The sequence below is a fragment of the Choloepus didactylus genome, chromosome 3 (genome assembly GCF_015220235.1).
Source record: "Choloepus didactylus isolate mChoDid1 chromosome 3, mChoDid1.pri, whole genome shotgun sequence".
NCBI classification, from domain to species: Eukaryota; Metazoa; Chordata; class Mammalia; order Pilosa; family Megalonychidae; genus Choloepus; species Choloepus didactylus.
The window spans coordinates 184,853,540-184,997,718 of NC_051309.1; the positions used below are offsets into that span (position 1 = coordinate 184,853,540).

A 144,179-nucleotide genomic window follows, 5' to 3' on the forward strand; every position below is an offset into this window, starting at 1 on the left:
AGCCCTTTACTCTTCTCTTCTCCTTCTGGGACACCAGTGATTCTTACATTTGTGCACTTCATGTTGTCCTTCATTTACCTGAGATCCGTTTCAAATTTTTTTATTTTTTTCACCATTTGTTCTTTTGTGTGCTTGCATTCAATTTCTCTGTCCTCTAATTCACTTATCCTTTTTTTCTGCCTTTTCAAATCTGCTGTTGTGTGTCTTTAGTATATTTTTAATTTGATCAAAAGTATCTTTTATTTCCTTTAGATCTGCTATTTTTAATTTACTCTTTCAAATTCTTCTTTATGCTCTTCTAGACTCTTCTTGATGTCCTTTATGTCTTTAACCATCTTGCTGAATTTGTTTTGGAGATTTGTGTGTACTCAATTAATTGCTTCAAATTTTGTGTCTCTTCTGGCTTTTTAATTTGTTCATTCAGTGGGTCCATATTTTCTTGTTTCTTCAGATGCTTTATGATTTTCTGTTGGCTTTGGGGCATTTGCTTATCTTGGTAAGATTATATTGGGACATGCAGGAATATTAGAGCATTTATATACAATTTGGCAGAGCTACAGCTTGCTGGAGTGTACTTTCTCTGCCTGATCAGCAGGTGGTGGTCTTGAGCCACCTCTTACTCTCAAGCCAGCCTTCCCAGAACTTCTCCTGTGCCCTGGGCAGGGTCCAAACTGGGTGGGGATCCAATCAGTGTTTTATCCATGTGTGCTGGAGACCACCTGCCCTGGAGGTGTGATGTGGGCCCTGTGCAGTTCAGCAGGGAATCTGCTCAAGGGCACCCTCCAGCTCAAATGTGCCCTGCTGCCTGCCTGCCATGCACCCGCGAGCCTCTGGGATGTGGGAGTGACTCCTGTGCTTCCATGTGGTGTGCTGTCCTATCCCTGCCTCTTGCCCATGCACCCCTGATACTTCTGTGGGGGGAGAGTAAATGCAATCAATACTTGACTTCCTCCTTGGTTCCCTCTTAGGAGTTCCCTGCCATGTGGCTGTGGAGGATTACCTTCCCAGTTAATTGTTAAGGTTGTTGCACAGAAGTGGAGAGCCACCACTCACTCCCTTGTCTGGAAGCTGTTTTGTCACTGCTGGCCCCAGAAGGTGGTCCTAGCTGAACAAACTCACCCTGTCTCTTGAGGCACAGTCTGTCTGCCTTTCCATCCATGTCCCCACCAGGTACTACAGGAGTCCCACTATGGCCACTCACACCCCAAAACTGCAGTCCCAGGCATCCTCCAGCTCCTCTCTCTCTACTTTTACTTTTATAAGTCTCTCTAATTTACCCTTTCTTTGTTCTTCTCACAGTTAACAAAATTGTCAGTCTTCTCATCTCAGCCCTTCTTCAGGCTCTGTCTCTCTTAAATCTCTCCTGAGTTACTACCTCCATTTGCCTTAGAAATAGGGTTTTGGGATTGGGCCAGCTGATTTGAGCATTGAAGAGAGATTTTGGCTCAAGAATTTTAGCTGTTGGAAGATGTAACACCTTATCCAGATGCCTGGAAAATGATAACTGTGATGTAGATGCTCATATATGCAAGGGGTGGCATGAATAACAATGAATTAAATTTCCTATTCCTCAAAGATGCTTATAGCTTTACACTTAGTGGATCTTGGAACACTGTGTTCTATGGGATAGGAAGTAATTGGTGCCTGTATTAGTGACCAGTAGCAGTACTAGTACAACATTAATTTCACTTCAGAGTAAGTAGAGCAGGGAACTAGAAAAAAATTGTGTGTTTGTTTGTGCATGCATGTATGTATATGTATATACAGAAAAACTTAGCAACTTAAGACAAAAATAAACATTAATTACCTCACACAGTTTCTGTAGATCAGGAATTCAGGAGAGGTTTATGTGCTTAGTTTTGGAGTGGGGCACCACATGAAGTTGCAGTCACATTGGGCAGAACTGCATTTATCTGAAGGCTTGACTAGGGTTGGAGAGTCTACTTCCAAGATGGCTCAGTCCCATGGCTGGCAAATTGACAATAGCTATTGACAGGTGTGCGGGTTTGTATGTATTATGTCCCCCAAAATGCCTTGTTCTTTGATGCAATCTCATGTGGGCAGATGTATTAGTGTTGATTAGGTTGGAATCTTTGGATTAAGTTGTTTCCATGGAGATGTGACCCACTGTGCCAGTTTGAATGTATTGTGTCCCCCAAATGCCATTATCTTTGATGTAGTCTTGTGGGGCAGACGTTTTGGTGATTAGATTTGCTTGGAATGTGCTCCACCCAGCTGTGGGTGATGACTCTGATGAAATATTCCCATGGAGGCATGGCCCCACCCATTCAGGGTGGGCCTTGATCAGTGGAGCCATATAAATGAGCTGACTCAAAAAGAAGGAACTCAATGCAGCTGTGAGTGATGTTTTGAAGAGGAGCAAGCTTGCTAGAGAGGAACGTCCTGGGAGAAAGCCATTTTGAACCCAGAACTTTGGAGCAGATGCCAGCCACGTGCCTTCCCAGCTATAGAGGTTTTCCGGACGCCATTGGCCATCCTCCAGTGAAGGTACCCGATTACTGATGTGTTACCTTGGACACTTTATGGCCTTAAGACTGTAACTGTGTAGCCAAATAAACCCCCTTTTTACAAAAGCCAATCCATCTCTGGTGTTTTGCATTCCACAGCATTAGCAAACTAGAACACCCACCCAACTGTAGGTGGTGATAACTCTGACTGAATTATTTCCATGGAGGTATGACCCTGCACATTCAGTGTGGGTCTTGATTTAATCACCAGAATCCTTTATAAATGCTGGCACAGACCCAGATGCTAGCTGACTTAGTTCTGAGATGCTTGGAGTTGTGGACCCCTGATGTTGGCTGCAGCTTAGAGAGACATTTTGAAGATGGCCATTGAAAGCTGATGCTGACATTTTGGAGAATGCCATTTTGAAACACAACCTGGGAGCAAGCATATGCCGGCCAGAAGCCTTCCCAGCTAACAGAAGTTTCCTGGATGCCAGTCTCTATCCAGTGAAGGTACTCTATTGTTTATGCCTTACCTTGGATACCTTATGGCCTTAAGACTAACTTTGTAACCAAATAAGCCCCCTTTATAAAAGCCAGTCCATTTCTGGTATTTTGTGCAACAGCAGCATTAGCAAACAACAGGAGACCTTGGTTCCTCACCATATGTTCTTTTTCATTGAGCTGCTTGAGTATCCTCATGACATGGCAGTTGGCTTCTGCCAGAGCAGATGATTCAAGACAGGAAGGTAAGAGCTGCAATGTCTTTTATGACCTAGCCTGAGAATACACACTCCATCATTTCCACAGGAACTTACTTGTTGCACAGGTCAGCACTATTCACTGTTTAAGGGGATGGATCCCAGAGGTAAGGATCACTGGGGGCTATCTTAGAGGCTACTACAGTCCTCTTTCTGGCCCCAATGATTCATGTTCCTCCCACATGTAAAATATACTTATCTTTTCCCAAGTACCCCAAAGTCCTATCCTGTTACAGCATCAGCTTTCAATATAGGATTTTATCATCTGAATCAGGTCTAGGTGCAGATGAGGCTCATTGGGTCTGCTTCCCTGTTACAGTTTATCAAGTACAGTTTTGTGCCAGTTTGGATATATTATGTCCCCCCAAAAGCCATGTTTTAATCCAATCTTGTGGGATATTTGTATTAGGTTGTTTCCATGGAGATGTGACTCACCCAACTGTAGGTGATATTTTTGATTAGATTATTTCTATGGAGTTGTGGCCCCACCCATTCAGCATGGATTTTGGTTAGTTTACTGGAGTCCTTTAAAAGAGCTGACAATAGGCCCAGATGCTAGCTGACGCTTTCAGGTGCTAGCCCAGAGCTTGCTCCAGGGAAGCTAAGAGAGGACAAAATGCCCCAAGAGCAGCTGAGACTTTTGGAGAGATGCTTGGGAGCTGACACTTAGAGATGCTTAGAGATGTTTGAAGATGCTAAGCTAAGGACACACTGGAGCTGAGGCAGGAGCTGAAACACAACCTGGGACCAGCAGACGCCAGCCATGTGCCTTCCCAGCTGACCAGAGGTGTTCTGGACACCATCAGTGATTCTTCAGTGAAGATATCTTATCATTGATGCCTTGGTTTGGACACTTTTATAGCCTTAGGACAGTAACTTTGTAACCAAATAAACCCCTTTTATAAAAGCCAATCCATTTCTGATATTTTGCATAATGGAAGCATTAGCAAATCGGAACAAGTTCCTTTTAATTTAAATATCTGTGAACTAAAGACTTAGCTCATCTACCTCCTACCCATCCAACAGACAGTGGTGGAACAGGCATAGGGTAAGTACCATAAACATTCCCATTCAAAAAGGGGAAAAACTGGTCCCCGGTCCATAGCAATTCTGAAATCACAAGGCACATGTTGGGAACTCCTTGATCAGGTCTCACTATTACTGCTCAGGAATAATCCTTCAGGGATCTTGTCTCTGTCCTCTAGACTCTTTATTCTACCTTCTGAGTCATCCATCCTTTTGTATGAAAGGTAGCCCATATTTTCAGCTGAGTGGTTTTCTCTGCTTGCTTCTTGCCTATAGAAGTTTGGAGATCCAAAGGCATATTTCCATTTTGCACTATCCCTGTCTCTTTCAGTCCAAGTTGGTGGTGTTTCTGCCAATACAATTCTCTTAAAAATTTTTGTGGGCCTTCTTGTGAATTTTATTGAGTTCACTCTATTAGATAAAAGCCATGACCACAAATTTCATGGATAATTCCTTATCTGCCTTGGGCTTCTGCTGAGACTGCAGAGGGACAACACTCTAAAATTCTTAAGAGCTGTATTATTTTACTAAACAGCTCTCTCAGACACTGCCTTAGATCTTTGTGAGACTTTAACAAATTCTTATATAGTTACACCATTGGCTGCTTCTTTGGACCATGATTTTTTTTTTTTTCCCCAAGAATTCCCTAGATTTGATCTTTTCTCAGAAGCCATTTCTTAATTTCAGCATCATTTGTCATTGGAGAGGCTGGGGATTTTCAAATCCAACTATTTGGTTCTTTTTGTTTAAGAATCCTTCCTTTAGTTTATCTCTTTCCTCTTGGATTTTACTAAAAGCAGCAAGAAGAAACCAGGCAGCATCTTCCACACAATGCCTAGAAATCTCTTTAATTATATCACCCAGTTCAGTGGGTACATTTTCTAGTTTCCACATTACTGCAGTGACATTTTTGCTAAACTTTCTGCCACTACATAGCAAGATTCACTTTCCTCTAGTTTCCAATAACATTTTTCTCACTCTTCTTTAAATCTTTGCTGGCAGCCTTATCATAGGCTTACCATCAGGCTTCTACTCACAGTTTCTTCAAAGCACTTTAGAGATTCACCAACACTCTCCTCAAAGTCTTTCCAGCTTCATCTCATTGTCTAGCCCAAAAGGCTTTTATTATGGCACTACCCTACTTCCAGGTGCCAAAAACCAGGTAACAAATTACTGCAGAACTTAGTGGCTTAAAGCAACAAGAAGCATTTGTCATCTCATACAGTTTCTGTGGGTCAGGAATTTGGGAGTGGTTTAGCTGGGTAGCTCTGATTCCGGATGTCTCATGAGATTGCAGATAAGATATCAGCAAGGGCTGTAGTGATCTGAAGGCTTGCCTAAGGCTGGAGGTTCTGTTTCCAAGCAGGCTCAGTTGATGCTAATACTTGCTGCAGCCCTTGGTTTCTCACCACATGGACCTCTCCACAGGACTGCTTGATTGTCTCCATGATATGGCAGCTGACTTTTCTGAGCAAGTGATCCAAGGAGAACAGCGGTAGCGGCATTGTCTTCTATGACCTCGCTTCAGGAATTTCCATAATAGCCATAATTTCTGTAATATCCTATTGGTTAATCAGGCCAAGCCTATTCAGTGTGGGCAGTAAGTAAACAATGGCATAACAACTAGTAGGCAAGAATCACTGGGGCCATCTTGGAGGCTGTCTACTATGGTCTACATGTCAAATCCCAATAGACTGTAATTATGATTGCCCTGTCTTCAAGGTAAGCTAAAATTATGTGGAGAGGCTCACATATGTAATAAGTAATGCTTACCTATACTTGACAAAGACATAAACTTTCCTATTCTTCCAAGAAATTTATAACTTAGCAGTTATTGGATCTTGGAATCCTGAAATCTGTGGTATAGGAGGTAATTTGCATCTCAATCCTACAGAAGAGTTGAAGAAGCAGCTGCTTCTTAGGAAACCCAGAAAATCTTTTAGAGATTTACAAACCTAGGCATATCTCATTTATTTCCCATTTGATAGTTGCATTTTAATATTTATGATCTTGGTTAAGCAAAATGAGCATATCAGCTAATTAGAGAGGATTTCTTTCTCTTGTGATTCTCTTTCTCCCTCACAACTGCCCAGCTCACGGAAAGTTTTCTGTTTAATTTCATGTATCCCTGTAATTTAATCTATCAGTTTAAGGTATTTAACACAATAATCAATAATAGGGAATTGGATTTGTTTGGAGTATTCTGTATTTTATTCTGTATCAAAATACTTATTCCTTGTCAAAATTAAATAATGTTACCTGAATAATTAGATCTATTGCTGTTTAAAGGAATGCAATAGAGAAAGCTGTTAAAAAAATGAAGGTATGGAAAATTCATTTCATATCAATCTGTGTACGTAGTTACTTAAGAAAGGGAGACTGAAAATACTTTTTAAATTACCTTCCCTGTTTTCCTTGCACCTGTTGATAAGTTCTTTTGGTGAAGAAACAAACTTATTACCTTTTATTTTTTCTGCTTTGAAGTCAGAATAATTCAAATTATTTACTTCAAAGGAAATTGTTTTCTGAATTTTAAATTAGAGAAGTTTACAGTTCTCTCAAGAATTGTTTTCGTTATTTTGCTGCCTGGCTATACCTTGAACCAAATTCATTGTTAAAATTATCATGGTATTTCCAAATTTATTATATCTGCTGGATTTGAAGCATGTTGCTAGCTTGAAGATGGGGTGGGGGTCATGTGAAAAGGACCTGAGAGGAGCCTCTAAGGAACTGAGACCTACCAGCAAGAGCGAGCCAGCAAGAAAACAGGGGCCTCAATCATTTAGCTGTAAGGGACTGGATTTTGCCAACAACAGGAATGAACTTGGAAGTGGATTTGCCTCCAGAGCTCCAGATGAGAATTTACTCTAGTCAAAACTTTGACTTAATCCTTGTGACATCCTGAGCAGAGGACCCAGCTCTTTCCTGCCAGACTTTTGACATATAGAACTATGAGCTAATAAATGGGTATAGTAGTAATTTACACAGCAAAAGAAAACAAATAACAGAGTATTTATAATACACTGTCATATGAAATCTCATTCTTTTATTTATTACATGTATGTGTAGAGAAACATCTCAGAGGATGGATAATAAAATGCTGACAGCAGTTATCACTGGATGGTGAAGCAGTGAGTGGTTTTCACTTTATTCCTGATACTTTCTGAATTGTTTGAAAATTTTTAAATGGGTGTATGTTATTTTAATAACCAGATAGAAAAACAGAGATTTTAAAAGGTGGGAATAAAATCATTAAAAAAGCATATACTAAATGCTGCAGAGGGCTGTAGTAGATTTAAACTACATAACTGATAAGAATGCAATTTTGTGAATTCTGTATGTAGTATTTTGAAACAACAGTGTAGTAAATTTTTCTGAGTCCAGTATCTCCATTCCTCATTTAGAATTAACCGGTCTGATTCCTTTAAATAGGTTTAGTTCCAAAATTTTATTTTAAAGGGATTTGTGTTGCATAACAATGTCGGTTGTGCCCTTATTGAAAATCTTTTATAATGGTCAAATTTTAACAATTTTACAAGTTTTTATTAAATTTTCCTACAAATAGAAAAAAGTACACATTATATGCCATTTTAACTTAATTATTTCTTTAAAATTTAAAAGTAGTTCATTGTAAAATATTAGTTTCAAGGAAAACTTAAGAGAAAGTATAAAGCAACTATAGATTCTTCATAATAATATCCAAGATGAAAATAATTTTTGCAAGTTGAAAATTTATTAAAAGATCTAAGTGGATTATAAATATATTTTGGCAAGATGATAGATTTAAAGTCATTTTAAAAGTTATCTAGTTAAACTAGTTCAGATATGACATGTTTGATCCAATCAGTAAGGATAATGGCACTGTTTATTTCTGCTAAAACACAAAACTATTTTATCTGAAAAATCCAGGAGTCATATGATTAGTTTGGTTTATTTATAAAGATTCTTTTATAAGTTGGGCCAATCTCTGGAAAGCCTAAAATAGAAAAGAGATGAGAACAGATGAAATAGGATACTGGTAAGAAAAAGTCAGTCATAACTTTAGAGATTCAAACAAAGAGTATCCTTCCTACATTGAGATAAAGCAATGACAAGTCAAGTCTAATAGCTTAATCTGGGTAGGTGCCATCAGTGTTCACTAACATATGGAGAAATGAGTCTATCATATTTCCAGGATTTTTGTTTTGTTCTCTTAGCCCTCAGGATCATTATTTTCTATTTTTTTCCACAACATATTTTATTTTTCATATAATCTTTACCTGCATATAATTTTTATATAGTTTCAGATGTCCAACTCTTAATATATAAAGAAAAATGAGATTATAAAGTGTATATATATTTTATGATATGAGAAAGCAAGTAAATGAAGAACACTCCAAAAATGAGCATCTCAAGGGTAAGTATAAACTCTTCTCAAGGTTAATGGCACTGTTCAATTTACGTCTCTTCTGTTTGGAGTCCCAGACACACGTCCTTAGGATTTTGTTTCTTTGCTTCTTGTTATTTTGGTATAAGCTAGACTCTGTGATTAATTTGAGAATATTATCCTATTTGACCCATCCTGTTATTTTTTTCCTTCAAGAAAGAGACTGACAACTATCATGAATTTGTACTTTTGGTTCATGTCATTTCCATAAAGGAAGGAGGAAAAGTTTCTCTTCACAACGTGTTGGTAATCACTGTTCACTAAATTCTGAGAAAATATATATGAAGACAACAAAATCTAACTTCAACTTGGTCTTGCCATTTAGCCATAGAAGTCTAGCTACAAAGTAAAATGTTTCTTTTAATGTTAGTTTATGACCTTTCAACTAGTATCTGGTTTTTAAAAATCTAAGAAGACATTAAATAATGTGGAAACTAACAAAATGAACATATGAACCAAAAAAAAAAATAGAATTGATATCTGATATTACTGTGAAGAGAAGACTGTACTCACCACATCCATCTGTTCTGGAGAAGCCAAAGAAAAGGACACTCGAAAGTAAGGGCTAGGAGCTGAGCTATCAACGTAGAAAACGTTTCCAGGAATCATTAATACCTGAGGAAAGTTTATGGAAAATAGGTGATTTACCACTAGAGAAAAACCAAAAGAAAATAAAGGTAAACCTAATCCTGGAGTGAGGAAGGACTTTTTTTGGTTTAAAATCAGTGGAAGAAATCGCAAGAGGAAAATCAATTTACGTAGAAATTCTGTTTGCCATACAATAAACAAAACTAAAAGAATAGAAACTGGAAAAATATTTACAATAAATATAGCAAATGCTAACTCTGCTCTATCTATAAACAATGCACAGAAAATTTAAGAGAAACACTAATGTTCTAGCTCTAATGGGTTAAATTCAGCTTACAAAATAAATATAAATGGTAATAAACATGAATAAATATTTAACCTCATTAGAAAGGCAATATACACTCAAAATAATGAGATGCCACTTTCAAGTTATCAAATATGGAAGTGAGTTTTAAAAGGTGGAACCTGAAGGATAAGAAGATGTTAACCAGTCAAAACACTGGGGAGAGTATTTTAGAGAGAAGATACAGAATGCAAATAAAAACCCTGATATGGGAAGAAAATGGGTGCATTCAAAGAACTGAAAGAAGGTAATAAATGAAACAAATACATAAAGGAGAAAAAAAAGTGTTGTAGGGTGGCGTGTCAAGATAGAGCGATGGAACAACTGTTACTCTTGGTGACCACTGTGACAGAGACAGCTCACTGATAGCAAATTCCATTTCCTTTGCTTCCTGGGCATACAAATACACTCTATTTACCAGTCTCTTTTTATTTGGGTGTGGCCACATAACAATATTAGCCAATGGATGCGAGTGGAAGTCATATATGCTACCTTCTAGGTCTGACCCACTAAATTCTTCCCATGTGTGATCTACTGTGCTTTTTCCATTTTGCAGAGACCTTGGAATCTATATGCTGAAGAATGAAGAACAAGACAGAAGAAGCCGGGGTCTCTGAACAACTGCTTGAAGCAGAATAGCCAATAGATCACATCACTGAAATAAACTTCTATTGTGTTACGCCCTCTGAGATTTTGGGTTTTATCTTCTACAGCAGCTAGTGTTAACCAGTGCGATCATAATCTTCAAAAGCATTAAGTAACTACCTGTTGATATATGGTATAAATCTGGGCTCTGCCTGTTAAAGATGAGTTGGGAGTGAAATGGTTTGGGGCACTCGGGGGAAAATATTTCAAGGCACAGGAATTGTTTCTTTGTCTGGATTAACAATGAAATGAAAACCATCATTACCCCCAATATAGTGGAAAAGTTTGGGAATGTACTAGAAGCAAGCACCTGTGAGGGAAGGAGAAATTGGTAATAATTTCTTTGCAAGATGATCAAAATCTGGGCTAAGGTAGTGATTATAAAGTGGGAGATTATTTAGAAAATGTAAAGGTATAAGCAACAGGATATATGGCATAAATGAAGAAGACTGTAAAAGCTACAATAAAATATAAAGCCTGTATCCTTAGCACCTAGCTCATAGATACATACACAAAGGCACTTACCAAGTACTTTTGATGACAATGGAATTGATATGATAGAAAAGCCAAAAAAAAGTCACGTTGATTTATTATATTAAAATGTAATTCTTTGAGATAAGTCAGTTAAATATTAATTAAATATCTACCATGCACTGTTAATAAGATGAGAACAATTAACAAAGCACAAGTCCTGCCCTCAAATAAGGTTTTAGAGAGAATAAGTGACTCTTCCAAGGTAGTGAAGCAAGTACTGAGCCCAGGCAGTCTGTCTCTAGGGCTAACCTCCACACTACTTTGTCTTTTATGCTGTAGCATGTACTATGCTATTGTCAACTTAACCTGCTCTTGTCTATTTACTGCTTAAAGACAAATGTGATCCTAGAAATAGATCTTAGTGTATCAAAGACTGACAATATGATAAAGGAATCAATTAATGGAGAAGGGATAACTTATTTAGTAACAAAAATAACTAGATTTTCAACTTAATGCTCCAAAATGAAATCTAAGTAGATTTATGATATAAGTATAAAAGGAGAAAATTTAAAACTTAGCAAAAATTCTTGTGAGTTAATTTTTAGTGAAAAAAGCAGGATACAAACTTTTCTATGAATTTTAACCATGTAAAATAATTACAAAGCAAAAAACAAGAGAAGAATATACACAAGCTCTTCAAGAAAATTTTCACAAATGGTCACAAAATCTGGGTGGGAAAATTATGGGTTATTTAAAATTTTTTCTTTATACTTTTATGAATTTTTCAAATTTGCTACCATGAGTTTGCTTTACTTTCGTAATCAGGAAAAAAAATCCCTCTATTTTAAATACTAATGGTTAATCATTATCAAGCTATCCTTTCTATGTGTCAGGTGTTAGTCCAAGTGCTTTGCACATATTAACCTATTTAATCATCATAGCAACCTACAAGAGAGGGATTCTTCTTATCTTCATTGCACAGATGAAGCTTCGGCTTGGTAAGTAACTTACCCAAAGCCACATATCCAGTAAGCCAGGGAGTGTGATTCCAGAGACTGTGCTCTTTACTAAGCTAATCCGTGGCTGGGATGATACAATGACTTTATTTCCATTAATTTGGACCAGTTGAATAATTATGTAATGCATCATGATTTTAATAATGAGGCAGCATATCTGATATTAAAATATTATGAGTTGGGGTGGTGGACAATAAAAAACAACTCTGTTCATTTTTATTCAAGTAAAGAATTACTTTAAAGAAAAAGTATAACTTTTCTTTTAGTTTTCCCCTCTATTTTACCTGTTTCTTAATGGCTTTTTCTTCAATCAGTTTTTTCGTATCAGATATGCCCTTAATTTTAATCCATAAAAACATGGAAGCAGTAGGAACATGCCATTCTGCCAAACCTACAAACAAAAGAGAATAAATATTTTCCATAGCCATTTTTTGATATCAAATATATTGCTTAATGACATAGTGCAGTAACTGTAAACCATTGTTTCTGAAAAAGTTTCTTCAATGATAGCATGTCAAAAAATATAATTTCATGAGCCCTGAAAGTTGATGTTCTGGGTTTTATTTCAAAGAGTAAGTGAAGAGGTAAGAGGGAGGGAGACAGAACAGTTCATATGTGAGTATTTACAGTTTTAGTCAGTCTTAGGGTACTGCAAGGAATCTAGTGTCTTTCCCTCCTTTCTTCAGTGAGAACCACACTTAAGACAAATATGGCTGTTTCAATTTTAGAAGAGGATTTTTTCAAGACTTTTTAGTCTTCCAGTGTTTCAATAAATCCTATCATTTACATAATAGTTTAAAAGTTCAATGGATTAGAATTTCTTTAAGAATGTAATTAATTATGAAAAGAAGTACTTACAATTCAAGAATTCCAGACACATTTGCAGGCTTTATTGAGTATTAGGATAGAGAAATCAAGAAGGAAGGATAATTATTTTGATTTTAATTACTATCTTTTTTTAAGAAAGAACTCTTGCTACTGATTAAATTTTTTTCTTTGATTCCACTATTCGAAGTGGTAAAATAGTACTCTTATCAAAAAGATAATTCTGTTTTTAGCAAGACTTTCTAGGTTGAGGAATTGATATTTGTATTTTACTGTTATTCATAGCATTTTAAATGATATAATTAAAGCATGTAAATTCATTTGACTTTCTTCCATGTTAAAAAATTACACTTAAGCCATCCTGTAATCAAATTAGCAAAAGATAATATTAGACAAATTATTAATATGGTTAATTAGAAGGCTGATTAGAAGGTAAATAATTTATGAGATCTGCCTTAGATTGTACTATTTTATCTTTATACAGTAACTTGTTTCTTGTCTTTTGTTGTGTTCTAGAATGCCCTCCTTTTGTTAAAAACAAAAACAAAAACAAAAAGAACCAACCAGACATCTGACAAACTATTTGCCATAATATATGGATAATCTGGGCATACAGCCAAAAGCTCACAGGTGCTGAAATCGCTTAGAAAAAACAATGTTCTCCCCACAGGTTGAGTATATTAATTCAGAATTGTGCTGACTGATATTTGCAAATGTGGAGTCATAATGTCGTGTGTAAGAATTGAAGGATCCATAAGTCAAATATAACATTAGAGTTACTTTTTCCTTTTATCTTCTTTGCATCTCTACAAAGTATTCACTCTAGCTTGAGTCATCCAGCTGCCATTCCCTGTTGTCAGGACAGTCGCCAGGTTCTCTTACTATGGGAGCCACAGAACGGGGAAGTCCCAATGCTGTTGTTCCATCTGGCTTTCTTCTTTCAAATCTGCACTGACCATTAACTAGCCACTTGGTCAGCCTTCCTGCAGATTCCTTCAAGATGTGGTCACTCTACTTCTGCTCTCTTGCTAAATTATTGCTTATAAGTTTATCTTTAAGCATATCTTTGCCTTTCTTTTTGTTTTCCTTATTGGGATTTTTGAAGGCTTGGTCTTCAACATCTCCAGAGTCTTCCCTTTCTCTTGGCCAGCAGCCACTGTTCTTGATTCTCTGTGAGGTGTCTGCTCTGCTTTTGAGTATTTTTACAAGTACTCCCTGAAGTCTATGCTCTGCTCCTGGCTCTGAATTCTTTCCTGGCTGACTTTTCATCCCTGAGTGCAAAAGCATCTTTGCTGTTTCATAACAAACGGTCTCTTGTTTGTTGTAAATGATGGCATTAGTACACATTAGATTGAAGTTATCCTTTAGATCTTCTGTGGATTGGTAGTCATTGTTCTTCTTCTTTTTGTTCATGGTTCTAAAATCTATTGGGTGTTTGATGTCATGGATTAGCTGGGAACAATAATATCAGTCACTAGAACTGAAAAGAAAGCACTTGGGTCTTTTCTCTGTAAATTGTCTCATCAGTTGATTCAAAGCTTCTAAAAGAGCTGTCTGCTCTACTTCTTGTTTAGCTCAAGAACTTGTGAGAGGCTTCTGAGGGGACAATTCCAGTCTCGGGTCTGATGCTGGGGGTCTTTTTCTGCCTCCTCCTCCACATACTCTCGACCTTGCTTCTTTTCTCCCTCTTTCTTTTCCTGGACCGTTCCTCTCTCCTTTCTTTCCCCTTTACTGCTTTCTATCCTCGGGGTTCTCATGATCATTTTTTGTCATTGAAGAGGCTTGAGTTATGCCCTGAGCTGCCTGTGGAGAGCTTGGTGACTCTGTTCCCTCTCATCTGAAGCCCAGCTTCAAGGGCTTCACTACATGCTCCTCACAGAGGTGTCCATCTGACTTGCACTTCTTGTGCTTTTTGCCCTTGTCCGTCCGACTGGGCTCCACTGCCAGCCTCCATGTAAGCACCAGGCTATGTGGTGCTGCTCCTGGTCAACAGTAGGTGAGCAGATGTCAGAAATTGGCTCGTGAGACCCTGCACTGTGAGGCAGGTGGTCAGCACAGATGGGTGGTGCTAGGACCCTTTGGATGAGTTTTAGACTAATTGATTTTTTTAAAACCACAAATTCTTTGCAGCAGACTGGTGTAGCAGAGATATGGAAAACTGTGCCAGGGTTGCAGACTGTTACTTTTAAGATCATTTATAGGATAACATTTTCTTGGCAAGAATATTCCTGGATTCATTTCTTTTCCATTGGGATTACAAAAATAACATGTACCCTCTCATATTGGTGCTACTATTAACCACAAAGAAAGGATGCTTCAGATGTACATTCCACTCACCACTCAGCCACTTCTCTGCAGCTTCCACTGATGCATCCCTCTGCTTTCTATAGAAATCAGCAACCCTAGAAGAAGAAAACAATGAAAAGGATGTGTTCAGTACATTGATTGCAGAACTAAAAATAGCATTGGGTCTTATGAGTTTATAAGAATTTCTTTTCTATCTTGATTAAAATGTTGAATGTTTGATAAGAGAGTAGAACATATTTATTGACCCATCTTGTGGTTAACATTTTTCCCACTGCATTTTTCCAATGAAAACTAATAAAGTCAAGTCCATTTCTAAGTAAAGTATGGAATCTAAAATGTAGTTCTAATAGAAGTAGCAGGATTAGTATATATGTTTAGTTCTTCAACATAATGTTTGTCATTTGCAGGGTAGAAGATGTAGGATCACAGAAAACCCCACTATTGAAATGATGAATCCACTGGTCTGGGAAATGATACTCCATTTTTCTTTACTTCCGAATGGCCTAAACAGTGCCACATATTCATAAATAAAGTAATTTCATAACTTGCACTAATATACTGATTATTTAGGCAAATTGTGTTGTCAATCATCTATACTTAAGCCAATTCCTGTGTCATGTGTCCCTTGTGGCTAATTGACTGTTCAATAAAATACTCACATATATGAGTAGTATGCCCTCTAAATCAGTTAAAAAAGTAAATCCCCTGGTGGGAATGTCAGATTACCTCCTTAGTGGGTGAGGATTGCTTTCAAAGAATACATCCTCCACTCCTACCTTGGATACTCCTGGTAAGACTTTCAAGGTCAAGAGCTAATAAAACTTGAAGACATTTTGCTTTTAATGGACTGTTCCTATTGCCCACCTTAAGATAAGCAGAAAGGGAGAGTGATAAATCAATACTCTGGGTGCTCTGTACTATGTCCACTGGGCTACTATGTTACCTACAAACATTTTAACAAATGAATCAATACCTATCTACATGAGCCAGAAAGCCCTCTTCTCCCCACTGGTGTAGAAGCTGTGATATCAGAAGCTAGAAGAGATAAAACAGTAACAAATGTCATGGTTCATCACTTAAAATGTGTTGCCAAATGTAAAAGCAAATCACTTATGATTACGTGCAATCTTCCATAAGATTAATAAATGTTAATTAATAACAATGGCAACAACAATTATAAAAATAACAAATGCTTACATAGTGCTTGTTAGGTTCCAGGCCTTCTTCTGAAATATTAATATATTTTAACTAACGTAATCTTCACAATAATCTTGTGAGGCAAGTTATTATTTCTACATCACCAACAAGGAAATTAAGTTGCAAGGGTTAAAATAAGCCTTTTCCAGGCCACACAGCTAGACTCAGAGCCCAGACTCAAAGTCAGGTTGTCTGGCTGCAGATCCATGGTATCAGTTACCACTCTACACTGCCTCTCTAAACATAAAATGTCTTTGGAGAATTTTAATCTCCAAATACATATTAGATTTGGCAGTTCTAAATGTTATAAGTGGATAGTGAAGTTTTATTGATAACAGATAAAAAAAAAATGAAAAGTCCCCAACATGGTAAAACATGGGGAAATATATACATCTGCACTGTATGGAATATAAAATATTAAACACATGCCCTTTTCTATGCAAAAATTTCCATTCGAGTTCCTCAGTAGCAAGTCTAGCCTTAAGAGCTGATTCTCAAGATTCCATTAGGTGAAATAAGCTTCAGTGGCAGAGAGATTCCAAAATCTCACTCTGGTTACCCTGGTGGGCACTCTTACACACAATATAGACAACCCTTCTTAGGTTCTAATGAATTGGAATAGCTAGCAGTAAATACCTGAAACTATCAAACTACAACCCAGAACCCATGAATCTTAAAGGCGATTGTATAAAAATGTAGCTTATGAGGGGTGACAATGTGATTGGGAAAGCCATATGGACCACACTCCCCTTCGTCTTGTTTATGGATAGATGAGTAGAAAAATGGGGGAAGAAAAAAAAAAAAAAGGCACCCAATGTTCTTTTTTACTTTAATTGTTCTTTTTCACTTTAATTTTTATTCTTATTATTTTTGTGTGTGTGTTAATGAAAATGTCAAAAATTAATTTTGGTGATGAATGCACAACTATATAATGGTACTGTAAACAACTGAATGTACGCTTTGTTTTGTATGACTGCATGGTATGTGAGTATATCTCAATAAATATTAATTAAAAAAAAAAAAGATTGCATTAGGGATGGATCCCAAAACTTCCCAAAGGTTGTAAGGAAATTCATATTCTCAAAAATCAATTTTACTTTATTCTAGTTAAAATACATTCCAATTAGTTTCTTTAGGGGAGGTTAGCACACGAGCAATGGAGGCAAACAGGAGTCATCAGGTAGGTTTGGAATCCTTGGTCTCATGAAAGATTCTAAGGCAATGAAGCCAAAGTTATATTACTTCATCATGTTCAGTTTTAGTTTGTTCATTCAACAAAGTTTTCATAACAAATTCCAAAGCTAGATGCAAGGAACACGAGATGAATGATACATTGATCCCCAAGGAGTTTGGGCTAAGCCTCCAAATAAAACCAGGTTAATTCAAATCTCATTTGATTCCCAGAGGAAACATCTGGGGGATCAGGTCCTATAATTAAGACTATATTGGACCTGGTGATTCAATATCAGTAATTTTTTCCTTCTTGCACCATAACTCAACCTTATTTGCCAACATCTATTTTCTAATTATGGGATCCCTGGGTCCCCAAGTGTCTTGAAGACTGCACACAGCAGTTTGCTTGACCTAGAAAAGTCAAGGTTTGACCTATTTTCCTTGTAATATCAGGTGCTAAATGTAATCTATACCCAAAACTACCTTCTCCCTGAGACTCCCTGAGATACTGTTATCTACAAAATAATCTATAATCCTCCGTTCTTCCCTGTTGATTGCAGGACACTCCACTCCCCGCCTTATGCTCTCACACCCATTGGAATGTCAAGCCCTTATAACAAGCTTACACAGCCCCCCAAAGGGCAGACTATTTCCACATCGTGCTCTGAACTCGCCATCATTCAGAGCGGCTCCTGAATCCATTCAGAGAAGCTCCTGATTTCAGGGTAATGTGACTCGACTTCTCCACCCTGTAGGTAAGCCCCATAATCAAAGCTCACATCTCAGAATGCGCCTGGTGCTTTCTTTAGTCCTTTAGACACAAAAGCCCTCTTGGACTGTGACACTAATCTTATCTGATTTTTTTTAAAAAAATGTCTATTTGCTAAATTCTCCTTACCTGTGCAAAAGTGCTGGGGTGCATTGTTGAAACTTGCACATGTAAAATAACTCTCTCTATTAAGGGTTTTGGACCTGTTATAAAGCCTATTCTTAACCTACACAAAAAGAGAAAAGGCATGAAACTAATCATGTATTAACAATTAATACATACTAGTTTAATGATTTTATTACAGAATGAGTTGTGACCTGGGACGAATGACTCTAGATGATTAAAATATTATAATAAAACTATCTACTTCTTATTTAAAATAAAAATTTAAATTAATATGTACATTTAAAACACAACTCTGACCAGATATTTTCAAATGTTCTGTTTTAAATATATGAAACCAAAAACCTGACGAATCCCACTAGAACTTCAGATTAATGATCAAGTAACTTTGACTGCTAGAGACAAATGGAGGGAAAAAAGGCCTATGTTAATATTAATAATCAAACAGGTATTTTAGGACAAATGGAATATAAACATCTTAAATGAAAAAACTTATTTGGATGAAAAGATACTGGAATACAGTCTCTATCTCCTTTAGATAGAGAAATGAGGACTTACCCAGAGGAGAGGACTTTTGAAAAAGAGTCAGCTCTGATGACACGACCATCAACATCCATGGAAAGAAATGTTGGTGTCCGGGACTTAAAGTGGAAAAAAACAAAACAAAACCAAAAAAACTGTTGGTTTGAAAACTCTGTTTATTGCAGTATGATTACTTTGTACACCAAATGGAGAGGGCATAAATTGGATAATAGTAGCACAACCCTCTCTATTACCTTTATCTCCACCCTTTAAAAGGGACTATTGAAACAGAGAAGCATGATCTTTTATTAGCATCTGTCTGTCTTCAGGGCTTCTTCAAAACCCACATAAGAAAGAGCTTTTATCATTTGCTGAAGGTGCCATTATTATGAATTTAGGGAAACCTCAAAAAGTCCCTCCTTGTCCCCATAGTTGGAACCCAGGATTAACAGATTTAGAGGAAGGAATCACAAATAACTAGTTTGGATAAGGTAAAAATGAAGAGGGTCAGCTGTATTCAGGATAGTTTAGAGAGAGAATGCTAACCCTGAGAACCAACTGGAAAGATAAAATGATGAAGATAAGAAATGAAGAGGAGGGATTTGGTCAACATGGAATACCGATTTCAATATCTACTATGAAAGTGGATGCAAACAAGAAAGGGAGCCAAGATCTTGCTGAGAGTGGGAGGGTAGGTAGCAGAAGTAATATTCAGGCAAACTAGATAAGAGAAATAAAGAATTCTTGTTTCTTTTCTGTAAACTGAAAGTGAGGATGGAATCAAAGTACATGCTCTCTGCAATATCAAGAACAAATGAAGATGGTGAATGCATAGTGCTGGATTTTAAGGAATCAGGCTTTGGGAGTCTGTACCACTATACATGTCTGTTCAGAAACAGTAATCATGAAAGGCAGCACACATAGGTAGTGAGAAAGAATCTGACAACACAGTATCCTGCAGATAAGATCGAGGACATGAATGACAGGGACAATGAATATGTGGCACATTCCTGTGTCTATGAAGGACATTACCAATTGAGCACAGTTCTCTTTCTTTTTCAGCTTACACACAGTTTTTCAATCCTTTCCAAGACATCATCCAGGCAGCTGCTACCAAGAGACTGAAGTGGACAACCAAGATAAAACCCATCTGACATCCCAGGTATGATGTTTAAGAAGCTCTGAATCAGGATTTGGAGTTAAAGATGACCATCAGCCCTGATTCAGTCTATACAGAGAGCCAGCTACTATTTTGAAGGTGATTGATTTCTGAGATGAGCAGTGATACCAAAAATGAATAGCACTAATTCCAAAATAAAGCTGAAAGATGAAAAATTGAAGTAGTAGCAAATTAATAATAATCGACTTAATTTCAATGTCAAGGTGGGTTAGTTCTGACTCAGCTCTCTCAAGCTAAAATCAGATGTAGTGCAATAACTTATGACAACTTATCTTCTAATAGTGAAATAAGTTCACATTATAACTTACCTTGTTGAGCTGGAGAAAGTAGTAAGGATCATCTTCTATTATGAGGAAATCATATTTTCTTGCCAGCTAAAAAGGTAAAAATAATATATTTATTTCTTAAGAATTACCTAAAATTAAAATAATTTGGAATCTAATATTTTGGATCTACTCATTCACTCACTCAAGAAGATTTATTGAGTCTAGACAATGAAGACAAAAGAGATGAACAAGTAGGAAAGGCTCTTGTTCTCATGGAGTTTACATTCTGGTTGGGGAGACAGACTATCCATAAACCAGCAGGTTATGAATAGAGGAAACATTAAATGGGGGGTTATAAGTGTTAGGCAGAGCATTAAAATGGAGTAATGTGTGAGAGAGAGTAACAGGGCAGTTATTTCAGGTTGAATTATGGTGAAGCCCTTCCTGGTGTGGTAACACTGGAACTGAGGATGAAAGGAAGGAGCCAGTTGTGCAAATATCTGGGAAGAGGACTCTAGACTGAGGGGAGAGGAGCTCAAAGGCCCAGGGGTGAGAAAAAACTTGGCACATTTAAGGGATAGGAAGAAGGTGAGCGTAGCTAGAACAAGTGGGCAAAAGCAAAGAAGGATAAGAGATGAGGTTATAGGATAGATTGGCTAGATCACCTAGCTTTGCAAGGCAGATAAAGGAACATGAATTTTATTCTAACTACGAGGGGAAGCCACTGTAGGATTCCAAACAAGGGAACACGTGACTGGCTTTACATTTACATCTCAGCAGGGAAGGACATGACTGGCTGCTGTGCGAAGAATGAATAAGAGATCAAGAGTGGGATGCAGCAGGGGTCCACTGAAGAGGCTGTTATAGTAGTGGAGTGACAGGAAATGTGGCTTAAAAGATGGTGATTATAATGGTGGTGGAGAGAAACAGATGGATTTAGATAAACTTGGTAGAAGAGGTCATAGGATGGATTGAATGTAAGGGGTGCGGCTGGAGGGAGGACAGAAAGGAAAGGAACAAAAGATAATTGTACATGTGGTAGTATTTATAGAGACAGAGAATATAATGGGATGTGAATGGAAGGTTAGGGGTGGAGCTGGGGAAAATCAAGAGTTATGTTTTGGCCAAGTTGAGTATGAAATGCCTATTAGACATCTAAGTGGAAATTATCAAGTAGGAAGTTAGATACAGAAGTCTGGAGTTCAGAAGAGAGGTAGGAGCTGGACAGTACAGGAGTCATCATACAGAATAGAATTTATAGTTATGGAACTGGATGGGGCTATGGGCAAAAGAGAACTTAAGAGAGAGCTCTGGAGAATGTGAAAAATAAGAATAAGACAATTTTTTGAACATACATATTTTAGGAGTAAAAGAAACTACTTGAAATATTTCTTATGATTCTATTGCACATGATCATAAATAGCTTAAAATGTGTTTGATACTTGTGGTACCTTGGAATTAGGGACCTCGAAAACATGTTCTTTATCTTAAACCATTCCTGTGGGTGTAAACCCATGGTAAATAGGACTTTTTGATGAGGTTACTTCAGCTAAGGTGTGCCCAAACCGAATAAGGGCGGACCTTAATCCAATATGGCTGAAGTCTTTATAAATAAAGGAAATTGGACACAGAGAAGAAGCCAAAGAGATCAGCCAGGATGGAAGTCAATGGAACCTGGAAGAGAAACGAGAAGATAATGCCATGGGCATTGCCATGTGACGGAAAAGCCAAGGAACCCCAAGATTGCCAGCCAGCCAGAAGACACTGACCCGAGGAGGAAGCAGCAAGTCTTCTGGCCTCTGAAACCATGAGCCAATAAATTCCTGTTGTTAAGCCAACCCTTTGTATGGTATTTGCTTTAGCAGCTAAGAAACTAAGAAGACACATTTCAAAAAGCAGTATGTAGTGAAAAGCCAGGGAGCAATCAGGTACATAAAAGAGACTTTACAAGGGTGCATTTCTCTTATTTTAAAAATATTTCTGTATAGCTCAATACGTATTTGATACTTAAAAAAAGGTTTATAGTGAGAAACTAGGTATAGTCAGATGTTGAAAACAGATTTTTCAAAAGGAGCATTCCTCTTATTTTTCAATAATTTCTTTGTAAGCTAAGATGACAAGGAGAAGGAAGGAGAAGAGACAAGTTAAAAACACAAATATAAAATAATGAAAATCAGTCTTGGGGCCAAATATGAAATAACCTCATAAAATTGAACAGTAGGCCAAGAACGTTTTTTCTTTTATATAAAAACATCAATTAAGAGAAAAGAAAAATCCCATAAGCAGTTAACAAAGGCTGTTGTAATCTACTGTGTCTAAATTTATTAGGACCTGTGGCATAGATGATTTCTTTTAAGTAATAATTATCTTTTTTGAAAGTCAGAGGTTAATAAGAAAGGGAACTTGCACAACACTCTAATAAAAATTTAAAAAGAAATAGGAACATGTCCGCACAGCACATTCTTTTATAATACCTCATAGATTTCCTTTTTGCGGTCACTTGTTAATGAAACTCCAGTAGGGTTGTTGCCATTTGGGACAGTGTAAAGAAATTTGGGGGTCTTTTTTGTGGGGTTCTGTGAATCTTCTGGTTTCCATTTGGAAAGTATTTCTTTGAGGGACTTTGGAATAATCCCATTTTCATCACTGGGAATATTAATAATGTTGCAGCCTAGTGGATGCAGCTGTTAAACACACATGAAAAAGAAAACACGAGAGTCAGACATGATTATAAAATGTTAAGTGCCATTGAATTTTCTTATACTAACTGAGAACATTACCATTTATGCCCTTAAACATATACAAACCTACACTTGGCTATAACTCCAGAGGGTTGAGGTTGTATATTCTAATCCTATTGTTCCCCTGGGGTAGATTCCATTATTGTTCAATAATATCCTGTCTCTTCCCAGATGAAGAAATCGATCCATTTTTTCTCCACTACCATTACTATCTGTTATGTCAGGTGTGGTCATGTGTCTTGCTCTGGACAATAAACTGTGACCAGAGTGATTTGTGTCCCTTCAAAGTAGAAGCTTTAAGAGTACAGCTTGTGGTTCTCTACATCTCTTTTCCTTGTGCTACAAGACTGGCAGTGTTCCAGATAAAGACTGGTTCCACCACCCTGGGGTTTGGAAGGATGATGACAAGGAATAGACCTGCAGCTGATCTGCAGTGGATATGAGAAATAAACCTTTCTTTGTAGCTCTAAGCCACTGAGACATAGTGATCATTTGTACACAGTATAATCTAGCCTCTTCTGACTGAATTCTCTATAAAGTTAGAACTGCTCATAAAGTAGGTGTCTGTTGATGAATATGTTTTGACAGAGTAAATGAATAACAAAATGCATACACCTGCTAAACTGATTCATAAAGTAGTTATAAGCAGAGGTAATATTCAAAATATTTAACAATGGCTGTAGCATGGGTACTGATCCATCAGAACATAGATGCAGGCTGAGGCAGGATCCTGGGGCTCCCTGCTAGGCCGGCATTAACCCTGGATCATGGGAAGTTCAGAGTCATCCTGGGGGTGGGCCAGGGAAGCCAGAGCAGTGATAGGGCCCTATGAGGGACAGGGCAGCAGCTCACCAAGCAGTAAGGAAGTATTTCAATATCTGACCAACTGCTAAGGCTGAACTGGACTTGTACAAAGACATAGTTTTATACAAATCTTGTGAGATCTCATTCATGGATGAACATTAAGGAAAAAAAAATGGAACTTAAGAAATAGCTATAATTGATTCAGGTCCTCAGGAAAGTTTTCAAAGGAAAAGAAATACCCTTTATAGCAGTCAATGTGGAATTACACACTAAATGGGAATAATCCAGACCTTCCTTATGACAAATTTAAAAGGACTTAGACTTATAAAGCACATTTACCACGGAAAAAAAATCAATATTGGGCCATAAAATGAACACATATTGCTTATTAGCATCTTTCTTCATGGGTTGACACAGATTGCTTGTGTATGTGAAAATATTAGTGCGAGGGTATACGCATGCTGTGTATGCAAGCACCACTTTTACATTTATTGGCATTATGTAATCTTAAGTCTTGGGAGTTAATGAAAATAAATAATGAACAGTATCCAATCATTAAGAGAAAGCAATTTTTTAAATGTCAATTTTATCCCCATTTAGGAGTACTGAGAAGATATGCCTTTCATTAATAGCTGATTGTTTATATTTTGACTTTTACAAAGATAACATTAAATTTGGGGGGAGAAAAAGAATCCATGAAGTTAGAAATAAAAGAGCATGAAGATCATCTCATTCAGTTCCTCTGTCTGAGCTAGAATTACCTTCACAACTTCTGTGCTGGGTGACAACTGAGTCTGTGTTTGGTCACTGGAAGTGAAGGGGAATGCTTGACCTCCTGAGGCAGCCAGGTGAGGCTGGCTGTTAAAAGTTCTCATATTGAGTTGAAGTTGTTTTCCTTGTAGCCCTCCTGCCCCCACCCATGTTCTATCAACCTCAGGACATGCACAGATAAATCTAATTCTTCTGTCCCATGGCTAACTTTCATGCACTTGAGGACAATTCTCACGTCTTTGCTGAGTCTTCGCTTTTTGGGGAGAACAGCTGCAGTTCCTAAACCATTCATCACATGGCATGGTTTCCAATTCCCTATTCACTCTGGTTGCTCTTCTCTGAATCTGCTCCTCTTTGGACAACTATCTACCCTAAAACAAACCTCATTCTCATTAGTGTGGTCTGAACAGTGTAAAGCAGAGCCAGATGATTAGGTTCTTCATTCTGGATTTTACAGTCCCATTAATTTAACACTGGAGTAGAAAGCCCTAATTATACATTAGCCTATAGCTATATTAAATTCATATATAATATGCTTATACTTATGCAGATGGTAATAAAAGATAGTAATTAAAACTAAATTTTTGTAAAATAAGTCACATCTTAAGTAAAATATTAGGAAAATCAGACATGACTTTCCACAACTTAATTTTAGCATCTATAAATATGTATTTCTAAAAAGAAACATATTGATAAGGAAAAAGGTACATTTAACGTATTTCACATATATCATTTAAGATTATCTTGTTTACTGATGAAAAACGCCATTTTAATTTTAAAGGGACAAAGACAATTATAAATGTGCAATGGTTTCTTCTTCTTATTATTATAAGAAAGATGTATACTCACAGCTTGAAGTGTTCCTGAATAGACAGGTTCATTTAGGAGAATGTTATCTCCAGGATTGATGAGCATTTCGAACACCTAACAAAAGAAGCACAGGTTAGCTGTGATAGTGGTGTTTCCATTATCAGAATCCCCCTTTTTAGTTTGAGTTCCTAGGAAACTAGGGCAGGGGTTGGCAAACTTTTCCTTTTCCTTTAATAGGCCATATAATAAATATTTTCAGTTTTGTGGGCCACAGTGTCTCTGTTGAAACAACTCAGCTCTGTGGTTGTAACTGGAAAGCAGTCATGGGCAATATGTAAACAAATGGGTGTGACTGTATTCCAATAAAACTTTATTTACAAAATCAGGTAGAGGGCTGGATTTGGCTTACAGGCCATAGTTTGCTAACCACTGTTCTATGGTAATGTGAAAAAGGCCATCACTTGTTTGGCTTCTTAAATTCATTTATTCCTTTTATTTCTCCTCTGAACAAATATTTATGGAATGTGTACTATAAGCCAGGCCTGGGTAAGGTAATAAGCAACGTAGACAAGGTTTTTACCCTCATGGTGCTAAGAGCACACTGGGAGAACAGGCACTCATCAAATAATTGCTAACATAAATATATAGTTAAACACAGAGGTGAGTCCTATTAAGTGTACATAGTTATAAGAACTCTTTGTAGAAGAACCTGGCCTAGTCTGGGCGTTCAGGGAAGGCTTCCTGGAAGAAGAGATGAGTTGGTGTAGGGAGTGACCACAGGTACATTCTGAGGAACTGAAGGAATTCTGTGGCTCGAGGCAGAGCAGGTCTCCATACAGCACTCAAGCAAAGGGGGGCCAGTAAGAATTTTAAGCAAGGGAGTGGGGAGGGGTAGCCCCATCCATAATTCGATATGCATTTTGAAAAGATCATTTGATGCACTATGAAAGAATAAAAGAGTGACAATACATGTGGAAAGATTATTGTGAAGTTACAGCTGTAGTTCTGGTTACAGATAAGGGTAGTCTGAAGTAGAGTAATGGGGGTGGAATTGGAGAGAAGGGGGTAGGTTTGAGAAGTATTTAGGAAATGAAAACCAACAGAACAAGATAATGGACTATAGGGGAGTGAGAAGAAGGTGCTAAAGATGACTCCTAGATTTCTGGCTATGGGGCTCAATAGATGGTGGTGCCATTCACCGAAAAACAGAATTGAAAAAAGTTTATATCTGAGAGAGAAGATGAGTGTGTTTTGGGGTCTTTTCAGTTTGAAGTGCCTTTAAAATATCCTGTGTTGGTGTAAGGTGGACAGGTGGACAAACGGATTTGGAAGGAGCTTGGGAGTTATTTGCACATGTTGATCACATAGGTGTGAATGGAGGTACCTAGAGAAAGTGAATAGATTGAGTAGAGAAGAGGGTCGAGGACTGAGCCTGGAGGAATTCTAGCAAATAATAGCTAGATGGAGGACGATACTGCAAACGAGACAGAGCAAAGGGGCTGAAAGAGAGCCACACAGCATAGTGCTGTGGGAGCCAAGAGAAGTGTTTCAGAAAGAATGGAAAGGTCCGCAGGGTTCAAGGATATTTAGAGTAAGTAAAGTCTGGAAAATCTTAGTCGATTTTGCAGACAACATGATGCCCAAAGACATCATTAGAGCGAGACAACAATTTTCCAGCCTAAATCAAAGAGGTCTATTATGACTGGGTCATGCAGTTACAAAACAAACACCCTCTTACTTTGTGACATTTACAATTCCCAGTTCAAACTTCTCTTTCCTATTATTTTAACAACCTACATCTCACAACAAACAGTAGGGCCATTATCAATTGACTTTTGCTCCCCAGTTTGGCTTGGGATGTTCAATGTACCTTTTCTTTATGGGCTTTTGGCATCTTATGAAAAACAGTTCTCCTTTGAAAAATTCCTTATTAATCAAAGCTTTACAGGGCATCCTGGGACCAAAGAATTCACTTGGTTGGCATGTGCATTATCAATAGAAAACAATTCTAATTATACACATTTTCCACATCAATTAGGGACACATGAATGTCAAATATCCTAAATTACAAAGGAGGATGGTTCATCATCTGGCAGCACTGCTTGACAGATGTAGACAGAAACACAAGAGCCTAAAATAACATTGATCCTGGAGAAAAAAAGTGAATTATTAAACCTAGATTCCCACTAAGTCCTGTCATAAGCACATCTTCAAATAAGCAAATTATTGATGTATTTGGCCATCAATGCTATCCTCTCTTTGATATATCTGATATTGCGATAGAAATGGAAGAGACTGTCTTGAGCATCTTTCTGGAAGAAGTGTTTATAGTATACCTTCCTAAGAAAAGAATTTCATTGAAAGGGACTTTTTCATATTAATCCATGGAATCACAAATGCTTCTCTCCAAGCAAAAACTCAAATAATAACCAATCCTTTTATGTTCCCTAATTAAATACAAAAACGGGTGAAAAATTATAGAGATTTTTATTGCTACAATAGTCTGTAATAATAATTTTATTAAAAACTCATTAAAACCATCCAGATTATAGCTTTCATATTTATGTGAATAGAAAGTTACTGTGGTTTAAAATAAATAAGAGTAATATTTTATCTAGATGTGAAGACTGAATGTAAAGAATCTTTATCTAGCACTAATTATTCATGAAAAAGAAAAGAAAAACAAACAGATGAAACTGAGGATGATAGGCATACCCTCTTTATTGAGGGGAACCAAATACCCAATGGAGGTTACATCTGTGGAATTCTTGGAACCAGTTCAAATAGGAGCTCAAAAATAGTTTTTATTATTGTTAGCATATATAAAAGTAGCAATTGACAAGTTAGAAAGGGGCAGGTGGCCAAGAATTTTGCTCTCAGATTTGAGATATCAGTCTGTAATACCTGAGAAGACAACTTAATAGAAATCCTGTTGAACATTTGTATTTGCCTCAGTCTGACTACTATATATTAGACTACTATATTAAAATTTTATTTTCTCTTTTTTCATAGCTTTTATTTAACTAGTTCTCTTTTATTATCTCTAAACTTTAACTCATTTCCTAATTATCATGTCTCTTTTTAACATTTCATTTTACTATTTTATATAATTACATTGCTCTTTTTTTTTTCTATTTAAATTTTTTAGCTTACTTTTATTTGCTAAGCAGAAAGCTCTGGCCTCTGGTTCCAGTTCTGACAATAGCCCCTTTCCTAAACAAGGGAGTCCAGATTTCTTGGCCTGTAATGGCCTTTCCAAGTCCTCACACTAATTCCATGTTTCTTCCTAAAGCAGGAAACCTTGCTGAAAATTTAATAATCTTGTAGCCATAAAGGCCAGAGTTCTTCTAGTATAACAGAACGTTACCACTTTCAAAATCAAAATAGATAATTTGTGGAAACGATCTAAGTTAAATATCACTCTTAGCAAGGGACATATAAATTTCCTTTCCTTCAAAGATACAGGAGTTATATATGGCGAAGTCCAAGTTAATTCCCCTTGCTATTGGGGGAGGGGAATCCCTGAGCTTTCACAGTTGTATATAATCAGAATTTATTTCTTCTCATTTTGGTTTTGAGACAGAGAGATATCGTGACACTGTTCAAGGCCATCCCATCAAGATTCATAGTGATTATTTGGACTTTTGCTTTTAACTTGAGAAACTCGAGTCTTTTACTTGTGATACTTGGGATGACTATTTCTAGAATGTTGAAAATTAGGATTGAGTATAACACAAACTTTATCCACTTAGGTAGGATTATGAAAAGGACTTTGGCCAGATTTAGCCCAAATTGCTATTTATCCAAAAGAGAAGTGGACAAGTCTGGAAATAACGTCATCTCTAGGTCATGGCACCAGTGATGATTACTGCAGTCAGGCCCTCTTTATTTATCTCCTGATTTTTGGGTGAGCATTTTATATTTCATGAGAAGTTAGTATTTCCTTTTGTACCATGCCTGTATCTTTTTGTACTGCTTACTATTTTGGCAAACCAAAGGGCTAGTGAGGTAAAGGAGGGGGCATGGTTATTTAAAAAAGCAAAACAAAACAAAAGGCAAAAAATAGGAATGGAAACCTGATTCCAACTTCATATAAGAATTGCTTTTATTATCAAAAGGAACTTCTAAAAGTTGCTCTTACTGATGTTTATCTGAGTCAGGATCTATATTTTCTGTAGCACACTAGATAATTTAACTTCTATGATCACTTTCTTTGAACACCATAGGTGCAAGAAGCGGTAAATGGGAAGCGGGATTTGGTAAGATTGTACAGGCTGGGGTGAAATCCAGACACATCCCAGAGTGATATGGGCAGAGAGTAAAAGTGCATTTGTGGGGTCCCCCGAGGAACTGTGGAGAAATGCTGAAGTGTTGGACTTCCCCACCTGTGCTATTGCTGATTTTCCTGCAGACGTTGAGGACTGACAATTTGGTGGGCCAAGCCCTCGATCTGGGGGCTTTCCCCTGAGGCTAGTTGCTGCAAGGGAGAGGCTAAACCCACTTATAATTGTGCCTACAAGTCCTCCCCAGAGAGCCTCTTCGTTGCTCAGATGTGCCCCATCCCCCCCAAGCCCACTGGGCAGGTGAACTCACTGCCTTCTCCCCTACACAGGATGGGACTCCTAGGGGTGTGACTCTCTCTGGCAACATGGGAAATGACTCCTGGAGATGAGCTTGGGCCCAGCACTGTGGGACTGAGAGGATCTTCTTGACCAAAAGGGGGAAGAGAGATGAAACAAAGTAGGGTTCCAGTGGCTGAGAGATTTCAAATGGAGTCGAGAGGTCACTCTGGAGGGCGTTCTTATGCGCTATACAGATATCACCTTTTAGTCTTTAGTGTGTTGGAACGGCCAGAGGGAAATACTTGAAGCTGTGGAACTGCAACCCAGTGACCTTAATTCTTGAAGACGATTGTATAACTATGTAGATTGCATAGTGTGACTGCAAAAACCTTGTGGCTCACACTCCCTTTATTCAGTGTATGGATAGATGAGTGGAAAAATGGGGACAAAAATCAGATGAAGAATAGGGTGGGATGGAGGGGATAGAAAGATTTAGATGTTCTTTTTTGCTTTTATTTTTATTTTGGAGTAAGGAAAAGTTTCAAAAATTGATTCTGTGAGGAACGCACAACTGTATGATGGTGCTGTGAATAACTGTACACTGTAGATGACTGTAGGGTGTGTGAATATATCTCAATTAAACTGTATTAAAAAAAGTAAATGAACAATGGGAGGAGGAGGGGAACAGGATGTTTTGGATGTTCTTTTTAATTTTAATTTTATTTTTTGGAGTAATGAAAATGCTCAAAGTTTGTGATGATGAAAGCACAACTATATGACGATACTGTGAAGAATTGATTGTACACTTTGAATGATTGTATGTCATGTGATTATATCTCAATAAAATTGCATAAAAAAAAAAGTTAAAAGTTGCTCTTACTATCTCCTGGTAAAACTTTTACTCTATCTTTTACCACTCCCCAAAATATAAGTCCCATGTATTTTGTGTCCAGGTAACCGTAGGTCCCTGAAAGGACTACAAGAAATAATAAGCTTCCCTATGCTAGAGAAGGGGTACAGCAAGTTAGATACCAAAGAAACCACCTAAAACTCTGTAAATTAGGATTCTTACTAAAAAAACTTCTAATTGAGGCAAAACCAAAACAAAACCTAATAAAACATTAACACTAGAGCACAAACCACTGCTCAGAGAAATTAAAGAAAACCTAAATAAATGGAGAGATCTACTAGAATTCTTTATTTTGAAAGAAAATTATGTCCCACAAACATGCATTTGTTGCAACTTTATTACATTTTCATTGGCCTATGATTCTGTGGGCAGGAATTTGCCTATGGGTTGCCTACATGAGCTTAACAGATACCTGGTCATTAGTGTTTCTGTAAAATATTCACTCTAACACTATCAACCCAATAAGGCAGGCAAAAATGATCTTAGCAGGCCAAATCACAATTATCACAGACTTTTCACTTTTTAATTTGTATTTATTGTGCTGATTATACTTTCAGATTATTTGGATGCTTTTCTGTCACAGGGAAAAGAAAGATAATTACTCTATGTACAAGGCAATGCTATAGTTATACTCTGAGTGACAAAGGGAGGCTGTAAAAATAAAATTAGGTAAGCCATATAGCATTCTGATTAAGAGCACAAGCTCTGAAGTCAGGAAGCCTGGGTTCAAGTCTTGGCTCTGCCAATTACTAGGAGACAAGTTAGTTAACCTCTTGGTTACCTTATTCAGTAATTGGAGATAAGAGTCTCTACCACTTAAGTTTGCCATGAGGAATAAATGAAGAAATTCACTGTGCCTAGCAAAATGCCTTCTATATAGCAATTGTTTTGCCAAATGTCAGCTATTATTACCTGCTGTCAGAAGGAAGGGCTAAATATTAACTCTGACAAAACAAAATCACTGTTGTTGGCAGACAATCTGAACATTCAAACAAACAATATAAAATTATTTCAAAGAACATGATATTTACAAGTTTACCAAAACGCATTCTGCAATTGGTTTATCCTGGCAGGCACATTAGGAGGCAGTGATGCTCAAAGTTGAGTATGAGGTAGCATGGATGGGCTTTTGGTCTTGTTGTTGTTGTTGTTTCTAAATGTCTTTAATAGATGGTATCTACTTATAGAATTTTTGGCCCAAATCATTTTTGCTATGCATGAGGATCTTTGGATTTTCAAACAAGTGCAAGTGCTGGACTATATTCAAATCTACTTCTTGAGAAAAATGTAGGCTGTGCCTGTAGCTTTTCCTGGAGACTACCTCTGGCTTAAGTTGTAGTTAGAATTATAAAATATTTAAATTTTTCCTCTTAACTGAAGAACAGGTGACATAAAGAATCACTTACTGAACACAAAAGTAAAATAAACTTCACAATTACATTGTGTCCTGTTAAGGAAGAGAGACAAGGGGAATGGAAGTGGAAGAGAAGACCCAGAAAGGAGGCAGATGGAATAACTGATTGAGAGAGAGAAAGAGCTAAGCCAGCGAGAAGCAGAGACACAGACACATACATAGATCCAAAGAGGCACAGCCAAGAGGGAGAGAAGATCCAAGCAGTGATAGGCACACACATGCAAAGGAATCACATTTTCATCTCAGAAGTATTAGGATATACCCTCTAAAGAATTTAAAAATCATACTGAATTTTCATAACTAAATGCAGAAATCAAAGATAACCTGAATCTTTGGGTCAGATGAAATTAAGGAGTGTCCTACTAAGATTTTGGTAGGAGATTGCTCTTCTCACAGTGGGAATCTTTTCTTAGTGAGTCATAGCTCTGGGTCATTGACCATATGATTTATGTTTAAGAAAAATCAGGCTGGTGAATGAAATTAAGGGCAGATAATTTCTGAAAGTCTTTGTGTTTTCAATGAAGAAAACTGAAGGGAAATATTGATAGATTAACTTAACATATTTCCACTTGGCTTTCGAGCTCAGTCAGAACACACACACACACACCCCTACCTCTCAGTATATGTTATATCTTTAAAACAGGGAATCTGTTTATAATCTAGGGGAGACAAGAAAAAATATCAATAACCCACAAAATATGATCCTATAGTGAGAGATGACTGTACTTATGAACAGATTCGATTCTATGGGTATTTTTCCTTTCAGTCTTACCTTAGAAAGACCTTCTTGGCTGCCACATGTGACACATATATCCATTTGTCCTTGACTGGCAGGATAATGGATAGTGGGAGGATTATGCAATTTTATTTGTAACTGTGTTAGCCAGGACAACAGCTCTGGAATTCTAAAACATAAAATATATTTTCAAATTTGTAGTAGTAAAAATCATAGTTGTAATAGACAGGAAATAAATGGAAGCTTTATACCAGGCACTGTTTGCATTCAATTTAACCCTCAAATACTTTTTGCCAGTACTGATATCCCCATTTAAAAAGTGATGCAAAACAGAGAAATTAAAAAATTCACGTAAAGTCATTCACTCAGTGATTGAGTGAGCTGGGATTTCAATCCAGATCTTTCTTATCTCAAAGCCTGCATGCTTTTACACTAGAACATTCATTGCATAATTGATTCTTTGCTCTCCTTAGGAAGATATACGTAAGTTACCTAGAAGTTCAGACTCAATCAGTTCTTTGTATCATGCAAAGAAAAGTCTTATGTATTTCATACATATAATTCACATATGTAATATATATTTCAATATTCTTTTCAATTGAAGATCAAAGAAGGCTTTAATAAAGTATAATTTATGGACTTGTCATAAATTATCTTTTAGCATTGGAAGGAGACCAGCTAAAGAAAGTCTTAAGATATGGGTTCCAGCTTGCCTTAAGAAAAGAAATTAATGACCCTTGAATCTATGATGGGAATATATGTGCACAGTAGCCTGTTAAGAAAGGGAACATCATTATTAGAAAATTTCCCTTGGAGTTGAAATTGCTGCTGTTGTTTCCTGTTTAACCCTCCTTCTTTCTCCCAATCTGCTTCTTCACTCAGTTATCTCCTCATATTTTCAGATTCAGCTCAAAAGGTGCTTCATTCCAGAAGCCTTCTCTATTTTAAGATTAAGGAGCAGTTACTAAGGAGTGTTAAGAAGTGTCTGACATCCCTGTTACTCTTAATTATTCTTTGAAATATTTTCCCCAAATATTCCTAACTATTGAACACCCAGTTAAAAGAAGACATAAGTCATTCTATCAGGGAGCTTTGCACATCATTTGTGAAAATGACCCAATGTAATTATATTATCTATTGATAACTACCCAGCACTTTGAGAATACTGAAGCGCTCTCTTCATCATTTCTTCTCCAAACTGGATCGTCTTTCCATTTTCTATGGTGATACTAGCAGTCTTAAAAGGAAAAGTGTTCGGATTTGGTGCTCCAGGAGCCAAGGAGATGAGCGATTTTGGTGCCTTGCTCAATATAGCAGCTACAATAAACGTGGAAGAGAAGAAGAAACACTTTTAATAAAGATAGAGATATTTCAGTGTGCATTATAGTTAGGGAAACTATTAAGTTGTATACAATGTTAACCTAAAATAAACATACAGAACACCTTTTTCTGTGTCTACTTGCTGGTGGAAGCAAAAGGGTCAAAAATGACCAACAGGAAGGCAGAGGATCAGGAAGACAAGCAAAAGGCCACAATAACAGACAAACAAATGGCCTCCTCCATTTAGCCCCTACCTGCCTGTCAAGCTTCATCCCCACCCCTTGCTCTCACATTTACCACGCCCTCCCAACTCCACACACAAATCCAACTCCACACACAAATGCACACTTTCACTAACCCCTACACTTTATCTCAGAAAGCGCCTTTCCTGATAGTATGCCCCCTTCTGTCCAAAGAGGTGTCCCACAAACAGCCTGCGCCTCTCTCCATCACTGCTTCAGCTTGAGTTCTTTGAAAACAAGGACTGTGCCTAATTCATTTTTGCACCCAAAGGGTGGCTCACAATGAGTTTTCAAACGAAAAAAATACAACCAAGAGGTGACCGTAGGGGCCAATCTTGGAGACCCCGAATACACACCCACCCCAGGAGGAGAGGCACTATCCCCACTACTCACTCAGGACTCGAATCGGAGAAGGGTTTCTTGCTGCGCTCGCGGCGGTGAGAAACCGTGAGTAATTCATGTCTTTGATCCCCAAGTACCAAGTTCCTTCTTCAACTGTTGAGCACTGGAAAAAACCAAACAGCCCTGTCAAGTACTGCCTCCTAACTCTGAAAACGCCACGGCTGTCTGCACTTTGGGTCTGGATTCACACGCGCAGAGCCCGGAGAGCGCTACTGTCAGCCTCTAAGTCCTAAACGGGTTGCTAGCAGTCGGACAATCTAAGGAACATTCGCTTTCCCTCCCGAGCCTTTGTCCCGGCTATGGGGCCACCGCAAGGGCCGAGGCGCGGTTTGCTAGCTGCGGGTCTCGCCGCGCCCCCTCCCGCCCCGCGCGGTGGCCTATGGCCGGGGTCCTTGCCCGCGCCCCTCCCGGGCCCAGTCAGCGCCCTCGCCGTGCCGCGCATGTGTGGAGACGTCGACCGCGAAGTACTTGCTCTTCTGGGCCAGTGCCTGAATCCACTCAAAGCGAGTATGAGTGTTCACCTCGCAACTGGGAGTCGCGGAAAGAAAGCGTCCGGTAAGCGACAGCTTTGGTTACTTGCTTGTCGAGGGGGGAGCCGGAAGTCCGCCGCGATCCTAATCCTTGAGTACCACCTGGCGGCCGCTCTGGTTCATTGCAGCAGGCTCCCTAAATTGCCCCAAACCTGGCGTTGCAGGACGCGTTCCCATCCTGGAGGTTACCTGTTTCCCTCCAACAGGGCGTACAGCGCATTTTAACCTCCTCAGACCATTGCTGTGCTAAGTACTGTCCTTTCACTAATGACTCTATCTAGGCACTATTCTGAGAAGTCATCAAGGCGACCCAGATGAATTCAAATGTTACTATCTCTAAAAACTGGGCAATTTAGGGTGAGGGTGGAATGCTGATACAGAGTGTTGAAGAATCACTCTGAGGTTCTCCTAAAGTTTTAATGGCTACCTTCCCCTTGGATTTTCTGACTTTTCATTATGGAAGACTTAAGTTGGAAGCCTCTCATTAATCTCTTTGGATCTAGCACCTTGCCCTCCTTTCTGACAGAATAATCCTGCCCCTGGCCACAACTTTTCTCTGTGATTTCTCCCTCTTTGAGTCACTAAAGTAGAATGCACAGAGTTCCATATGAGCACTTGGTAAGAATAAATTTTGAGACAATCTCCTTTTTTTCTTCTGTCTTCTTTTTCTTTTAAATTCAGAACTGGATTCATTCTTTTGGTAAACATTTATTGAATACTCCTGGATGAGTTTTGACACCCTGTAGAGTGGCTCTTTTCCAGACATAAATAGATTGGCCAAGGAGACACTTCTGTTCTTAAGGAGTTCTTGCCAACCAAAGGAAGAGAAAACCCAGCAAAATCTTTATGCCGCCAGCCAAACAACAGAGGGGAATATCAATAAGGCTGCTAGAAACCCAAGGGGCAACGTAGTTCTGGATTCAGACTGCTTGGGTTTAACTTCCACTTGACCACTTAGATGGGCACCTTTGAACAAGTTACTTAACCTCTCTGGGCATCAGCTTATTACATGAGATAATGTGTATTAAGCTAATTAGCACAGTGGCCTGCACATTGTAAAATCACTCAATAAATATTAGCTGGTGTTATGAGTAATAATAATGATTTTAGCAAAATTTAAGGCCTCAGCTTCCAAATATTTTTGGCTAGAGAAACTATTTGGCAGCCTTTTTTTAAGGCGGACTGTGGCCTTAATTAATTCATGTGTGCAATTAAGGACCTTTTGGAGACAGTCCATTCTAAAAAGAGTTGCCCTTGAATATCTCATGGATTAGCTCAAGGGGCCCTAAGTACGTCTAATCAAGGTATACACCTAGGTTTGTGATGACCTGTAGTTGTTAGAGATATTGTTGTTACTGGAAGCTTCAGGTGTTTTTTGTTTTTTTGTTTGTTTCTTTTGGCTCTAACTAGTGTGATTCCGTGAGAAACTTACTGCAAATTTAAGCTTCTTTGTTCTGGGGAACATGCTTGGTGAAAGGAGGTTGAAGCATTCCGGGCCAAGGAAAACACTAAAAGATAGCCTTTGCAATCATCATGTGCAGGTCCATGACTCTTATAATACTTATTTACTGCATATAGGGATTGTTTTCTTTTATTTTTTTTTTTATATTTAAAAATTTTTTTTTTATTTTGAAATAAATTCAAAGTTACATGAATAGTTGCAAAAACAATACTAGCCGCATACACAGAATTCCATCATACCCTGACCCCCTCCCCCGATAGCTCAATCCACCAACTTTAACATGCTGTCACATCACTTTCTTTCCCTCCCTCCCTATCTAACATCCATCATATATTTCTCTGTCTTCTGAATATGTGAGAGTTAGCTGCACACATCCTTGAACATACACTATAATTCACGTATGTAATTCCCATGAACAAGAACATTGTTTTATGTGATTCCATTCAGCACAGCTAAGAAGTATAAGAGATTCAACAATGATACAATGCTTACATTCTATATTTCCTTTTCCTTATGTCTCAACTGTCGTCCCTTTGAGCCACCTGTCCTCTATCCTCCAATCCCATCCAAGTTCATCCTTAGCATTCAATTGTTGTCTAGTTAGACTGTCTTTTTTTTTTTTTTCTTTCTTCAATTGTGGAAACATATATACGGCCTAAATCTTCCCATTCCACCCCTTTCCTAGCCTTCCATTAGTGGGATTAATCACATTTAGAATGATGTTATGCTCTTTCCCACCATCCATTACTAGAAATTTCCCTTCACCTCAAACAGCAACCCTACACTCCTTTCTTGACTTCCCATTGCCCCTTCCCCCATTTCTCTTAACCCAAACTCTACTTTTCATCTCTATGGTTATATTCTCTGATAATTTCTTTGTGTTTACTGTGGGGCTTAAAATTAACCTCTTAAATCCCTATCAATCTTGTTTGTCTTTGATACCACCTTCACTTTAATAGGGCACATAAACCATGTTCCTATACTCCTTCATTCCCCCACCTTTATATAGTTGTCTAAAATTGCGTATTTTACATTGAGTTCAAAACCATTGATTTGTCCTTAGAGTTTGTGTATTTTTTATCATGTAGGAAGTAAATAGTGGAGTTATAGTTCAAAAATTATTGACTTCTATTTGTATTCTATTGTGTTTGGAGAATGTTCTTTGAGTATATTCAATTTTTTTTTTAAATTTAATTTCTTGAGGCTTGTTTTATGTCCCAGTTTATGGTCCCTTCTGGGGAAAGATCTGTGATCACTAGAGAAAAATGAGTGTCCTGGTGATTTGGGATGTAAGGTACTATATATGTCTATTAAAATTCTCTATATCTCTTTCTCCTTTCTTTGCCTCTCTGTTGGTAGGGCTTCCTTTAGAATCTGAAGTAGGGCAGGTCTTTTATTGGCAAAGTCTCTCAGCATTTGTTTGTCTGTGAAAAATTTAAGCTCTCCCTCAAATTTGAAGGAGAGTTTTGCTAGATAAAGTATTCTTGGCTGGAAATTTTTCTCTCAGAATTTTTAATATGTCATGCCACTGCCTTCTTGCCTCCATAGTGGCCACTGAGTAGTCACTACTTAGTCTTACATTGTTTCCTTTGTATGTGGTGAATTGCTTTTCTCTTGCTGCTTTCAGAACTTGCTCCTTCTCTTCAGTATTTGAGAGTCTGATCAGAATATGTCTTGGAGTGGGTTTATTTGGATTTATTCTATTTGGAGTTCACTGGGCATTTATGCTTTGTGTGTTTATATTGTGTAGAAGGTTAGGAAAGTTTTCCCCAACAATTTCTTTGAATACTCTTTCTAGACCTTTACCCTTCTCCTCCCCTTCTGGGACACCAATGAGTCTTAACTTTGGACTTTTTTATTTTATCTATAGTATCCCTGAGATCCATTGTGATTTTTTCAATGTTTTTCTCCATTCTTTCTTTTGTTCTTTCATTTTCTGTTCTGTGGATTTCTAGGACACTGAGATGTTGTTCAGCTTCCTCTAGTCTTGTATTGTGAATGTCCAGAGTCTTTTTAATTTGGCCAACAGTTTCTTTTATTTCCATAAGATCTTCTATTTTTTTATTTACTCTTGCAATGTCTTCTTTTTTTTTTTTTTTAATTAAATTCAGTTTTATTGAAATACATTCGCACACCATACAATCATCCATGGTATACAATCCACTGTCCACAGTATGATAACATAGTTATGCGTTCATCACCACAATCTATCTCTGAACATTTTCCTTACATCAGAAAGAACCAGAACAAGAATAAAAAATAAAAGTGAAAAAAGAACACCCAAATCATCCCCCCATCCCACCCCATTTGTCCTTTAGTTTTTATCCCCATTTTTCTACTCATCCATACACTAGATAAAGGGGGTGTGATCCACAAGGTCTTCACAATCACACTGTCACCCCTTGTAATCTACATTATTATATAATCGTCTTCAGGAGTCCAGACTGCTGGGCTGGAGTTTGGTAGTTTCAGGTATTTACTTCTAGCTATTCTAATACATTAAAGCCTAAAAGGTGTTATCTATATAGTGCATAAGAATGTCCACCAGAGTGACCTCTCGACTCCATTTGAAATCTCTCAGCCACTGAAACTATTTCGTCTCATTTTGCATCCCCCTTTTGGTCAAGAAGATACTCTCAGTCCCACGATGCCGGGTCCACATTCATCCCACGTAGTGGGGAGGGCAGCGAGTTCATCTGTCGAGATGGCTCAGTTAGAGAGAGAGAGGGCCACAACTGAGCAACAGAGATGTACTCGGGGAGACTCTTAGGCACAACTACATGCAAGTTTAGACTCTCCTTTGCGGTAACGAGCTTCATAAGGGTAAGTCCCATGCTTGAGGGCTCAGCACATCAAACCGCCAGTCCCAATGTTTGTGACAACATCAACACCAGTCCAGGTGAGGATGTTCAGCACATCCTCACCTTCCCCCAGATCCTGTCCGAGCTTCTTAATTCTAGTGAAGAATTCCTGCTTATTATAAGGCTATAGAAGATTTCCTTTGACTTTTTCCATTTTTTAGATAGGAGTGGACATATTTTTTTCTTCCATTTATGTAAAAGTACCTTATTCATTTTTTTAGCCAGGTAATTTGGAATGTTGAGATGTATTTAGATATACCCCCCCCTCCATTTACACTGTACAGATGTGCTCTTCATATTAATAATTGCACTGTGTGTTTTCTTAATTTATCATAATGATACCATTATTGCTTATTATAAAAGTCTTTTCTCCCCCCACTCCCAAGTCTAATTGAGGTTGAGACAGACCATAAATGTGATAATATAAATTGCATGCTCAAAGGAAATGGAGTTGGCTTCATAGTGGAGTTTTAATTTAGGATTCGTTCTGGTGATGAAGCCTCTTCCTATGGTACATTACTTTGAGCCCAATATAACTGCATGTTCCCACAGACCCTCATTATGGCTACAGCTTCTCACTGGTTTATTTATTTATTTATTTATTTATTTATTATTTATTTTTAAATTCATTTTTATTAAGATTTATTCATGTACCATGCAGTCATACAAAGCGTACATTCAGTTGTTCACAGTACCATTTATATAGTTGTGTGTTCATCACGAAAATTAATTTTTAAACATTTTCATTACCACATACACAAAAATAATAAGAATAAAAATTAAAGTGAAAAAAAACAATTAAAGTAAAAAGGAACACTGGGTGCCTTTTTTTTTTTTTTTTGCCCCCATTTCTCTACTCATTCATCCATACACTGGACAAAGGGGAGTGTGGTCCATATGGCTTTCCGAATCACATTTTCACCCCTTACAAGCTATGTTTTTTTTTTTTTATCTTCATTTTATTGAGATATGTTCACATACCACGCAGTCATACAAAACAAATCGTACTTTCGATTGTTTACAGTACCATTACATAGTTGTACGTTCATCAACTAAATCAATCCCTGACACCTTCATTAGCACACACAGAAAAATAACAAGAATAATAATTAGAGTGAAAAAGAGCAATTGAAGTAAAAAAGAACACTGGGTACCTTTGTCTGTTTGTTTGCTTCCCCTACTTTTCTGCTCATCCATCCATAAACTAGACAAACTAGAGTGTGGTCCTTATGGCTTTCCCAATCCCATTGTCACCCCTCATAAGCTACATTTTTATACAACTGTCTTCGAGATTCATGGGTTCTGGGTTGTAGTTTGATAGTTTCAGGTATCCACCACCAGCTACCCCAATTCTTTGGAACCTAAAAAGGGTTGTCTAAAGTGTGCGTAAGAGTGCCCACCAGAGTGACCTCTCAGCTCCTTTTGGAATCTCTCTGCCACTGAAGCTTATTTCATTTCCTTTCACATCCCCCTTTTGGTCAAGAAGATGTTCTCCGTCCCACAATGCCGGGTCTACATTCCTCCCCGGGAGTCATATTCTACGTTGCCAGGGAGATTCACTCCCCTGGGTGTCTGATCCCACGTAGGGGGGAGGGCAGTGATTTCACCTTTCAAGTTGGCTTAGCCAGAGAGAGAGGGCCACATCTGAGCAACAAAGAGGCATTCGGGAGGAGACTCTTAGGCACAAATATAGGGAGGCCTAGCCTCTCTTTGCAGCAACCATCTTCCCAAGGGTAAAACTTATGGTAGAGGGCTCAACCCATCAAACCACCAGTCCCCTATGTCTGTGGTCATGTTAGCAACCATGGAGGTGGGGTAGGCGAATACCCCTGCACTCTCCACAGGCTCCTCAAGGGGGCACTACATCTTTTTTTTTTTTCCTTGTTTTTCTTTCTTTCTTTTTTTTTTTTTTAACTTTCCCTTCTTTTTTAAATCAACTGTATGAAAAAAAAAGTTAAAAAGAAAACAAACATACAATAAAAGAACATTTCAAAGAGACCATAACAAGGGAGTAAGAAAAAGACAACTAACCTAAGATAACTGCTTAACTTCCAACATGTTCCTACTTTACCCCAAGAAAGTTACATAATATAGCAACATTTCTGTGAACTTGTTCCTACTATATCCATCAGAATTTAACAGACCCTAGTCATTCCTGGGCATCCCCAGAACGTTAAATAGCTTATCTGTTCTTCTTGGATTATTGTTCCCCCTTCCTTAATTGCTCTCTACTGCTAGTTACCCTACATTCTACATTATAAACCATTTGTTTTACATTTTTCAAAGTTCACATTAGTGGTAGCATATAATATTTCTCTTTTCGTGCCTGGCTTATTTCGCTCAGCATTATGTCTTCAAGGTTCATCCATGTTGTCATATGTTTCACGAGATCGTTCCTTCTTACTGCCGCATAGTATTCCATCGTGTGTATATACCACATTTTATTTATCCACTCATCTGTTGAAGGACATTTGGGTTGTTTCCATCTCTTGGCAATTGTGAATAATGCTGCTATGAACATTGGCGTGCAGATATCTGTTCGTGTCACTGCTTTCCGATCTTCCGGGTATATACCGAGAAGTGCAATCGCTGGATCGAATGGTAGCTCTATATCTAGTTTTCTAAGGAACTGCCAGACTGACTTCCAGAGTGGCTGAACCATTATACAGTCCCACCGACCATGAATAAGAGTTCCAATTTCTCCGCATCCCCTCCAGCATTTGTAGTTTCCTGTTTGTTTAATGGCAGCCATTCTAACCGGTGTTAGATGGTATCTCATTGTGGTTTTAATTTGCATCTCTCTAATAGCTAGTGAAGCTGAACATTTTTTCATGTGTTTCTTGGCCATTTGTATTTCCTCTTCAGAGAACTGTCTTTTCATATCTTTTGCCCATTTTATAATTGGGCTGTCTGTACTATTGTCATTGAGTTGTAGGATTTCTTTGTATATGCAAGATATCAGTCTTTTGTCAGATACATGGTTTCCAAAAATTTTTTCCTGTTGAGTTGGCTGCCTCTTTACCTTTTTGAGAAATTCCTTTGAGGTGCAGAAACTTCTAAGCTTGAGGAGTTCCCATTTATCTATTTTCTCTTTTGTTGCTTGTGCTTTGGGTGTAAAGTCTAGGAAGTGGCCGCCTAATACAAGGTCTTGAAGATGTTTTCCTACATTATCTTCTAGGAGTTTTATGGTACTTTCTTTTATATTGAGATCTTTGGTCCATTTTGAGTTAATTTTTGTGTAGGGGGTGAGGTAGGGGTCCTCTTTCATTCTTTTGGATATGGATATCCAACTCTCCCAGCCCCATTTGTTGAAAAGACCATTATGGCTCAGTTCAGTGACTTTGGGGGCCTTATCAAAGATCAGTCGGCCATAGATCTGAGGGTCTATCTGTGAATTCTCAATTCGATTCCATTGATCTATATGTCTATCTTTGTGCCAGTACCATGCTGTTTTGGCAACTGTGGCTTTATAATAAGCTTCAAAGTCAGGGAGTGTAAGTCCTCCCACTTCGTTTTTCTTTTTTAGAGTGTCTTTAGCAATTCGAGGCATCTTCCCTTTCCAAATAAATTTGATAACTAGCTTTTCCAAGTCTGCAAAGTAGGTTGTTGGAATTTTGATTGGGATTGCATTGAATCTGTAGATGAGTTTGGGTAGAATTGACATCTTAATGACATTTAGCCTTCCTATCCATGAACATGGAATATTTTTCCATCTTTTAAGGTCCCCTTCTATTTCTTTTAGTAGAGTTATGTAGTTTTCTTTGTATAGGTCTTTTACATCTTTGGTTAAGTGTATTCCTAGGTACTTGATTTTTTTTAGTTGCTATTGAAAATGGTATCTTTTTCTTGAGTGTCTCTTCAGTTTGTTCATTTGTAGCATATAGAAACATTACTGACTTATGTGCATTAATCTTGTATCCCGCTACTTTGCTAAATTTGTTTATTAGCTCTAGTAGCTGTATCGTCGATTTCTCAGGGTTTTCTAGATATAAGATCATATCATCTGCAAACAATGACAGTTTTACTTCTTCTTTTCCAATTTGGATGCCTTTTATTTCTTTGTCTTGCCGGATTGCCCTGGCTAGCACTTCCAGCACAATGTTGAATAACAGTGGTGACAGCGGGCATCCTTGTCTTGTTCCTGATCTTAGAGGGAAGGCTTTCAGTCTCTCACCATTGAGTACTATGCTGGCTGTGGGTTTTTCATATATGCTCTTTATCATGTTGAGGAAGTTTCCTTCAATTCCTACCTTTTGAAGTGCTTTTATCAAAAAGGGATGTTGGATTTTGTCAAATGCTTTTTCAGCATCTATTGAGATGATCAATTGATTTTTCCCTTTTGACTTGTTAATGTGTTGTAATACATTGATTGATTTTCTTATGTTGAACCATCCTTGCATGCCTGGAATAAACCCCACTTGGTCATGGTGTATGATTTTTTTAATGTGTCTTTGGATTCGATTTGCAAGTATTTTGTTGAGGATTTTTGCATCTATATTCATTAGGGAGATTGGCCGGTAGTTTTCCTTGTTTGTGGCATCTTTGCCTGGTTTTGGTATTAGATTGATGTTAGCTTCGTAAAATGAGTTAGGTAGTGTTCCATTTTCTTCAATGTTTTGAAAGAGTTTGAGTAAGATTGGTGTCAGTTCTTTCTGGAAAGTTTGGTAGAATTCCCCTGTGAAGCCATCTGGCCCTGGGCATTTATTTGTGGGAAGATTTTTGATGACTGATTTGCTTGTGATGGGTTGGTTGAGGTCTTCTATTTCTTCTCTGGTCAGTCTAGGTTGTTCATATGTTTCCAGGAAATTGTCCATTTCTTCTACATTATCCAGTTTGTTGCCATACAGTTGTTCATAGTATCCTCTTATAATTTTTTCAATTTCTTCAGGATCTGCAGTTATGTCACCTTTTTCATTCATTATTTTGTTTATATGGGTCTTCTCTCTTTTTGATTTTGTCAGTCTAGCTAGGGGCTTGTCAATCTTGTTGATCTTGTCAAAGAACCAACTTTTGGTGATATTTATCCTCTCTATTGTTTTTTTGTTCTCTATGTCATTTATTTCTGCTTTAATCCTTGTTATTTCTTTTCTTTTACTTGGTTTAGGATTGGTTTGCTGTTCATTTTCTAGCTTCTTCAGTTGATCCATTAGTTCTTTGATTTTGGCTCTTTCTTCCTTTTTAATATATGCGTTTAGTGCTATAAATTTCCCCCTTAGCACTGCTTTTGCTGCATCCCATAGGTTTTGGTATGTTGTGTTTTCATTTTCATTCATCTCTATATATTTAGCAATTTATCTTGCTATTTCTTCTTTAACCCACTGATTGTTTAGGAGTGTGTTGTTTAACCTCCAGGTATTTGTGAATTTTCTAAGTCTCTGATGGTTATTGACTTCTAATTGTATTCCATTGTGGTCAGAGAATGTGCTTTGAATAATTTCAATCTTTTTAAATTTATTGAGGCTTGTTTTATGTCCCAGCATATGATCTATTCTGGAGAAAGTTCCGTGAGCACTAGAAAAGTATGTGTATCCTGGTGATTTGGGATGTAATGTCCTGTATATGTCTGTTAAATCTAATTCATTTATCAGATTGTTTAGGTTTTCAATTTCCTTCTTGGTCTTCTGTCTGGTTGATCTATCTATAGGAGAGAATGATGTGTTGAAGTCTCCGACAATTATCGTGGAAACATCAATTGCTTCCTTTAGTTGTGCCAGTGTTTCTCTCATGTATTTTGTGGCACCTTGATTGGGTGCATAGACATTTACGATTGTTATTTCTTCTTGTTGAATTGCCCCTTTTATTAGTATGTAGTGGCCTTCTTTGTCTCTCAAAACATCCCTGCATTTGAAGTCTATTTTATCTGAGATTAATATTGCTACACCTGCTTTCTTTTGGCTGTAGCTTGCATGAAATATTTTTTTCCATCCTTTCACTTCAAGTTTCTTTGTGTCCCTGTGTCTAAGATGAGTCTCTTGTATGCAGCATATTGATGGTTCATTTTTTTGGATCCATTCTGCGAATCTATATCTTTTAATTGGGGAGTTTAATCCATTTACATTCAACGTTATAACCGTGAAGGCATTTCTTGAATGAGCCATCTTATCCTTTGGTTTATGTTTGTTATATTTTTCCCCTCTGTCTATTAATATCCTTTATTGTACCCATACCGAATCTCTTTAGTACTGAACCTTTCTCCAAGTCTCTCTGTCCTTTGTTTGTTTCTCTGTCTGTAGGGCTCCCTTTAGTATCTCCAGTAGGGCAGGTCTCTTGTTAGCAAAGTCTCTCAGTATTTGTTTGTCTATGAAAAATTTAAACTCTCCCTCAAATTTGAAGGAGAGCTTTTCTGGATAAAGTATTCTTGGCTGGAAATTTTTCTCACTCAGAATTTTAAATATATCGTGCCACTGCCTTCTCGCCTCCATGGTGGCTGCTGAGTAGTCACTACTTAGTCTTATGCTGTTTCCTTTGTATGTGGTGAATTGCTTTTCTCTTGCTGCTTTCAGAACTTGCTCCTTCTCTTCTGTGTTTGACAGTGTGATCAGTATATGTCTCGGAGTGGGTTTATTTGGATTTATTCTATTTGGAGTTCGCTGAGCATTTATGATTTGTGTATTTATGTTGTTTAGAAGATTTGGGAAGTTTTCCCCAACAATTTCTTTGAATACTCTTCCTAGCCCTTTACCCTTTTCTTCCCCTTCTGAGACACCAATGAGTCTTATATTGGGCGTTTCATATTATCTATCATATCCCTGAGGTCCATTTTGATTTTTTCAATTTTTTTCCCCATTCTTTCTTTTATGCTTTCATTTTCCATTCTGTCATCTTCGAGGTCACTGATTCGTTGTTCAACTTCCTCTAGTCTTGTACTATGAGTGTCCAGAATCTTTTTAATTTGGTCAACAGTTTCTTTAATTTCCATAAGATCATCCATTTTTTTATTTAGTCTTGCAGTGTCTTCTTTATGCTCTTCTAGGGTCTTCTTGGTTTCCTTTGTATCCCGTACTATGGTCTCATTGTTCATCTTTAGTTCTTTGAGTAGCTGCTCTAGGTGCTGTGTCTCTTCTGGTCTTTTGATTTGGGTGCTTGGGCTTGGGTTATCCATATCGTCTGGTTTTTTCATATGCTTTATAATTTTCTGTTGTTTTTGGCCTCGTGGCATTTGCTGAACTTGATAGGGTTCTTTTAGGATTTGTAGACCTATTGAAGTCCTTATCTCTAATTTATCAGATCTACAGCTTCGTGGAGTACACTTTCTCTAACTAACCAGCAGGTGGCGTCCACGAGCCACCTGTTCTCCTCAAGCCAGTTCTCCCCTGCTTAGCCTTTTTGGCGAGTGGGGGAGTGAGTCTTGTGGGGTCCAATTGGTGTACCAAGCTTGCGTGTGTAGTTGGTGTTGCCTGCCCTGTATATGGGGCGTGTTTCTGGGCAGTCAGGGAGGGGGGGTGGCCCTAACAATCAAATCTCCCTGGTGATCCTAGAGTTTTAAAGCTGCTGCAATAGTCTAATCCTTCAGTTCAGTCCTGCCACAGTTTGTCTCTGCCACTGACCCACAAGTCCTTGGTATTGGTGTATGGCTCCTGAGACTTGCAAGTGGGCCCCTCTTCCAGGCCGTGCACCCCGGGTCCTCTGTTGAGGGATGACTGTGCTATGTCACAGGTGAGTGCCGTCCCCCCAGGGCAGTTCTGGGCTGCTGGGCTGTGTAGGGAGGCTCCCAGTCTGCTGAAATGATGGCTGAATGGGGCTTTGTTAATTCACACTGCTCCACCTTCCCAACTCTGGGACAATCAGCTGAGGTTGCAGGGAAGGCTAATGTCCACGCCCAGTTTTGTGGTGTGTGCCTGTGATTTGAAGCACTTCCGTCACACTGGGTTGTCTGGGGCAGCTCTGGGCTATGGGGCTGGCGATGGGCAGGAGTGTTTCCTGTCCACCAGGATGATGGCTGTGAGCAGACACCCCCCTTTTCTTGGGAAGTTGTGGTGTTTAGTGAATTTTCTCAGCCACTGGATTATTGCCTTTTGTCTCAGAGCTCTCTTAGTTCTGCTCTTGACTTGACCTGCCCAAATTGCAATTCTTTGAAGCTTTCTGTATTGGGCTTCTTAGAGTAATTGTTTTAGAAAAAGAAAAAAGGATAAAAAAAAAAAAAAGGGCCCTCCTCAGAGATCTAATGGGTTATTGAAATGCTAAGAGACAAAGCAACCAGGGCCATAAGGAAAGGTCCACAGGGCAGAGAGATCAGCTTTTCTTCGGGATTTGCATATGTGCCTCAGTGCCTGAGCTCTGCCCTTCCCCTTTCTATGTTCACCAGAACTCCAAAAATCCTCCGCTTTTATTTTGGAGTTTTTCGTGTTGTTTTTTTTATATGCCTGTCTCCTCTCTGCTGGGCTGGCTGCTCTCAGATTCTCTGGTGTCTGCTCTCAGTCTATCTATGGTTGGAGTTTGGATCAGTAGAATGAGTTTCCGATAAGGGCTGCCGCTGCAGTTCTCCCTTCTCCTTCCCGAAGCTGACAGCCTGTCCTCCCATGGGACTGAGCCTCGCAGGGAGGGTCGCGGGTCCCCTGGCCGCAAAAACTTACAGATTTCGCTGATCTTAGCAGTTCCACGTTTTCATGAGTGTTGTATGAAGTATGCCCAAAGTCAGATTGCTCTGTGGTGTCCAGTCCACGCAGTTCCTGGCTTTCTACCTACTTTCCTGGAGGAGTAACTAAAACATACAGCTCACCAGTCCGCCATCTTGCCCCGCCTCCGCAATGTCTTCTTTATGCTCTTCTAGGGTCTTTTTTATGGTGCTTATATCCTGGGCCATGGTCCTCTTGATGTCCTTTAAATCCTTTGCCATGTTTTTGTTCTTTGATTGTAGTTCTTTAATTAAATTTGTGAGGTAAATGTTTCTTCCGAAATCTTGACTTGTGTGTTTGGAGCTGGATTCTCCATATCATCTGGTTTTATCATATGCATTAAGATTTTCTGTTGTTTTTGGCCTCTTGGCATTTGTTTTGCTTGATAGGGTTCTTTCAAGTTGTATCAAAAAAAAGGGATATTGATCTAATTTTTCAGAGACACAGTTTGGTGATGTACACTTTCTCTGTGTAACCAGCAGATGGCGTCTGTGAACCACCTATATCCCTCCAGTCAGTTCTCAACCTTTTTTCCCCCGTAGTGAGGGGAAATGATTCTTGTGTGTTCAGTTGGAGAGCTCAGCCTGGGCGCGCCGCTGGAGTCGCCCGCCCTGAATGTGGGGCACGCGCACGGGTGGCCAGGGAGGAATGGCAGCTCGCTCTTGGTGTCCCATAAACCACCGGAGTTAGTGTAGCACCCCTGGGTTCTCCGAGCGGATCCTCCCTCCCAGCCGCGATCCTCCCTCAGCCGAGGGGGATGCCGTGCTACATTCTCACTGTGCGCTGTCCCTCTAGGGAAGCCCTGGGCCGCTTGGCTCTGCCGTGGGGCTCTCAGCTCATTTCAGAATGCAGAATGTGTGAGGCTGTCCCTACTGCAATGCCCTGTGGGCTGAGAGCAGCTGAGGTTTTCTCCACAGAGAGCGAGCGAGAGACAGAATATTTCCCCTGATTCTCCCAAGGTCAGTTGTCACCAAAAGCCTCTGTCTGCTTGTTGAGGATTCGCTGTCTGTATTGAGCAGTTATTATTACAAGCTCTCTTGGAGCTGGGCTGAGAAAGTGCATAGCGCGGCTTCTGTGAGGGAGGGGCTCCCGGCTCTAGGTTCTTGGCTCTCAACGTGGGTCCGCAATTTTACTTACAGATTTTGTGCTGTGATCTTGGGCATTCCTCCCAATTCATGTTGGTGGATGTTGAGTGTACAGTCACGTTTGTCTCCCCGCTGTTATTCCAGGTTATTTACTGGTTTTCTGTTCATTTATGAATTGTTCTGGGGGAGACTAAGTCTTCCACTTCTTTCTACGCCGCCATCTTCCCAGAATCAGGGATTGTTTTTTAAATGCAGAACTAATTGTTTTTTCCTGTTCAATCAATGGTAACACACAAGGAACCAAAACTAAAGAGATTTATGGTAATCAATTCTATAAGACTCAGGCTATCTCAACCCTTAAAAAATGCTGATAGAAAAGATGGTTGGGAGTGCTGACTTTAACCTGGGTATTGATTCATACCAGCTAGAGAAGCAGAAAAGTTGTCCATCAAAGCAGACTAATGGATGGAGGGGTACATATGGGGTTATGATTAGAAATTTAAGGCAGAAAAAAATGGTCACAATGGTGGGAAAGGGACAGCTAATGATTAGGTTGGGGAGAGCTTACCTGTCAATCAGAAGCTGAAAATTGAAGATAAAATTGATTTCCAGAAAAACAAAAGAAGACTAGACTTTGGATTTATCAGGTGCAGTGGAAGAAGGAGTTCTTTTGAAGAATTAAGTAAAATGAGCAATGTTCACAACTCAGTGCTGCCTTTTTAAAGACTTGACTTGTAGTACCTGGGAATAGAATTAAAGGAGCCAGAGCCTTTGAATTCAGTCATTCTCTAGATATTTATCAAATGCTTAGGTGCTAGGAACTGTAATAATTCAAATGGATAATGGAGGCAGTCACTTCTCTTGAAGAGCAAGGGTTTGTATTTTGAGGAGCGTGATGGTTAATTTCATGTGCTAACTTGGCTAGGCTATGGTGTCCAGGTATTTGGTCAGGCAAGCACTGGCCTGATTGTTACCATGAGGATATTTTGTAGGTGTATTTACTTTGTTAGTTAGTTGATTGTATCCATGGCTGATTGCATTTACAATCAATAAAGGAGATTGCCCTCAGCAATGTGGGGAGTCTCCTCATCTGATTAGTTGGAGGCCTTAAAAGCCAGAGCAGAACTGAGGACTTCAAAAAGAAGAATTTCTGCCTCTTTTTCAGCCAGCCAACTTCCCCTGAGGGATTTGGACTCAACCTCAGCCTCACCTTTATTGGAGTGTCCAGTTCATAGTCATATGAGCCAATATCTTATAATAAATTTCTTATAATAAATAAATATAATAAATTTCTTTATATATATCTCCTGTCAGTTCTGTTTCTCTGAAGAACCCTAGCTGAACACAGGCTACTTGTACTCCACTACTTTTACTTAAAACTTAGAAGTCACTCATGTGAAGACTTGTTCATCACTTGACAGATTTTTCACAGAGCCTTTTCTATAATCTGTGAGGGGGTCCAGATTCAGAATACCAAGTTTGTTCAAAGAAATTTTGCCCGATTTTCTAATTTGCATGCTTTGGGACTGAATTGGTTTTGGGTGGTGAATGGCAATGGAAAATGTGTTTGTATATTGGGAGGTGGGTGGGGAAGTGTATTATTATCTATTGCTATGTAACAAATTATCTTCCAATATAGCAGCTTAAAACATCAAACATTTATCTCATAATTCCTGTGGGTCAGGCACCCAGGAGCAGTTTAACTGGTGGTTTTGGCTCAGGGTGTCTCGAGAAGTTCCAGTTAAGATGCTGACCAGGGCTGCAGGCATCTGAATGCTTGACTGGGACACGAAGATTTGCTTCCAAAGTGACCCACTTACCTGACTACTGACAGAGGACCTCAGTTCCTTGCAGTCCATTGAGGACTCAGTTCTTTCCATGTGAACCTCTTCATAAGGCTGCTTGAGTGTCCTCACGATGTAGACAAGCTGCTTTTCCCCAGAACGAGTGATCTAAGAGCAAAAGGAGGAAGCCTGGGTGCCTTTTATGACAGTCTTAGAAGTCTCACACCATCACTTCTGCAATATTCTCTTAATTGGAACCATTAAATTTAGTCCACTCTCAAGGGAAGGGGAGACATTTCATAAATTTGTGGACCTTTTAAAAGATCATCACAGGGTAGGGTCCTTTGCGTGAGGATGCAATGAGATATCTGTGGGGCAAGACAGTTGAGAATATTATAAAAAGAGGAGCTAAAAGTGTATCAAAGAAAGATAAAGAACAGAGTGATGAAATAAAGGAGCTGATGGATAAGGAGAAAGTAGAGGTTTCTGTGGACTGGAGGGACCCAGGAAGTTGAAGAACCCAGTGGTGAGAGTCCTAACCAAGTGGTCTGGAAAGACGGGAGATTGTGGGCAGAATGTGAGCTGTCTGAATTAGTGGTATCAGAGATTGAATGCTCCCAAGTGATGGCAAGTTTCATGGTGTGTCTGTGGAGTGGTAGCAAAAGTGATGGAAGGGATGAAGAAGTAGTTTGCCTACATGGACAGTAAAGACATCCAGGATGATAGCAGGACTTGGCATGGAAGGAAAGCTGTGAATTTGGAGGTTGGTGTATGACAATGGCAGGAAATGTACAGGTGGAGGATACATGGAGACGGGGGCATAGCCAAACAGCATAAGCCTCCTGGCTGAGGTGTTCTATGTAAAAGAAGGGTACCCAAAGAATTTAGGTGGCCAGAGAAACAGAAGTGGCAGGTTCCTGCCTTTCACACATTACAGATCACCTAGAAACTGCATTACCCAAACTTCTTTGCAGCTAGGTGTGGCTATGTGACTAAATTCTTACCAATTAAATGTGGATGGAGATGTGTACAACTCTGCTGTACTTTCTTAAGAGAAAACTGCTGTCCCTAAACTTTTTTCCCCTTTCCTCTAAACTTGGAAATGGAAGTGGCTGTAACCCAGCTTCAAGCCTACAAATGAGGACAGCTCTTTAGAGTGCATCAGAGCAACAGGATGGAAGAACTGACATCTCCAAAGGATGTAGGATACAGAAGTATCCCACCAACCTAGACAGGCTGAAATATTGTATGAGAGAGATATGAATATCTATTGTCTGTTTTTTTCCTTCTTAAAGCCATTATTATCACAGATTAGCCTTTGCTCCAAATTATAGAAGAGAGTTTAGAAAAGGATAAAAATATTTGATCCTTTCTCTGTACCTGCCTTGAAAAGAATGCCTTTTCCCTTGGAGAAAGAAGGCTATACCCTATTGAAGCTGGAAAATTTATTCACTCTCTCATAGTAAGAAATTCTCTCTAATCTGCCCCAAAAGTGAACTTTAACACGGGATGCTTATAATGAGAATCTTCAGTGGCAGTTCTCTATGATGTTTTGCAGTTAGTTGTTAAGGGGACATGTGCAAAGACTGTAAATATCTAATTCTGTTGTGCTTTGACTAATCCAAGTGATAACATGATTTATTCCTACAACCTTTCAATATTCTTCCACTGAAAAATGGGAGGAGGAAGGAAGTGAAGAATGAGCCCTTTGGAATCTAGATGGAACTGACTCCATATCATGTTTGGCAGCACATTAAGGGTCAATTAGCAGAGAACTTGGGTGGGGGAGGCTGGAACTTGGGTCCAGAGAAAAAAAGATCCCTGGTACCATCCTGTGAAGCTCCTTTACTATCAGCTACTACAAGGTGTTCATCAACTGAACATCAGATCAGAACTCACATTAGGCTCCTCAAATTGTTTCTTGGAGACATCTGAGCAGTTATGGTGTCATCTTGGGGAAGCTCCAAACCCAAGAACACTTTTGAGAAAATTACATCCTTTATAAAAGAAGTGTAAGAGAGAAAACTAAGACAAAGTCTGTATATACATAAACTTGTGGCAAGGGAAGCCACCTCCTGTCACATTTGTTTCAGCAGATGTTCAAAGATGTTAGAAAGTAGAGTATGTTTGGTAGAGTGAAAAGAGGAAATACAACTGAGGCAGTCTCTGATTGGCAAGTGTTCTTTAAAAGTGGGGTTTTTGAAACATTTTTTTTTGATATAGTTAATTTTTAAAAAAATGAGTTAATTAAGAGTTAATGGCAATCAGTGCAATATATGATACTGGAGTGGATCTAAGAATGGAGGAGAAAAGCTCAAAGGGGGCATAAGGAAAAATTGGAACATAGAATTTAAGCTTTATATTCATATTAATTTTCTTGAATTAACTGCAGTTAAGTTAATGACATAAGTTAATATCCTTGTTTGTAGGAAATGTGCATGGAAGTATTATGAGTTCAAGGAGTATGATGTATGCAACCTGTTCTCAAATGTTCAGAAGTTGATAAATGGGTACATAGATAATCGATAGAAAGGTAATAGATATAGTTGAAGGGGGGGAGGGAGGAAGGGAGGAGGGGAGAGAGGAAGGAAGGAAAGAAGGAAGGAAGGAAAGAGAAAGAGAAAGAAAGGTACTGCAAAGGTAGCAAAATGTAAAATTGGCAGATACAGATATCTGGGGATGGGGGGGCATTGGAGTTCTCTGTATGGAATTTGTATTGTATTTCCAACTGTCCTATATGTTTGAAATTATTTCAAAATAAAAATTGAAAAAATGGAGTTTTTAGAAGCAGGGGAGACTTCATAACAGGTCTTCAGATACATTTGACAGTCCTTGGTTGGCTGCAATGGGATAAATGAGCAGTTTGGAGACATTTTGAAAAGTGGAAGGATTGTTCAGTGTTAGGGGTGGAAGGATATTCTGTGACTTTCCATTTCAAGGAACAAATGGGGATCGCTGAGGGGCACAGGGTTACTGTGGGTTACTGTAGGGTTACTGTGGTCCTTATGAGAAGCTGACTGACAGCCATGCCATTGGTCAGGAAGATGCAGAACAGGATACCTTGCTCCGAATGTGACTAAATTGTTTACCCTAAATGCTAGCCAAATAGTTAATTTAGGCTTCTTTGGAAATTGAGTCTCAACTTGATAATAAAGGGCTAATACCCCAACCCCTTAACAATCAGTAATAAGAAGTTTCATTCTTTCGTGCACACCATCATACTTTTCTTGGGGATGTATGACCTGGAGCGAGCAATTATAAATACATCTAGGGTTATGAAACAGAGGCTTAAGACTACCCTAAAACCTCTTCAGATCCTCCAAGATAAGGTAAATAACCTAGCATCCACGGTTTTACAGAATAGTGGGGCTATAGATATTTTGACTGCCCAGCAGGGGGGCACTTCCACCCTGATGCAACAATGGACAATGTTGCTTTTATGTTAATCGATCTGTGACTGTAGGAAACAATTTGAAAATTTTAAAAGATCAAATTAAAGTATTCCATGATATTGGACAGGAACAAACATTTCAATGGACAAATTTATTTCCTGACCATGGTTCATGAGTCAATGGAAGATGGGGATGAATAACACTTTAGATTCATGCTTTTAGTAATAATTATTGGAATACACCTTTTTATTTCTTGTTGTACCAATTGTGTTTGAAAAATTTGTTCAAATTCCTTGTCTCCCACAAGACAAATAATTGCTCTTAAAATAGTGACATAGAAAATGAATTTGAAGTGGGACTATCTCTGGTGGACTGAGACTAAAATTAAACGTAAAATTAACAATAGGCTCCCTGACTCACAAATGGGACCATAACCATAATCCATTTAAACAAATAAGTAAGCCCTTCCGATGGTCTTCAATGTAATTAAACAGCCACCACTCCACATATCCCACTACAATCAAAAAAGGAAAACCAGTGTAAAATTTGAAGGAAAAAAGTGAAACAGCATCCTCTGAACTGCGTGACTCTGAGACCATGTGGCTGTGAGGTAGAGGAGAGATTAATGGCGGTGACCAGAGTGTTTTGGTCAAGTTCCAGATGAAATCATTGGAAAAATGACCAAAAATGGGTGCTGTTAAGTGAAAAATATTGGCTTTTTACTTTGGCATTGCTTGGAGCAACCTTTTTAGTAAGAAGTAACAAGCTTTCTAAAGAGTTAGAAACAAAAGTAGGGACTTGACAAAAAAAAAAATATACCCTGCAAAAGTTTCAGCTTAAACAAGAATTGGAAATGAGCTGGTTTTGGTCCAATAGAAACAATAGGAATAGCCTATCAGAAAGAGCCAAATATACTGTAATAACCAATCTATGATTACTTTTCATTCTGTAAGACCCTCCTTTATAATAAAGAGCCTTACAATTATTACAGCTTCCCCTTTGGAAATCTCTTAATTGCTTTTATGAGCCAATGTAACTGACTAACTATTTTGAGACTCTTACTTTGGTTTGAGTTTTCCCTGCTTGAGCAGTTTCCCTTTCAATAAACCTATTATATTGATTATTATTGGGAATTCAGTTTCTTTTGACAGAACACAACCCTACCAACACCTTGATTTTGGGATTTCTGACCCCCAGAACTTTAGGATAATAAATCTGTGTTGTTTTAAGCCACTAGTTTTTTGGTAATTTATTATAAACGCTATAGGAAACTAATGCAATTATGAACTCATGTGCTTTTATATATGCAATGATTTTACTCAGTAGTAGTCATCACTCTTGATACATCATTGTTTCATGTTTGGCCAATGGGAAGCCTTTCAAGGTGGCTTCTGTGACCTTTTCACATGGCTCCAATTAGTCTTTGAGAGCATCCATGCTTTCTGGTACTACCAAAGGTCCTGGGCTCATCTTGCTATTTCCCACCCCAAAGCCAGAATGTCTTAGAGACATTTCTCTAAGAACTGTGGTTACTTTTTTAAAAAATTTATTTATTTTTTTAATTGAGATTGTTTACATACTACACAATTATCCACAGATTCAAAGTGGACAATCAGTTGCCTACAATACCATCATACAGCTGTGCATCCATCACCACAATTAATTTTTTTCAATTTATAGAACATTTTCATTACTCCAGAAAAGAAATAAAGACAAAAAAAAAAAAAAAAAAAGGAAACTCAAATCCTCCCATACCCCTAACCACTCCCCCTCATTATTGATTCATAGTTTGGTATAGTACATTTATTACTGTTGATGAAAGAATGTTAAAATACTACTAACTGTAGTATATAGTTTGCAATAGTTATATTTTTTTCCTGTATGCCCCTCTATTATTATCTTCAAGTTATAGTGTCATACATTTGTTCTAGCTCATGAGAGAGATTTCTAATATTTGTACAGTTAATCATGAACATTGTCCACCACAAAATTTTATGCATCCCCATCTTTTAACCTCCAACTTTCCTTCTGGTGACATACGTGACTCTGAGCTTACCCTTTCCACCACCTTCATGTACCATTCAGCACTGTTATTCTCACAATGTGCTACCATCACCTCTGTCCATTTCCAAACATTTGAGTTCATCCTAGTTGAACATTCTGCTCATAATAAGCAACCACTCCCCATTCATTAGCCTCATTCTATATCCTGGTAACCTATATTTCATGTCTATGAGTTTACATTTTATAATTAGTTCGTATCAGTGAGAACCTGCAATATATGTCCTTATGTGTCTGTCTTATCTCATTCAATATAGTGCCCTCAAGATTTCTTCATCAACCCATTTTTTTAAGACAGTTTTGTTCACATACCATACATTCTGTCCTAAGTAAACAATCAATAGTTTCCTGTATAGTCACATACTTATGTATTCAGCACCATTGCCACTATCTATATAAGGACATCTCCATTTCTTCCACAAAGAAGGAGGAGGAGTCAAAGAAGGTAGAGAGATGAAAGAAAAAGAAAAAAGAAAGAGAGAGAGAAAAAAACACAAGACATGACAGGTCAGAAGCAATAAAGGAAAGACAGCATTAAACTAAAGTAGAATAAAGAGTCAGACGACATCACCAATGCCAAGAGTCCCATACCATTTCCCAAGTCCCCCCCACCCCATATGCATTTAGCTTTGGTTTATTGCCTTTGTTATTACAGGAAGCATAATACAATGTTTCTGTTAATTATAGTCTCTAGTTTGCATTGATTGTATTTTTCCCCCAATCCCACCCGATTTTTAACCCGTGCAATGTTGACATTCATTTGTTCTCCCTCATATAAAAACACGTTTGTACCTTTTGTCACAATTGTTGAGCACCTAGGTTTCACTGAGTTATACAGTCCCAGTCTTTATCTTTCCTCTTTCCTTCTGGTGTCCTACATGCTCCTAACCTCCCTCTTTCAACCACACTCACAGTCATCTTTGTTCAGTGTACTTACATTGCTGTGCTACTGTCTCCCAAAACTATGTTCCAAACCTCTCACTTCTGTCTTTTCCTTTCTGTCTGTAGTACTTCCTTTAGTGTTTCCTGAGGAGCAGGTATCTTGTTCACGAACTGCCATTTTCTGTTTGTCAGAGAATATTTTAAGCTCTCCCTCATATTTGAAGGACAGTTTTGCCAGATATAGGATTCTTGGTTGGTGGTTTTTCTCTTTTAGTATCTTAAATATATCACACCACTTCCTTCTTGCCTCCATGCTTTCTATTGAGAAATCTACACGTAGTCTTATCAAGCTTCCTTTGTATGTGATGGATCACTTTTCTCTTGCTGCTTTCAGGATTCTCTCTTTGTCTTTGATGTTTGATAATCTGATTATTAAGTGTCTTGGTGTAGGCCTATTCAGATCTCTTCTGGGGTATGCTGTACTTCTTGGATCTGCAATTTTATGTTTTTCATAAGATATGGGAAATTTTCATTGATTATTTCCTCTATTATTGCTTCTGCCCCCTTCTGCCCCATGGTTCTCCTTCTGGGACAACCATAACACATACATTCATGTATTTTGTGTTGTCATTCAATTCCCTGAGATGTTGCTCATATTTTTCCCTATCTGTTCTTTTGTGTGTAGGCTTTCAGGAGTCTTGTTCTCCAGTTCCTGAATGTTTTCTTCTTCCTTTTGAGTTCTGCTGTTGTATTGTCTCCATTGTGTCTTTCATCGCTCGTGTTGTGCCTTTCATTTCCATAGATTCTGCCAGCTGTTTTTTCAAACTTTTGATTTCTAGCTTATGTATGCCCAGTGTTTTCATTAGATGCTTCATCTCTTTTGTCATAGCTTCCCTAAACTTTTTGAATTGACTTAGCATTAATTGTTTCAATTCCTGTATCTGAGTTGAAGTGTAAGTGTGTTCCTTTGGCTGGGCTATAACTCTGTTTCTCTTAGTGTATGTTGTAGTTTTCTGTTGTCTAGGCATCTGGTTTCCTTGGTTACCCCAATCAGGTTTTCCCAGACCAGATAGGGCTCTGGTCTTGGAAAGAGGCAATAGTATCCAGTTTCCCTTGGAAGATTGATAAACCCTGTGAGGCCTCAAGTCACTGTGCTTTTCTGCCCAGCAAGTGGTGCCTGTCAGCCTATAGCTCCAGACTGGTGTAAGGAGGTGTGGCCCATGGCTGTTTTCCCCCAGGCTCTGGGGTCTGGTTCTGAATGGAAGGTGGGTAGTAGAGCTTGACACCACCCCTTTCCTCTTAGGGAAGATACACCCCCTGGGAAGATATCATTTGCATTTGAATAGTCTCTCTGACTCTTCTATCTCTAGTCTGGGTCAGAGTGCTGGGAACTGAAAATGGCTGAGGCTTTCTCCACTGAACCAAAAAAGGGACAGAAAGACCCCTTCAGGGCAAGTCCATGGTCACCCTCAGTTTCACCCATTGACCAGAGATAGCACCTGGTCCTCTGGGCTCCCCTTCTGTCCCAGAGAGGTCCTCCAGCTCTCCAAGGTGAGCTGTCACCAAAAGCCTTTGTCTGCTTCTTGGGGATTCATAGCTTGTACTGAGGAGTCCACGTTTGTTAAAACCCCAGCTGGAGCTTGACTGAGCTATATTTGCTTGCTCAGAGAGTGCTGTTCTCTAGCACAGTGAGGCTTTGCAGTTTGGGCTGCCATGGGGGAGAGTCTCTTGGCTTGGATCTGCAGTTTTTACTTACAGATTTTATGCTGTGATCTTGGGCATTCCTCCCAACTGAGGTTGGTGTATGATGAGTGGACAGTCATGTTTGTACCCCTGCAGTTATTCCAGATTATTTACTAGTTGTTCTTGGTTGTTTATTAGTTGTTCCAGTGGGACTAACTAGCTTCCATTCCTCTGTATTCTTCCATCTTCTCTGGTTACTTTTGATAGAAAACAGTGTTGAGGAACTAGAATTTGGAGACAAGGAGGACTCATTGCCACTGGGTTGTCATTGCTTTTACACGTGTTCAGTGTACAGTTGGATTTTTTTCCCCAAGAAAACAATATTTTTTATGGTTTATGATTAAATATATATGTTTGACAAAGGGACTTTGGACAATATAGATAAGTATCAAGAAGAACTTTAAAAAATCACCAATATTTGATTGTTGGAGATATGTATTATATTACTTTCCTATGGCTACTATAACAAACTATTGTAAACTTGGCAACTGAGAGCAATGAAATTAACCTCTCAGTTCTGGAGGCCAGATGTCTGAAATCAGTTTCGCTGGGCTGAAATCAAGCCATGGGCAGTGCCATTCTCCCTCCAGAGGCTCTGGGTGAGAATTTGTCCTTGCCTTGTTTAGCTTCTGGTGGCCCTATCGCTCCAGTGTCTGCTTCTGTGGTCATGTTGCCAGCTCCACTTTTGTCAGTATATTCTCCCTCTGCTTCCCTCAGATAAATGTGATTGCATTTAGTGCCTATCTGGATAATCCAGGATATCCCCCCACCCAAGATCCTTAACTTAGTCCTCTCTGCAAAGTTCTTTGCTTGACATATAAAATAACACTTTCCAGTTCCAAAGATTAGGACATCGACAACCTTGGGGGAGGGTGTTATTTAGCCCACAACATGTAATTTTGAAAAAAAAAATGAGTCCCTACTGATGTTTCCATGTCAAAGTTGCCATTCCTTTTACTTAAGTTCTTTGATTTTACACTTGTAACTCTTTTCTATTTACATGGAGAATTTTGGTTCCTAGTATTATTGGTATGATGATTTATTTGCTTTATCTTTAATATATGAAATATTTCCAAGAAAAAGGCTACTGAATGAAGTTTAAGATTTCTTTGCAGTTTTATCTGTCCCTAGAATACAACCTTCTATTAAGGTTGTACAATAAGTATACAATAAAAATACTAAAAAGTATCTCACCAGCTTGAGATGAGTTAAGTAAATTCATTTCAGTGTTTTCAAATTTTAGGAACTTCCCTTTATGTTATTATTATTATTTTAGTATGTGAAATATCTGTATGATTTCAAAGTTAAAATGATGAACAAGGTATTTTCAGAGAAGTCTCACTGTTTACTCCTTCTCTCTGAGATTATCATTTATATTGGTTTTTGATTCAGTATTTAATTTTGCAAATAAAGCACCCTCATACATGTTTTCACATTTTTACCCCTCCACCCCACCTCTTTTTTTTTGCAAAAGCCACATACTCTTCAGCATCTTTTAACAATATACAATCAAGAGCATTCTCTCAATATATAGAGCTTTTCCTCTTTCCACTTCACAGATGCACAATCTTCCCATGTATGGATGTTCCATAGTTTGTTCAACCAGTCTTCCTACTGGTGGACAATTGGTGATTTCCAATCTTTTGTTAATACAAGTAATACTATATTAATTATCGTTGTGATTCCTTTATTTCATATTTCTGTCAGTTTATCTTTGTGATAGATTCCTGGCAATAGGATTGTTGGTCAAAAGGTAAATGCCTAAGTTATTCTACTACGTATTGTCAAATTCCTCTCTACCTATGGGAGTACTAGTTTGCATCACCACCAACAAAGTGTGAAAGTGTTTGATTTCCCAAAACATTGCCATTGAGTACATTGTCAGACTTTTGGAATTGTACCAATGTAATGTGTTGGACATGATATCTCCTTCTAGTTTTAACTTGTATTTCTCTTTCAAATACCACTTTAATACCAGTGTATAATGTTGCTAGCTTCTTGTGATAGTGAAAGAGGGAAACATGATGTTACTATTTGAAATGTGAAAGGTGGGCCATGATTTATCCTACATGATCATCAAATCTGGGAATCACCTAGAATCTCTGGCTGAAATTTCCAGGTAGTAACCAAAATGATTCTAGCAAAATTCTTATTTACATAGCAATAGTTCTGAAAATTGTTTTTTTGCATTTCATTTCTTATTACGTGCATTGTGAAAAGTTACAATTCTCATTTTTTCCATGTAACACAGAATTCTAAAAGAACCTGTCTGATGTTTTAGATTTTGCATTCTTAGTGATCATTCTTAGATTTCTAAGTAGTTCAAAAAACATTTTAGAATGTATTTATATATCTACATTATCATTTAAATATTTGAATTGAATATTTAAAAGGAATCTTTGCTTTTTACAGAAAAACAAAGACCCCCTACCAATCCTTGTTTTTCTGTGGATTAATACTTACTGTAAAATGCATTATTTGTCCTATGGTCAGTATCTCATAAAGAATTGTACATTAAGAAAATGATGTCATAATTGCTCATGTTATTATTTGCTCATGACCTTATCATTAGAGGAGATATACATAGATAATTCTTAAGAATTTCTATGTATAGCAATAATTTCCTAGGGAAATAAATTTTCTGATATAAGTTACTTTTGTTTTAACTTGTGCTGACACAGCTAGGGTTTATTTTTTTTGTCTGCTACTGTTGATCATTAGTTCATAAAGCCAGTTAATGTTGGAAAATTTCTATCAGAACAGACTTTATTTTTAAGCTGTTTATGTGTTGGTTGATGTAGACAACATTATTGACTAAAAGATAGTCAATTTAATTGGGACTTTTAAATAATAGCCATGCTTTGAACCAAGTATATAGGAAAGGAGCCACAGAAATGTCCATTGCCTATCAAAATGGAAGATAGTATCAGATAGAGGGGAAAAAACCTGTTGCTTAAATAAAATAGGGGAACTTTCTCTGGTTACCTATTGCTGTTGAACAAACAAACTCAAAATGTAGTGGCTTAAAACACAGTTTATTGTTGTCTCTCACGGTTCCATGGGTTGACTGAACTCAGCTGGGCAGCTCTCCCTTGGGGTCTTGGGTTGTGGTCTGGAGGCTGAGGCTGGGTTCACCGGAAGGCTTTCTTGGGCTGGTTGTCCTCCAGGATGGCTCATTCATGTGCTGTGGGCTGGTTGCCTACAGGGTCTGCTGACTGGAGGCCAACATGTAGCCTTCCCGTTTGGCTTGGGCTTCTTGTTGTGTGGCAGCTGCTGGGCCAGTTAATGGTAATACCCAAAACTGGCACAGCATTACTTCTACTGTAATCCATTAGTCAAAGCAGCCACAGGACATACTTGGATTCAACATTGTGGAGAAATAAACACCCTTGATGGGGGAGTGCAAAGTCTCACTGTAGTAGAGAATGTGGGCTGGAATATATTGTCGGGGTAATCTTTGGAAAATACAATCTGCTCATTGCTTTTCTTTTTTAAGCATGGCATTAAACTTTGACACCATGACTTACCCTCTGAAGCTAAACAAAGTCTAACAAATAGAGTTAAGTCCTTTTTTTACCTACGTTTTATGTGCTTATACAGATAGTACAGGTTTAATTTTTTATTGTTTCCACCTAATTGTTAAAACAAAATTCTTTGCTGAGGGCTATTTCTTTGAATTCTGGCTTTTCCCATTATTTTATTATCCCTCATCTACCTTGTCCTAGGTAGTCAGTACAAATATTCTGTTATAGTGCATAAGATGAACTTTGCTGCCTTGCTAGGGAATTTTATTACAGAAGCTATATAAAATTGACCTTATGATCCTCACTTACTCTGGAATAGGTTTAAAGCATGAAGAATGCCTTCAAGGCACTTCTTGTTGTCCTCTGAATTAGCAGTGTGAAAATCATTCCACTAGGCCTCATCTTTGGGTATACAATTCTTGCTGGGCATTATAATACATACTAGTATTAATACTAATACTGATACTGATATTAATATTAATACTGATACAAATGCTGATACTACTGGTATTTCTGAAGTGCTTATTTATATGCCAGACAACGCTCAGTGATTTAAATATACTAGTTTATTTTATGATGGAGAGACCCCCCATAGACCAGAAAACTGTGGCTTCGTGAAGTGTGAAACAGAAACTGGTGTTTCCTCACCATGCCACAAGGATTTACCTCTGTCCTATTGAATGTCTGGCCATGGCTCACCATAGATGTTCTCCAGTCTCTAAAGAAGTTGTACCTTTTACTATTTGTGCCTCAAATCCACTTATTTTGATTTCGGATAACTTCTGGGAGATTATAGCATATAAGTATTTGTGGGAATAAGGCCACATGTCCACAACCGAATGCAAATGACTAGTGTACTATGGCCCCTTCAAATCGTGGCACATACCTGTGCACACATCATTTCACTCCTGAAGTCTTGGCAACTGCTCTTAATGGCTAAATTGGCCCATCTACCCACTTTTGTAATGGGGCAAATGCCTCAGGGATTTGGCCTGACGAATTGGGGAAATGTATAAGTATCATACTTAAAAACTGGAATGTACTGTTCCACAAACTCATTTTTATTTGTAATGTCAACTTTTTGTGTCATGCCTGTTTGTGATGTGAACCCATGTTGCAAGTGGCAGGAGCAGGCAATGCTATACTTTTTCAGTTGCCTGAAGTCTACCCAAGAGCTGACTGCACTACGGCTGCTTTACACTGCTTGCTAGCAAGCAGAAAATTCTATCAGAAACCTGGGATAAACTTTTAAAAAAGTGACCAGTGCCTATTGTGTGTCTTGGTCCTGTAGAGACTTAAAAGTTGACCCAAATAAGGAAACTATAGTAGCTACATGAGTTACCTATCTATTCAAACACAAGTTTTTGTTTTTCCTTTCTTGGATATAGTCACAGGATATTGAAAATATGCAGCAATAGCAAGAAAAGGATGTTTCTATAGCTAGAATTAACACCAGTCTGCCAAGGCCCCACAAGTTGGAACCCCTCTTTGCTGTATCAGGCAGGATTCTGTCAGGAAATAGATGAAGCACTCAAATATCAGCTGTATTTATAAATACTGGACTGAGTGTGGAGGAACCAGTAGGGCTAGTTCAGTATGCTGGGGTTGTAGCACCCCTAGGCCTACAAAAGTGAGGGAAGAGGGGCTGGGTGGGGAGGCTGCCAGCCTGAGGCACCCTGCAGGGAGGGAGCTTGAGGACTAAGCACCCTGGCCTCACTTTCCTCTTTTCCTTGATATTTTTCTGGGGCTCTTCCCTGGAAGCCATAGTGCAAGGGAGCCAGTTGATGAGTCCAAACAGATGAGCCCTATAGCCTAGGGCAGAGTGGAGAAGCAAGCAGGAGAATGGATCTGGAAGGGCCAAAGGAAACCAACCAGCACATTTGTGGATTCCTATCATAATCCTGCCATGTAAAATGCCTATTTAATGAAAAGCAGTAAATCTCTTGCTTAAGCGGAACAGAACTGGGATTGTTACTTTCGTTTTGGTAAATACATGAGAAGAAGAGCAAACCTACATAGTCAGAAGGGATTTTGATTTTTAACTGTAGGCCATAAACAGATACAAATTATTTCAGTTAGGATTCTTTTGTTGTAAGGAGCAGAAATCAGAATGTTTTCTTCTATGAGTTTGATAGTTTGAGCTCTTTAATCAAGTCTTGGATCCATTTTGGGTTGATTTTCATACATAATATGAGGTAGGGGTCCTCATTTTTTTTTTTTTTTCAAATGGAGATCCAATTTTTCCAGCACCATTTATTGAAAAGACTATTCTTTGCCAATTGAGTGGTCTTTGTCCCCTTACCTAAAATCAGTTGGCCATAAATATGAAGGTTTATTTTTGAGCTCTCAGTTCAATACCATTTGTCTATTTGTCTGTACCGGTACCTGAATCATGCTGTTTTAATTACTATGTCTTTGTAATAAGTTTTTTTTCTTTCTCTCTTTTTTTTTCTCAATTGTGGAAACACATACACAGCCTAAATCTTCCCATTCCAACCCCTCCCTAACATTCCATTAGTGGGATTAATCACATTTAGAATGTTGCAATGCTATCACCTTCCCACCATCCATTACTAGAAATTTCCCTTCACCCCAAACAGAAACCCTGCACTCATTTCTTAACTCCCCATTGCCCCTTCCCCCACTTCTTGTAAACCATACTCTACTTTTCATCTCTGTGGTCATATTCTCTGATACTTTCTTTGTGTTTACCATGGGGCTTAAATTTAACATCTTAAGTCTATAACAATCTTCTTTTCTTTGATACCGACTTAACTTCAATAGGGCACATAAACTATGTTCCTATACTCCTCCATTCCCCCACTTTTATGTAGTTCTTGTCAAAAATTACATATTTTGCATTGAGTCCAAAACCACTGATATGTCATTAGAGTTTACGTATTTTATATCCTGTAGGAAGTAAATAGTGGAGTTACAAATCAAAACGTATTGACTTCTTTTTGTATTCCATTGTGGTCAGAGAATGTGTTTGAATATATTCAATTGTTCTTTTTTTAATTTATTGAGGCTTGTTTTATGTCAAAGCATATGGTCTATTCTGGAGAAAGATCCATGATCATTAGAGAAGAATGTGTGTACTGGTGATTTGGGATGTAATGTTCTGTATGTGTCTGTTAAATTTCTCTATATCTCTCTCTCCTTTTTTGTTTCTCTGCCTGTAGGGCTCCCTTTAGTATCTGAAGTAGGGCAGGTCTTTTATTAGCAGAATCTCTCAGCATTTGTTTGTCTGTGAAAAATTTAAGCTCTCCCTCAAATTTGAAGGAGAGTTTTGCTGGATAAAGTATTCTTGGTTGGAAATTTTTCTCTCTCAGAATTTTAAATATGTCATGCCACTGCCTTCTCGCCTCCATGGTGGCCGCTGAGTAGTCACTACTTAGTCTTATGCTGTTTCCTTTGAATGTGGTGAATGCTTTTCTCTTGCTGCTTTCAGAACTTGCTCCTTCTCTTCAGTATTTGGCAGTCTGATCAGAATATGTCTTGGAGTGGGTTTATTTGGATTTATTCTATTTAGGGTTCGCTGGGCATTTATGCTTTGTGTATTTATATTGTGTAGAAGGTTTGGGAAGTTTTCTCCAACAATTTCTATGAATACTCTTTCTAGACCTTTACCGTTCTCTTCCCCTTCTGGGACACCAATGAGCTTAAATTTAGACATTTTATTTTATCTGTCGTATCCCTGAGATCCATTTTGATTTTTTTTCCATTTTTTCCCCCTTCTTTCTTTTGTTCTTTCATTTTCCATTCTGTGGTTGTCAAGAATGCTGAGTCATTGTTCAGCTTCCTCTAATCTTGTATTATGAGTATCCAGAGTCTTTTTAATTTGGCCAACAGTTTCTTTTATTTCCATAAGATCTTCTATTTTTTTATTTACTCTTGCAATTTCTTATACTCTTCTAGGGTCTTCTTTATGTCCTTTATAGCCTGTGCCATGCTCTTCTTCATGTCCTTTATGTCCTGTGCCATGCTCTCATTGTTTGATTTTAGGTCTTTGATTAATTGCACCAAGTACTGTGTCTCTTCTGATATTTTTTTTGATTAGGGTGTTTGGGTTTGGGTTCTCCATATCGTCTGGTTTTATCATATGCTTTAAGATTTTCTGTTGTTTTTGGCCTCTTGGCATTTGCTTTACTTGATAGGGTTCTTCCTGGATATAAAAAATACTGATCTCTAATTTGTCTGATCTACAGCTTGGTGGCATATACTTTCTCTAACTAGCCAGCAGATGGCGTCCGCAAGTCACCTATTCCCCTCAAGTCAGTACTCCCCAACTTTGTCTGTGTGGTGTGTGGGGATCTGACTCTTGTGGGATTCAATTGGTGCACTAAATTTGGGTGTGTTGTTGGTGCTGTCTGCCCTGAATGTGGGGCATGTGTCTGGGTGGTTAGGGAGGCAGGGCAGCTTTAATAATCAAACCTCTCAGGTGTTCCTGGAGATTTAAGGCTATTCCAAGAGTCTAAGCCTTCATTTCAGTCTTGCCACAGATTGTCTCTGCCACTGACCCACAAGTCCTTGGTATTGGTGTAGGGTCCTTGGGATTTCTGAGCGGGTCCCCCTTCCCAGCCATGCTCTTCCAGGACCTCTGCTGAGGGAAGGCTGTGCCACGTCACAAGTGCACGCTGGCCTCCAGGGAAGCCCTAGGCCACTGGGCCATGCAGGGGCACTCCCAGCCTGCTGTAAAGGTGGCTGAATGGGACGTGTTAATTTCCCCCTTTTTGCACAGCTCCACCTTCCCAGCTCCAGGACAGTTAGCTGTGGGTGCACTAAAGGCCACTGCCCGCAGCTGATATTGTGGCGTGTGCATGATGCTGTGGGAAGCACTCTTGGTGCGGCTCTGGGCTATGACTCCGTTCCTGGGCAGGAGTGTCTCCAGCCCGCTGGGGAAATGGCTGCAAGAGGTGTGGTTTCTTTCTCCTTTTGGCTCCCCTCTGTCCCCCTGGTCCTGAGACAATCAGCAGTGGGTGTGGGAAGGGCTATCCTCCATGCCAGACACCGAGGCATTGGCTACAGCCCACTCCTGCCATGCTTTGCTGCACAGTTCTCACTGCCATATCTGCAGCTGCTCCGGTTTTTTTTTTTTTTTTTTTTTTAAAAAAAAGAACTAATCCGTCTCCAAACACCAACCCATGGTTTCCCCACACCACAGTGTGGCGGCCGGACTTTCAGCCGGCTCACTCACTCGTTTCAGAATGCAGACTCCCAGTTTCACCAAATGCATGGTCCCTGTGGATTTAGCAGACCTTGTCCGGCTAGTGCATTGCTGGAACTGGTGTTCTGGGTCACTTTCTGGCTTTTATCTAGTATTTTTCATGGAGGTTTTTTTTTTTTTGCCCTGTCTTACCTAGCCGCCAATTTAGGTTCTTTGTAGTAAGTTTTAAGATCAGGGAGCATCAGTTCTCCAACTTCATTCTACTTTTTCAAGATAACTTTAGGTATTTGGGGACTCTTACCCTTCCATATAAATTTGAAGATTGCCTTTTCTATTTCTGCAAAGAAGGTTGTTGGAATATTGATTGGAATTGCAGTGAATCTGTAAATTGCTTTGGTATATTTTCTGGTTTGCTAAAGATGCTGAAATGTAAAATACCAGAGATAGATTGGCTTTTATAAAGGGGATTTATTAGGTGACAAATTTACAGTTCTAAGGCCATAAAAGTGTCCAAACTAAGGCATATATATTATACATGTATACCTAACAATTTAGTGGTAAATCTGCACATATATAGTAACATATTTTTATGGGAAATATATACAAAAGCCAATATTTTCTAAGGAAGATGATAGAATCTTGGGTAAAACTGACATGGTAACAAACCAACCTGAATGTACCAGGTATAGAAACTGTTGCTAATAAATTGAGCAAAATAGCAGAATTAAATTCTGAAGCCTTGAAATTACTAATTGGCCATCTAAAATATTATGGATTATAGTTTAAATGCTTGGCAACATGTTAGTCAACACATAGACTGGATGACAGTTCATATGTTGAATATGGTATAAAAAAGACATAAAAGGGAAATTGAGATTTAGATTTTATTAGAGCAGGGCAAGAATGGATCTAGTAAAAGAAGAGTTGTATTGAGCTCATGATTTTGAAAGTCCCTTCTTGTGTCTTTGAAATGACCCAAGCAGGCTTCCTAATGTCATCTTTTTCCTAGTAACAATCATGATATAGCTGTGAAGCCTAGAGTCTGTTGCTCTATCCCTTACCAAAAGATAGGGGGCTTGTCCTTAGGGTAGGCACTGCTGGAACATGGTGCAGGGAAGCAAAGATTCTTTCAAAGAAATCTGGAGGTACTGTTGGAATGGCAAGGTTTTCAACCTTGAAGAGGGCTTCCACTGTAGTTGTGGGTAAGCAGTGACAAGGTAAGTATAAAACCAATGATATAGCCAAGTAGAATAAGCTGAGAGAAGGCTTGCGTCCATAATGATAACATTAAAATGCTGAATCAAAGAAACAGAGAATTTACAAAACCGAAAGTTGGTTCTTTGAAAAGATCAATAAAATTGACAAACCCTTAGCTAAACTGACAAAGGAAAAAAACAGAGAAGATGCAAATGAAATCAGAAATGAGAGAGGGACAATACTACTGACTCCACAGAAATAAAAAGGATTATAAGAATACTATGAACAATGTATGCCAACAAATTACACAACCTGGATGAAATGGACAAATTCCTAGGAACACATGAACAGCCTACACTGACATTAAAAGAAATGGAAAATCCCAACAGACCAATTACAAGTAAAGAGATTGAATCCATCATCAAAAACTTCCCCCAAAAGAAACTCACAGGTGAATTCACATGATCTCAATTGATATATAAAAGGCATTTGACAAAATTCAGCTTCACTTCTTGAAAAAAAAGACTTAGAAAATAGAAATAAAGGAAAACTTCCTCAACATGATAAGGGGCACATATGAAAAGTCCAAAGCTAAATCATACTTAATGGTGAAAGACTGAAAACTTTCAAGATCTGGAACAAGACAAGCTTGCCAACTTCACCACTGTTATTCAAAATTGTACTAGAAGTTCTAGCCAGAGCAATAAGGCAAGAAAAAGAAATACAAGCTATTCAAATTGGAAAGAAAGAAGAAAAACTTTCACTATTTGCCATGATCCTATACATAGAAAGTCCTGAAAAATCTACAGCAAAGATAATAGAGCTCATAAATGAATTCAGCAAAATGACAGGGTACAAGATCAACATGCAAATGTCAGCAGTGTTTCTATACACTAGTAGTGAGCAAGCTGAGGAGGAAATGAAGAATAAAATTCCATTTACAATGGCAACTAAAAAATCAAATATCTAGGAATAAATTTAACCAAAGATGTAAAGGACTTATACACAGAAAACTACAAAAGACTGCTAAAGAGAAATCAAAGAAGACCTAAATGAATGAAGGACATTCCGTGTTCATGGATTGGAATAATAAATATCATTAAGATATCACTGCTACCCAAAATGATTTACAGATTCAATGCAATCCCAATCAAAATTTTGACAGCTTACTTGGCAAAAATGGAAAAGCCAATTATCAAATTTATTTGGAAGGGTAAGGGGCCCAAATAGCCAAAAACATCTTGAAAAAGAGGATCAAAATTGGACAACTCACACACATCCTGAGTTTAAAGCATATTACAAGCTACAGTGGTCAAAACAGCATTATACTGACAAAGGATAGGTATAGTGACCAATAGATTCCAATTGAGGGTTCAGAAATAGACCCTAACACCTATGGTCAATTGATTTTTCAGGCCACCAAGTCCACTCAACTGGGAAAGAATAGTCTCTTTCACAATGGTGCTGGGAGAGCTAGATATCCATATGCAAAAGAATGAAAGAGGATCCCAGTCTCACACCATATACAAAAATTAACTCCAAATGGATCGACGACCTCAATATAAGAGCCAGGACTATAAAACTCCTAGAAGAAAAAATAGGGAAGCATCTTCAGGACCTTGAGTTAGCCAATGGTTTCTTAGACTTAACACCCAAAGCACAAGCAACTAAATAAAAAAATAGATAAATGGGACCTCTTCAAAATTAAAAATGTCTGTGCATCAAAGGCCTTTGCCATGAAAGCTAAAAGACAGCCTACTCAATGCAGGAAAATATTTGGTAACCAAACATTCAGTAAGAATTTACTATCCAGAATATATAAAGAACTCCTACAACCCAACTATAAAAAAACAAACAACCCAATTAAAAAAATGGGCAAAACACTTTAAAAGACATTTCTCCAAAAAGGATATACAAATGGATAAAAAAGCACATGAAAAGATGCTCAACATCACTAGTTATTTGGGAAATGCAAATCAAGACCATAGTGAGATCCCATATCACACCTTCTAGAATGGCTACTATTAAAAAAACAGAATATAGAATATTATAAGTTTTGGAGACAATGTTGAGAAATAGGTACACTGGTTGGAATGTAAAATGCTACAGCTGCTGTGGAAGACTGGTAGTTTGTTGGAAGCTAAATATAGAATTTCCTTATGACCCAGCAACCCCACCACTTGGTATATATCCAGAAGGATTGAAATCAGGCACTCAAACAGATATTTGCAGAGCCATGTTCCTAGTGGCATTATTCACAATCACCCAAAGATAGATGGAACACAGGTGCCCATCAACTGACGAATCAATAAACAAAATGTGGTATATACATAAGATGGAATATTATTCAGCTGTAAGAGAAATGAAGTTCTGATTTATATGACAACATGGATGAATCTTGAGGATATTAGGCTGAGTGAAAAAAAACAGGCACAAAAGGACAAAAATTGTATGATCTCATTGATATGAACTGATGATAATAAGCAAACTCACAGAATTAGAATCTAGAATATAGTTTACTAGAGGGTAAGGGATAGATTGGGGGTAGAAAGTGAGTAGCTGATGCTTAATTTGTAAAGAATTTTTATTTATGTTGATTGTAAAGGTTTGGAAAAGGATGGTGTTGATGGTGGCACATTATTGTTGTAATTAGCAGTGCTGAATGTGGTTGAAAGGGAAAGTTTTGGGTCATGAATGTTACTAGAATGAAAACTAGGAGATAAAACATGGGACTGTACAACACAGTGAACCCTACTGTGGATTATGGAGAGGGGTTAATAGTACAAGTATGGGAAGGTTCTTTCATGAATTATAAGAAATATACGACAGTAATATAAGGTGTTAATAATAGGATGGTATTGGGAAAAACTACATCTAATTTAAACTGTGAACTATAGTTAATAGTACTATTTTAATATTCTTTATCAATTGTAACTAAAGGCCCCACACTAATGCAAAGTGTGAACCATAGGGGGGTATATGGGAACATTGTAGTTGCCATGACTTTTCTGTAAACCTACAACTTCTCCAATTAAAAAAAATTAAAAATTAAGGAAAATCATTATGCTTAGTGGAAAAAATGAGATACAAAGTACTAGATATTGTATGATACCCTTTATATAAAATATAAATATAAATAAATCTATAGAGACAGAAATAGATTTATGGTTATGTAGGGCTGGGGAAGGATAGAGGGATTGAGAGGTGACTGCTAAGGGGTATGGGGTTTTCTTTTTAGAGTAATGAAAATGTTCTAATATTGATTATGGTGATGAAAGCACAATTCTGTGAATATACTCAAAGTCATTGATTGTACACTTTGGATGGATTGTTTGGTATGGGAATGCATCTGAATAAAACTGCCTAAAAAAAAGAAAAGAAAAAAAAACAAACCCATGCTGTATTACAGCGGGAACTCAAAGATGCTGTCCACTTTAAATAGTGTTGGTATGAAAATTGAGATCAGAACTGCAAAGGAATGTCTTACAACGTTTTGGAGTATGACTGAGGCAATTTGTTGCACATGGATGTGTAGGAGGAAGGGAGAAGAGATGATTGCATGAGGAGTTGGAAAAGAAGTATGTGAGGGGAGGTGACCCCAAAAGATGCCTTACTGAAGCAGAGGGTACATGTATAATATTTATCTCAATTGTTCACATACCTCTTTGTGGCTTATCATGAATGACCTTCCTAATTTTAATGAACCATTTCCTACCTTTACCCTATGCAGATCTATCACAGTGTCTCCAGTGTTTATAGGTCTGCCCTGTTCATTAGCTGATAAACTCCTTGAAACCAGGGACTCTTTCTTACTTATTTCCTCTCATTTCCAGAACTAGCTTTTCTGGTTAGTTCCTGGAATATCTGAGGTACTCAAATACCTCTTGAATAAATGAATACTCTAATTTTGTAATGCTGTATTTGGCAGCTGGGTTGCATAGGTATGTTGGGAGAACATTGTAGAGAAAATTAGAGGCTGGACAAAAAGCTGTATAAGAGTCATGGTATAGTGGGCAGAGAAAGTGGGCGGAGAAGTACACAGTAAATAGGTATTTGTGTCCTGGTTATGTCACTAATAAAGACTTCGTGATCTTACTTGATATAAATTAATTCCTCTTTGGAAAGTTAGGGTACCTGTATTTGAGGGCAATATTAAGTACTTTATTTGAAAATATGTATAAAATAAATAGTAATAAAATTATAAAAGCTTTAAATGGATGGAAATGGTGTTTGATATGTACTGATTTGGAGGTAACAAACTGTTCTGGTTTGCTAAAGCTGCTATTATGCAAAATACCAGAAATGGATTGGCTTTATAAAGCAAGTATTAGGTTACAAATTTACAGTTCTAAGGCCATGAAAGTGTCCAAACAAAGGCATCAATATGAGGATACTTCCCTCTTGGAAAGGTCAGTGGCATCTGGAGCACCTCTGTCAGCTGAGAAGACACGTTGGCGTCTGCTGTCCTTTGCTCTTGGGTTGTGTTTGAAAATGGCTTTCTCTGAAATGGCTTCTGCCTCTCTTAGCTTCTCTCAGCTCTCTACTTGGTTCTCCTGGGGCATTTCTCTCTAAATATCTGGGGGTCTTCTCTTAGCTTCTCCAGGGCAAACTCTGGGCTTCATTCTTAGCTTAGTCCAAATGTCCTTCTGTGTGCATCTCCTAGGGTTTCCAAGCATCTGGGTCTATGTTGGCTTTTAGCTTCTCCTGGGAGCAAACTCTGAATTCCATATCTTAGCTTCTCTCCAAAATGTCTTGCTCAGCTTCTCTGAGCAACTTCTCTCCATGAACTCCCTTAAATCATTTTAGTGATCTAATCAAGACCCACCCTGAATGAGCAGGGTCCACGCTTCCATGGAAGTTATTTACTCAAAAGTCTCACCCACAGTTGGGTGGGTCACATCTCCATGGAAACGTTCAATCAAAAGGTTCCACCCCACAAGATTGGATTAAAAGATTATGGCTCTTATGGGGTCCATAACAGCTTCAAACTGGCACAGAAATCAAGTGGAATTAATAGCACAGTCTGAGAAGCATGAGTCACTAATAAGGAGGTAATGGAACATTCAGGTTGGTATGTTTCTTTTACGCTATTTCCCATGCTGTGATACAAACATGTGGAAAGGCAGTTGGCAGTCTGGCATAACAGAAAGCACCTGAGTTTTGGGAGACAGCATTGGGTTTAAATACACAACTTAATTATGAGTCTGCGTAAATTACTCCCACTCCCTGAATTTGTTTCCTCAATATGGAATTTATGTACAATAAAGCTTGAACTGCAGGACCCCTGTAGGATTTGAGAGAAAATTCCTCAAGTGTTTAGAACAGCATTCAGTGCATGTAAGGGCCTCACTAATTGGTAGATGCTGTTTGTGGTCCTACAGAAAGCCGTTCGCCTGCATGGGAGCCTTTGCCATCAGGAACTTCTCATCTTCTTAGCCCTACTGGTATTTAGTATTGCTGTAGAGAGAGGCGTTCACCAGCTCCATTTTACAGAGACAGTGAAAGTACCCTGGTAACTTTCCCAGAAACATACTTAGTGACCAAATAGCAATTCCCACTCTTATCTCTCCTGCAGTAACTTTATTTATTTATTTATTTATTTATTCTATAACATGGTTATAATAGTGCCTTCTGAAGATAAGCTCGAGAGGAAATTATTATTACATTTTATAGTATGCCAGTTTGAAGAGACTGCTTTCCTATTGGATGCAGCAGAGGAAATAAGAAAAAGTTGAGGAGGGAAGAGCGAGGGAAGACGTTCTGGGTTTTGGTCCTGCGGCTTTTCTAGCCTCACTACTATCTAGCAAATTGTTTTCTATCTTTTGAATTCAGTTTCCCTATGTCTAAATAGAGTGGATTGACTAGGAAATGGAGTGGTTTAAAGACATGTTAGAATGCCTTACTTTCTAACATAGCAATCGGCATCTCTTTTGTGTCCGCAGAGATGAAAGTTTAACGACCTATGGAGAGCGCGGGCGTTATTGCCTTGTGGTGTCTAAGAGAAAAGGAACCCTTGACATGGAGCAGCATTTATAGATGTGAACACTAGGTGGCGCCCTCGCACTTCTTTTTAGCGACTAGGTTTATCGGGGAGGAATTTTAGATTAGTCATTGCACTTATCTATAATTCTTCAGTCTTTCTCCTGTACGTAAGTTTTTCTCTCGCGTCTGTGCCAGTCGTCTCCTACTGCATGATCTCCGCCTGAACCTTATTCTCCTGACTTAACTGCCTGCATCACTGAAGAACAGTCTCTTTGATTCTATTTCACGCCTTCTAAGGGTCCAGGCATTTTTATTCTTCTCTGAGAAGCGTCCACCAGTAAAACATGCCTAGACTTTCACCCTAATGCACTCTTAATTCACTGGCTCCCAGATATCTTATATCTTATATACAGTATGATGTGCCATTGAGTCATTCACTTTACAAACATTAAGTTTTGTGTTTTGTGTGTAGTTTATGTTTTGATGTGAAAACTCAAGATTTTGTTCCTGATGTATTTAGAAGAATCTCTGGGGAAAATAGAAATTCCCCAAGACGTTATAAAGGGTCTCCTTTATCCTTTATCCACTGGAGTGTGTAAGCTGGACAGTTTTTCTGATATATATTCTCTACCTTAAAAAGAATAAGTACATTTTGCATTGTTAATGCTTAATAGAGGCACATTGAATTCAGTTGTGAGAAAAAAAGAAGCAGAATGGGTGAGGATAATAAGAGATTGGGAAGAACAAGAATAGACCACAGAGGGGGAGGGGAAGTAAGGTAGAGGCTGAGCTTGGCTAGGGGTGCCTGGATCCATATCTGCAAGTGGTCTGATAGTGGTCTATTTTTTGGGGGAAGATCCATTCATGTGTCCAAACTGTGTGCTCAGGGATGACCCAGCTGGACCAGCTGTCCCAGGTAATGGGGTCATTATTATTAAATGGTGGTATTATTATGCTTTGTTCAAAGTCCTCAGCAGTTAATATAAACATTCAGCATTGTTAGTTATTATCACAATAATATGCTACCGTCACCTCTGCCCATTTTCAAACATTTATGTTCAGCTAGTTAAATATTCTGCACATATTAAGCAACCCCTCCTCATTCTTTAGCCTCATTCTATATCCTGGTAAACTATTTTCTATATTTTATGTCTATGTGTTTATATGTTAAAATTAGTTCATATCAGCGAAATTATACAATATTTGTCCTTTTGTGTCTGACTTATTTCACTTAACATAATGTCCTCATGCTTCATCAATGTTGTCGTGTGCTTCAGGACTTCGTTCCTTCTTACCACTGAATAATATTCTGTAGTATGTATATATCACATTTTGTTTATCCATTCATCTGTTGATGGACACTTCAGTTGTTTCCATCTTTTGGCAATTAGGAATAATGCTGTTTGAACATCAGTGTGCAGATGTCTCTTCATGTCCCTGCTTTCAGATCTTCCGGGTATATCCCGAGTAGCAAGATTGTGGGGTTGTAACGCAACTCTGTACTTAGCTTCCTGAGGAAATGCCAAACTGTCTTCCACAGCGGCTGTACCATTTTACATTCCCACCACAGTGAATAAGTGTTCAAATTTCTCCACAGCCTCTCCACTGTTTGTAGTTTCCTGTTTGTTTAATAGCAGCCATTCTAATAGGTGTGAGATGATATCTCATTGTGGTTTTGATTTGTATTTCCCTAAAAGTTAGTGAAGCTGAGCATCTTTTCATGTGCTTTTTAGCCGTCTGTATTTCCTCTTTGGAAAAATGTCTATTCATGTCTTTTGTCCATTTTTAAATTGGGTCGTTTGTCTTTTTATTGTTGAGTTGTAGGATTTCTTTCCTGGAGATCAAACCCTTATCAGAAATGAGGTTTCCAAATATTTTCTCCCATTGAGTTAGTTGCCTTTTCACCATTTTGACAAAGTCTTTTGAAGCACTGAAGTATTTGGTTTTGAGGAGTTCCCATTTATCTATTTTTTCTTTTATTGCTTGTCCTTTGGGTGTAAAGTCTAGGAAACTACCATCTATCACTAGATTTTGGAGATTTTCCCATACATTTTCTTCTAGGGTTTTGGTATTGGTTCTTATATTTAAGTCTTTGATCCATTTTGAGTTAATTTTTATATAGGTTGGTTATGCATATGGATAGTTCTCCCCAAATCATGTTCTGTCCCAGTTGAGTTGGCTTGGGAGCCTTGTCAAAAATCAATTGACCATAGATTTGAGGATCTATTTCTGAACTCTCAATTTGATTCCATTGATTAGTATGTCTATTTTTATGCCAGTTCCATACTGTTTTGACTACTGCAGCTTTATAATATGCTTAAAGTCAGGAAATGTTATACCTTCCTCTTCATTCTTCTTTTTCAAGATGTTTCTAGCAATTCAAGGCCCCTTACCATTCCAAATAAAATTGATAATTAGCTTTTCCATTTCTGCAAATAGTCTGTTGGAATTTTGATTGGGATTGCATTGAATCTGTAGATCAGTTGGGTAGAGTTGACATCTTAATGACATTTAGCCTTCCAGTTCATGAACCCAGAATGTCTTTCCATTTATTCAAGTTTTCTTTGATATCTTTTAGCAACGTTTCGTAGTTTTCTGTTTACAAGTCATTTACATCCTTGGTTAAGTTTATTCCTAGATATTTGAATCTTTTAGTGGCTATTGTAAATGGAATTTTTTTATTGATTACCTCTTTGGATAGCTCATAACTAGTGTATGGAAGCACCATGGTTTTTGCATGATTTTTGTTTTGATCTTGTATCTTGCCACTTTGCTGAACTTGTTTATTAGCTCAAGTGTCTTTGTTGTCATTTTTTCAGGGTTTCCTATATATGGGATCATGCCATCTGCAAATAGTGACAGTTTTACCTTTTCCTTTCCAATTTGGATGACTTTTATTTCTTTTCCTTGCCTAATTTCTCTAGCTAGAACTTGTAGCACAATGTTGAACTGCATAGTGACAGGGACATCCTTGTCTTGTTTCTGATCTTAGAGGGAAAGTTTTCATTCTCTCACCATTGAGTATGATGTTAGCTGTGGGTTTTTCATATAGGCTGTTTATCATGTTAAGGAAATTTCCTTCAATTCATACTTTTTGAAGTGCTTTTATCATGAAAGGATGCTGAATTTTGTCAAATGCCTTTTCTTTGTCAACTGAGATGATCATGTGGCTTTTCCTTTTTGATTTGTTAATGTGGTGTATTACATTAATTGATTTTCTAGTGTTGAACCACTCTGGCATACCTAGGATAAAACCCACTTGGTCATAATGAAAAGATAATTATTTTCATATGCTGTTGAATTCCATTTGCAATTTTTTTTTTTTTTTTTTTTTTTGAGGAATTTTCATCTATATCCATTAGAGAGATTGCTCTGAAGTTTTTCCTTTCTTGTAATATCTTTATCCAGTTTTGGTATTAGGGTAATGAGTTAGGTAGTGTTCCTTCTTCTTCAAGTTTATGGAAGAGTTTGAGCAGGATTGGTGTTAATTCTTCTTGGAATAATTGGTAAAATTCACCTGTGAAGCCATCCAATCCTGGGCTTTTCTTTGTTGGTAGGATTTTGATGACTGATTCAATCTCTTTACTTGTGATTGGTTTGTTGAGGTCTTCTGTTTCTTCTTAAGTTAGTGTAGGCTGTTTGTGTGTTTCTAGGAAGTTGTCCATTTCATATAAGTTGTCTAGTTTGTTGGCATACAGTTGTTCATATCACCTTTTATGATATACTTTTACTTCTTCAGAGTCTGTGGTAATGCCCCCCTCTTGTTTCTGATTTTATTTGCAGCTTCTTTTCATTTTTGTCAGTCTAAGGTTTTGTCAGTTTCATTGATATCTTCTTAAAGAACCAAATTTTGGTTTTATTGATTCTCTCTATTGATTTTTTTTTTAATTCTCCATGTCATTAATTTCTGCTCTACTCTTTATTATTTCTTTCCTTCTGCTTGCTTTGGGATTAGTTTGCTGTTCCTTCTCCAGTTTCTCTAGTTGTTCAGTTAGGTCATTGATTTTACCTCTTCCTTTTTAATGTAGGCATTTAGGGCTATAAATTTCCCTATCAGCACTGCCTTTGCTGCATCCCATAAGTTTTGATATGTTGTATTCTCATTTTCATTTATCTCAAGATATTTACTAATTTCTCTTGCAATTTCTTCTTTGACCCACTGATTGTTTAAGAGTGTGTTGTTTAACCTCCATATATAAGTGTATTTTCTGGTTCTCCATTTGTTATTGATTTCTAGCTCCATTCCATTATGGTCAGAGAAAGTGCTTTGTAAAATTTCAGTCTTTTTAAATTTGTCAAGACCTGTTTTGTGCCCCAACATATGGTCTATCCTGGAGAATGTTCCATGAGCACATGAGAAGAATGTATATCCTGCTATTTTGGAGTGTGATGTTCTATATATGTCTGTTAAGTCTAGTTCATTTATCATATTATTTAGGTTCTCTGTTTCTTTATTGATCCTCTGTTTAGATGTTCTATCCATTGGAGACAGTGGTGTGTTGATCTCTCACTATTATGGTAGGGTCATTTATTATTCCCTTTAGTTTTGCCAGTGTTTCCCTCATGTTCTTTGGGGATTCTTGATTAGGAGCATAGATATTTATGATTGTTATTTCTTCTTGGTGAATTTCCTGTTTCATTAAGATATAGTGTCCTTCTTTATGTCTTATAACATTTTTGCATTGAAAGTCTATTTTGTCCGATATTAGTATAGTATAACTACCCCAGCTTTTTTTTTTTTTTTTGGTTACTACTTGTGTAGTGTAGAATAGCTTTTTACTTCTTTTCACTTTCAACCTATTTGTATTTTTGGGTCTAAGATGAGTCTCTTGTAAACAGCATATAGATGGATCATATTTTTTAATCCATTCTGCCAATCTGTATCTTTTGATTGGTAACTATAATCCATTAACATTCAAAGTTATTAATGTAAAGGCAGTTCTTAATTCAACCATATTATCATTTGTTTTTCATTTGTCAGATATATTTTTCTCTCTTTTTTATCCTTTAAGTTACCCTTACTAATACTCTTCAGTTCTGTATCTTCTCCATACCTCTCTCCTGTCTTCTTTTCAGCTGGCAGCACTCCCTTTAGTAGTTCTTGTACTGCTGTCTTCTCACCCCCATGTGTCTGATGGGAAATCAGCACTGAGTCTTATTTGGCTTCCCCTTATATGTGGTGAATCACTTTTCTCTTGCTGCTTTCAGAATTTTCTCCTTCTCTTTGAATGTGACGGTCTGATTAGTATGTGTCTTGAAGTGAGTCTATCCGGATCTACTCTGTTTGGAGTATTTGGGCCTCTTGAATTTGCATATTTATGCTCAAATTTTTCCATTTTTTCCATTTGTTTCTTTGTCTGTTTGAATTTGGTTGATCTGTATTCTAGTTTGCTGATTTTTTTTCTGTTTCTTCAAATCTCCTGTGGTGTGTGTCCAATATATTTTTATTTTCATCTACAAGTCTTTAATTTCCACAATGCCTGTTATTTTTCTGTGTATTCTTTCTTCTTTATGATATTCTAATGTTTTCTTAATATCCTTTATCTCCTTATACACATTTCCTTCATATCTTTGAATTGACTCGGGAGATTTGTTTGTACATCTTTGATTAGCCATTCCAGATTCTGTGTCTGCTCCAACTTTTTTGATTTTTTTCCTTTGACTGGACTATTTTTTTCTCGTCTTTTAGTATGCCTTGTGATTTTTTGATGATATCTGGTCATCTGATTATCTTGATAGGTCTATTCTGAAGGTTGGTTTCTCTCTCTTGTCTAGGATTTAGTTGTTGCCTGGGTTTGTATTAGGGCCCTGCTTTGGCAGTTGGGTTGTCAGTGTTTCTCAGCCAAAACAGGGTCATGTATCCTTGCAAGGAGGGTATACCAACTCCAGTGGGCCTGGAAAGGCTCTGAAAAGCCCTACAGTTCTCCTGCACTTTCTGGTTTGCCCAGCATATGGTGTTGTTCAGTGACTTAATCATCCTCAAAAGCTGTTTGCCTCCTGGAGCTGGGCAGTGTCTGACCGGGTGGGGCTGAAACTGTGGGGTTCCTGTGTCCTCACTTCATCGGCTAACGTCTGGCTCAATGTGGGGCTGTGTTCCCCACTTTACTTGCAGAAGAGGATTCCCCCAGCTGCTCCAGTCTTCAGTCATCCCCCAGGCAAGGATCAGGCCTCCTGCTGCTGTTTCCCTCAAGGATGGGGGATGGGCACCAGGATCCAGGGCTGGAAACACAGTCTCTGTCCACGTTTGCTCAGACTCTTCCTCCCTCACTGACCTGGGTCTTGAAATGTCCTCCCCTGTCCCCAGGGTCCTCAAATAGTTGATTCAGACAGCTGCCTGGTTACTTGCTGCTTTGGGGAAAATTCTGTTTTTCTCTCCCTTTTGGAAATTCCTCCCTGTTGAACTTTTCTATTCCGCCCCTCCCCCAGTGGCTTAAGTCCTGCCGTGGGTCCCTGTGGGCTTGGTTCTCTGTGTCTGTATATAGGTAGGGATCTGTCTCACACTGTGAGAGATTTTATAGTCTGTGTCCCTGGTGGGAAGTGGGAGAGATCCCAGCTGCTGCCTCTGGAAACTTCCCGAGCTGTGTGGGACTGAGTGAGGAGGAGGGGAGGGGACCAGCTGGTCTGGAACAGAAGTTTCCTTCGTGATATTTTTCTCTTTCTTTGATTCAGCATTTGTGGGATCCTTCTCCAGTCTATACCTTCCCCCAGAATCTGAACAAGTGAGAATTGTCCTTTCATTTGCTGAATCTCTGGGGAGAGGTTTTCGGTAGCTGTTTATGTTGCCATGTTGATGATGTCACTCCTTACCTTCACTCTTAAGATGGGGCTTAACTCTCTTTTAATACATTTCTGACCTCTGAGTGAATTGGAGTATGCATGAAACAAAAAGGTCACTTTTTAAATTTTTCTTGAAAAAAGTCAAATGTTTTCTGTAATGTCTGTTGCTGATATCATACGATATCACACAAAGGGAGACTTATGGGCTGAATCATAATATCTCTAGCTTCATGAGTTTTTCTCTGACAGCTGAACTCAGCAGTTGTGAATCTGATGACAGCTTTCTACTGGTAATTATCATGGTTCTATCCTGGCCTATATTCCATTTGATACATTCACCAGGGATTTGGATAAAGATATGGAAGACACACTAATCAAATTTGTGGGGATACAGAGTTAAGAGGGTTAATAAATTCATCAAATGACAGAATCAGACCAAAGAGGTCTTACAATGGTAGAGTGATGAACCAAACTTTAAAAGAAGTTTTACAGGGATAAGTACCAAGCACTATATAAAAATTTGCTTTAGTATTTTTTATCATGTATCATTGAGTCTGAACATTAGAAATGTAAGAAGATGAAAACAAGTAAATATATACTGGAGTATAATAGTTCAAAACAGTATTTTGAAGTTACAATGGGACAAGAATAAGTAGGTGATAAAGAGATTCACCTTTATATGATCAAGATTGCCTCAGTCAAGATCATTAAAATATCAACAGCCTGAATCTTGGTGTGCTATTTTTTTTTTCCCTCTTTCAGAACTGTATTTTTGATGATGACAGCCTCAAGTCAGCCTTATTTATCCTGAAAATAGCTGTCCAGAGAAGATTCCATGAATAAGAATAGCTTAAACTTTAGTGATTCTAGCTGAGAGTAGCTTGTCTGCAGTGTGGATATTTGTCACATGTGTCAGCCTCGTCAATCATGGGATAGTCACACATCTCTTAAGCATCACCAAAGACATTCTTTCAATTTCATTGGCTTTCTTTTTCTCTTTGTGAATCAAAGCCAATTCAGCATTCAATCTGTCTCCAATTAGGTAATCCTTTTGGCATCACCTGCATCTGGGGAAGCAATGAGGAGTTCCTCTACTCTGTTATATTTTCTTGAATCTGCTGCAGGGATGTAGGTTCCACATGTCAATTATCCATAGCAATATACATATAAATTCTGACTCTGAGGAGCATACATGTTGATGCCAATGATGTGATCTGCCCCAATATGAAAGCATATTGGTTATAAATTTTGCAGAAATTGAAGTGTGACTCACGTTTTCCGTATCTTTTGGGCATATGGAAACATCCCTGTGGATGACAATGCAGTTTTGCAAGATTGATCATGATGAAAGTTTCCACTGAGTTATACTTAATTTCTTCCCAGCCACTCTGCAAGATCTAGACACATCGCTACTCTGTCTGCTGATTATTGAACTTCTTGGGGATCACCTTGCCCAGATCCAGGCAAAGCCTGTCTCCCACTTTCTAGTGTAGGTCCTGAGGTGAGCTGCTGTTGAATGGTGCCATGTTGGGTGTCACGGAGGCTTGGTAGGGCAGGCTGGTGGGCAATCATGGTGGCAGCACTAGAAGTTACTTATTTTAATTTAAGAATAAAAACCTTTATGATACACAAACAAAACAAAACAAAACAAAAACAGCTAGTGTTGAAGAACAAGGTAAAGGATACTTAGTAATATTTGTGAAAAAGTCTCAAGGGCTACAAAGAATAGTGAATCAACTGTGTAATCTGGCTGTAAAAACATCAGTGGTTTGTGGAGTGTCATTGGAAGTGGGTTGAAGTGAGGGAGTGGCTGACCCTACTTCTGTGGGCTCATCAGGTCACACCTGAGAATTGCTTTCAGTATTGAACAACACATTTAAAAAAATAACATTTATTATTTGCTTTTATTACAAAGTAATATATTTTTATTACAGAAAATCTGGGAGGTATAGAAAGGTACATCAAGTAAAAATTGTCTGTAATCACACTGGTAGGAAAGAACCACTGTCAACATTTTGTTATATATTCTTCCAGGTTTAAGCCCCCACATAAGCATGTACACACAAATGACCTTATTTACATTCTTTTTTGTAATCTCCTTTTTTTCGCTACTTGACAATGTATGTGAACATTTAAAAGCCATTCAGTTATTTCTTCAATATATTTTAAGATTTTATCATATAGGTATACCATACTATAATATGCTATACTATTACTTTTAAAATATTACAAATAATGCTGTGACAACATTATCACAGATAAATCTTTGCTCACATTATTTAAGGAAAATTCTTAGATTTGTAAGTTCTGGGAAAAAAAAGGGTATTGGCATCATTCTTTAAAAGGGACACAGACAAACTGAAGCATGTTCAGAAGAGAGAGATGTTCTTTTGTTTCATGAAAGGACTAGAAATGATGCCATTTTATAATAGTTACAAGAGAGTAATTGAAAATAGTTGCATGAGGAAAAATGGAGACGCAAAACTTCTTCACATATTTCAGGGCCTGTCACAAAGGAGAATTATATGGCTCAAAAATACAGTATTTAGTACCAATGATTTGAAGCTACAGGGAGACAGATGGTATGGTGCAGAAGCACTTGCTTTTGCCAGAGCTATTAAAAAACAGATGAGAGAGACTCAAAGGGGAGAGAGTGGCCTGAACTTGGAGGGCACAATCATCAGCCAGTGGCCACTTAGAAAAAACATGGTTGAGGGTATTTGGGGGCTGACAGTGGGTTGGACTCTTGTAAGATTTTGAGTTAATATTTTGTCCTAAGTTGAAATTTTTCTTCTTTTTTTTTCATTCTAAAGACAGCTGCCAGAAAGTTAGTCATATCCTTTGCCAGTTTGAAGGCAGCTCCCCCAGAGTCTCCCTGAAGGCAACTGAAATTGAGAATAGTGCCCAGCACATAGGGGATGGACAACCAGTATTTGCTCAGTGGTGAAGGAATGGGTGCACGCCTAGGAAAATGCCCTGTGGAGGGTGAAGAGGATCCTTCTGTTGGGTAAGAAGAAGGGTGTAATAGGCTCTTTGTTTCCCAGATAAAAGGGGGGCACTTGCCTGATCCCTGAGAACATGGATTTCCTAAAGGGAAAAGTGCCACAAAGTGCTATAAAGTGCTGATGGCTAAACACAGTGTGCTTGGGCGTGGCCTTGGGGCAAGCTGAGGATTCCCAAGCAATGGGAAGCCTTGGTCTGCTTTATTCTGGCTCTGAGGGCGTCCAGCATCTTCTCTTGAAGATCCACTTGGGCCTGTGCAGAACTGACGAGCAGCACCCAACCCATCAGCATCAGCTGATGATGTCGGCATCATCTGTTGATCTGTGTGGGACGAGGGGTTTTGGCCACCATGTATCAGCAAAAAGCAATGGCGATAGTGGAATCACCAGGAGAAATACGGATTCTTTCTGTTTGCATATAGAAGTGGCTTGCCACTCTCACTTTTGGACTGAGAAAGCTTTTAAGTTCTTGGCTAATTTAGAGAGAGTGTTGCCTCCAAAGGAAGATCCACTGGAATGTAAACTAACTGCAGGCAGGGATTCCTACATGTTTATGTGTTCCAAGCACAGAACAATGATATGCACATAGTAATTGCTTGATAAATATTTATTGAATGAATGAATACTGAATTCCTGCTAATGCAGCAAGTGGTGATACAGCTATTAGTTAATGAGAAAAATAAAGATGTGGCCATATATTCATCTCAATTTGTGCAGCAGTTTATACAAAGTCTTCCTTATCTACTTACACATGGATATGCATGAGGGGTAATTTTTATTCTGAAACCGAATTCATTTCAACTTACGTCAATACCACAGCCTACCCAGGTATAATTTTGTTAATGTCATCACCATTACCAGTGAGTAGATTACAATACTTTTCTTTCAAGCCAAATTTTTGTCTGTGTTGTAAAAGTCAAATTTAGATGGAGCAAAGATCAATAAAGTATCCAGTTAATCCTGTGTAATATAAATGAAATGAATCATAAGAAATGAAATGACTTCTGACAAAATGCTGAGACAAATGCTGTTGCACAAAACCTCAGCTTGTCATTTGAAATTGATATTGTAAGGAAACTCTAGTTGCAGCATGAACTTTATTATAGAAATCTTCCATGGCACAGGGATTCACTAATTTCATTTCTAAAGGAGTTGGGCATTATGAAATGAAGTATATTTCTGAGCATTTTTGATTCATTAATGGATTCATATCTGTTTCTTTCATTTTTCCTTAACTCATACAATGTGAACTAAGAAAGATGTTTATTTTAGATTCTTTAGTTCTCACTTTTACTTAAAAGGCTGACCATTTATATACATGCTTTTTGGGGGTCCTTTTTCCCTTTCCTTACAGACTTCAAGACAGGATTTTAAAAACACCATCCACAAAATGAGATCATTCAACCTGAAGCCTTTCGGTAATAAATATATTTTTATGCCATCTTTGATACAGATGTGTTAGAGTTTTGATGGACAGCAGCTATTAGGAATCAAAGCTTCACTCTTCAGAAGTGTGGATAGTTGTATTATAATGTGCACCAGTGGGCCATGGTTCCCTGAGGATCATAAAGAGAAATGGAAAATTTTTTTGAAGGCCAGAATTTATTTACAAAAAAGTTTTAAAAGCAAGTGAGAAAAATGCATATGGATATTATAGATTTTTTTGAGTAATTCAGAGACCAAACAAATCAAGAAGGTATGTGCAAAAATCAACAAAGCTAAGGATGATTTTTGCATACACATCGAATGATTTTACATGGTTTGGATATAGCGAGCACATTCCAATCAGCCAAGGGACTGCATTTAGGGAGGGACTGCTTCAGTCTTCTGGGGACAGAGTGTGAAGTTTACATCTAGCAAGAGAGGGATTTTAAGGTCCATAGTCTTAACTGCAGCTACTCTTCTGAGATTAGACATTTTTTCTTTTTCTCTTAAATTTGGTTGTGAACACATGGTCAAAGGCCAGAGAATGATGCTTTCATCCATTTCAATTCAGGGATGAGTTCAGCCATTGGCTGGAAGCTGGTGCCGAGGCCGGCGTGCATATTGAGTAACTCTTCCACGGGGCCCGGCTCTTGCCACGGAGCTTCCATTTGGTATTTTTGTGAATATTGATGAAGAGAAAGAGACCAAGATTTGGGGCTGGGAATTTTTAAACTAATGCAAATATTCTTTTAGCAATTACTAAGTGCTTTACCTAAGTTGTCCTTTTTTTTTTTTCAGGCATATCATTTTGCTTTTCTACTTTACCCAGTGACACCTCGAAATATTACCATTCACTTCTATAGGTAAGATATAATAGTTTGTCTCCATTTTTCATGATTTTGCTTGGAAATTTATTTCTTTTTATAGTTCTTCTTTTTAATCACGCCACTGTTCACATTGTTTCCCATATGCAAAACATGTGGATTGAGGGCATTTGCTGAGGCCATTGAAAGTTGGACCTGGTTCTTTCTGGCGCCTGGGCCCTTGCGTCCTAGATGGCAGCCGAAAGTTGAGACTCTAGTCAAGTGGCCTACCAGTGGGTCAGTCGGGGAGGTGGCAGGACTCTGGCCTAATCTCTCCACACAGAGGGCTGTAGCAGTGGAACAGTGACCCCAAAAACAGTCTTCAGAGAGTCTTTTAACCCCTGCACAGAGCTGGGTTTCTGTTTGCTTTTAAAATTCCTTAACAACATTAATTTCTCTTTGAGTACAAAAATGGTTCACTCTCATGGTGGGAATATTGGAAAATACAGAAAGATTAAAAGAAAATAATCTATGACTACATAGATAGCTGTTGCTAATATTTTGATATTTTTCTTTCTAACTTTTACTATGAAAAAAGATCTATCCCCAAATTGGATCCTTATATATAGTTTTGTACCTATCCAAATCTTTTCCAACTTAATGGTGTATCATGAAGATTTTTGTAACATCATTAACTGACCCTTGAAAAGCGCAAAGTTTTAATGGCTGCATAACACTCAAACATATAGATACATTGTAATTTATATGATGATTTCCGAAGGTTGGAATTTCAGTTGCAACCAATATTTACTATTTCACATAGCCCTGAAATGCTCACCCCTGCATACAAATTTTCATGTTCATTTCCAATGAATTTTTAGTGTTTTATCATGGAAAATGTCAACTAAAAACAAAAGAGTAGAGAATAGTAAAATGAATCCCCATCTACCCATCGTTTAGCTCCATAAATTTTAAACTCATGTCCCGCTCCGTTTTATGTACCCATTCCATGCCCCAGATTGTTTTGAAGCCAATCCCAGAAATTATTAACATGTCGATATATAGCTCCAAAAAATACTTAAAATTGTAGCAGCTCTACCATTATCATAACTTAAAAAATTAATCATAGTTCTGGAATATGTAATACTTTTTTTAGAGAGTAGCTTTTTAGAGTAAATTTGCACTTCTTGAACAATATGACTCTTGAGAAATAGTACTTTCTAGAAAAGTTTGTAAATATGTACTTCTACAGTAGTATATGAGAATTTCTAATGTCTGGCATCTAGACTTTTCATTTAACTATGATGTTTTTAAATAGTGAACAATTTGAAGGGCTAATAATAGAGAGACAGCAGAGGGAAGTGTTGTGTTCAGATTCTGGAGCAGACTACATGTGTATCTGGATCCCACCACTTACTATTATTAAACCTTTGAGCAGTGTCATCTTCAGCAATAGCAATTACCCTTGGATTAGCACGCATTTGGTACACTAACTTCACTTCAGCTTTTGTTCTATTTTTTCTTTGCCATGATTCTATTTACTTTAAAAAATTTATACAGGTATTAAATTTGAGTTGTATTACTTGTTAAAAAAGGAAAAAGCAAGGTATTGTGATATCATAAAATAGATAATTTGACTATTCATTGAAATTGCTCCAAATTTTTGTCTATCATTAACTGTTGTAATGAACACATTCTGTGAACAAATCTTTTTCCCCCATTTTGATTACTGCTTGAGTATCTATGGATAGGATTGCAAGGTCAAAGGGCACAACACTTCTTTAGGAAGAGCTCTTCATAGGCATTTCTGACCTGATTCCCAAAATGTTTATATCAGTTTTCACTTTCTTCAACACACACAAGCCAGTGTCATACTTTGGAAGTATTGGTTATCATTTAGAGAATAATTTTCTTTTTTTACAACAGCTAGGCAATGATACCTCAAATTGTTTGATCACTTGCAGAATGGAATATTTTCCTCATATGTGTATCTATTAATTAATTTCATCTTGCCTTCTGGGAAGAATAAATGAAATACAGAAAGAAATCTAGAATGAAAATGTAAAAAAGAGAGAAGAGACCAAATGGAAATTCTTGTAGTGCTGAATCATGTCTTGAGTAATATTGATGTAATCTAAGCATGACAACTTAATTTGTAAGCTATGTGAAAAATTATGAGATCTGTTAATAGGAGACATGTGAGCTCTGGCATGGAAGAATTCACTCCACTCACAGAATACTCAGAGGCTTGGTCAAGGACACTTGGTCATGGAGAAAGTAGCAATTTGAAAGTCATGAGAGAGGGGGCATTTCAGACATCTGGGTCCTCCCTTGCATTGCTTCAGATCGAGTCCTCAATGAATCTCATGGGCCCTTGTCGTGCCCTCCAATACTTTTCATCTTTTTCAGTCTCTCCATATCCAGTCCACTTGCCCTATACCGCTTTCCGAATGATACTCCTAAAACACAAATATGTGTAATTCCGATGTGTCTGCCTACTTAGAATTTTAGAACCTTGTGGACAACATCTGATGAAATTTGGGAACCAACACAAGACCTCTGAAATTTATGAGGAAACATGTCTGCAGATTGCTGGCAGACTACTAACCATGTTCTTCCTAGAATTTATAGCGCACAAGGCATCTTGAGGTCAAGACCACCTAGTTATTTCTTGGAATGGCAGTTTATTGCCTTGACAAAGACTTTAACAACCATTTTGTACTGTAAGTCTTTTGATAAGAATGGTCCCAACCGTTTGACTATCTATACATGGTTCAGAAATTGCAGATAGTAAAAAAAAGGTAATACTTATCAACAGTTTTAGTGTCCTGTTTTCAACCACCTAAATATTTACTGAAAATACATTCTGTATTCAGTGCAGTGTTAGGAGTTTTGGGTATTTTGGGAAATCTAGATGCAATCTTGCCTTCATCCTTGTTGGAAAGACAAAGAATACATATAGTGATACTTTTAAAAATTATAGTTTAATAGTAGCATAAAAGAGTGTAACATATATAAGAAGTCAGAAATAATCATAGTAATAGCTAACACTGCATTCTTAATGTATGCCAAGAATTGCATGAAATACTTTCCATTAATTATTATAACTATAAAATTTAATTTTTATAACAGATGAGGTACATAAGTAAAAGTCAAATGTGAACTATAGAGTCAGATATGCTCAACTGCTAATTTGATTAAGTCCATAGGAGGACAAAATAATTTCTAGAATTTGAACTATATTTGAGGTTTGAGTAGGAATTAGATAGGCAGTTGTAAGAAGGAAGCAGTTTAGATGAGGAATGTCATGAGCAAATTCCCAGAGTAAAAATCTAAATGAATGTTAGTGGGAGGGTATTACGGAGTAGCAGAGAGTTTGTAAAGGATGACAAAAAAAAGTAAATGAAGTAAGTAGGCTGAGGATAAAATGTAATAGATATACAATCTTGAACCCCAAGCAGTGAATTCTCTAGCTGAATTTGAAAGAGCAAAGAATGAGCCTCCTAGCTTTGCAGCTCTATCCCTAGCCTTTAAACAGGGTACCCTCTCCTGGAATTGGTCCTCAGCAACAAAGTGTATTGGAAAATTGTCCTGCTGTGTGTAGTCTCTGTTGAAGGCAGAGTAGACAATCTCAACCTTAAGGTACAGCTCAGGCATTTTTGAGGAATATTATTGGGAAGCCCTCCAGTTTTTTGGAATCAGGATTTATGGTTTTGAACATGCTACGTAAGCCATAGACATTCATCATTGTTTCGGCAACTTTCTGCTTCCAGCCCTGTGGTAGACCATGCCTGGGGTGTAGGATACTGTGACCATTCTGCAAAAGGAAGGCTGTGCTGGCATTTTTCTGGGCATCTTTCTTTGAAGTTTAAGTTTTCTCAAATGGCCCTTTTGAACTCACTTTGTTACTTACTAGGTTCTATATTTCTCTACATCACAATGTATTAGTTAGGAGTGCAGACCCTGGAGCTAAATTACCTGAGTATAAACTCTAGCTACTCTACTGAGATTTTTTACCCTCTCTGGTTTCCTCGCCTGCAAAATGGTGATAATAGTTATACCTAAATTACAGGGTTGTTGAGATTAAGTGAATTATACACAGTATTCTTCCTATGTGTGCGTGGATATTTTTGAGGCTGAGTCACTTAGAAGATGAATAAATAATGCCTTATATTTTCATCTTGCAGACTTATAATGACATCTTCACTTTCCTTTTTTTCCCCATCATTTTCCTGGAATGAAAACATCAACATAATTTCAAATCTAATTAATTTTTCCTTTCTTATACTCATGCTACTTAAATTTAGCATTTTTCTAGTGTTGTTAAAAATGGTTTCAGTTGTTTCCTTGTTGTGAGGTGTAGCGTGTATGCAGAGGAACGGTGGCTTTTGGGGTGTGGTTTGGCAAGTGGCGGTGGAGCGGTTTCGGGGAGTGTTATGGGTTACCTTTCCGCCACTTTGGTTGTTTCCTTCTGGCTGTTCTCTTGTCCTGGCAACAGGAAAAAAAGTTTGTGTGGGGATTCAGTGTTCATGACTTTGGTTGGGTCCAGTCTTGTCTGTCGCTACCCCTTCCTCGTGTTTGGTCACTTTTGCAATCTTCAGGGATGTCCACAGTAGGACAAGCCCAAATCAACAATAGTTCCCCAAACCCTAAGGGATACCCTGGTCCCTATCTGAGACTCTATAAAAGTTTCATTCACTAAGTTTATTTTTCAGAAATTTAAATCCTCCAGTGTGTTCCTATGCCAGATGAGTCCCAAACCCAGAGGCAAGAGCCTCTTTGAGAACATCAAGCAGATGCGTCCCCCTTTCCCATAATGTCAACACTCCTTTTCAATATGAACAAGTTAGGATGGCTACATGTTATCTTAGCCTCGGTTCTGCCTCTGGCTTATATAAAACACAGGTCACTCAACCCTGTTATATGGGAAGCTTCTGTATCACATGTATATAAAGAGAAATAAAGATGAAAACATTCATGAAAAAAAACCACCTTTAAGCTTAACCACAAAAATCATCCTCTTGTACAGTACCAATACATTAATTAGATTTAGAGTGATGAATTCTGAAAACAATGATGTACCATTTTAAATAATAACAGTGGAACTATTTACATTATTTTGTTTCAGATAGACTCTCTTGGTGTGGTATAATTATTATGTGTGATCGCCCTCAGCTGATTTTATTTTAAGCTTATATTTGTCTTTACATTTTGAATGTATATTTAGCAAATGTTAAGTATTAAGAGGTAATTTGTATCACTACATGGTGGTATTTGAAAACACACTAAATTTGGAGTTTCTGGCAGATTGTCTTTCTTATACCTTGTTACCATTTCAGTGGAGAAAATACTCAGATGCTTTTACTAAACTGGAATTTAAATCAAGCTGAATTCATCATTCTATTTTTTACAGTCCCTATTTGTACGCATTGGTGACTCACATGGTTTAGGTGGCATAGGACAATATCCACAAGAACTGTGATTACAGACCTGCCTTTCAGAGCTCCATTCTGGGGAGTTTGAGTTCTGAATTTGTCTTCCTGGAGGTGGTTGGCAGTTTTAACATAAGGAGAAAGCTGTTTTCTTTGCAGCTGTTCTCTGTAGATTAAATCTGAGGCAACATGTTATTTCGATTAGTTTTTGTATGAGAAATGCTAGATAAAACTTGCATTTTGATGCTTCTTTCCATCACCTGCTTGATCATCTCACTATTATTCTATTAGGCCTACTCGACCAAGTCTCTGTTCCTCCTTGCTCATTAAAATCTTCAAGGCCTTCGATTTGAATCTCTGGAAAATTTATTTTTTCAGTCTTTGTAAGATGCATCCAGTCCTTCATTAGGATGTGTTATTGTTTAATAGGCTAAAGTTTAAGAAGCCAAGCTCATTTCTGTTTGTATCATATATGGAGAGTTTTATTCACTGATCATGTTTCTTCTTTTCTATAGTCTCAATCATCAAGTGACAGGACTAGCAAACCCACTAGCTGTGCTTATGAGTCTTTCTCTACTACTCTGAGCTTTGAGGTTTCTAGAGAGCCTTTCTAGTTTTCTCCAGGCTAATTCATCTCCACATCCACCGGCATGAGTAGACGGTGACTGGCGAGTTTGATGAGCCGGGGCCAGGGCTGCGCGGGCTGGGCCTGCACACACCTCGTGGCTGGTGTCCTGGGGGGTCTTGGCTGTGGCAGGTCTGATTCTTACTTCCCCTTTCCTGGAAGATGCTGTGCCTCCTGATTGTCTTTAGTTTTCTTCTTGGGGCAGCCTCACAATTATTAGTGGGAAGCAACCCACCACCGTGAAGCCCTTCTCTCCCTGAACCTTCTTAAGGTCTGTGGAGCATGGGATGGTTTCTCTGGGAGTCTGAATCTCTTCCCAGTGATAGAGTTTCTCCTTTCTTTGCTATGCCATATTCCTTCCCTTGCCTACCAGACTGACAGTGGTTTCTAATAACCCTTCAGAATATTTTTTTCCAGCTCCTTCCCATGTTCTTCTTTCTATGTTTTAAATAACACTCACTAAATTTTAAACAATTCTTTCTAAAAAGGAAGTATGAAGAAACATTCCTCACCAGCTGGGAGAGCCACTAAATTTGCTCCCATGGCTGTGCCTGACGCTGCCTCTCTGTTGTATCTCAGCTCTTCACTTCGCTTTTAGGTTTGTCCTCTGCCTCCCTCCTAGACCATGAGCTCCTGAAGAGTGGAGAGTTTGCCTCCTGTGCAGATCCTAGCACGGTAACCAGGTAATTGATAAATGCTGTTTATTGAAAATTGTTTAATGAAAGTGAGATCAGTGGTCTCAGTCTGAAGCATAAACATACTCTAGTCAGTGCCTATTTTCGTAGGTGAACTTTGGTTCCTCTTGGCTTTCCCATCCCGATTTCCACATTTCTGGCAGATTTCCTGTTCTTTATGTGACAGGCAATGCAGGAAACAGGCCTTTTAAGCTGCTTAGCACAGTTCTTCTTCTACCTGCTGTGGTGAATGAGCAGTTACAGGTTATTATCACTTCTCTTATTCTTCTTCTGTGCTTGTTTTTAATATACTTTTGTGTGCATATGTATCATACAAAGGGACAGAAGGAGGGGTGAGCCCAATTTTGTCATTTATACTCACCAAGGTTGCACTTAGCCACTTTTTTCCCAAATGTAAGGAAAACAAGCTTTTTCCATTTCAGAAATAAAAGAATCTGTGATTGCCAATCTGAGATTTTTTTTTCTTTCTCTCCTAAGCATTGGGTACTTACACAGAACTCATTTCATTGATAAACTCCACAAACAGATCCTAAAACTGTCTAAACAACACCTCACCAAAACTCAGACTTGAAGCAAACCAAAACATAATACAAATAGGCACATGCACAAAATATTAAATGAAGTTGGCATTAATTTTGCACTTTGATATATTTGAAATGTTCATATTTGTTAAGTTTTTGAGGTTAAAAAGATGGAAATCTTTGTCTCTGAAACAAGATCAGAGGAAATAAAATATAAAACAAGGTAATGAATTATGTTAAAATGAAAGGGCTGCAAATCCAGACATCAAATGTGACCGAGTTGAGCTATTTTATTTCATTGAGTATTGCAGATGCATGAAGCATCTCTGATTTCTCAAGATTCAATATGAAAATTCAGTCAGGTAGCTGGAGTTCTATTTCTTTGATGAGAAATTAGGTGATGCTGGAGAGCACATCAGAGCAATTCTTGAATATTTTGGAGGTAACAATTGAAAGGGCATGTCTCTCATTAGTATTAGTCATGCACAGTGCAGCATGTCTGGAATATGACAGAAAAGATGGGTTATTGGAGCAGACTTAATATTCTAGCATTACGGAACGTTGGTTATGAAGGAACCAAGGAAGTTACAGAGGCACATACTTACCCTTTCTGCAGCTTAGAAGCAATGCTTGTTTTGTGTCAGAGTGCTGTCAGCCCTTGGCTGAGTGGTCGGTCATGTCTTCTTGCACTTAATGCACTGCCGTATTTAGGATTTCTACATTGATCTCTCAGTTGGCTTTCTAATCTCTTTTTTGACTTGTCTAGGGCATGGTTCAAAATCTTCAAAGACAGCTCCAGTCAAGTTTGTTTATATGATCCTGTTTTGTGAAGCACACTTTATTTTTTTTCATACTTCAGCAGATTTGTGACATGGAGAACAGCTCTAAGGGCAGTGATAATCTATAGACCCATCCAGATGTGTCAAGGTATTGAGAGGAAGCAATTGTTTCTTTGGTGAGAATGATGACATCGACTGTTTCCTAAAGTCTATGAACAGCGTTTGAATGGCAATTTGACTTTCATAAAAAATTTCCCTTTTGTGCCTGGCTTTGTTTGTGCTCAGCCTTGTTCAAATTTAGATATTTACAGTATAGACAGTTCTAATGAATGATATTTTTAACTATTTATCCTTGAAAACTCCCTGCTGCAGGCTGTATGACACCATAAACAACACCTTCAGCATCATATAGCAGTCATCCTCTTAGATGCAACACAGACAATATTTGAAATTCTTGCAGGAATAAACATGAGAAATTCAGAGGTTATAATTTCATAGCTACCTACTGGGTCATACCTTGCCAAAACGCACAGATCAAAAGTTAAAAAAATGAGTTACTCACCATGTACAGCATCAGATGCTTCATTGTGTTGCCTTTTTTTTTTTTTTTTTTTTTTTTCCTGGTTCTAGGAAAGAATTTCCAAAGAAAAGTCAACTATTTATATTTCATTGCTGGCTTCAGTATATCCCTGCATCCATATAAAATTTAAAAATGGATGTTAGGGACAGAATGAGGGATTATCTCAGGAAATGGGCTAGATGTTAGGGAATAAAAGATAAATGAGATCAGAGTACAGTCTGGAAGGAACTCAATTTCTAGAGAAGCACCAACAAATACATATAAAAATGTGTGGGAGATGGAGAAAGGAGCTTCTGATTGAGAAAGGAAAGGAAGCTTTCAGAGAGGAGGTGACATTTGATCCGGTACTTCATAGATAAGTAAGCATTTGTTGGGCAAAAATCCTTAGATGTTAGAGCATGCAGCCCTAAAGATGAACTAGGCTTCTTGGCACTAATAAAGGCCACCTCTTATAAAGAGAAAATCGCTTAAAACTCTTAAATCACTTTTTCTTCAGCTACATTTAGTGGTTACAAAGTAAATAATATACACAGAAAATTTGTTTCTACCCAGGCAACCTATTTCAAAGCATTTTTATAAGAGAGATCTGCAGGATATTACTTGCCACGGAGACAGGTAGAGATGGATAAAAGCTGTAAAGGGATCTAGGCAATGGGAAGCCATTACACGTGTTAATTCAGAACTCATGTGTGTATGTGTGTGTGTGTGTGTGGTGGAGAGAAACCTAAGTTTCTAAATGACTGTTAAGGATACACTTGTACAGGGATAGGAAGAGTCTGGCAGCAGAGACACCAAAAAGAACTTCAATTACTGCAAGTAAAGAGGATCTGTGTGGGAACCACAGTGTTGCCACAGGAAGAGAGAATAAAAATTAAGTCTAGACGTATTTGGGAGGAGGAATTGACCAAACATTTGTTCATACATTGGCCAGACATTCAATCAACTAAACATACAATCATTCATTTAATATTTATTAAATACACTCTCTTTCTAAAGCTTTGCTCTTTGAGGAATAGAAAAATGGATGCCACTGAGGGGCTTACAGTCCAGTAGGAAAATCAAGCCCATAAAAATAGCTGGGAGAAAAAAATGGATTTTTGTTTGTTTCATTTTGTTTTTGGAAAATATTCTATTTGAGCTGAACTTTGAAGAACAAAACTGAAAAAGAATGTTTGAAATTGGGAAGCACAAGATGAAAATAAAGATGGAAATGAGAAAAATCACAGCATCTATAGAAAGCCATAGTTTCCTTTAATTGAGTGAAGGGAACAAAGAAGGGAGGGGTGGGAATTAAACTTGAAAAATGAATCACAGTATTTTATATAAGGCTGGAATAACAAGTTTGACTTCATTCTGAAGACAATGGGAATCCAGCGGAGTTTTTCGCTCTGAGGATTGATATGCTTTGAGCTACTGTTGAGTTTAACTTGGCGGCAAACCCGAGTTAGGGCCATCATGGAGCTGTTTAGCTTCTGAAAGTTGTTCCTCCTTTCAGGTGCTTAACAATGCAGAGTAATAATTCACGTAGAAGATTTCTGTGAACAAGACCGAAACCATAAGTTAGAGATTCAAAACTGGAAATTGTTTGTAATTGTTTTATTAAAAGATAACACCTTTCTAAGAAGAAATGATTGAGTTTGGAAATAAATCCCATTAACCTGCCTGCATTGTTTCTTTAAAACTTGTGTGACCTTGCTAAAAATTTATCTAATACTGGTTAAATGCCTGATGGAAAAAGGCCAGATAGGTCATTCTCCATTATTTACTCTTTTATACCAATGATTCTTTTAAAATTTTATGGTTGCTGATTAACCAACTTTATTTTAAGGCTGTTGGCTAATTATAATCCTCTCAGTTCAAATGTTTCTTCTATTGCTGAGATAGTAAACAGAGTTCCCTCTTTTTGTGTTTTTGATGTATTTCTCAAAGTTTTTAGGACACTGAGTTGTGGCACATTTTCTCTTACATTGAATTATGGATTAATTTAATGAAGCACAAATACTCACAGGCTTTAGAGGCAATTTGTATACGTGTTTAAAGGTAGAGGCATTTTCCCTAGCTCACCAGCCCACAGTTCTTTCTTTACAGAACCATAATAGCACAGTGTTCAACCTGGCTCACTTGCTACTCTCTAAAAGATTTCTTTTATGATAATAATGGTTAGGTTGTACTAAACTGTTCTCTAAAAACCTAAGGTATTAAATGTCTCCAGGGATCTTCCTAGGAACATGGTAAGAGTGTCAACTCTGGATCAGAATACCCGGGTTAGAATTAAGCTCTCTTACAGCTGTGTGCATGTTTCTTAGGCATTTTGCCTCTGTTTTTACATCTATAAAAAGAGGAGAGTAATTATAACTTACTTAATGAGGTTGTTATGAGGACTAGATGTGCAAGTGCTTAAAACTGGGCCTGATACATAGGACACATCCATTAAGTGTTAGCTCTTATTTTCGACAGCTGATACGGACATAGCAGAGTTGTTCTGAAGAATTCAATACCGTTAACAAATATGGAATGACCGTCTTCTGAAATATATGAGTTTACTTCTCTGGGGAAAAAAAAGACTATTCCTGGTCAAAGTTGTCAGTGGATAAAGCTGTAATTTTTTTTCCTAGGTCCTCTCTGCCTTTTAGATATCCAGTTATTGCCTGGTCTTGGAGGTCTTCGTTAAAGAAGTAATGTTTAGTTAAGTTTAGAATGGTGGGAGAGGATATGATTTCACAGACTGGTTAGCTATAGCCTGAACAATGACTTGTAGGTAGGCAAGGATATGTGTGAATGGTTAGGATTTTTGCTGGAGATTGGAGATTGTGTTCATGTTCTCTGTATATTTAAATATCCCTAACTACACATTGATCTTTAAATATTGATCCAATAATATGTAAGTATTGATAAGTAAAACCACTTGTGCAAACATCTCCTAGTTTTTATGGCCAGTCTGATAACTTATCAGGGAAGTTCTGTAAATCTATTGGTAACTGGTTCCCTGCTGGCAACAGTGCCAGGCAGAACCCTATTGCAGGTTTGGGACTCTTGCCATGGAAAGAATTCAGAGATGAGGGGGCCAGTAGGAATAAGTAATAAAGTTTATTAAAGAAAAAGAGATAATGTTCAAGGGTGAAGCATGCACTGAGTATGAATGGGTTGGCTTGTTTTATGGAAGGTTTTGTTGGTGACAGTTTCCATAGTAACCTTTGAACATTAGCGGCTTAAAAGGTTTGTATTAACCATGGTTTTCTGGTTTGCTGAAGCTGCCATTATGCAAAACACCAGAAATGGATTGGCTTTTATAAAGGGGGTTTATTAGGTTACAAATTTACAGTTTGAAGGCCATAAAAGTGTCCAAACTAAGGCATCAACAAGAGGATACCTTCACTGAAGGAAGGCCGATTGCATTTGGAACACCTCTGTCAGCTGGGAAGGCACAAGGCTGGCGTCTGCTGGTCCTTTGCCCCCAGGTTCTGGTTTTAAAATGGCTTTCTTCAAAATGTCTCTGGGCTTCTGTCGTTGCTGCTCTCTCTCAGCTCGTGTGCATCCTTACTTCTTTCTCTCAGGGCGTTTCTCTCTAAGCATCTGTGAGTCCTCTCTTAGCTTCCCTGGGACAAACTCTGGGAATCATCTCCTAGCTTAGCATCTCCAAAAATCCTTCTGTCTGCATCTCTAAGCATCTCCAAGCATCAACAGCTGTGTTGACTTTTAGCTCTCTTAAATACTTCAGTAAACCAATCAAGACCCACCCTGAATGAGAGTAATTTAATCAAAGGTCTCAACACAGCTGGGTGAGTTCATGGAAACACTCAAAAGGTTTCACCCTAATCAAAAGACTAATAAGTCTGCCCCTGCAAGATTGCATTAAAGAACATGGATTTTGTGGGGGACATAATAGATTCAAACCAGAACACATGGTTTGCATTAACTAGGTGATTTCTTTGTTCTAGAAGGAGATAGCTATCAGGACTTGTGGCCTGCTGTCATATATCCAAAATTTGTCTATGGGCAGATGTTTAACAACCTTTATGACCCCATTCTTTCTTTTATTAACTAAGAATTTGCTTTGGGCCCATGATTTTATAAGCTTTTTATGATTTGGGGAGGTTTTGGAGCTTTAGGGGAAATTTTCATCACAACAGAAGTTTGCAGGTCTGCATTAACTCTTTTGAAGCTGAATAGAAGTCCAGGGACCACAGCTTTGATGCCCTATTCTATCCTGCCTCATATTAATATAATTAGGACATTTGTGTGACCTTTTGATTTATTGTCATGTTGATAATCTAGAAAGTCCTATTATATGCTATGATACCCAGCATAGGCAGTAGCTATGTTTCATGAGAAAAATTCAAGTTTTAAAAGTGATGAATAAAAATTTTTATCAGCATAACTACTCCTATGTCTTTAAATGTCTTCTAGAACTGAAAAAGCAAAGAGAAGGAAACAGTTTTTACCTCCTATACCTTAGAGCGAGAAAGGATATAAGACAAAAAGAGAACTTTCTCCTTAATTGGTTTCTTTTTATCTACCCTTTTGGTATTTCATGAATCTCATTTTATTTTTATTGACATCTTAGCTCCTCTGTTCATGTGCCCTGCAGCTAGTGATTTTTTTTAAAACTTTCTCAACAATCCTGGCTCTATATTTCTTTTCCTCTTGCCATTAAATAACTGTAGGGTCCTATTTTATTTCTACTTTTATACCCTATAGATGACTCTTTACCTTAATTTCCCCTTCTGATTTAAACTCCTTTGCCTGGATGACCTCAAATTAGTCACAAGTAATTATGATGATTCCCTGAATGCCATTTCCATGAACTTCTAAGCATGCAGAGCTCTGTCTGTTAGAAAAATTAAAATGTGAGGCCTCTTTGATGGTAAGGCCAAACATAAAGAAAGGGCAATGTTAAGCAGCGTTTAAGTTTGACCAATGGATCACAACGGGAATTGCAGAAGTTAACAATAGGTAATAAAACTTCACAATAAAGCACCTTGTTATTCACAGTTTTGAAAATATTGTGTGTAAAGCCGTGTTCCTCAAGTGAGTGAAATATGGTGAGTGTATCTCTTTAATGCAGCCCACACACTTATGTGTCATCATTTTGCAACAAATATTTGAGTGCCTACTCTTTGAATGCATGCCAATATTATGAATGGGTTCTTGTGTTTTTGAATTTATGAAGCATGCTTTCTTTTTGAGAGTCAGAGAATTCATAAAAACCTTTCATCTCATCTTCATAGTGGGTTACTATTGTAAAATCTTTCGTAACAAAGGAAAATATGACAGTTCTCTGCTCACTCAAGAAACCTACAAAGCACCCACTCTGTGTCTAATCTAGCAGAAGACGTTGCAGGGAAATTGGTCAGCAAAGGAGCAGCTCCCGACCTCCACAGTTTATAACAGAGAGGGAACTGGGAGAAGAGAGAAGAGAGAAACTGACATTGAGCATGTGAGAGATTGTTTACAATTGATCTCATTTAATCTTAACAATACTCTTGTAACGTCATCTTTATTTTTTAGATTGAAATTGAGCCTCGGAGCAGTTCAATAGCGCTCTTCAGGCCCGTAGGAAGAGGAGCAGGGATTTCAGCTCAGGCCTGTCCTACTCAATGGTCCTGTTTGTCCTCTTTCTGTCCACTATGCTCACCACTAAAAGGCCGGGAGAGAAAAGTGCATTATGGGAATTCATAGTAATGTGCCTTTGTGGAGAAAGGAGCATTTGTAAAAGAATACACAAAAAAATAAATAAGGTGAAACTCTTGGTATATTGAATTGGAAGTCAACCTTTTTCTGTCCCTGACTCTCAAAAAGACTGAAAAAAGAGAAAAAAACCCTGAAATATATTCATATTTGATTAAAGAAGAATTCTCAGACTCTGCTTGGCTTCCATTTCTCCACAGCCTGACTCTGAGTTCTTACGTGTTCTGTCTGATATCAACAGCTGTGAAGCTGCAAGAGTGACAGGTAGTTATATGTAAATTCCCAGTGCAGCACAATTACTTCAGTTCTTAGATTCTTGCATGAATGTTTCTTTCTTGTGGTCTTATTTTTTTATAGGCATGACTTATGGGAGAATATCAGTTGTGAAATAGAAGCTAAGTTGCAAAATGACAATGTATCTGATAGCTCATATAGAATCAGGTCACAGGATAATAATGGTAGTCAAAAACAACAGGCTTGGAGATATGCATAAAATAAATAGAATACTTGTCTACCTCAAGTTTACTTATATTTTCCCTTCTGCTGCCATTATTAATCTGAGAAGAGTATATATGTTTGTGTATGAAAAAGGTTGAATTATTCACTATTTGAGAAAAAAGTTATTTTTCCTGACAGCATTTTAAGTTTGGTAGTGTTAGAATATGTACTTTTTTTATGAAAAAAATTGGGCAGAATTTCCAGTGGGTTGAAGCTGGTATATTTATAACAGCTAGTACTTAGACTCCTAGATTGTTTTGATTCCTTGGCACTTGAGTAACTGATAATTCCTAGGCTTCATAGTTTGCCAATCATTTACACTGGGCAAGTTAAAGATTCTTGTTCTAAAACAGAAGTTGGCTAACTACAGTTGCCTGCTTTTGAAAATAAAGTTTTATTGGAACATCACTGTACCGGTTTGTATATATTATGTCCCCCAGAAAAAGCCATGTTCTCTGATGCAATCTTGTGGGAGCAGGCATATTAGTGGGGATTAAGTTGGAACATTTGGATTAGGTTGTTTCCATGGAAATGTGCCCCACCCAACTGAGGGTGATAACGCTGATTGGATAATTTCCATGGAGGTGTGGCCCCACCCATTCAGCATGGGACTTGATTGTATGCTGGAGCACTATGTAAGCTCAGGCAGAAGGAGCGAGCTTGCTACAGCCAAGAGGGACACTTTGAAGAATGCACAGAAGCTGAGAGAGTAGCTACAGATGAGAGACAGTTTGAAGACGGCCATTGAAAGCAGACTTCTGCTCCAGAGAAGCTAAGAGAGGACGAACGCCCCACGAGCAACTGAGAGTGACATTTTTGAGGAACTGCAGCCTAGAGAGGAACATTCTGGGAGAAAGCCATTTTGAACCCAGAACTTTGGGGCAGACACCAGCCATATGCCTTCCCAGCTAATAGAGGTTTTCCGGACACCATTGGCCATCCTCCAGTGAAGGTAACTGATTGCTGATGTGTAACCTTGGACACTTTATGGCCTTAAGACTGTAACTGTGTAACCAAATAACCCCCCCATTTTTTTAAAATTCAGTTTTATTGAAATATATTCACATACCATACAATCATCCATGGGGTACAATCAGCTGTTCATGGTATGATCATATAGTTATGCGTTCATCAACACAATCTATTACTGAACATTTTCCTTATATCAGAAAGAATCAGAACAAGAATAAAAAATAAAAGTGAAAAAAGAACACCCAAACCATCCCCCCATCCCACCCTATTTGTCATTTAGTTTTTATCCCCATTTTTCCACTCATCCATCCATACACTAGATAAAGAGGGTGTGATCCACGAGGTTTTCACAATCACACTGTCACCTCTTGTAATATACATTATTATATGATTGTCTTCAGAAGTCCAGACTACTGGGTTGGAGTTTGGTAGTTTCAGGTATTTACTTCTAGCTATTCCAATACATTAAAACCTAAGAGGTGTTATCTATGTAGTGCATAAGAATGTCCACCAGAGTGACCTCTCGACTCCATTTGAAATCTCTCAGCCACTGAAACTATTTCGTCTCATTTTGCATCCCCCTTTTGGTCAAGAAGATATTCTCAATCCCACGATGCCGGGTCCAGATTCATCCCCGGGAGTCATATCCTGCATTGCCAGGGAGATTTACACCCCTGGGAGTTGGGCAGTGAGTTCACCTGTTGAGGTGGCTCAGAGAGAGAGAGGGCCACATCTGAGCAACAAAGAGGTACTCAGGGGGAGACTCTTAGGCACAATTATATGCAGGTTTAGCCTCTCCTTTGCAGTAATGAGCTTCATAAGGGCAAGTCCCATGATCGAGGGCTCAGCACATCAAACTGCCAGTCCCAATGTTTGTGACAACATCAACACCAGTCCAGGTGAGGAAGCCCAACACTTCTGTACCTTCCCCCAGCTCTTCAGGGCTGGGTGGGAATAACCCGCCTTTTATAAAAGGCAATTCATCTCTGGTGTTTTGCATTCCAGCAGCTTTAGCAAACTATAACAACCACCATACCTACTTGTTCATATATTGTCCATAGCTTCTTTCATGCTACAATGGCAGAGTTGAGTAGTTATGAACATATGACCCGGAAAGCCCAACATATTTACTATCTGGACTTTATTTTTTTTTTATCATTTTATTGAGATATATTCACATACCACGCAGTCATACAAAACAAATCGTACTTTCGATTGTTCACAGTACCATTACATAGTTGTACATTCATCACCTAAATCAATCCCTGACACCTTCATTAGCACACACACAAAAATAACAAGAATAATAATTAGAGTGAAAAAGAGCAATTGAAGCAAAAAAGAACACTGGGTACCTTTGTCTGTTTGTTTCCTTCCCCTATTTTTCTACTCATCCATCCATAAACTAGACAAAGTGGAGTGTGGTCCTTATGGCTTTCCCAATCCCATTGTCACCCCTAATAAGCTACATTTTTATACAACTGTCTTCGAGATTCATGGGTTCTGGGTTGTAGTTTGATAGTTTCAGGTATCCACCGCCAGCTACCCCAATTCTTTAGAACCTGAAAAGGGTTGTCTAAAGTGTGCATAAGAGTGCCCACCAGAGTGACCTCTTGGCTCCTTTTGGAATTTCTCTGCCACTGAAGCTTATTTCATTTCCTTTCACATCCCCCTTTTGGTCAAGAAGATGTTCTCCGTCCCACGATGCCGGGTCTACATTCCTCCCCGGGAGTCATATTCTACGTTGCCAAGGAGATTCACTCCCCTGGGTGTGTGATCCCACGTAGGGGGGAGGGCAGCGATTCCACCTTTCAATTTGGCTTAGCCAGAGAGAGAGGGCCACATCTGAGCAACAAAGAGGCATTCGGGAGGAGGCTCTTAGGCACAACCATAGGGAGGCCTAGCCTCTCCTTTGCAGCAACCGTCTTCCCAAGGGTAAAACTTATGGTAGAGGGCTCAACCCATCAAACCACCAGTCCCCTATGTCTGTGGTCATGTTAGCAACCATGGAGGTGGGGTAGGCGAATACCCCTGCATTCTCCACAGGCTCCTCAAGGGGGCACTACATCTTTTTTTTTTTTTCCTTGTTTTTCTTCCTTTTTTTTTTTTTTTCAACTTTCCCTTCTTTTTTAAATCAACTGTATGAAAAGAAAGTTAAAAAGAAAACAAACATACAATAAAAGAACATTTCAAAGAGACCATAACAAGGGAGTAAGAAAAAGACAACTAACCTAAGATAACTGCTTAACTTCCAACATGTTCCTACTTTACCCCAAGAAAGTTACATAATATAGCAACATTTCTGTGAACTTGTTCCTACTATATCCATCAGAAATTAACAGACCCTAGTCATTCCTGGGCATCCCCAGAACGTTAAATAGCTTATCTGTTCTTCTTGGATTATTGTTCCCCCTTCCTTAATTGCTCTCTACTGCTAGTTCCCCTACATTCTACATTATAAACCATTTGTTTTACATTTTTCAAAGTTCACATTAGTGGTAGCATATAATATTTCTCTTTTTGTGCCTGGCTTATTTCGCTCAGCATTATGTCTTCAAGGTTCATCCATGTTGTCATATGTTTCACGAGATCGTTCCTTCTTACTGCCGCTTAGTATTCCATCGTGTGTATATACCACATTTTATTTATCCACTCATCTGTTGAAGGACATTTGGGTTGTTTCCATCTCTTGGCAATTGTGAATAATGCTGCTATGAACATTGGCGTGCAGATATCTGTTCGTGTCACTGCTTTCCGATCTTCTGGGTATATACCGAGAAGTGCAATCGCTGGATCGAATGGTAGCTCTATATCTAATTTTCTAAGGAACTGCCAGACTGACTTCCAGAGTGGCTGAACCATTATACAGTCCCACCAACAATGAATAAGAGTTCCAATTTCTCCACATCCCCTCCAGCATTTGTAGTTTCCTGTTTGTTTAATGGCAGCCATTCTAACTGGTGTTAGATGGTATCTCATTGTGGTCTTAATTTGCATCTCTCTAATAGCTAGTGAAGCTGAACATTTTTTCATGTGTTTCTTGGCCATTTGTATTTCCTCTTCAGAGAACTGTCTTTTCATATCTTTTGCCCATTTTATAATTGGGCTGTCTGTACTATTGTCATTGAGTTGTAGGATTTCTTTGTATATGCAAGATATCAGTCTTTTGTCAGATACATGGTTTCCAAAAATTTTTTCCCATTGAGTTGGCTGCCTCTTTACCTTTTTGAGAAATTCCTTTGAGGTGCAGAAACTTCTAAGCTTGAGGAGTTCCCATTTATCTATTTTCTCTTTTGTTGCCTGTGCTTTGGGTGTAAAGTCTAGGAAGTGGCCGCCTAATACAAGGTCTTGAAGATGTTTTCCTACATTATCTTCTAGGAGTTTTATGGTACTTTCTTTTATATTGAGATCTTTGGTCCATTTTGAGTTAATTTTTGTGTAGGGGTTGAGGTAGGGGTCCTCTTTCATTCTTTTGGATATGGATATCCAACTCTCCCAGCCCCATTTGTTGAAAAGACCATTATGGCTCAGTTCAGTGACTTTGGGGGCCTTATCAAAGATCAGTCGGCCATAGATCTGAGGGTCTATCTCCGAATTCTCAATTCGATTCCATTGATCTATATGTCTATCTTTGTGCCAGTACCATGCTGTTTTGGCAACTGTGGCTTTATAATAAGCTTCAAAGTCAGGGAGGGTAAGTCCTCCCACTTCGTTTTTCTTTTTTAGAGTGTCTTTAGCAATTCGAGGCATCTTCCCTTTCCAAATAAATCTGATAACTAGCTTTTCCAAGTCTGCAAAGTAGGTTGTTGGAATTTTGATTGGGATTGCATTGAATCTGTAGATGAGTTTGGGTAGAATTGACATCTTAATGACATTTAGTCTTCCTATCCATGAACATGGAATATTTTTCCATCTTTTAAGGTCCTCTTCTATTACTTTTAGTAGAGTTATGTAGTTTTCTTTGTATAGGTCTTTTACATCTTTGGTTAAGTTTATTCCTAGGTACTTGATTTTTTTAGTTGCTATTGAAAATGGTATCTTTTTATTGAGTGTCTCTTCAGTTTGTTCATTTCTAGCATATAGAAACATTTCTGACTTATGTGCATTAACCTTGTATCCCGCTACTTTGCTAAATTTTTTTATTAGTTCTAGTAGCTGTATCGTCGATTTCTCAGGGTTTTCTAAATATAAGATCATATCATCTGCAAACAATGACAGTTTTACTTCTTCTTTTCCAATTTGGATGTCTTTTATTTCTTTGTCTTGCCGGATTGCCCTGGCTAGCCCTTCCAGCACAATGTTGAATAACAGTGGTGACAGCGGGCATCCTTGTCTTGTTCCTGATCTTAGAGGGAAGGCTTTCAGTCTCTCACCATTGAGTACTATGCTGGCTGTGGGTTTTTCATATATGCTCTTTATCATGTTGAGGAAGTTTCCTTCAATTCCTACCTTTTGAAGTGTTTTTATCAAAAAGGGATGTTGGATTTTGTCAAATGCTTTTTCAGCATCTATTGAGATGATCAATTGATTTTTCCCTTTCGAGTTTTTAATGTGTTGTAATACATTGATTGTTTTTCTTATGTTGAACCATCCTTGCATGCCTGGAATGAACCCCACTTGGTTATGGTGTATGATTTTTTTAATGTGTCTTTGGATTCGATTTGCAAGTATTTTGTTGAGGATTTTTGCATCTATATTCATTAGGGAGATTGGCCGGTAGTTTTCCTTTTTTGTAGCATCTTTGCCTGGTTTGGGTATTAGATTGATGTTAGCTTCATAAAATGAGTTAGGTAGTGTTCCATTTTCTTCAATGTTTTGAAAGAGTTTGAGTAAGACTGGTGTCAGTTCTTTCTGGAAAGTTTGGTAGAATTCCCCTGTGAAGCCATCTGGCCCTGGGCATTTATTTGTGGGAAGATTTTTGATGACTGATTGGATCTCTTTGCTTGTGATGGGTTGGTTGAGGTCTTCTATTTCTTCTCTGGTCAGTCTAGGTTGTTCATATGTTTCCAGGAAATTGTCCATTTCTTCTGCATTGTCCAGTTTGTTGCCATACAGTTGTTCATAATATCCTCTTATAATTTTTTTAATTTCTTCAGGATCTGCAGTTATGTCACCTTTTTCATTCATTATTTTGTTTATATGGGTCTTCTCTCTTTTTGATTTTGTCAGTCTAGCTAGGGGCTTGTCAATCTTGTTGATCTTCTCAAAGAACCAACTTTTGGTGATATTTATCCTCTCTATTGTTTTTTTGTTCTCTATGTCATTTATTTCTGCTTTAATCCTTGTTATTTCGTTTCTTCTACTTGGTTTAGGATTGGTTTGCTGTTCATTTTCTAGCTTCTTCAGTTGATCCATTAGTTCTTTGATTTTGGCTCTTTCTTCCTTTTTAATATATGCGTTTAGTGCTATAAATTTCCCCCTTAGCACTGCTTTTGCTGCATCCCATAGGTTGTGGTATGTTGTGTTCTCATTTTCATTCATCTCTATATATTTAGCAATTTCTCTTGCTATTTCTTCTTTAACCCACTGATTGTTTAGGAGTGTGTTGTTTAACCTCCAGGTATTTGTGAATTTTCTAAGTCTCTGATGGTTATTGACTTCTAATTGTATTCCATTGTGGTCAGAGAATGTGCTTTGAATAATTTCAATCTTTTTAAATTTATTGAGGCTTGTTTTATGTCCCAGCTTATGATCTATTCTGGAGAAAGTTCCGTGAGCACTAGAAAAGTATGTGTATCCTGGTGATTTGGGATGTAATGTCCTGTATATGTCTGTTAAATCTAATTCATTTATCAGATTGTTTAGGTTTTCAATTTCCTTATTGGTCTTCTGTCTGGTTGATCTATCTATAGGAGAGAGTGATGTGTTGAAGTCTCCCACAATTATTGTGGAAACATCAATTGCTTCCTTTAGTTTTGCCAGTGTTTCTCTCATGTATTTTGTGGCCCCTTGATTGGTGCATAGACATTTACGATTGTTATTTCTTCTTGCTGAATTGCCCCTTTTATTAGTATGTAGTGGCCTTCTTTGTCTCTCAAAACATCCCTGCATTTGAAGTCTATTTTATCTGAGATTAATATTTCTACACCTGCTTTCTTTTGGCTGTAGCTTGCATGAAATATTTTTTTCCATCCTTTCACTTTCAGTTTCTTTGTGTCCCTGTGTGTAAGATGAGTCTCTTGTATGCAACATATTGATGGTTCATTTTTTTTGATCCATTCTGCAAATCTATATCTTTTAATTGGGGAGTTTAATCCATTTACATTCAACGTTATAACCGTGAAGGTATTTCTTGAATCGGCCATCTTATCCTTTGGTTTATGTTTGCCATATTTTTCCCTCTCTCTATTAATATCCTTTATTGTACCCATACAGAATCTCTTTAGTACTGAACCTTTCTCCAAGTCTCTCTGTCCTTTCTTTGTTTCTCTGTCTGTAGGGCTCCCTTGAGTATCTCCAGTAGGGCAGGTCTCTTGTTAGCAAATTCTCTCAGCATTTGTTTGTCTGTGAAAAATTTAAGCTCTCCCTCAAATTTGAAGGAGAGCTTTGCTGGATAAAGTATTCTTGGCTGGAAATTTTTCTCAATCAGAATTTTAAATATATCGTGCCACTGCCTTCTCGCCTCCATGGTGGCTGCTGAGTAGTCACTACTTAGTCTTATGCTGTTTCCTTTGTATGTGGTGAATTGCTTTTCTCTTGCTGCTTTCAGAACTTGCTCCTTCTCTTCTGTGTTTGACAGTGTGATCAGTATATGTCTCGGAGTGGGTTTATTTGGATTTATTCTATTTGGAGTTCGCTGAGCATTTATGATTTGTGTATTTATGTTGTTTAGAAGATTTGGGAAGTTTTCCCCAACAATTTCTTTGAATACTCTTCCTAGACCTTTACCCTTTTCTTCTCCTTCTGGGACACCAATGAGTCTTATATTTGGACGTTTCATATTATCTATCATATCCCTGAGGTCCATTTCGAGTTTTTCAATTTTTTTCCCCATTCTTTCTTTTATGCTTTCATTTTCCATTCTGTCATCTTCGAGGTCACTGATTCGTTGTTCAACTTCCTCTAGTCTTGTACTATGAGTGTCCAGAATCTTTTTAATTTGGTCAACAGTTTCTTTAATTTCCATAAGATCATCCATTTTTTTATTTAGTCTTGCAATGTCTTTTTTATGCTCTTCTAGAGTCTTCTTGATTTCCTTTATATCCCGTACTATGGTCTCATTGTTCATCTTTAGTTCTTTGAGTAGCTGCTCTAGATGCTGTGTCCCTTCTGGTCTTTTGATTTGGGTGCTTGGGCTTGGGTTATCCATATCGTCTGGTTTTTTCATATGCTTTATAATTTTCTGTTGTTTTTGGCCTCGTGGCATTTGCTGAACTTGATAGGGTTCTTTTAGGGTTTGTAGACCATTTGAAGTCCTTATCTCTAATTTATCAGATCTACAGCTTCGTGGATTACACTTTCTCTAACTAACCAGCAGGTGGCGTCCACGAGCCACCTGTTCTCCACAAGCCAGTTCTCCCCTGCTTAGCCTTTTTGGTGAGTGGGGGAGTGAGTCTTGTGGGGTCCAATTGGTGTACCAAGCTTGCGTGTGTAGTTGGTGTTGCCTGCCCTGTATGTGGGGCGTGTTTCTGGGCAGTTGGGGAGGGGGGGTGGCCCTAACAATCAAATCTCCCTGGTGATCCTAGAGTTTTAAAGCTGGTGCAATAGTCTAATCCTTCAGTTCAGTCCTGCCACAGTTTGTCTCTGCCACTGACCCACAAGTCCTTGGTATTGGCGTATGGCTCCTGAGACTTGCAATTGGGCCCCTCTTCCAGGCCGTGCACCCCGGGTCCTCTGTTGAGGGATGACTGTGCTATGTCACAGGTGAGTGCCGTCCCCCCAGGGCAGTTCTGGGCTGCTGGGCTGTGTAGGGAGGCTCCCAGTCTGCTCAAATGATGGCTGAATGGGGCTTTGTTAATTCACACTGCTCCACCTTCCCAACTCTGGGACAATCAGCTGAGGTTGCAGGGAAGGCTAATGTCCATGCCCAGTTTTGTGGTGTGTGCCTGTGATTTGAAGCACTTCCGTCACACTGGGTTGTCTGGGGCAGCTCTGGGCTATGGGGCTGGCGATGGGCAGGAGTGTTTCCTGTCCACCAGGATGGTGGCTGTGAGCGGACACCCCCCTTTTCTTGGGAAGTTGAGGTGTTTAGTGAATTTTCTCAGCCACTGGATTATTGGCTTTTGTCTCAGAGCTCTCTTAGTTCTGCTCTTGACTTGACGTGCCCAAATTGAAAGTCTTTGAAGCTTTCTGTATTGGGCTTCTTAGAGTAATTGTTTTAGAAAAAGAAAAAAGGATTAAAAAAAAAAAAAAAAAAAAAGGGCCCTCCTCACAGATCTAATGGGTTATTGAAATGCTAATACACGAAGCAACCAGGGCCATTAAGGAAAGATCCACAGGGCAGAGAGATCAGCTTTTCTTCAGGATTTGCATATGCGCCTCAAGGCCTGAGCTCCGCCCTTCCCCTTTCTGTGTTCACCAGAACTCCAAAAATCCTCTGATTTTATTTTGGAGTTTTTCGTGTTGTTTTTTTTTTTCTATGCCTGTCTCCTCTCTGCTGGGCTGGCTGCTCTCAGATTCTCTGGTGTCTGGTCTCAGTCTATCTATGGTTGGAGTTTGGATCAGTAGAATGATTTTCTGATAAGGGCTGCCACTGCAGTTCTCCCTTGTCCTTCCCGGAGCTGACAGCCCCTCCTCCCACGGGACTGAGCCTGGCAGGGAGGGGTGCGGGTCCCCTGGCCGCAAAAACTTACAGATTTCGCTGATCTCAGCAGTTCGATATTTTCATGAGTGTTGTATGAAGTATGCCCAAAGGCGGATTGCTCTGTGCTGTCCAGTCCATGCAGTTCCTGGCTTTCTACCTACTTTCCTGGAGGAGTAACTAAAACATACAGCTCACCAGTCTGCCATCTTGCCCCGCCTCTGCACTATCTGGACTTTAAAGAAAAAGTTTGCTGACTTCCATTCTGAAATATGTGTTAACTTTGCGATCAAGGAGCATAAAATGCAAACTTCTTCTAAGTTTACCTGAACTCTATCCCCCAAATAAGTTGGATTGCACTAGAATTTTCCAATGCCAATGTTGCTTTACTGACATTTCCATTAGAATTTTATTTTAAGGTAAGGTAGTCTTTTGGATGTAGAGGCTAGGAATGGAATAGTCACACTTTCTGGATTTCTCTGGTGCCAACTTTAAATCTGTACACTTTTTTTATTTTTTTATTTTTATTTTGAAATAAATTCAAAGTTACAGTAACAGTTGCAAAAATATTACAAACCCCATACACAGAACTCCAGCATACCCCATCCCCCTCCACTGATACCCTGATCTACCAACTTTAATATTTTGTCACTTTACCATTTCTTTCTTTCCCTCCCTCCCTATCTATCATCCATCATCTGTTGTTCTGTCTTCTGAACATATGAGAGCAAGTTGCACACATCCTTGAACAAATAATATAATTCACATATACATTTCCTGTGAACAAGAATATTCATTTATGTAATCCATTAAGTGTAGTTAAGAAGATCAAGAAATTTAACATTGCTATAAAGCTTACATTCTATATTTCATTTTTTTCTTATGTCCCAATTGTGTCCTTTTGAACCTTTTCTCCTCTATTCTTAGATCTCATCCAGGATCATCTATGGCATTTAATTGTCATTATCTACTTACACTATCTTTTTTTTCAGCTGTGGAAACATATATACAGCATAAATCTTCCCATTCCAACCCCTCCCAAGCATTCCATTTAGTGGGATTAATCATATTCACAATGTTGCAATGCCATCACCTTCCCACCATCCATTACTAGAAATTTCCCTTCACCCCAAACAGAAACCCTACAATCATTCTTATTAACTCCCCATTGCCCCTTCCCCCACTTCTCATAACCCATATTCTACTTTTCATCTCTATGATCGTATTCTTTGGTATTTTCTTTGTGTTTACTGTGGGGCTTAAATTTAACATCTTAAGTCTACAACAATCTTGTTTTCTTTGATACCAACTTAACTTCAATAGGGCACATAAACTATGTTCCTATACTCCTCCATTCCCCCACCTTTATGTAGTTCTTGTCAAAAATTACATATTTTACATTGAGTCCCAAACCACTGATTTATCATTACTGTTTATGTATTTTAGAACCTGTAGGAAGTAAATAGTGAAGTTAAAAATCAGAAATACAGTAGTATTGGTATTTATATTTGCCATGTGATCTTTACTGGAAATCTTTATTTCTTCATGTGGTTTCAGTCAATTGTTTAGTGTCCCTTCCTTTCAGCCTGCACAATTCCCTTTAGCATTTCTTATAGGACTGATCTACTGGTGATGATGTCCCTCAGGCTTTTGATTATCCGGGAATGTTTTCCTCTCCCCCTCATTTTTAACCTCCAGGTGTTTGTGAATTTTCTAAGTCTCTGATGGTTATTGACTTCTATTTGTATTCCATTGTGATTAGAGAATGTGCTTTGAGTAATTTCAATCTTTTCAAATTTATTGAGTCTTGTTTTATGTCCCAGCCTATGGTCTATTCTGGAGAAAGTTCTGTGAGCATTAGAGAAGAATGTGTATACTGGTGATTTGGGATGTAATGTTCTATATATGTCTGTTAAATTTCTCTATATCTCTCTCTCCTTTCTTTGTTTCTCTGTTGGTAGGACTCCCTGTAGTATCTGAAGTAGGGCAGGTCTTTTATTAGCAAAATCTCTCAGCATTTGTTTGTGAAAAATTTAAGCTCTCCCTCAAATTTGAAGGAGAGTTTTGCTGGATAAAGTATTCTTGGCCGGAAATTTTTCTCTCTCAGAATTTTTGATATGTCATGCCACTGCCTTCTCACCTCCATGGTGGCCACTGAGTAGTCACTACTTAGCCTTATGTTGTTTCCTTTGTATGTGGTGAATTGCTTTTCTCTTGCTGCTTTCAGAACTTGCTCCTTCTCTTCAGTATTTGACAGTCTGATCAGAATATGTCTTGGAGTGGGTTTATCTGGATTTATTCTATTTGGAGTTCACTGGGAATTTATGCTTTGTGTAGAAGATTTGGAAAGTTTTCCCCAACAATTTCTTTGAATACTCTTTCTAGACCTTTACCCTTCTCTTCCCCTTCTGGACACAATGAGTCTTATATTTGGATGTTTTATTTTATCTATCATATCCCTGAGATCCATTTTGATTTTTTTTATTTTTTCCCCATTCTTTCTTTTGTTCTTTCATTTTCCATTCTGTGGTTCTCGAGGTCGCTGAGTCATTGTTCAGCTTCCTCTAGTCTTGTACTATGAGTATCCAGAATCTTTTTAATTTGGTCCACAGTTTCTTTTATTTCCATAAGATCATCTATTTTTTTAAACTTACTCTTGCAATTTCTTCTTTATGCTCTTCTAGGGTCTTCTTTATGTCCTTTATATCCTGTGCCATGCTCTTCTTCATGTCCTTTATACCCAGTGCCATGCTGTCATTGTTTGTCTTTAGTTCTTTGATCAATTGCTCCAAGTACTTTGTCTCCTCTGATCTTTTGATTTGGGTGTTTGGGTTTGGGTTATCCATATCATCTGGTTTTTCATATGCTTTAAAATTTTCTGTTGTTTTTGGTCTCTTGGCATTTGCTTTACTTGATACGGTTCTTTTAGGATATCAAGGTTTATTCAGACACCAATCTCAAATTTGTCAGATCTACAGTTTGGTGGCGTACACTTTCTCTAACTAACCAGCAGATGGCATCCGCGGGTCAGCTATTCCCCTCAAGTCAGTTCTCCCCAACTTTGTCTTTGTGGTGTGTGGGGGTATGATTCTTGTGGGGTCCAATTGGTGCATCAAGTTTGGGTGTGTTGTTGGTGCTGTCCACCCTGAATGTGGGGTGTGTGTCTGAGTGGTTAGGGAGGCAGGGCAGCTTTAAAAATCAAACTTCCAAGGTGTTCCCAGAGATTTAAGGCTGTTGAAAGAATATAAACCTTCATTTCAGTCTTGCCATAGATTGTCTCTGCCGCTGACCCACAAGGCCTTGGTATTGGCGTAGGGTCCCTGGGATTTCCGGGTGGGTTCCTATTCCCAGCTGTGCCCTTCTAGGGCCTCTGCTGAGGGAAGATTTTGCTATGTCACAAGTGTGTGCCATCCCTCAAGGGAAGCCCTGGGCTGCCGGGCTGTGCAGGGGCATTTCCAGCCTGTTGTAAAGATGGCTGAATCGGGCATGTTAATTTCCCCCTTTTCGCACATCTCTGCCTTCCCAGCTCTGGGATAATTAGCTGTGGATGTGCAAAAGACTATTGTCCATGCCCGATATTGTGGCATGTGTGCAGTATTGCCATAAACACTCCCCATCACACTGGGTTTTTTGACATGGCTCTGGGCTGTGGCTCCAGCCCCAGGCAGGAGCGTTCCCAGATTGCCAGGAAGATGGCTGCAAGGGGCATGTTTTTTTCCCCTTTTGGCTCCTCTCTGCCCTCCTTGCTCCGAGACAACTAGCAGTGGGTGCACGAAAGGCTATCTTCCACGCCAGATATTGAGGCATTCACACGGCCCTTTCCTGCTGCGCTTCACTGTGTGTTTCTTGCTGTTGTATCTGCAGCCACTGTTGGTTTTTTTTTTTTAAAAGAACTAGTCCACCTCCAAACCCCAACCCCCAGTTTCCCCACACCGCAGTGTGGCTGCCGGACATTCAATAGGCTTACTCTCTCGTTTCAGAATGCAGACTCCCGGTTTCACCACGTGCATGGTCCCTGTGGATTTAGCAGACCTTGTCCAGCTGGTGCATCGCTGGAACTGGTGTTCTGGGTCACTTTCTGGCCTCTATGTATTATTTTTCATGGAGGTGTTTTTTTGCCCTGTCTCTCCTAGCTCCCATCTTAGGTTCCAACCCCATACACTTTTAAATAAACTTGTTCCCCTTCACACAAACTTTACTGGCCTAAGTTTTTAGATCTGAAACCTTCTAAAGGGGTTCAATGCACAAAAATGTGATACCCAACAGCACAGAATGGGATGAAATTTAGTCCATAGGTTTCATTTCCCCTGATTCCCTATGGACTCTTCATGGCCCTTGCCTTCTTGTCCCAGTGTACAGACTTAAGATGTGCATCTTCTACCAGTCACCCCCTTGTACCTCAGTTATGCTGGCTTTCTGGATTTTACACTCCCACCACCACTATTTATGACTTGTGTGACTTGTGACAAACACCTGTTGTGGAAAGACTGGCACATTCTTTTTATTTTTTTTTTAAATTAAATTCATTTTATTGAGATATATTCACATGCCATACAATCATCTATGGTGTACAATCAACTGTTCACAGTACCATCATATATTTGTGCATTCATCACCCCAATTTGTTTTTGAACATTTTCCTTACATCAGAAAGAATCAGAATAAGAATAAAAAATAAAAGTAAAAAAAGAACACCCAAATCATCCTCCCACCATCCCACCCTAATTTTCTTTCAGTTTTTGTCCCCATTTTTCTACTCATCCATCCACAAACTAGGTAAAGGGAGTATGATCTGCAAAGTTTTCACAATCACACTGTCACCCCTTGTAAGCTACGCTGTTGCATAATTGTTTTTGAGAGTCAAGGCTACAGGGTTGGAGTTTGATAGTTTGAGGTATTTACTTCTACCTATTCCAATACATTAAAACCTAAGTGGTGTTATCTATATAGTGCATAAGAATGTCCACCAGAGTGACCTCTCAAATCCATTTAAAATCTCTCAGCCACTGAAACTTTATTTCATTTCATTTCGCATCCCCTTTTGGTCAAAAAGATATTCTCAATCCCATGATGCCGGGTCCAGATTCATCCCCAGGAATCATATCCTGCATTGCCAGGGAGATTTATACCGTGGGAGTCAGGTCCAATGCAGTGGGGAAGACTGGCACATTCTTATTGTGGCTTTCAGTAAGTTCAAGTTTTGACTCCTTGGCATTTTACTGAGAATTCCTGAGTTAAAGTAAAAGACAATGAACACCACCAGTTCTTTTAGAGCTCTACCTAGTAGAAGCCAGCAGGAAAACAACATATTTGCTGTATATATAAACAGAGGAAACTTTGGGGTGATTTTCTGAGAGAAATCATGTTTAAATTCCCTGTGTCTTTAGGTTTTACTGAAGTCTCTTCATGGTATAATTTCTAAAAAGGTATGTTACCCAGCTGGAGAAAATTCTTGTCTAGTATTAGCAGTATTAATATAACAAGAACAGCATGGAGAGGTTCTCAGATCTGTTCCACAATGAAAACTCATATGCCAGGAGGAAATAAACCCCAAACAATCTGGAGAATTTATTATGGGAACGACCACTCAGTTTTAATCACAGTATTGCAAATGTATAGATACAATAATTACATTACTTTGATGTGTATTTTCACAAGGAATCCATAAAGTAAATTCAAAGGCAAGCAGATTGCTATTGCTAATTGTATCATCTCTCAGAAATAAAATACAATTGCTACATATTGTTTTGCAAAAAACAGATTAATGGCATCATCCCAAGCCACAACAGAACATTTAAATATTTCTATATTTTTTTGTTTAAAATGCCTTTCCTTATGGGTTTTGCCAAAGAGTTAGACAAAAGTAAAACCATCAAGATACTAGATTAGCTCAGTTAATTTCAATATGTGCAGTCTTCTCTAGATGGCAGTCAAGTCGCAGAGTTTTAAAAAGTGTTCTTGTTGAAAGCCACATTAAGGATGTTCCAGCGTTTCTGCAACAGAGTTTTGTTTAGCACCGTCCTCAAACAACAGTGGTGGGAGTGTTAAATTTAAAATGCTGGCATTACTGAGATAAAGTGGGGTGAATATGGCAGAAGCTGCACATCTTAAAAGACATACTTTGGGACAAGGAGGCCTGGGATATGAAGAGTTAATGGGGAATCTGGTAGATGAAACCCAGGGACTAAATTTTGATCCCATTCTATGTTGCCAGGTATCACATTTTTGTACATTGAGCCTCCTTTGAAGTTTTCAGATCTAAAGACTGAGGCCAGTCAAGTTTATGTGAAGGGGGACACGTTTGTGTGGAAGTGTATGGATGCAAAGTTGGCATCAGAGAAATCCAGAAAGTGTGACTATTCTATTCCTAGCCTCCATATCCAAAAGACTTTATCTTATTTTAAAATAAAATTCTAAGGGAAGTTTCAGTAAAGCAACACTTGTTTTGGAAAATTGTAGTGTGATACAACTTATATGGGGGATGGAGTCCAGGCAAACTTAGAAGTTTGTATTTGGTGGTCCTTGATAGCAAAAGCAATCAGTATTTTAGAACAAGAATCTTTGAGTTGCCCATTTTAAAGGATTGAGATTATGAGTCCTAATAAAATTGACCTGTAGAACCTATTCAACATGCCACAAGTATTTTTTGACTGCTTAGCATGTACCAGGGATTTAGGTTGTTCTCTGTCCCTGCATTGATGGATTCATTGACTGTGTACATTTGACTGGGACAGATAAACCCAGATGGGGTCTGCCAAATGAGAACCCCTGTTCATTGTTTCATGCTTCCAATATAGGGTAGAGAAGAACTGAGAAGACATAATTAGATTTTTCACCAAGATCTCTATACAGGGCCAAGATTTAATAAAATAACAAAAATAGCAACAAAATCACAATAATTTGTTTATTTTATACCTAAGTGGGTTACATGTTTTAAATATGTTATCTATGCTCATTACATCAACTGAGCAAGGTGAGTATTATCATCTTCAATTTTAGAGAAGGAAATGAGACTCAGAGATGTAAAATGGCTTTCCCAGGACCACACAGCAGTACCGTGATTCAAACCGGAATTCCATCCCAATGCTCTGCTGTTTCCACCACACTGTGCTGCTTCTTTTTCAGAGCTGTCCTGTTGGGTACATTCCTATTATCTGAGAGCTTCAGCTGAGTTCATTCATACAGAGGTGTTAAGGATAAAATATTTTACCTTTCCTATATTTATTTGTATTTAATAAGAACCTGGAAAGTTCAATCTTAATCTAAAGCCTTTGCTATCTGATGATAGAGTAGCATACAGTAGTAACAGAGATGTTTTGGCATCAAGAATATATTCCTTATCCTTTAAATTGAGTGTTGTAGTGACTTCTACTCCTCTGGTCCTGATGCGACTTAAATGTAGAACAAAGGAAAAATCAGAAGTTACCCTTTGGACTTCTAGGTCTATGAACTTTTGAGTCTGAAGATGAGTGTTTATATTTGGGGACAGTGATTGCCTCGGCACCAATAGAAGGCTTTGTCATGTGTCAGCGCTTCTCCAGGGGATAACTTCATTACATTGAAACAAAGGGATTTGTGATCAATTGTCCAAATAACATGTTCAAAACTAATTAAGCTCTTCTATGAAGTTGCCAGTGGCCTTAGTTTCATGGAGATTTTCTTTAGAAAATATATTCTTTTCACAACATCTGATATTCCCCAGATCAATACATCCCAGCTGCCCATCATGATCATTCAGTTACTTTAAACAGTCCACTCACATCTCCCACCAATGGCAGCTTTCCCTGAGGGGCTGTGAGCGACTCAGGACTCTCCATATAATTGCTGCTTTGAGCCTGTGAGCTGAAGTGTAATAACATGTGAGGTCTCACAAAACCATCCACACTGTTACTAGGGAAGAAACCCAGACTGGGCCCAGGTTTCTGTTGCCCAGGTTTCCCCTGGTTCCCTGGGTCTTGGGCCCTGGGGTGAATACAACCCTGTACTCCAGCCAGCTGCCAGTAAAATACCCAAACACAGATGGACAGACAGTTCATTGATGGAAGTAACCAGTGAAGCTTCATTGGGAAGGAATATCATGAACACAGGTGTGAGACATGTGAATGGTGACATGCCTGCTACACATTTGCCAATTTGTTAATCTAGATCAAAAGAGGTAATCCTCTTGCTGTATTCTGTGCAGGTTAGATCACATCTGGACACTTTGTCTTCTAATGTCATTGGAAAGATGAGACTGGGAACCAAGAGGTTGAATGATCAGAATATCACTGCCTATGAGAAATGATTCCAAGGGGAACCATTTAAATGAAGAAGGTAAGTCTAAAGAGAGGCATGAAAACAATGCTGATAGTCTCATACATTGAAAACATAAAGATGGTCAGTTGTAGAGTAAGGAGGAAGAGTTTTCAGAGGCTATTTCACAAAGAGTGGTAGGTCTGTAGTGAGCACCCTACTACTGGTGAGGAGTGGATGTATTTCACACTTCACCTACTAAGTTTCCTGTTAGGGATAGCATAATATGTGTCTCCTAGAGCCTAAGTGACTTAGTAGCTGGGTGTCTGAGTCGTATGACCAAAGGGAAGAGGCTGGTTGAAGCCACCTGTCTAGCAAAATAGAGGGCTGCATTCCCTTAGTTTATTGGGGGCAAAGAATGCGTATTTGTTTTCCATGAACCGCTGGCAGGTTTTGCTCATTAAAGGTCCAGCATGGAGCATTCCTAGACCTTATCTGTGGGATACCTAGAGGGGAGAAGGGAGCCCAGCAGAAGAAGCTGCATGTGGACCCTTGGATTTCTAGGGAGCTGCAGAAAGAGCGAACAATGAACCAGAAGAGAGTGTGTGTTTCTACATTGTTCTAGTTTGCTAATGCTGCCAGAATGCAAAACACAAGAAGTGGGTTGGCTTTTATAAAAGGGGGTTTATTTGGTTATACAGTTACAGTCTTAAGGCCATAAAGTGTCCAAGGTAACACATCAACAATCGGGTACCTTCACTGGAGGATGGCCAATGGTGTCTGGAAAACCTCTCTCATCTGGGAAGGCACATGCCTGGCATCTGCTTGCTCCCAGGTTGCGTTTCAAAATGGCTTTCTTCCAGAATGTTCCTCTCCAGGCCACAGCTCCTCTTTGAAATGCCACTCTCAGTTGCTCTTGGGGTGTTTGTCCTCTCTTAGCTTCTCCAGAGCAAGAGTCTGCTTTCAACGGCCATCTCCAAACTGTCTCTCATCTGCAGCTACTCTCCCAGCTTCCACGCATTCTTCAAAGTGTCCCTCTTGGCTGTGGCAAGCTTGCTCCTTCTGTCTGAGCTTATATAGTGCACCAGTTATCAAGGCCCATGCTGAATGGGTGGGGCCATGCCTCCATGGAAATTATCCCATCAGAGTTATCACCCACAGTTGGGTTGGTCACATCTCCATGGAAACAGTCAAAGGATTCCAGTCCAATCAACACCAAAACATCTGCCCCACAATATTGCATCAAAAAACATGGCTTTTTCTGGGGGACACAATACATTCAAACTGGCACATACATCAAAGGAACTGCAGAAATGGGGGAATTTCTGAAGACCCCACAAAAATACCCATGAAGGAAAGAGTATGATGTAAAAACTTGCCAGATCCAGAGAACGTGAAGTAAACTTTACAATACCAGTTAGGTAAGAATCCTTTTCTTCAGCACACCCCTCCCCCCAAAATAATTGGAGGCTGCAGAAGCCAAGGTTAGCAGGCAAGGGAAAAATAGATGGGAAAGAAAGAAGATGCCAGAAAGACATCTGCAACGATTTTGCTTGCAGCAGGCTCTAATGAAATCAATTAACTTAAAAATAAATATGTAGTTTTGCTTGTTATATGGAACTGGACAACTAATTTTTAAATTGAACCTATATCTGGAGTTTTAAATTGACTGTAGGCCTTTTAATTACTTAAGATTGATCCAAAAGTTATGTGATATCCCAAGTTTTCATTCCAGAGAAGTGGAAGATAGGTAATTATTGTAAAATATATTCAAGTTAATCAGGTTGGTATTTATATAGCTAATGAACATTTCTTTTGGTCACACTTAAGGAAAGTATGTGAAATCATAGAGAAATGATAGGATCTAAACTCGCTACACATTAAAAAAATCGGGACTTATATCTCTTTGTATTGATCAAGTTACCTCGACCAATCTTTTTTTTTTTTTTGGCTATTAGGTTACAAATTTGTAGTTTTAAGTCCATAAAAGTGTCTAAACTAAGGCATCAACAAGAGGATACCTTCACTGAAGAAAGGCCAGTTGTACCTCTGTCATCTGGGAAGGCATGTGGCTGGCGTCTGCTGGTCCTTTACTCCTGGGTTGCATTTCAAAATGGCTTTCTCCAAAATGTTTCTGGTCTTCTGTCTCTTAGCTTCTCTCAGCTTCTGCTTGGTTCTCCTGGGGTATTTCTCTTGAAGCCTCTGAGAGTCCTCTCTTAGCTTCTTCAGGGCAAGCTCTGGGCTTAATCTCTTAGTCTGTCTGCATCTCCAAATGTCCTTCTGTCAGCATCTCCAAGCAGCAGTATCTGTGTTGGCTCTTGAGCTCTCTTAAGTACTCCAGTGAACTAATCAAGACCTACCCTTAATTGGCGAGCCCACACCTCCACGGAAATAATTCAGTCAAAGGTCGCACCCACAGTTGGGTGAGTCACATCTCCATGGAAACACTCAAAGGTTCTACCCAACAAGATTGGGTTAAAAAATCATGGTTCTTCTGGAGTCCATAACAGTTTCAAACCGGCAGATGTTCCTTCTCTGTCCTTTTTAGTCTATGCTGGCAGTGGTTCTGTTCATACAAATTTCAAAAAAGACTTGTCAGTTTTGCATGTCCGAACCATCAGACAGTAGTAGATCCTTCCTGGATAACTACACACCTCTGATCCTGACTTGCACTAAAATGGCTGACTGGTTCTAGGTTCCATTAAATGAGTCACTGTTCTCTGGGGACACGCTTTCCAGAAACTCAGAATTTTCCAAACCACCAATTTCTGACTTCTGTGAGTCCACAGAATCTTAGCTAATCCCTTTCCTATCTCATTTTATTATAAACTGCAAGGAGAAACCAGGCTGCACTTTGCATACTTAGGTTGGAAATCTCCTCAGCTAAATATCCAAGCTCATCAATCTCAAATTCTGCTTTCCATCCAATATCAGAACTCAATTTTGCCAAATTCTCTGCCACTTTAAAACAAGTATCACCTTTCCTTTAGTTTCCAATAACACATTCATCATTGTCTTCTAAGGCATCATCAGAAGTACCTTTGGTATCCATATTTCTACAAACAGCCTCTTCAAAGCAGTCTGGGCCTTTTCTATGAAGCACTGCACAGTTCTTCCAGCTGTACGCATTAATCAATTCCAAAGCCATTTCCACATTTTTGGTATTTACAATAGTGGCACCTGTGGCACCAAAATCTGTTTTAGTTTCCTATGCTGCTCAAAGCAAATACCATGAAATGGGTTGGGTTTAAACAACAGAAATTTATTAGCTTACAGTTTTGAGGCTGAGAATATGTCCAAATCAAGGTGTCATTAAAGCAGTGCTTTCCTCTGGAAGGCTGGTTGCTGGTGGTCCTTGGCTCCTGTGCTGCATCGCAAGGTACACGGAGGCATTTTCTGGTGTCTCCCTTCTCTTCTGGGTTTCATTGCTTTCAGCTTCTTGCTTCCATGGCTTTCTCTCCCTAGACCAATCTTTAGCGAAAATAAAATGAGATCTGTCTAATAGGCAGTAAAGCATCCACAGGTTATGCAGGAAAGAATCTCATCTGCTAGTTCTTTGAGAGCAAAAACATTTTACAACATCTATGAACTAATTAATGTAATGGGATATCAATAGGCAAGGTAAACAAGGAATGTGAGTAGGACATACAAGGATGTAAGGTAGGGGACTGGAAAGAAATTAGTCATGATGAAAAGTTAAGAAAGGTTAAAACTAAATATCATTTGTGTTGAAGAAAGGTAATTTGAAAAGGAGAAGTCCTGATTTTATTTTGTTTACGCTTTTCTTTTGGCAAGTATTGTTTTATTTTATTTTGATCTCAAGGAGATGTTAACTGCTTCTTTGTTAAGCTACATGACAGAAATTGTATAGGAACCAATTATGAAAAGTTTTGGCTTAGAACTGTGTGTTAGTTTGTAATTTCAAAGACTGTGCAAAAGTTTTGAGTCATATGTAACATTACTAAGACTCTTTAAAAAGTGTGTTATGATTATCTTTTGTTCAATAACAACTTAGCCCCCAATTTCATGACTTAAAGCAGCCATTTTATATTCTTAGTTTTGGGGGTCAGGAATTCTGGAAGGGCCTGGCTGGGCGATTTTTCTCTGATCCATTTAACATCAGCTGGGGTTGGAAGATCTGCCTCAAAGATGGCTTCTTCATTCACATACCTGGTGTTTTGGTGCTCCTTGGCTTCTCTCTATCTTGCTATACCGCGTCTCATCTTTCAGCACCTCTCCACGTAGCCTGGGTTTCTCACACAGCATGGGATTCTCAGGATAGCAGCTCAGGGCTCCAGAAGGCCATGGCAGAGGCTGCTTGTCCTACAGGCTGGGCCTGGACTTGGAGCTGCACCACCTCTGATGCTTGCTATTGGTCAGCATAGTAAGAACCCAGCCCAGATACAAGGGGAGAGGAGATAGGTCCTCTCACTTCTTGGAAGGACAGTCAGAGGTTTTGCGGCTTTCTTTAATTCTCCACACAGTGATTCTTAATCTTTTTAGTTTATGGAGCTTTTTAAGAATCTAATGAAAGTTGTGGGAAAATACACTCTCACCACATTTTTGTATGCAGTTTTGGTGGAAACACTTACTCTCCTGAAGACTTAGGTATCTAAAATAAAGCTGCTCAATGAATGGAATTATAGAAATACTATTATAATGGTTGCCTCAATGTCAGATCCATTGGTCTTCTCACTAAATCCCTATATCTTTAGTCATTTTCTTCCCTTTAAGCAGTCTTGACTTTCCTCTCTCCAACCCTTAACCTTCTCTTCCTTTCCCCTTGAGGTCTGTCTTTGAAAGGATTGCGATTGTAGTTCAGCAGTTATAATTTCACAAGGTTCATTTCTCTCAGGGTAGTAATAAACCTATGAAGTATGACTGGGTCAATATTTCTCCAAATGAGTTCTTCTGTCCATAATTTATACCCAGCAGCAGACATTCTGTGAATAGAAAGACAGAAAGGAAATAATATCCTGGGACAATGTGTTAATAGCTAGATGTCATTGCCACTAACGAACTTTTAAGCTGTGCACATGAATAACCTTGCCAGTTGATTTCCTACTCCCACCAAAATTGTCTACCTGGATTTTGTTTTCTCCTTTTATCATCTACAGCAAATACAAAGGTTGTTTCTCAGTTTTGTTCTGTAAACATATGATTGCTGCATCCTGTAGGAATTGAAATTAGGCATCCCAGCCTTGGGAATTTTTTTTAGAAACAATAAAAGGCTTATTTGGCTTTGTCTTTTTATTGGGATGCTTTGCATCCAGATCACATGCCTTGTAATGTAATCTCAAGACACAGCTGTTGTTTCAGAGAGTTCATTCATGTCAGCAGCAATTAAAAAGTCCTTTGTTTTCCAAACATGCTTCCCCAGCTTCTCATGAAGAGCTTTGCAAACGGTGATTCCTGCAGCTTGAGGAAAGGATTCTTCCTGTATGTGGCAGAAAGGGTGTGCCATTTATTTTCAGTCTGGTTCCCTGATTTACATCAGGTATACCTGTGGAACTTCTTGACAATGAAGTTTTAAAATTAGACAGTCCTCAGTCATCCCTTCACTACTTTAGAGGCGTGGCTGCTTGTAAATGCCAATGAGTTAGAGCATGGTCACTAGACTGGATGAAAATCAGACCACTTGATTGGCATTAATGTATACATTTTATATATCAGGATGCATGCATCCCTAGTATTTGGGGATAGAATGGGGGCTCCCAGTGCATACTTTGTGCTTGAGTCATGAGCACCTGGAGAAAAAGGAGTTGAAAGGGAGACATGTGATCTGATTCCAGAGCATTGAAAAGGCAGGTTGTTTATTCTCTCTTAAGAGTGAATGAATTTAGTCCACGTAAAGGATTAAAGAAAGTATGCGTAGCATACATATCTGACTCTTCCACCTGTAGAGTGGGGCCTCATATGTGTTTAGATAAATGTCTGCTATGGACATTTACAAATATTTGTGTCATCAATACATCTATGTAACTTCCATATTGCTACACGCACACCATTTCCCATTTTAATTAGGTGTGTGCATGCATGTATGTATGTGTGGGTATGTTTGTATGTGTGTGTGTGCATGTGTGTGGTGGTAGGGATGGGGTGGCTAGAAAGTTAATCAAATAACAAGTCCTTTCTGTTTTTGTTTGGTTTCTAGACTTTGCTTTGCTTTGGAAGAAGGGTAGTGGGGATAGAAAACCTAAGAAATTGCTAATTTATAATAAGCTAAAAAGCTAAGTTTTGCACAACTAAAGAGAAATGTTTCCTTTTCATCGTTTAAAAAATTGGAATAAGTCATTGACATCTCAAATGAAATATTAACTCTCTATTTGACAGTGAGTTTTATACATGCAAATATCAAAAAACTGTTGTTGGGGCCCAGACTGAGTTACTGCAGAGTACGAGCTGGTGCTGCCATGAGACTGGAAAATACACCAGGCACAGAAGCCGATATAAATTTATTATGATTTATGACAGGAGTGAGTCTCCGGTGGTGGTGGTCCAGAGAGATAGTGTGCCGCGAAGGGACAGGGGTGCAAATGGCAATATGTATATGATTTTAGAACAAAGACATTCCATATAGTATGAGGACATCAGACCTCTAGTATTATCATTAAAGGGGCCTAAAACCCGATGTTTTACTAAGATTAATGTTTAAGATTAAGATACCATCAGTGCCATTTTACATCCGTGATTATATTCTATTCCCTCTGGGGAGGTTGTTTTCTTTCTTTATCTTTGTCCTGCTTAAGCAGGCTCCGTACGTGCTTGGGATTTCATTCCTATTTAGGAGAGGGGTCCGAGCCCTGGGAGGCCACAATCGTATAGACTCCATAATCTGGAGGAACACATGAAAGTAAAACAGGACAAAATACTTCTAATTCAAGTTCTGCAAGTCTATAAGTTCCATACATCCAAAGACATTGTGGTAAGGAGTAATCAGGTATATATTAAAGTAAATATTTTAAAAAAAGTGACACTTTTGAATGTCTTGCAATCAGTTGGTACACTCACATCCAGACTCTCTTACACATAACAGATTAATGTGCGCTCAGATTTTTCTCAGCTGGAATTTTGCCCTAGTGATAATATACCTTCATCTCAAAATGTCTGAGGCTCCCAGTGTAAGAAAGCCAGGGCAATGCAAGGTATACTTTCCTGATCTGTGTGAATTACAAAGTATTTTTCATATTCTGCCCTAGGAAAGTAAAGATCAACAGAATCCTAGAATCATCTTAAATCAGGTAGTCGAAATCCTGCTTGGCATAAAAGGAGAAAACAGAACAGCAGAGATGAACTGATTGCCTGGGTGAGACAACTGATTAGTAAACAAACAGGACCCGAACCCAGGTCTTTTGAATCTAAATTGATTTTGAAGAAAAGTAACGAAACTTGTCACAAGATTTTTTTTTTTTAAAGATTTGAGATATATTTCACACACCATAAGTTCATCCATTTAAAGTGCACAGTTCAGTAGTTTTTAGTATATGTATAGAGTTGTGCACCTATCACCAAAATCTAATTGTGGAACATTTTCAACACCCAAAATAAACTGTGTACCCACTTGCAGTGAATCCCAATTTCACCCTGCCTGCAGCCTTTGGAAACCACCAACCTGCTTTCTGTGTCTATGGATTTGCCCATTCTGGACATTTCACATAAATGGAATCATACAATGTGTGTGTGATCTTCTGTGTCTGGCTTCTTTCACCCAGCATGCTTTCAAGGTTCATCCATGTTGTAGATGTGTTAGTACTTCATCCTTTTTTACTGTTGAAAAATACTCCATTATGTGGATATATCATATTTTGTTTATCCGTTTATCAGTTGATGGAGATTTGGGTTCTTTCCCCTTTTTAGCCATTATGAGTAATACTGCCATGAACATTTGTACAAATATGTTTTAATTTCTCTTGGGTATAAACATAGGAGTATAATTTCTGGGTCATATGGAACTCTATGTTGAGCATTTTGAGGAACTGCAAGATATTTTCTAATAACTTGTTTTTAAAACAAAGTCAACATGCTACATTAGCAACTATCATAAGCTATGGCAAATACTAGCTAACTTTTTAATATATAAAACTACATATGTACAAGTTTGTATATATTAATTCATAGTTGAATTATGAAAAAGGCAAAATGAATTTCTTATAGTTAAAAAATTATGAAAAGCAAAATTCATGCTTTCCACATTGTGGATAATTTGTATGCTCTACCATTTTTTAAAAGAAGTTTTATTGAGATATATTCACATACCATACAATCCATCAAAAGTGTACAATCAATGACTTTTACAATATTCACAGAGTTGTTTGTTTGTCCCTACAGTCAATTTTAGAACATTTTCATTACTTCAAAAGGAGAAACCCCATACCCCTCAGCAGTCACTGCTCAATCCATCTATCCTCCCAGGCCTACATAACCACGAATCTATTTGTCTCTATAGATTTATTTATATTTGCATTTTATATAAATGGAATCATACAATAGGTAGTACTTTGTGTCTGGTTTATCTTATTTAGCATAATGTTTTTACAAAAATTATTATTATTATTATTAATTAGAGAAGTTGGAAGTTTAGAGAAAAGTCATGTAAAAAATATACCCATATACTGCCCCCCATTGTTGACACTTTGCATTAGTGTACCTTTGCTACAATTGATGAAAAAAATATTAAAATAGTGCTAGTAACTATAGTCCATAGTTTACATTAGCTGCATTTTTTTCCCATATATCATCCTACTATTAATACCTTGTATTAGTGTCATACATTTGTTATAATTCATTAAAGAACATCCTTATGTTTGCACCACAATATTCACATCAGAGTTCACTGTGTTATACAGTCCCATGTTTTATCTTCTAATTTTCATTCTAGTAAAATACATGACCCAAAACTTTCCCTTTCAACCACATTCACTTACATAGTTCAGTGCTGTTAATAACATTCACAATAATGTACTACCATTACCACCATCCTTTTCCAAACCTTTATGATAAACCTGAATAGAAATTCTGTATTAATTAAGCATCAGACCATCATTATCTATCCAAATCTATACCTGTGTAACCTATAGTCTAGGTTCTAACTCTATGAGTTTGCTTATTATAATTAGTTCATATCAGTTAGATCTTACAATATTTGTCCTTTTGTGCCTGGCTTATTTCACTCAACATAACTCCTCAAGGCTCATCCATGAGTATGATGTTAGCTGTGGGTTTTTCATATATTCCCTTTATCATGTTGAGGAAGTTTCCTTCTTTTCTTATTTTTCTAAGAGTTTTCTCTGGAAAGTATGCTGAATTGTGCCAAATGCCTTCTCTGCATCAATTGACAAGATCATGTGTTTATTTCCTTCATTTTGTTAATATGATATATTACATTAATAGATTTTCTTATATTGAACCACCCTTGCATACTGGGGATACACACACTTGATCATGGTGTACAATTCTTCTGATGTGCTTTTGGACACAATTTGCAAGTATTTTGTTGCGGGTGTTTGCATCTATATTCATTGGAGAAATTGGTCTGTAATTTTCTTTTCCTGTAGTATTCTTTGTCTAGCTTCAGTATTAGTGTGATGTTGGCCTCATGAATGTTAGGTAGTGTTCCCTGCTCTTCAATTTTTGGAAGAGTTTTAGCAGGATTGCTATTAATTCTTTCTGGAATGATTGGTAGGATTCACCTGTGAAGCCGTCTGGTTTGGTCCTGGGCTTTTTTTGTTGGGAGATTTTTGAAGACTGATTCAATCTCTTTATTTGTAATTGGTCTGTTGAGGTCTCATATTTCTTTTAGAGTCAGTGTAGGTTCTTGTGTTTCTAGGAATTTGTCATTTCATCTAGGTTGTGTGATTTGTTAGCACACAATTGTTCTTAGTATCCTCTTACAATTCTTTTTATTTCTTTGGGGATATTAGTAATGTCCCTCCTCTCATTTCTGATTTTATTTATTTGCATTTTCACCCTTTTTTTCTTTGTCTGGCTAGGAGTTTGTTGATTTTATTGTTCTTTTCAAAGAACCAACTTTTGGTTTTGTTAATTCTTTCTATTGTTTTTTATTCTCAATTTCATTTACTTCTGCTCTAGTCTTTGTTATTTCTTTGCTTCTGTTTGCTTTGGTCTATGTTTACTGTTCTTTTTCTAGTTCCTCCAGGGGTGCGGTTAGGTCTTGATTTTAGCTTTCTATTTTATTTAAATGTTTAGGGCTATAAATTTCCTGTCAGTACTGCTTTCGTTGTATCCCATAAGTTTTTATATGTTGTGCTCTTGATTATGTTGGTCTTGAGATATTTACTGATTTCCCTTGCAATTTCATCTTTGAACCAGTGATTGTTAAAGAGAGCGTTATTTAACTTCCATATATTTGGGAGTTTTCCAGTTCTCAGCTTGTTATTAATTTCTAGCTTCATTCCGTTGTGGTCAGAGAAGATACTTTGTATGATTTCAATCTTTCTAAATTTATTGAGACTTGTTTTGTGACCCAGCATATGGTCTAGCCTGAAGAATGATCCATGTGCTCTAGAGAAGATGGTATATCCTGCTGTTTTGGGGTGCAGTGTTCTGCATATGTCTGTTAGGCCTGGTTCATTTATCATATTATTCAAATTCTCTATTTCCTTATTGATTTTCCATCTACAGATTCTATCTGTTGTTGAGAGTAGTATATTGAAGTCTCCAACTATTATTGTAGAGGTGTCTATTTATTTCTCCCTTCAATTTTGACAGTGTTTGCCTCATGTATTTTGGAGCACCATAGTTATGTGCATAAATATATAACCATTGTATATTTGTATACGTAACAATTGTATACAAATTTACGATTTGTATCGTAACAATATTTACGATTGTTATTTATTGGATTGACCCTTTTATTAATATGTGGTGTCTTTTTTGTATCTTACAGCAGCTTTGACTTAAAGTCTGTTTTGCCCGATTTTATTACAGCTACTTCAGCTCTTTGTTGATCACTATTTGCACGGAATGTCTTTTTCCATCCTTTCACTTTCAAACTATTTGTATCTTTGGGTCTAAAGTGTACCTTTGTAGACAATATATGGTGGTCCATGTTGCTAACCTGTTTTGTTTGATTGGGGAGTTTGATCCATTAACATTCAGTGTTATTACTGTAAAGGCAGCACTTACTTCAACCATTTTGCCCTTTGGTTTTTATGTGTCATATCTTTTTTTTGTTTCTCTTTTCCTGTATTGCAACCTCCTTTTCTGTATAGTCGGTCTTCTGTAATGTGTCTTTCTGATCCCTTTCTCATTTCTGCTTGTGTATATTTTTAAAATATTTTCTTTGTGGTTACCCTGTGCTTTATATTACACAATCTACTTCTATAACCTACTAATTTGAAAAGATATGAACTTGGCTTCAATAACATACATGTTCTCTGCTCCCTTATCCCTCTGTTTCCCCTCTTTATGTTGTGTTTGTCCCATTTTTACCTCTTTATATATCACATGTCTGTTAGCAGGAAATATGCCTTTTCCTTGTTCAACTGTATTCTGATTCTTATATGAATTAAAGAGTACCGTTGAATATTAAGGATACAGTAATACTGGATTTAGCACATACCCTTTTAGTTACCTTATTAGTGATCTTCATTTCTTCACACTACCCCAAGCAACTATCTACTGTCTTTTCCTTTAAACTTAAAGAACTCCCTATAGTAATTCTTGTAGAGTGGGTCTCTTATTGACAAACTCTCTCAGTTTCTCTATCCATGAATATTTTAAACTCTCCCTCGTTTTTGAAGGACACTTTGGCTGGATAAAGAATTTTGGGCTGACAGATTTTCCTTTCCAGTACCTTAAATATATTATACCACTGCCTTCTTACCTCCATGGTTTCTGGTGAGAAATTAGCAGTCTTCTTAAGGATCCCTTGTATGTGATGAATCACTTTTCTCTTGCTGCTTTCAGAATTCTCTCTTTATTCTTGGCATCTAACATTCTGATTAATATGTGTCACAGAAAAGACACATTAGGATTTATTCTGCTTGGAGTATGTTGCACTCTTTCAACATGTATATTTATGTCATTATAAGAGTTGAGAAGCTTTCAATCATTATTTCCTCAAATATTCTTTCTGCCCCTTTTCCCTTCTCTTCTCCTTCTGGGACACCCATGATGCAAATATTTGTTCACTTCATGCTGTTACTCAAATTCCTGAGACACTGCTCAACTTTTTCTGTTCCTTTCTCTATCTGTTCTTCTGACTGGATTATTTCAATTGTCCTATCTTCTAGTTCACTGATTCTTTTCTCTGTTCACATCTGTTGTTGTATGCCTCCAGTGTATTTTTACTCTCTATGATTGTGCCTCTCATCCCCATAATTTATGTTTCTTTTTATACTTTCAAATTCTTTATGCTTACACATTGTCTTCTTAATACCCTTTATCTCTTTATGCATACTTTCCTTCATCTCCTTGAATTGATTTAGGAGATTTGTTTGAGCATCTTAGATTGGTTGTTTCACCTTCAGAGTCCCTCTGAAGTTTTAGTTTGTTCCTGTGGCTGTACTATATCTTCTTGTGTCTTACTATGACTTGTAAGTTTTTGCTGATGTCTAGGCATCTGATTATCTTGATGAATTAACTTTGAAGGTCTGTTTCTCCCTCTTGTCTAGGGTTTAATTGTTGATTGGCTTTGTGTTAGTGTTATTCTTTGATGCTTGATCTGACTTATTCTAGACCTTTGGAATAGTCCATATTTAACTGTTCAAATTGTCTCAACTCTTCTCTGTTTGATTCTTGCCCTGGATATATGGTGCAAATTTTAAGCTTGCATTTTATTTTATTTTATTTTATTTTATTTTTTTTTTTGCAATTTTTCACCTTCTTTTGTTCTTTCTCTGGGGATCTTGATCTGTCCTATTTGTTTTTGTGTAGACTTTTCTCCCCAGCTCCTATGATTTGTTTAAATTATTTCCCTCACTCAGTGCCCTGCTTTCTTTCACTTTCCAGTTCTCAGACCAGTCCTATCTTACAATAGTTCATTTTAACCCCTTCCCCCTTTCTGTGAGGATTTTCTATCTCCTGTTTCTTCACCTATGGGGTATCCTGCCCTGAGGTGTCAGTTAGGGTTAATCCAGAAACATGGGTCACTTCAGAAAACTCCCTTTTGCCTTTAGGTGTCCAGCCAACTGAAACTGGATTGAGTGATGTACAAAAGTTCTTACCATCTTTTCTACCATGATCTCTCTCTCTCTCTCTCTCTCTCTCTCTCTCTCTTCTTTCCCTGGGGGCCCTTTTGTGTGCAGCAGTCTATAGTGGCTTATGTTCTGCCTTGGGTCTCTGTGGACTTATGTCCCTGTGCCTGGATATGTGTAGCATTCTAACTTGCTGCTGTGAGTTGCTCTACCATCTCAGTCCTCAGTGGGAGGGAGCCAGGCTATGCTGCCTCTGTGTGACTCCCAAGCTGGTGGGACTGAGTGATGGTAGGGGAACAGGGTGGGCTGACATCTAGGGTGGAATTCTCCTGCCTGAGATTTTTCTGTTTGTTTGATTCAGTGTTTGTGGAGTCCACTCCAGTCTCTATTGCCTCCAGAGTTCTAAGCAAGTGGAGTTCATCCTGGGATAGTTTTACAGGGGATGTTTTACATCACCATGATGATGACATCACTTGCATGTTTTACATTTAAACCAGCTAACATTTGATCAGCAGTGATATAAATTTGGCAAAGTTAACATTGTTATGTGTTTCATTTTGCATTTCTAGACATAGAAAATATAAATAGGTTTTTGATGAATGGTGTTAAGATATTAAAAATGGAAATAAATAAATCATTAAGTGTGAGAACAGTGCCATTAAAGAGAAAGATTGGTTCTGAATGGAGAAGTTCTCTAAACACTGCCTTCAGCAGGATTCAGCATTTCTACTCTGCCTGTAGTAAAGAAAGCTTCTGCCTAAAGCAACATTTGCAGATCTGTGTGTAAAGAAATCAGAATGAAGTTATTCGATTTTTACATCTGTATTTCTGTTAAGGCATTGCCAGTCATTTTTCTAACCCTAAACCATGTACAATGGCAATGATGTCTAACTTTAAGTCTGAGATCACCTATTCTGGGCTTGCCACAAGCTGTGGGATATTACTCTTTATCTCAGAACCTCGCCTTCATCCGAAGAATAGGAGAAATTACCTGCTTAACCATTTCAAGGTTGAGGGCAGAGGAGGGGGAAAGGTTATATTGTAACAAATGAGGTAACATGTAATATAGTGTCCTTTGTAAACTATCAAGCTCTGAAAGGTAAGGCATTCATATATACCAAGTAGAACTATGTGCTTACTGTAAATGTTCAAAGGGATGTTTTAAATGCTCAGAGCACTGATCTTTATTTTTGTTCCCACACCTACCCATGATTGATGACCAGTGCTATGTAAAGCATTTGAAACACATTTCTAAGCTAATGTATGCAAATAAATATTTAGAATTGGAAAGAACTGAAAAATTTCCTTAGTTGTTACATCAAACTTGAAAAGCTGAGCCCAAAATGTTTCCATTATTGGAAAAAACATGGAGCACAGAAATTACAGAAGAACTGAATTTATATTTTGCCTAATTTCCCATTGCAGATTGTGTGTGTGTGTGTGTGTGTGTGTGTGTGTGTGTTTCCACAAATGGCTTCACTTGGAGCCTACCATGTTGTTAGCTCTACCTCTTGGAGCTGTTTTTATATTTTTTGCAGGCAAAGTTAGAGCTGAGGGCATCTGGACAGGTCAACCATGTGGCTGTTTTAAATGAAATATATGTAACACATTTCATTTGCTAACCTTATAAGCCACCAATATCAAAATACACTGTTTTCTCAGAAGAGTTTGTAAAGTCTCATATTATGAAAAGGAAAAAAAAATGAGATAGAGAAAGAGCTATCACTAAACCTAAAATCAATTAACAGGCTAAAAACAATGCTGGGAAAATGGTCCCAGAGTGCTCTTTCTTTTTTGCTTCTACTCACTTATCAATATAATTATAGTTTCATTAAATGCATTGGGGATTAAAATATTCTTAAAGTAAACATTTACCCTAAAACAATACTTTAAGAACTTCAATGATGGAAGACTGCAGACAGAAGATAAGGCAAAGGATAGGAAATTTTAGTAAGAATATATCAACAGAAAAAATAATTAGTAGCTTGTTGGGAACATTAAATTTTGCTACTGTCTAATTTTATGAGAGTAGCAGCTGCTCTGCCACTTAATACCCAAGCATCAATATCTTAAGACAACACAGAGTCTTGATATTTTTTTGGTTATTTATTTTCCACCCAAGGAAAAAAAAAAGACACGGAATTCAGTAGGTTCTATTTCTGTAGAAAAATGACTTACTTTAAGAACATCTTCAATTATTTGCTTCGCTTCATCTAACTTCCTTTTTCCTTCCTCCAAGTTCTCATTATTAAAAAATCATTTACCACTAAATTACAGAAAAATAGTTTTTTCCTAAAGCAGAAGTGAAGTGACTCTGGGAATAAGTCAATAAACAATTATGAGTCTCTCAAATCATCAAAAAAGATGCCACCTCTGACATATGACCTGTTCTGGTCTCAAGGCACGTGACACAAGTTTATGGAGAGACTAGAATGGATAATATTTTTTCTGCTCTGAAAAACTTATGGTTCCTGTCATTTCAACTTCAGAGAGAGTTTTTCTTTAGAAGGACCAAAACAGAAGTTTTTGGAGGATTTATTGAAGATACACATAAGCATCTTCGTCCAAGAAATTCTTTCTGTATTTTGGCACACACAGCCTGAAATCACTGACTTTCATGCTTAGGTCCCTGTGCCAGTTTGCATACATTAGGTCCCCCAGAAAAAGCCATATTCTTTAATGCAATCTTGTGGGGGCAGATTAATCTTTCTGATTAGGATGTGACCTCTTGATTGAATGTTTCCATGAAGATGTGTCTCACCCAACTGTGGGTAATACCTTTGATTAGATTATTTCCATGGAGGTGTTACCCTGCGCATTCACTGTGGGTCTTAATTAAATCACTGGAATTCTGTAAGAGCTCACAGACAGAAGGAGCTCAGTGCTGCAGCTGAAAGAGACTTTTGGAGAGATGCTTGGGAGTGACTGCTTTGGAGATGCTAGCCCAGAGAAGCTAAGGGGGACAAGCCCAGAAACATTTTGGAAAAAGCCATTTTGAAACCAAATCCCAGGAGCAGACACCAGCCACGTGCTTTCCCAGCTAACAGGATTTCTGGGTGTCATCGGCCATTCTTCAGTGAAGGTTCTTCTTGTTGATGCCTTAGTTGGACTCTTTTATGACTGTAGAACTGTAAATTTTTAGCCAAATAAACACCCTTTATAAAAGCCAACCCATTTCTGGTATTTTGCATAACAGCAGCTCTAGCAAATAAACAGTCACCTGGCCCATTATTTTCTTCTTAGTGTGGTGGTATCAGAAATTACATGGATAAGAAAGAGGCTTTAGAGGCAGTCAGGGCTCAGTTCAGACTTGGCTGTTCATGAGCAGTGTGGCCTTGGCAAATCACTGGATATTTTGAAGTCTAAGTTTCTTCATTTATGAACTATAAATATATGCACCATGGGTTACTTTTAAATATTTAAAAAATATGTACATATATGTAGCACATGTTATGTGTGGCAGACACTGTTGGTTTTCCTTACTCTTTCCTTGCCAATAGAATCCTGAGGTGCTTTGAGTGACAGTGTGCCCAGTGCCAGGTGATTAGTCATGATTGGTTTAATGGCTTCATGCTAATCCCATTCTGTCACCAGTGATTGGGGCATGAAACCCAGTTCTGGCCAATGATATGAAAGGGGAAGGAAGGCCACTGGGGCTTTGAAGGAGAGATTTGCCATATTGAAAAGACAGAGGAGTAGAAGGAAAAGTTATTTTTGGTGAGGTCTTGAGGTCTGGTGCTGCAGCAGTCAACTGGCCATGGCAAAACAGAGTATGAGAAGCAAAGACTGAGAATGAAAGCTAGATGGTAGAGTCTGGGTTCTTGACACTATCATGGAGTCACTACAGGTCAGCTTCATCCGATCTTGTTAAAAACAAAAAAGCCAATCTGAGTCGGATTTTCTACTATTCATAGCCAAAAGCATCCAAACCAAAAAGTAGACTGTTATTAATATGTATTAATCAGTACATTTTGGAAGGGGCAAATTGATATTTAGCATTACCAATTTCAGTGTATTAATAGAAAATAATTCCCAACTTAATTCTACCTGTAATTTATAATGATTTTTAAAAAATATTTTTTCTATTTCAGGGACAGACTAGTGATAAAATTTAGCTGATGGTAATCAGTTGTATTTTATTTGAAAACAAAGCAGAGAGGCATAGACTCATATTGGGAGGGAATATAGTAATCAATACAGAGTCTAAAATTTGGACCATCTTCCTACCTCTAGTCAAAGGCCGTATTAAAACCATCGCAAGAGTTAAATTATAGTTTCACATTTTTTCAAAAAGAATACTATAAAATAGCAAAATTCCTAGGTGATTCTAGGACAGTAGCACACTAATTAGCAGGGTCAGTGATTATAGGTATAGGAGTATGGGTTCAGCTTGGGTCATCCATGGAAAATAATTCATCCTTTATTTCCATAATTTGCATAAAAGAAGGATAGTTCTTATTTCTCCTTTTAATCACACAGGTAATGATCCCTGTAGAGGAGACACCTAATTTCTGTTGTATTTTAATTCTTCTACCAGAGGTGGTTCCCTTCCTTTTTTCTGCTTATATCTGACAGACCACAAAGATGAAGGAAATTTAAACTTTCCAAACATACCAATCTTAGAGACCTGAAATCTTCTTGTATTTTATTAGACCCTGTGGTATCAACCAGGGATGTGAATCTTCTTTTGTCTTGAAAGCTGCAGACAGAGGCTTTCTGTCATGTTCTTTAAAAAATAATTAGTGAGAACTGGAACATGGCTCAAGTAGTGATTCTATCTATCTATCTATCTATCTATCTATCTATCTATCTATCTATCATCTATCTATATCTATCTACCTACCTATCTATCTATTTTTTTTTTTTTCTTTTGGTACCAGCAACTATAACAGAAGTTCTTTTGAATCAGTTTGATAGAGGGCACATTTTTTTGCACATTAAAGTGAAATGTGTGAACCTTTTCTATGATGTAAAATGCTGTATTATCCATTCATTCATCCTTCAAAAATAATTATAGTACCACTACGATGTACCAGGCCCATTTTATATTCAAGCCTGTAAAATCTGTGAAGTGCAGGACCCTGGTGAATAGTAAAGACACTTACTTCAGAGGTTCCTTGCTATTCTCTCAGTCATGCTTTTGCTATTCTGAATTGTATTAACTATGTGGGCATGAAAGTGTGGCCAGAAATAAGTAGTCAAGAATGATGATGTGGCTATGGGCATGAGTGTATCTTGTACTAAACTCATGGTAGGTGTGTTGGACTTGTGGCTGAGGGGGGGACTGTCTGTGGTTTGGGGCTGTTAGAGAGGCAGTCATTGGAAAATTTAACTGCTCCCTTTTTATGCCCCACACACTTTGTGTGTGTTAATTCTCAATTTATTTAAAGTCTCTGATGAACAATCTTACTTTAGGCAAGATTACTTGGCATAAAAACCAAGAGCTAAAATATGTCATTTGAAATAAGTTTCCAAGCTTACTAAAAAGAAATCATTGTGAACTATTCCTTTGTCCTTGAACCACCAAGGGGTGTGAGGACAGAACTGCATTCTAATATAAACCATTTCCTCTCTAATCTTATGCATTTCATGTTAATGCACTTTGAAACATGTTTCTGAGACAGGTCCATAGACTTCCCAATAGGTCTATGAGCCAAGAAAACTTAAGAGCTGCTGAAAAGAAATATAATCATTTTGTGCAACAGTTGCAAAGGAAATACAGTAATTTGAATGACAGAAACAACAAGAACAATAATATGGTTTAACACAGGTCAGTCCTATTGTTAGCATAGAGTGATGAAGTTGGGCTGGAGAGGACAGACTGGCTGAACTTTGTGTGTTATTTGGGAGCCTCTGCCCCTCCTCTTGAAGGAGGGGAGCAAGCATATGATTCTGGGGACAATGATCTTGTTGCTGTTGGATGTAGTAATGACTTTTATTGGATTTGATTACGGCTATATTTCTTGAAAAGAAAGCAAGTACCAGTAGTTGTCAGATTGAAACTAGCAAGTGGTCACAATTTGTTTTCTCTGATCACATCTTACTTTTATTGCTTAGTAAAAATGTACCCCAACATTGGGAATCTAAATACTTTCTTTAAATGCTTTTCTTTGGAAATTGATTACTCTTCCTCACATTAATCCTGTGATACTTTAAGTTTATGAATTTTAAGTATAAGTTTACAAATTGGAAACCAGACCCAGAGATTAGTATGTCTTGGTTGGCTCTGCGTGGCCCAAACTGCTTTAACAACCTGTTCCCAATGCTGTCCTCTCTCTTTGTCATTCTCCACTGCAGGATTAATGCAGGATCAAAACTTATGTTCAAATTTTCAAAGCAACCTTAATCATAGTCTAAGAAACTTTCAATTTATACACACTGTTTATAAGTAAAGACAGTTTTCCTCCAAATGAGAGAATTGCAAATTCTTTTGCACCCCCTCATCCAATTTGTCAGCAAATCCTTCTCACTAACTCCTCTGTTAACATCCAGGACTCTACCACCATCTTGCTCCTGAATGACTCTTTTGACCTTCAAACTGGTCTCCTCTTTCCTCCCTTCCTTTCTTTAGATGGTTTTTAACACTGTTCTGGTTTGTTCAAGCTGCCGAAATGTAAAATATCAGAAATGGACTGGCTTTTACAATGGGGGGTTATTAGTTCACAAATTTACAGTCCTAAGGCCATGAAAATGTCCCAAGGCATCAAGAGGTAGATACCTTCTGTGAGGAAAGAGCCAATGGCATCTGAAACAGCTGTCAGTTGTAAAGGAACATGGCTGGCATCTGCTGGTCCTTTGTTCCCGGGTTACATTGCTTTTAGCTTCTGATTCTAGTGGCTTTCTCTTTAAGCCTCTGTGGGTTCTCACTTAGCTTCTCCATGGCAAACTCTGGGCTTCATCTCTTAGCTTATCATCTTCAAACATCTGGGTCTGTGTTGGCTCTGGTTTCAATGGCTGTCTCCATAATGTCTCTGGGCATTTTCTCTGTAAGTATCTCTGAGCTGTCTTCAAAATGTCTCTGCCTTTTATCCTCTCCTGGAGGATGCCAGTAAACTAATTAAGACCCACCTTGAATGGGCAGGGTCATATCTCCCTGGAAGTAATCACATCAAAAGGTGCCACCCACAATTGGGTGGGTCACATCTCCATGGAAGCAATCTAGTCAAAAGATCCCACCCACAATAAGTCTACACCCACAAGAGTGGATTAAAAGAACATAGTCTTTCCTGGGGTATACAACAGTTTCACACCATTACAAATACCTTGCAGAGAAATCTGTTAAAATGTAAATCGGATTCTGTTCCCCTCTGCTCAAAACTCTGCAGTGGCTTTCTGTCTCACTCAGAGTATCAGCTAAGCCCCTTGAGTGACCTACCAGGCTCTATGGTCTGCCCCTGTCAGTTCTCTGTCCTCATCTCCCAGTATCCCCCCTCACTAAGTCTGTTCTGGACACATCACTCCACTTGCTGTGCCTTATATACAAAGCCTAGAGTAGTGGTTGGCACATAGTAGGTGCTCAGTAAATTATGGATAAAGGAAAGATAACTCAGTTGTATCCTGGGCTCATATTGTCATCTGAAATTCAAAGAAAATTCACCCTAAATCCCCCAATTAATGTTTAACTCTTAAAATCTCTTGTGAGTCTTGAGGAACTTGAACTTTTTTTTAGTTTCCACTGGTTCTGAATCTCTATCTGTACTCTGCATTCTGCTTTTCCCAGCTGTGATCCTTCACTTGCACCATATTCCCTTCTGGACACCACTCAGACCCCTCCCTCACCAAAGTTCTGTGCATTACAGGCTTTATTGAAGGTTTGGGGCAATGGAGGGGGTGACGTTATAGGCCACACCTAAAATTAAATCTTAGGCATCTGCTTTCTGAAAAGCCATTAAATTTTGCCCTGGATACTTTTCCTTAAAAATTTTTGTTTTATTGGAGAACTTATGGGTTTACAGCACAATCATGCATAAAATACAGGATTCCCATATACCACCCCACCACCATCACTTGCATTGGTGTGGAAAATTTGTTACAGTTGATGTTAACATTTTTTTTTGGTAATTCTACTATTTTTTAATAGTAGTTACTTTTGTTACAATTGAATGAAAGATTATTAAAGTAGTACTATGACTATTGTCCATAATTTATGAAGGGGTATTTTTTCCCCATATTTCTGACCTATTATTATTATTATTATTTTCATACTTGTCTTTATTCCATTACTCATCTATTCATACACTGGATAAAGGGGATGTTGGTCACAAGGTTTTTACAATCACAAGGTCACAAGATGAAAGCAATATAGTTATACAGTCATTATCAAAGATCAAAGCTACTGGACTACAGTTCAGCCATTTCAGGTATTTCCTTCTGGCTATCCTGGATACTTTTGACAGTTTCATCTACTCAAGCTCCATCTTCCTTCCATTTCCTTGCCTACTTTTTCTTTTTCCCAAGGTACTGTATTCTATCTTCAGATATCTAACTATCAGGATATTCTTTCGTTACGGAGCCAAAATCTGTCTTGTATATTTTTACCCATTGATGGATAACATTTATTTTCCTAATTCTGTGAGTTCCATTTAGAGCAAATAACATCACTTTTCCAGTGTCACCCATGTCTTCTAGGGCTCTATGAAAGTATTAAAAGCCTGGATATCATTTGACTGAATAGTTTTATTAAAAATATACACATTCCTCCATGTAGGAAGTTATATTTATTTTGAAGAAAATTCTTTATATTACTTAGGCTTCAAATGTAAGTTTGCTGGCTGCGTTATAAGCTGCAGCTATTGATACAGTACTTTTTAAAACAATTCCATAACAGAGCTCTTGGTACAGTAAAAACTTTTGAATTTTAGTAATTCAATTCTTATTCTCTGGAATATTAAAATGTTATTTTATGATATCTGAATTCATACTTTATTGCTAAAACTTTAAAAAGATACAAATAAACTACTGAGATACAATACTTTGTTAGATGAAGCTTTTTATGAGGCTTAGTGTACAGTTAATTCAGAGCTTACACAAGACTGACTTCCCCTTAAAGGGCCAAATATTTATTTATTTATGTGGATTTTATAGAGAAACTTAAGTAAAACGGTGTAGGCAGCTTCACTCCAGTTCTTGGCATTAAGCAACACCAATGATTAATGGGCTACACTGGTAATTGGCACTTGGTTACAAATGCCATGGACATTCAAGAAATGAGACTATAATGAATGGAAATATCGCAGTGGTTCAACTTCTGCTTACTCACTGAGGGATTAAGGTGACCTGACCTGCTAGGATAAGCCTGGTTATATAAAGTTGCATATGCTGTTTTTAGCTTTGCCTTGCATGGCAGAAATTTTTTTTTCACTTTCTTTTTAATCTCAGTGTTAGAAAAGTATGCCAAGGAGAGAACTTCATGAAACAAATGCTACCCAAAACATTTGAAACTCACTTGTTAGTCAACCCAAGATAAGCAGTTTCTTGTTTTCTAAAAAAGGGACATTTCTTAAGGAGCATCTGCTATGAATAAGCTCTGCCTATGAGGAAACTCTTGGGAGCAGATTCCTGGGCCCTTCAAAGAAGCACTGAATAAACAATGACTACATGATAATTTTGGAAATAGATTGAATACCTGGTACAGAATTCATGCATTTTTCCCTCATTAAATTTTTCTGACTTTGCACTTAGATTTGCCCTTTTGGATTTCAAAGCCCCTGCACACTCAGGTTTGTCGTTTACTGTTAAACTTGCCAATATCGGACCACAGCTATGTTCATCACCTGCTTTTGCTCCAAAGACTAGTTTTCCACAAGCTCCTACTCTTCTTGCATCTGACCAGAAGTTTCAGATGGGTGAAATCTGGGGATGTGGTGATAGGCAAGAAGGCATTTTAGACATGAGGACCAGTGAGAAAAAGGTTTGGAAGTGTGTGCATATCTAGGTTGGTTTTAGAAGATCAGGAAATAGTTCAGAGTAGCATAGAGTGTGTGGATGCATATAATTCAGGGTACTGTAAATGTTAAACTTTGTCAGACTGTAGAAAGCTCAAAGGCTATGCTAAAGACTTTGGCAATATATTGTAGCCTTGAAGTTTTGAGCAGAGTGAAGCATGATCCTATTATCAGGTGTTTTAGGAAGATGTCTCATGTGTTAGAGCAAAGGATTTATGGAGAGGTGAAATATTGGAAGCAGATACTGAATGTTTTCATTAGTTCACCACAAAATCATGAAGATTTAAACTAAGAAAAATGCAGTAAGATGGAAGAGGAGAAGATGGACTTAAAGAATTATTTCCATGGTAGAATAGGCAGGGCTTGAAAAATAACAGAGGCAAGAGAGAAAATATGAGGAGCTAGTGCTAGCCCAGAGAACTAGCTAACCTCTGGGAATACGAATTCTGATTCCGTTAGTTGAGGTATGCAGCACATGAGGAGTTTGGTTTTGTCAGGCAAGATGTTGGGGTTTAGGTATATTGACTTTGAAGGGCTGTTGGGGCATTTTTCTGTTAATCAATGTTCAGCTAGCAGGTAGAATTTGAGTGAGGCTAGGGATGAAGGATACTGAATTATCAGTCCTCTCCTTACTAAGAAATGTTTTCTCCAATGCGAGCAGATGGCAGTCCTAGGAGGGCAGGTTCAGATTTTGTTCACTCATGTATTCCCAGCCTCCAGTACAGTGAATGGCATGGACATCGCACTGAATAAATGTTGACTGAAATGTTGTGTCATTTTTACCTTCCCCTCCTTCCTTGTATCTTCGTTCCAGTTCTCAACCAATATCTTCAATGTAACATTATTAATATTAAAAATTTGTGTCATTACTTTTCTCTCCCTAACTTGGAAGGTAAATTTGTATATTGGAAGCAGTTGATCATAATACAAAGGAAAACAAAAATTACCTTTAGAAAGATGGAGAATAAGGTATCTACTATCCTTACCATTGTGTATAAGGTATCTACTGTCCTTACCATTGTGTATAAGGTATCTACTGTCCTTACCATTGTGTATAAGGTATCTACTATCCCTACCATTGTAACACAATGGTAGGGATAGTAGATACCTTATTTTCCATCTTTCTAAAGGTAACTTTTGTTTTCCTTCGTATTATGATCAACTGCTTCTGCAAGAGGCTAAGAGTTTATCACAGGCCCTTGA

At 38.2% G+C, this 144,179-nt stretch overlaps 1 protein-coding gene and 1 long non-coding RNA gene across 8 annotated transcripts; one reads left to right on the forward strand and one right to left on the reverse strand.

The window, feature by feature from the left end:
• Positions 1 to 7,969: 7,969 nt before the first annotated feature.
• AADAT (aminoadipate aminotransferase) lies at positions 7,970 to 35,411 on the reverse strand. Of its 6 annotated transcripts, none has more exons than XM_037831013.1 (14): positions 35,343 to 35,411; positions 34,813 to 34,924; positions 34,006 to 34,174; positions 32,894 to 33,026; positions 25,275 to 25,349; positions 22,584 to 22,793; positions 20,152 to 20,217; positions 18,700 to 18,782; positions 18,148 to 18,244; positions 15,853 to 15,914; positions 14,910 to 14,974; positions 12,032 to 12,138; positions 9,195 to 9,296; positions 7,970 to 8,231 (listed from the first exon to the last, which is right to left on the reverse strand). In XM_037831013.1, the coding sequence occupies exons 2-14, from the start codon at positions 34,877 to 34,879 to the stop codon at positions 8,190 to 8,192; spliced, it is 1,278 nt and encodes a 425-aa protein (XP_037686941.1). In that variant the 5' UTR covers positions 34,880 to 34,924; positions 35,343 to 35,411; the 3' UTR covers positions 7,970 to 8,189. The 6 variants fall into 6 exon arrangements, with proteins under 6 accessions (XP_037686941.1, XP_037686939.1, XP_037686942.1 ...); XM_037831011.1 differs by having other exon boundaries at positions 35,294 to 35,398; XM_037831014.1 differs by having other exon boundaries at positions 35,290 to 35,381.
• Positions 35,267 to 119,941, forward strand: LOC119530018. 2 transcript variants are annotated; one of them, XR_005215998.1, is made up of 3 exons: positions 35,267 to 35,376; positions 87,109 to 87,173; positions 119,826 to 119,941. It is a non-coding gene; the product is annotated as an uncharacterized LOC119530018 (long non-coding RNA). The 2 variants fall into 2 exon arrangements; XR_005215999.1 differs by lacking the exons at positions 87,109 to 87,173; positions 119,826 to 119,941 and adding exons at positions 84,697 to 84,890; positions 86,240 to 86,297 and having other exon boundaries at positions 35,331 to 35,376.
• Positions 119,942 to 144,179: the final 24,238 nt, after the last annotated feature.

Coding starts and splice junctions, on each gene's coding strand:
- AADAT (XM_037831013.1), bottom strand. CDS start 34,879: ATGAATTACTCACGGTTTCTCACCGCCGCGAGCGCAGCAAGAAACCCT. Junction 18,783..20,151: donor ACTTTCTCCAGCTCAACAAG/GTAAGTTATAAT, acceptor TTCCACTTTAAG/TCCCGGACACCAACATTTCT. Junction 8,232..9,194: donor CTCCAGAACAGATGGATGTG/GTGAGTACAGTC, acceptor TTTCTATTTTAG/GCTTTCCAGAGATTGGCCCA.